The sequence below is a fragment of the Corythoichthys intestinalis genome, chromosome 5 (assembly GCF_030265065.1).
Source record: "Corythoichthys intestinalis isolate RoL2023-P3 chromosome 5, ASM3026506v1, whole genome shotgun sequence".
Lineage (NCBI taxonomy): Eukaryota > Metazoa > Chordata > Actinopteri > Syngnathiformes > Syngnathidae > Corythoichthys > Corythoichthys intestinalis.
The window spans coordinates 8,974,952-9,092,271 of NC_080399.1; the positions used below are offsets into that span (position 1 = coordinate 8,974,952).

Consider the following 117,320-nt stretch of genomic DNA (forward strand, 5'->3'; position numbering starts at 1 on the left):
TACTTTGCCAAGTAACTAATTACTCTTACATTCATTTGAATTTATAATTGGACACACTTACGAACTACCTTCAAATCTTAACTGAATTGCGAGCTGAAGTGCCATGAAGTGCAGCCATCAAACGACATGATAGAAATTGCCAAAAGTGCTACATAGTTATAACAAAAGTCACTGTTAAATTTTAGTTGCTGACGATATTGATTCTTTGATTGCACCAGGTTATATGTGACAAAATTACCAATGAATTCATATTATTTAAAAAAATTGAGTTTTATTTTCATTTCATATTGCAGGCTATATAAAACGTTGTAAGATTAGTCATCAGTTTGTAAGGGCACGCCACTATTTGTAAGATTGCCAACGGGCTCGGGTTGACAGTATGTTTTAGTCTCCCAAGACAAGTTTTCACCTCGTCATTGTGACATCATCGTCATTTAAAATTGTTCGTTGACGAAATATTCTTGTCATCGTTTGATGAAAACGACTCAGTCAAATTGGATTGAACATCAATCGCCGTCGATGGCAACCAGTGAGTCTTAAGCGCTAAAAAAACAAACACACAATCTGTTTGAGCGTACTTTAATTGATGATCACCGGGCTGTTTCCCTTTTACATTGAATGCGTATGCAGCACTTCTACTTGACCAGAGAGAGACAGCAATAGTTGAAACAGTTGACATATTTGCGCCAGAGAAGAAGAAAGTCGATATACATTTCCAGGAAGGGAAAGAGAGAGAGAGAGAGCGTCAAACATGAGTTAGCGCTGTACAGCATCTCGATAACGACAAACAAACAAGCACGCCTGAAATCGTCATTCGGATTTAGCATTAGCGGTACTTCCTGTTAAACAATTACATTCAGGGTTATAACGAAATAAGTCACATGCAAGAGGATTAGATGACGTTCTCTCGGAGGGTCGGAATCACTGTAGAAGCGTAACGTTACGTTTAGAGATATGTACAAAGCGGTTTGTGTGCACGTGTGTGGTACATTCTTGTCGTGTTTGACCATTTTGACTTGTTTTCAAGTCATATTCAGGAGAATAGTCGCAGCCGTGGCCGGCCGCCACTGGTTGTGTTCCGGCGTTACGTCCAAAGGTTTGTGTTCCCGTTAAATCCACGTTTTGAGTTGTTTGTCGACGCATGTACATTCAGAAAAATACTTTTTATGTCTCACAGCGTTCTACCGATGCCTTGAAAAGTCGCACCGGAATACCTACGAAATGGTCTCATTCAGAACTTTGAGGCGTTGTCGAGAAAGTCGTTTTTGTGACGGTAGAAAAAGGGAAATTTTCTTGCGAGCGCATTCCGGAAAACTGGGAATTTCATACCCGCAACGAAACGTTAAAGATGACAGAAGTTTTCTTACAATTTGTCATTGTTTTAAAGTTTCAAATGCAATGAAAATGGAGAGACAGCGAGAACGAAAAGTGGTATTTGGTATGTGGCAAAATTGATTTTGCCATGTGGCATTATTTTTGGTGTGTGGCAAAAAGGATGTTTTTCTGCCGTTTAAAATGAATGGAAAATTTGGACGTGCATAGCCGTCATTGGCATGGACGTGCATGGCCTGCAAAAAATGCTATATAACATAAAAAAAGCCACATACCATATAAAAATGCCACACGCCAAAAAAATGCCACATGGCAAAATCCATTTGGCCACATACCAAAAAAATGGCATGTGTCAAAATCAATTTTGCCACATACCAAAAAAAAAACGCCACATCCCCGAAAAAATGGCACATGCGAAAATCCATTTTGCCAATACCCAAAAAAGGCCGCATGGCAAAATCAATTTTGCCACATACCAAGTACCACTTTTAGTTCTCGGCCCTGCCGTGAAAATAACTACGTCGCCACGAGAAAGTATTGCTACAGGGATAAAGTCCTTTTTTAAGAAAAAAAAACGTATTACGATTCTGTGGTTTTACGTTATAAAACATTACAAGAAAAATCGATGAAATTAACGTTCTAAGTAGAGTTGTCCGATAATATCTGTCCATATAAGCATTTTAAGATGATTTTCCATTATCGGTTTTGGGCCAATATGCACGTTGCCTTCAAAGCTAATGTTTAAGCCATCTGCCTTTGTACAAGGGCTTGTCACAGCTTAGCACGGCAATTATGCTTATTGACCATTAGATGTCTCCAAACTAAGACGCTAGGGATACGTTATGTGAGCAAGTCTACGACTGCATATATCGGTATCGGTTTGATATCAGTATCGGATTTTTGGAGTTCAGCAACATCAAGATATCGGTCATTGGTTAAAAAGTCATTATGTGTTAACTCTAGTTTTAAAATCGTCAGATACTGGTTGGAGAGAAAAAATATATTACACGAGATTATCACGAGGATTGCATTGTAATGTTTTGAAAAATATCGGGAGTCGTGACATTAAGGCAAAAATCGGTTAAAACGTTTGAAGAATCGTCAGATATCAACTGTCTGGAATTGTCGGATAATTAGTTTTTTCATTTTCAGGGTAAAATTCCTAAGATTATCAAGTAATTTTGAAGTATCGAGATTATTACACATGATTATCGCACGGACGACACTGTAATGTTTTGAGGCAAATCTTTGCGTACCAATTTAATATTACGAAAACTGTTTAGAGAATTAGTCTACTTGTGAATATTATAACAGAAATTCCAAAGTTTGGAGAAAAACTACAATAAAAAATATAGTTAACAAAAAAATGGTCGTATTATGACATATTTGTTACGAGAATAAGATACGTAAGGTTACAATGGGAAACAAATGAAAATGTTGCGTTGGAATAATCTTTGGAAGCATAGTGTTTTAATGCTACAATTCGTACATTATAAAATATTAAAAGATATCGGGATCGGCAGATACTCAAACTAAAACGATCCGGATCGGATCGGGAGCAAAAAAACATGATCGGAACAACCCTAGTTATTAGCAATTGTTTCTACAAAATTGGGTAAGCGACAAGACTTTTGTCAAGGACTGTAGCTTGTAAATTAAATTTTATTGCTGAAACTGCGTTTCGGGGTCATCAAAATGTTTTGCCCCCCTCTGCCATAAAAGTCAAAATCCACCTAACGACCGTATGTATCGTTTTGATATTGGTGGAGTTGGGCAACATTGGGATATCGGTTAAAAAGTCATTATCGGACAACTCTAGCTAAAACAATAAAGTTATTCAGTCCTTATCTCAACGAAAGGTTATGAGAATAACATTTGAAATATTTCCCCAAAAAACTACAATGCTGTAGTGTTGTTAGAAAGGAATTGGAAAGTTATGAAAATACATTTTCTATGAATTTAAGGTTAAAAAGCGTAAGTCAGAATGTTTGTTGACAAGAATACAGTAGTTTTTGTTTACAGTCGACGTCTGGAGTGGGATGTTTCGTTATCCTGTTAAGCGTAATTAGTTAGTCATTTTTCACTGTTAACAAAACGTTTTCCTAAAACATTGTAACGACTGAAGCAACTTCGCTATCTGCTCACGATTCGCTACTTGCCAATTTCCTGGAATGCCTCGTACGTGTTAGCGGTAAACAGAATTAGCATTAAAACGACAAACGGAATCATTGGCCCCAGCAAACGTTTAGTGCGATTACAAGAAAAGTCATGACCTGTACGACATTCTCAGCTACTATCCGCCTCAAGCATGCAATATTTTAAAACTAGAAAATAACACATTCCTGCAAATGTCGTCCCAAACATTCATTCATGCTCATTTATAAATAGTTCTTATAATTCTCAATATTTACATATTACAATATGTGTTTGCGGTCATTGAGGTCATCACTGTGCTTCGATACTAACGACTAAACCCCTCCCACTTCCTTCTTGGGGAAAAAAAAGTGCATTGCTATGAATGTCAACACATTCAATTTTGTTTTTTTACTATTTGAACACGAGTCGTCACACTTCTCGACTGACTGACAGTTTTACGTTTGTATTTTTTATGTTTGGTCTTGTCCGTTTGCTGCTACATTAGTGTTGTTCGTGTCAAAACGAGAAACATTCGTGTTATTTGTTAGTGCAGAAATGCTGCACAGTTACATGAAAATACAAATGAAATCATAACGGTTTGAAATCTAAAATGAACATTTTGTAATTGAAAACTATCATACAAATAACATTGAAATAAATTATGTCAAATTATTACAAAGGAGCATCAGAATAAAAAGTACGGAAAGAATACTAAAACCACCAAAAAGATGAAATGATTAAAGAGAAGCTGTGAGGCAAATTAGGGACATCTGCACCATTATTTCAGATTGCTGAGAAAAGGAAAAATGAATTCACCTACACGAAATTATGACTACGGTCATTATCATTTTGAAAAAGGTCAAATGAATAGTGTCGCTTAAACGCTTTGCTGAATACTTGCAGCAGATTGTTAAGGAGACGGCACACAAGTCAAAACTCGATCTTGCAGGCGGGGAATGACTCATCCTGCATGACCACGGTGCTGCTGGAGGCCAGAACCATGACGTTGAGGTCCTGCTGCCTCTCGTGGGTGCGCTGGTACCACTCGCGGGTCACTTCCGTGTCGTGGGTCGGGATCAGGGTCACCTGAATGGGAAGGACGGAGACAGGTTCAGTAAAGCTTGGGAAACTTGAGTTATGGACAAGTACTTTGACATAAAGTATGAACACTTCTGTACATGATATATTCAGATTACGAAACGTTTTTCAATGCATATACGTACATCATTACTATTGACGTGTCACTTTGACATTTTTTGCACGGCGCCTAATCAGAGGGGGCTGAGCTTCATTTAGTAATAGCCGAAGACGGCACACGCTCAAGTCAGATTTAAGCTTAGATTTACTTACGATTAGATTTAACTACATATACAAACAGGAAGGATTGTCTCAGGAGTGATTTGTTCGAGGATTCAAGGTAAATATTAGGGTTGGTAATCTCTGGCATGAAGCCGATTCGATATGTATCTAGATACACAGCATGGGAAGCATGGGGGTGGAAACATCAAGCTTTGGGGCTGTTTTTTCTGCAAAGGGACCAGGATCTGTGTAAAGGAAAGAATGAATGGGGCCATGTATCGAGAGATTTTAGGTGGAAAATCTCCGTCCATCAGCAAGGGCATTGAAGATGAGACGTGGCTGGGTCTTTCAGCATGACAATGATCCCAAACACACAGCCAAGGCCACAAAGGAGTGGCTTCGTAAGAAGCATTTCAAGGTCCTGGAGTTGCCTAGCCAGTCTCCAGGTCTCAACCCCATAGAAAATCTGTGGAGGGAGTTGAAAGTCCGTGTTGCCCAACGACAGCCCCAAAACATCACTGCTCTAGAGGAGATCTGCATGGAGCAATGGGCCAAAATACCAGCAACAGTGTGTGAAAAGCTTGTGAAGAGTGACTGAAAACGTTTGGCCTCCGTTATTGCCAACAAAGGGTACATAACAAAGTATTGAGATGAACTTTTGGTATTGACCAAATACTTATTTTCCACCATGATTTGCAAATAAATTAAAAATCAAACAATGTGATTTTCTGTTTGTTTTTTTTTCCACATTCTGTCTCTCATGGTTGAGGTTTACCCATGTTGACAATTATAGGCCTCTCTAATATTTTCAAGTGGGAGAACTTGCACAATTAGTGGTTGACTAAATACTTATTTGCCCCACTGTATATTTAAATATTCAAAACACGAATGATATATTTGTATCACTTTCGCTTTGGACATCACCTCACTCGAGAGGTAAGCTTTTTTTTTTCCTTTTCTTTGGGTTGTGTTCCATTATCTACTCAATTACAGGTATTAACGCAGTTCAAAATACGAAAAAAAATCATGAGACGGAAGCAACTCTAGTACGGATTACTTTTGTATATTGAGGTACAGTACCACTTCAAAACAGGTGAGGCTACCTGAAGGTTGGAGCCCCACTGAGCTTTGCCTTCCAGCAGGGCATCCAGAACTCCACGACTCGGCTCTCCACTGCTCGGGTCGTTCCCGCTCACGACGTAGTACGCCGCCCGCACCCGCTTGAAGAACTCCTGGTCTACGTTCTTGGCACTGCAGTGGTTGGGCACGTAAGCCAGGTCCACGTAGACGGGTGGCCCTGGCGGAACGGATGAAGGTGCTTTCTGGGGGTTGTTTCCTGAACAGATCCAGAGGATTCAATTGAAAAGACTTTGTTCACTTTAGTCACGGGGCGACTTATCGCACCACTTAGCAATGTTCTCACATTGTACACAACCACAAACACACCTGAACTGCTCTTTAATCCATTAACCAGGCCTTTCCCGGGATTTAGGATATCACTCCGTGAACCTTGGTTTTCGGACATCTTCACAAGCCTGGAACTCCTCTCCAGGTCCTTCCTCTTGAGGGAGGCTGATCGGGGTGAGGCAGAGTCCTTGTGGGCTTGCTTCACAGGTGTCGCAGACCTCTTCTTGGCTTCACCCTTCCGAGCAGGAGAAGCCGACTTAGGTTTGGCTTTTCTGAGGCCCTTGGTGGCCTTGTGGTCCTTCTTGAGAAGTTTGTCTGTGCCACTGATGTCCTGAATAAGGGTCTCTGGATCCACCATGCACGCATCAGGATGAGGAGGTTGTGGAGGAGGGTCTTTCACGGAGGTGGGCGGAGGATCTTGCGTCCGTTGAGCTGCCCTCGGCGACGAAGGACGTCGGCCGCCGGCGGCACCCGAGGTAGATAACTTGTCCGTAGGCAGATGCTCACCATCTTCATCTGAATCCAGGTTACCTTCCGCGGTAATGGACGGACACTCCTCGGTTCCTGGTGGAACATCAGAATCAGACTGCGAAGGCAACGATTCACTCACAGATGTGGGAGGTGTTTCCTCTCCGGCTAAAGTCGCAGTCAGACCTGATGAGACGGCGCCGGACAACTGGTCTCCGTGGTGTCGCCTCTGCTTGTGTGACTTCCTTTTCGCCGATTTTTTCTCATGAGCTGCATCGCCTCCCTCCTGGGAGCAGTCACTTCGGTCATCCTCTTCAAACTCGTCACCAGAAAACTGATATGGACTAGGGTTAATGAAGGAAGGAGAAAGTTCTCCTTTACGCTGTTTGTAATCATAAGAGTCCGCAGAGGTGGTTATGGTGTTCAAGTCCGATGGACGGTCAGTTATTGCTTTGCTCGACGCTCCAGTGAGTGAGGTTGCTTTTGAGGAGGCACCGTGGATGCTCGCCATCCATTCGAAGGCTTCCTCCTCTTGGTTACCGTAACCTGGTGGAGGGGCACTTGGGAAGTCATCAGGCTTCTGTACTAGCTCCCAATCAGATATACTACTTTTTCGCCTTGCTTCTAATCTCTCTGGTGGCTTGTCCAAAAAGCTTTCATTGTCCTCTGAGCTGTCGGCTTCTACTTCTTTCTCGACATCTACTTTATCACTCATCTCAGCTGAAGCCTTTATCTTATCAGTGCTGTCTTTGCACATGTTTTCGTCCAGAGACTTTGCTTCCATTTGTCCTTTTGCAGTGTCTGTTTTTCCTTTTTCCAGTTGCACTTCAGTGTGGATTATCATCTCCTTTTCATCCAATGCGGTTTTCACTTTTTGCTGCTTTTCCTTCTCGTCTGAGACGGCACATGAAGTGTTTATAGCACCACTTGCACTTTCTGAAGTGACTGAGGCAGCGTGATGAGCTGTTTGCGTCACCACTTCTGGTAAAGACTCAACAGTCGTGATAGTCTTTGTGTCTGAGGCGTTTGAATTATTTTCTGTCAAATGTGACTGTGTTAGTACTGAAAAAGTGTCTTTTTCTTCAGTTACTTTTTGACATTTTAAGTCACATGCGAGCTCTACTGCAGTTCCTTGGAGACCCCTGTCAGTGGGTTCAGCCCTTTGTTGAAAGACATCAAAACTAGCTTCTGATGTGGAAGAAATGTCGGCCACTTTGGAAGGCTCAGTACTTGACGGTTTGGTCTCTTCAGGCTCTTTTGTAGGTTTCGTCATCACCTCCATGTACTCGTCTCTTTGAAGGCCACCAGAGGTTGAGCCTACAGACCCGCTACTTAAAGATGGCACATGCTGGGCTAAACTGCTCGATATACTCACAAACCTTTGAGCAGTGTCTTCTAATTGTTGAGTAAATGTTGCAAAGGGTGATGCATAACTGGCTGAAGGTGATGAGAGAACCTGCTCCTCCTGTTTTGTAGCAAGATCTGAGCGTTGCTCTTGGGTGTCTCTGTGGTAATATTGATCTTCGCTTAACGTTACTCGTCGGCATGTATTTGATTGGCTATCGAGCTGATGATCTTTTGAATCCACTTGACTGACTTCAGTGTATCCTACAGATCCACCGAGTCCAATATCGGCATAGGTTCCAAAGAGACCAAGGGAAGTAGTCGATAGGGACGTTTGTTGGTCAGATGGTGCTACTGAGGTTGAGCTGCTTGTGGGTGGAGACTGACTACAGTCTTCTGGTTCTGGTGAGATTGTTTCTTTGTCTCTATCCTTTGACTGTTGGACCTCAAAGGAAGAAACATCCTCAGCAATCGATAGCCTTCTTTGCATTGCTTGCTCAGGGGATAAGCATGTTTTCTCTTCCTTTGTTTCAAGAGGTTTTGGTTCATATGGTGTAGCCAAGCAGATGTTGTCTAGTTTGACATCACTTTTACCTGGTGATGGAGTTGTTTTGCCTTCACTTTTGGTGTCGTGAGGTTGGGTCATACTACCAGTTGTTTCAGCTCCATAAACCAGTTCCTTCTCAAGGTGTGTTTTGTTGGCAGATGGTAATATTTTACTTGCGTTATCTTCATACGACTCGGAGGCAACATAAGGTGTGACTTTAGAGGTCATCTCGTCCTTTTGGAAGTTCCCTTCAGGAGAGGTTTTGTTCGAGTCCTCTGAGGGTGATGTATTCTCATCAGGACTACGGCCACATGCTTCTTTTTCAGATTGCTCTCTGGCACCTTTTTCAATGTCAACATCACTGGAGTCATCGTCTTCCTCATCATTTTCATCTTCTTCGTCATCATCAACATTGAAATCTTCAACCTCTACGAGTAAGCGTACATCGACCTGCTGTTCTTTGGCTCCGGGAAGGTCCGACATGGATCGATTACTGTCTGAGGCAAGAATGTTGTCATCTACTTTATGTTCTAAAAATGAGGAAGCCGAGCCAGCACTCTGTTTACTTATTTGCTCTTCCCTTTCAGAAGATGAAGCAGCTTGAGATAAAATGTCTTTTTCTGATGGCGAGTGTCGACCAGATGTAGAACCTTCTGTTTCTTTCTTAGCAGTGTCCTTTTGCGTAGATGGGGCGCTGAGTTCTGATCGGCTCCAGGATTCTTGTATGGATGGGGACCCTGGGGATTGAAGAACCACACTAGTAGACACTTGGTCACTTACTCTTGAAGTTCCTTCCATCATATCCTCTTTCTCTTTCTCCGATTTTTCTGGTTTGTCCTCTTTAGGACTATAAGAATCTTGAGAAGTTTTATTGTCTCGCATATTGGTGTCTACTCTTTCTTCTCTTTCCCATTCTTCTTCTTGCCCTTTTTCTCTGTCTTCCTGCTCCGTTGAGGCACTAAGGTGGCTTTCACTCTGTGGGCTGTAGTCAACTCTACTTAAGGACATTGGTTCTTCTTTGACTTGATCATCTTGTTGGAACATGACTGACCCTGTTTGGCTTGTTCTCCTGTTATCATCCATGCTGATATCAGAAGTGTGACCTCGTGTGAAAATATCAGTCTCCTCTTGAATGGTGGGATCTTCTGGGATGGGCTTCTCATATGGATCGTACTTGGATGCAGTAATAGATTTGCTTTCATTTTGTATTTCCTTTTTAGTGCTCCCCTTCTCTGCATCATCTGATTTCAAGGCATCAGTCGGGCCGCTGTCATCAGAGTCTTTGTCCAATAGAAAGTATGAACAAGGCTGTGAAAATCCTGGGGAAGCTGCCTCCCGCTCTCTTTCCATCTCACGCTCTGCCTCTTTGCCGGGCTTTTCCTCTTGCTCCAGCTTAACAACTGCCCCAGGACTTGTTTGAGATTGGACTTTGGACTGGCTCTCTGTACTTAAGCTGGACTCTTGTTCTGTCTTAGAAAATGATACATCAGGGAATGGCTCTTGTTTTTGAAGAGAAGTTGACTCCCCTCCTAATGTTTCTGCAGCTGAACACGTTTCAGAGTGGGCGATCACTTGAGGAGCAGTTTCAGGTTTTGCAGAATCAGAGGAAAGACTGCATTCTTCTGTTAAAACATCTTTAATGTCTTCATCTAGTGACGGTTCCTGCATTGTAAGTGTTGGAATGACTATTACGGTCTGCCTAGGCATGGCTTCAGTAGTTTGAGCGCTTGATGGAGATATTTGGTCTGCAGAGCAAAGGTCAAGTTCAGATTTTCTTGGCTCGACAGACAAAGGTCTGGAACCCATACATATATACTCTTCCTCCTCCTCATCATCTTGTTCTTCGTCCGAAGACTGAACGGTGAAGGTAGGCTTGTAGTCTGAATGGGAACCCAATGCTGCTTCTTCTCCAAATGTTGCCTGCGTGGATTGCTTCGTGGTTTTGTCGAGGTCCTCTTGTAACTCCTCTCGCTCCCATTTCTCTTCTTTGGCATGTTGAGCATAAGCAGTCTCTTTCTCGCTGACGTCTTTTGCCTTCAAATCAGACGGGATTTTCACCTCTTCCGATTTGGTGTTTTGCTCCCACAGATCTTCCGTCTCACAGGTTGCCTCTTTCTCCTGCTCCTTTCCCATCTTTTGTTCCTTACTTAATTCGGCAACATCTGCATCATCTTTTTCTTTTTCCATCTTTACGTCGGAACTAATAACGGCCGTCGCTCCTCCCTTAGGTTCTGTTTCTTGCTTGTTTTCGGCTCGAATCGCCTGTTGGTCTTCATCTGATGGGGATGCCTGCTGCTTTTTCTCTAGCACCTCAACTTTTGGAGCTGAAGTCAATGTGACAGAGATGTCTTTTCCAGGTATCTCCTCTTTAGCCTTCTCTTCCATGCCCTTGGTTAGGGGTTGGTCCACCTCTTTTACATCCATATCCTTTAGAAGTTCTTGTGTGTTGTATGGTTCAGTTTTGGTCTCATGTTCCTCTCCACTTGAATCCACTGTGAGCTCTTTCTTGCTATCTTCAATAGCTTCATCTTTGCTATGGAGCTGCTTAACCGCATCTTTCATTGTTGTCCCACTGAGACCTTCAGATTGGATTTCCTTCTGTTTTTGATCATCTTCGTATTTTCCCTCCTCTGACACTGGTACTTTTTGCTCTTCAACATCTTTCTTATTAACATCCTTCTTTTCGTCTTTTAGTGTTAAGGTCAAGGAAACGTCAACATCTTTTTGCATTTCCTCTTTTTTTGGTACCACATCAGAATGTTCATCCTTATCATAAGCTTCTTCTTTTTGTGTGTCTTTCATGTCGTCCTTTTTAAGTTTTTCTTCTGAAATAGCCTTATCTACTTCTTCATCTTGTTTTACTTCAATGTAGTCTTTGTATTCTTCTTCAGTGGGTTTGACAGCGACTTCATCTTTCCGTGTTTCTTGCATAAATTTCATAGCAACACTTTGATCCACAATTGATATGTCTTCCTTCTTGGATGGTTTGTCGGTGATGGTGTCTTCTTTGCCAACAGCTTTTTCGTCTTCTTTAACAGCATAAATTTCATGTTTGCTCGTTATGTCCACATCAGTTGGTATGCCAGCAGTATAAACACCCTCTGCCTTGTCCTCTTCTTTGACAGATTTGTCTGTAAATTGTTGTTCAGAGCTTGCTAGCATGGCAGATTTCATTTCATTATTATTATCTTCTGCTGTGATGTGTGCAACAGCCGCGCAAACGATGTCTTTGTTAGTGATTTCAGTCAAGGCTGTATTTGTTTCGTCTTTTTCAGTCCGCTTGTCTGTGATGAGCGTGGTTTCTACTTTGTCGTCTTTGTTTAGTTCATCCACTTTTTCATCTTTTCCATTCTTCTCCTGCTTCTCTTCCTCAAAAGGCTTTTTAATGGAAGTATCATCCTTTGAATCTGTGCTGTGAGAACTTTTAATCTGCTTTTCCTCGGGTTTTGTCTTATCTTCCTCAGTCACAAGAGTATCTGTCTTCTTGACGTCTTCTGTGGTCTTTAGGTCGTGGTCTTCATGTTTGACATGTGTGTCCTCAAAAGCAGATGATTTGGCTAAAGGAATGGGTTCTTTTTGCAACTCCTTCAAATCATCTTTTTTGGCGTCGTCAAATGCTTCTTTATTTGTAGGTTTAACATCATAAGTATCGGCATCTTTAGCTGCTTTTTCAACTTCAGTCGTTGAAACAGCACAAGCATCTTTCTGGAGAGCAGAACTACGTTTCTGTTCATCCTCCATTTTTTCTAACTGGGAAACAATATCTTCTTGTTCTGTCTTTTCTACAGACGTATCATCTATAGTGCCTTTGTTGTTGTTGTCATCATTGTCAAGAAGTTGTTCCGTGGCTTTACCATGTTCTTCATCGCTTTGTCTATAGGAGATTGGAGAATGACGTTCTGACACAGGTTCTTCTGGTTTTTTGACAGGTACATCCTTGTCAAGTGGTTTGTCTTCTATCTTTTTGTCTTTTGGCTCCTCCACTTTTTCTTGTCTGGTTTGGTCGTCAGGTAAGGTTGCGAGTTTGGGGGGCTCCAACTCAGGGAATGCTCCCAGTGGTGAATGTCTAAGGGGGGAATGAGTTGCACTCGGTGGTCCCGATTGTGTCGGGGAGGCCATTTTTACAGTGATATCATCTGGACTGTAGCAACGTTCCTCACTCTCTGAGGTAACAGAGTCTGAGCCGAGAGGTCTTGTAGGCACAACTGATGAAACCACTTTGGATGCTACCACGTCAATATTCTCCTCTTCAACTGGAAAGTGGATTGGTTTGTCCTCTCCTATTGACTTGGAACCGGGAGCTGCAGAGCCAGGCAGCTTTTCAACATCTTTGTCTTGGTTCTTTGTTATTTGGGTTGAGGCATAGCCCTCTTGGAGTTTTTCAAGAGAGATATCAACATTGGGAGTCTGATCTTCCTCGTCTTCCTCCTCCTCATCATCATCATGGGAATCTGGAACCTTGACAGTTATCTTTGTATCTTCAAGAGGAAGCTGTAAGTCAGCGGAAGGAGACTTGTCTTCAAGAGATGAAGGTGAAAGGGTTCCCGATGAGAGAAGTTGCTCGGTGCTCATTCTTGGTTTAGCTGGCTCTTCGAACGCTACAGTTGACGCTGCAGACTGGTCGTCAGCAAGAGAAGTGGGGAGAGAGGACATTTTATCGTACTCTGTTATGGAAGTTGCAGAGGACACGTGCTCTTCTTCCGCAAGAGGAGCAGTAAAAATGTTGGTGTACATTGACAGTTGCTCCTGCACCCCAGGCATAAAACCTTTTGTCGGAACGGCCGAGGCCTGCATTTCTTTTATGCCGTGAATGTTAACAAATGATCCAGTCTGATCTGGAACTGAGACATCATGGGCACCAACGTCATACTGAAGGTGTGGTATCCTCTCCTCTGCTTCCTCGTGGATCTCCTCATCAGAGATGGTTTGTTCGGTTTCCGAATAGCCTGGAATGGTCTCATCTTGGATGTAGGAGATGGATTCTATAGCGACTGCTCCTGGAGCTACTGTGCTAATAGGCGCTGTGGTCCCTCCCACATGTGAAAGGTAGCCCTCTTCGTCTTCTTCATCGTCACATACGGCTCTTGTCAAGGGGTCGGTTTTGCTCTCACCGACGACTGGTTCTTCTGCTACATCTTCACCGGTGATCTCTTCATCCGCTATTACGTCTAAATCTTCCACTTCCTCCAGTTCAGCTTTCTCCACTGGCTCATCTTCATCCTCTTCATCTTCTTCCTCCTGTGTGTCAACCTTTGCCGACTTAAGAGTGTCTGCTTTCTCCATTTCTTGAGTTTCGTGTTTTCCCTCCAATTCATCTTCCTCTTCTCCAATACCCATATCCTCCTCTTCCTCCTCCTCATCATCTGTCCTTGCCTCAGCAGTTGGAGCCTCTTCTTCTTCATCCTCCTCCTCATCTTGAGACGCAGCGCCTTCATCCTCATACATTTGGGTCTCTTCCAATTCTTTCTGGTCGTCAAATTTTGCATCGTCAGCAGGTGTCACGGGCAGCGGTTCTTCCTTTCCAGGAGATTCTGTAGCGGGTAGAGGTACATTTTCTGGTGCTTCTGGTTTCTCTTGGGTTAAGCTTTGAGCTTTTGTTTTCAAAGCAACTTCATCTTGGCATGATGGTGCTGCGAGATCATCTCCAGCTTTGGTCACTTCAATGTCCTCGGTGAGGTCTTGAGAGAAGGAAGTTCCATTATGTGTTGGCTCATCTTGAATGGTTTCTCTAGGTTTGTCTTTTTCTTCAGTTTTTGGTTCCTCTGGCTTTGATTCGGTCTTGGCTGGTTTTGTTTTTACAGGTTTTGTCTTACTGGATACTTTAGCTTTGTGCAATGTCTTTCGGACTTCTGGCGTCAGAGGTTTCAAGTCCGGTTTTGCTATTTTTCTCAGCTCTGGTTTAGATGACTCCTTTTTCTTGTCCTCCTTGGATTTGGCATCTCTCTTCTCGTCCTTTTTGGCAGACTCATCTTTCTTGATCCTCTTGATCTCTTTTTTCTCCTTGTCCTTTTTCTCATCCATTTTTGATACCCTTTCCTTGGAGTGCTTTTTCAAAGTTTTTTCTTTCAGAAGTTTCTTCTTTTCTGGCATATCCATTTTCGATTTGATGGTTTTAATGGTCTTTTTGGGTTCTTTTTTCACAGGAATGTTTTCCTTTACTGTGTCAACTTTTGTTTCTGCGACAGCTAAAGCATCTTCTTGTCCTTCTGTTTTCTCCTTGGTGACCTTTGCGGTCGTCTTGGGGGAAGATTTAAGGCTCTCTTTGCTCTCCGTCCTTTGTTTTAACTTTGTCTGCTTTACCACAGAGGGGGGAGCTCCTGAAGCAATATCTTTTTGTGTTGCTACGGGATAGCGCAAGTAGTCAAGGTGCTTTAACTTTTCCAGGCCTTCTAGGATCTTATTTTGAGGTGCGTTTCCAGGGAAGAGAACTCTGACAATCTTTTCTGTCGGGTTTGCGGGAAGCCAGACGACTAAGGCAGTCACTGAAGTCAGGTAGGGAACAGATATTTCTCCTTCTTTCCCGTTTGGCAAAATAATACCAGTTTTGGCTTTGCTGTTGCCAGCCCACTTTTGCATGAGAAATTGCATCTCTTTGCTTTCCTTGACGGGGTTGAGGACATACATATCTAAACGACCCACTCCCATTTTGTGGAACAGGGTAATGGGCTCGATCGTGTTGCTGACCACTCGATAAAGAGGCTCCGGCTTAATTCCAAGTTTGTTAAGGTACTGCAAAGTCAGCGAGGCTTCTTCGATGCTGCGTTTGACTTTAAGATTAGATTCTGGCATGCGTAACTTCTCCGGCACGTTGAAAAACACCACTCCAAGTTCTGGGGAAATCAAGTTCTTCAGCCAATTACTACCATTGGTGGAGCCTTGAGATCCCTCCTCCTCCAGTTCCGCTATCTTCCTCTGTAGGATTCCGTTGATACCTGGGAGATTGTCGGCACCAATGTGAGTGAGCAGAATAGAGTCGATACGGTCCAGGTGACGGACTAGCTTCCAGAAGCAGGACTTGCGTTCGGAACCGCCGTCTACTAAGATGTTGAACCCATTCACAGCGAAGAGAGCGGAGTCTCCACGTCCGCCAGGGAAAATGTAGCAACACGGCTTGGACAGTTTTAAAAAACCTCCGGATGTCGGCGGCTCCAGGAGGTCAAAGGGTGAAGGGACGTCAACTGTTGCGCAGATGTACTCTGTAAACTCTGTAACCCCCTCCATTTTGAGGACTACAGGTTCAGGGTTTAGTTTGTAGTGTAGGAACTCCCGCAGGGTCTTTTGCTGTCCCAGGGAGTTCCAGCCCACCTCCCCGCGGCAGGACACGGTAAGTGTAGCCTGCTGCTTGGGGATGGATGGGCCCAGTTGTTCAATGACCTGCAGGGGGTGCAAAGGCAGAACTGTTAAGTAGAAGTACTCTGATATTTTCTTGTGTTGTTGCAGTTGTTATGAATTTCAGGTTATCCCTTACAAGTGCTTTAAACAAAATGAATAAAACTGTCTTGGACCCCCTTAGCATTTCGAGAGTGTTTACATCCTGAGTTGTAGGTTATTATCCTGTTGCAGGACTTATGACATTAGTAAGACAAACTTTTTGACAACTGACAGTACATTCGAGTCCAAAAGATGCCTTGTTAAGGGTACCAAAACTTAAAGTGATCCTCTAACTTAAATACATGTAGGCTCTAATAAACCACCATTGTTCTCTTGTACTAAAATATGTTGTTAGAAACACATAAAATGTTAAATCAATGGCAATATTATAATAATATTTAGTCCATATTTTGACCGTTAATTGGCGCCATGGTTTGTGGGCTCGCAGTGATGACGTCATTGGTATCTTTCGTGTTCAACAATTGCTTATTGCTGCCTAAACTCACGAAGTAAAATGCCACCATGTGCTGCTTTTGGATGCAATTTCCAGTCAAATGGAAACAAGGGGAGTGAAGTGAGTGGTCAAGGTGGAATTATTATTTTTACTGAATAAATGTGCATAAGTGGAAGCTTCTCCCCCTTTTTGGTCCCTGTATGCACTTGTCCTACCCACCACGCGTTACAACTAGCACCCGAACATTTTCCTGGATCCTCAGTCAAGTAAGGGATCCGTCTATTTTCTGGATCCGACGGTCCCACCGCGTCTGCAATATTGGTTTCGGATCTGTCCATTTTTTTTATTTGTCGGTCCCACAGAGGCTTTTCGGATCAGTCTATTTTGTGGAATCGACGGCCTGATCGCGGCTGCGACATTGCCATGATATCGGTCTAATTCCTGGATCTTCGAGTGAGTAAAAAACGCGGATTTCGATTACTATGGCTATCTTTTTTGTTGACTATTCTTCGTGGGCGTTTTCCCCAAATCATACTAAAAAATTAAAGGACTATGGCACGCTACAGTGACGACAGTGACTCTGACGTGGACCTTACAGCAATGTTGGGAGTTCGTCAGGGAACGCGTGTTTGCGTACTGCTGAGCTCCCGAGTGAAGGGTGGTCAAGGTGGAAATATTTTTTTGTGAATAAATGTGCATAAGTGGAAGCTTCGCCCCTTTTTAGTACTTTTATACACGTATCCTAGCTACCACGCGTTACAATGTACAAGACATAGATTACACAAGGTGTGCTCTTTGGTCTGTACTGTATGTAAAGCACACGACAGCTCTGGATGCTAACAATCATAACATAATTATATTGGGATAAGTTTGAAAACACAATATGCTTACTTGAATATCTGCTAATAAAACCGGACAGAATACACTCTCGCTCCCAACCGGACTTCCCAACAGGACTCCCTCGCATCACCAGTTTTGCCCAACTTTTGTCTTATCAGGTATTTGCTGCACGCATTTTTCCCTGAAGCTCGTCTTGTGAACGACCGACAGTGCTGTCCTGCTCTTCCCTTTTCAGATGTGGTTCAAATAGGAAGGGTAGAACTGACGACATGTTGGGAAAGCTAACGAGTGACACGCTGGAATTTCGGCAACCAGACCAGTGACGTCACGCACTGCGACGTAACAAGAATGGCGACCTATCACTTAAAATAATTTTACAAACTTTATTAAAACAAAAACATTAAGAGGGGTTTTAATATCAAATTATTATAACTCATACTAACTTTTATCTTTTAAGAATTACTTGTCTTAAAAACAGAGGATCCCTTTAAGTTTTGATTTGTGATCTTCATGAGTAATTTATGGTAATTTATTTTTTTATTTTTTTATTACTCCTGTCAATTTCAAGTCATGTCAGTTATATATTTGGTTGGGTTTCTCTCAGTAGAAATCCATTTCATTTCAACTGGAAGGACTGGCTGTGAACGCTCATCCTTCAGTGCCAATGAGCTAATGGAAGGATAACGAGAGTTGGTGTAGAACATGTAGAACTGGAGAAATAAGACTCACCCCAGGATCAGCAAATATACTAGCAAAGGTCTCGTAGGTGAAAACCCCTGTTTGAAGAAGGAGGCCACCGTGATCCGAGCTTGGACCACTCAAAACTAGAAGCTTGTGCCCTGCCGAGTCTGTGATGAGCGATTGGATCTGGAACACATACAGACCACCATTAGGATAAACAGTTTCATTGAAAGATTTTAAAAAGCATTAAAAATTAGGGTCAGGGTTTTAAATTAGGGTTTCGTGTTCAGTTACAAAGGCTTTAAAACTCAAGGTAGGTTTTCAGAGTGGTATTAGGGTTACAAGGTGGGGTTGAGAATGAGAGATAAGGTTTTGAATTAATGTTTCAAACTAGCGTTAGGGTTCCAAAGCAGAATTTCAAATTACAGTTAAGGTTTCAAATTAGGGTTGGGATTAGGGTCTCTTGGTATGGTTTAAAAATAGAGATAAGGTTTCAAATTTGGGTTTCAACCCAAGTATATTTTAAAATTAGATTTAGGGTTTCAAATTAGGTTTTTAAACTAGAGTTAGTGTTTCATATTAGGGTTAGCGTTACAAGGTACGGTATAAAACTATGGTTAGGGTCCCAAAGTAGGGTTTCAAACAAGTGTTACCAGTTCAAATTAAGATTTCATACTAGGGTTAGGATTTCAGGGTAATGTTTAAAACTCGAGTCAGGGTTCCAAAGAGTAGCTTCAAACTACGGTTAGGGCTGCAAATTAGGCTTTCATATGAGTGTAGTATTCCAAATTGGGAGTTCAAACTAGTGTATTGTAGTATTCCAAATTAGGGTTTCAAACCTGGGTTATGGTTCAATGTAAGGATCAAACCAGTGATGCACGATAATGCATTTTTCAACCAATACCGATAACAGATAATTACCTCCTCCTTCCAGCCAATAACCGATAATGTCGAGCCGATAATTCTATCAAAATATACTATTTTAAATTATACACAAGAGCAAATGTTACTATGCAAATATAGAATTTATTGCTACTTTTTCCACATCAAATGTGAACAAGTAGTAAATTCAAACGTCTAAACCAGTGGTTCTTAACCTTGCTAAAGGTACTGAACCCCACAAGTTTCACAAGCGCATTTACCGAACCCTTCGGAACTAAATAATAAAGAAATTATTTTCAAGTTCACTGATGTAGCAAAGCTATAGCAAGCTAATATCTGAGTGAATTTCCATTCAAATTACTTCAAATATACTACAAATCATTGTGCCTTTTGCTGTTGATTTCACGTTGGAAAAGATTTTTTTGTTTGTTTTTATGTCTACATTCTAGTGTTGCATTTTTGCATCACATACTAGTTTCATAGTGTAAAATGTGACGCAAATGTTTGTTTGTTTGTTTGTTTGTTTACCACCTCGTACCAAGTATGAGTAAACCTTCCACTGAGCAAACTAGTTTCTCCGCCCATTAGATAGAGGGCTAGCAGTTGAAAGAAATTGAATTACGGTAAGCTTGTAAAATGGCAGCAAATCAGTCCAAAACATCTAAATGACATTTTGCCTTTAGTCAGTGTATGAAAATAGAGCCCTGTATGTTTTAACCTTCGCCGAACCACTTAGATTTACTCACCGAACCCATGGGGTTCGATTGAACCCAGGTAAAGAACCACTGATCCACATGTAAATTAATGAATATTAATAACACAAAGTACAGTAAATGCTTAATTGCACAAATATGCTGTCAGGAGGGGTTGAGGCGCTTCGTCGATTATCGGCCGATAATTATTGGTAACCGATATTATCGATCACCTTTAGATCATACTATGGCTTTAAACTAGAGTTTTGGTTACAAGGTAGGGTTTAAAACTACAGTTATGGTTTCAAACTAGGGTTACAGTTCTAAAATCGAGTATCAAACTGGAGGTAAGGTTTCAAATTGTGGTTTGATACAAGGGTTAGGGTTCCAATTAGGGCTGTCAAATGATTAAAATTTTTAATCGAGTGAATTACAGCTTTAAAATTAATTAATCGCAATTCAAACCATCTATAAAATATGCCATATTTTTCTGTAAATTATTGTTAGAATGGAAAGATAAGACACAAGACTGATATATACATTCAACATACATAAGTACTGTATTTGTTTATTATAACAAATCAACAAGATGGCATTCACATTATGAACATTCTCTGAAAGCGATCCATGGATAGAAAGACTTGTGGTTCTTAAAAGATAAATGTTAGTACAAGTTGTAGAAATTTTTATAGTAAAACCCCTCAATGTTTTCGTTTTATTAAAATTTGTAAAATTTTCAATCAAAAAATAAACTTGTCGCTCGCCATTGTTGATGTCAATAATTTAGGGCTGTCAAAATTATCGCGTTAACGGGCAGTAATTAATTTTTGAAAATTAATCACGTTAAAATATTTGACGCAATTGCCCCGCTCAAACAGACTAAAATGACAGTACAGTGAAATGTCCGCTTGTTACTTGTTTTTTGGTGTTTGGCGCCCTCTGCTGGCGTTTGGATCCAACTGATTTCGTGGGTTAGTACCATGAGTGAGCATGGTGTAATTATTGACATCAACAATAGTGAGCGACAAGTTTATTTTTTGATTGAAAATTTTACAAATTTTAATAAAACGTTAAAAGGTGTTTTAATATAAAAAAATTCTATAACCTGTACTAATATTTATCTTTTAAGAACTGCAAGTCTTTCTATCCATGGATCGCTTTAAGAGAATGTTAATAATATTAATGCCATCTTGTTGATATATTGTTATAATAAAAAAAAAAATACAGTACTTATGTGTCGTATGTCGAATGTATATATCCGTCTTGTGTCTTATATTTCCATTCCATCAATAATTTACAGAAAAATATGTCATATTTTATAGATGGTTTGAATTGCGATTAATTAATTTTTAAGCTGTAATTAACTCGATTAAAAATTTTAATCGTTTGACAGCCCTACAATAATTACACCATGCTCACTCATGGTACTAACCCATAAAATCAGTTGGACCCAAACGCCAGCAGAGGGCGCCAAACACCAAAAAACAAGTAACAAGCGGACATTTTACTGTACTGTCATTTTAATCTGTTTGAGCGGGGCATGTGCGTTAATTGCGTCAAATATTTTAATGTGATTAATTTTAAAAATTAATTGCCGCCCGTTAACGCGATAATTTTGGCAGCCCTAGTTTCAATGTAAGGTTTTAAACTCAAGTTTTGGTTTCAAAGCAGGGCTTCATACTAAGGTTGGGGTTACAAAATAGGGTTTAAAACTAGAGTTAGGGTTTCAAATTAAGATTAAGGTTAGGGTTACAAAGTAAGGTTCAAACAAGCAGCTGACGGAGGACTGCACTCAAAACATGAAAGTTAATACCCTGGCCATATTGGAATGAGATTTACCTCTGCTACAACGGTTTCTTTCGAAGGGTTGACAAGCACCACCGTCTCTAGGACATCACTTCTATGGTGGAGAGTCCTTTGACCTGCACATAAATATTAAACAAGGTCTGTTACAGGGATCCATTGCAAATCCATCCACCTATTGATTTTCTATAGTGCTTTTCCCTCGTTAGGGTCACGTGTGACCTGGAGAATATCCAAGCTGACATCTGCGATAGAACTATTACACACTTGACAGGCTACCTACCAATTAAAAAGTCACTTTTGACAGTTTCTATCTATTTATACTATAAACAAGTACTTTACTTGTGTGCATCAACAGCAGAATAATACAAATTGGAATTAGGCCACTGTGCTCTGTTGGGTAATCCGAATGTGTCATTTGCAGTCTACTCACTCAAGGACTTCAAACACTTTCTATGAGTATCAACAGACATTACAAACAAAGAGACAATTCCAGAAGTCATTTGGCCCAATGGGCAAAGCATCCAAATCCCTTTTGTGTCAGCACAGATGGGATCCTATAATTAGGAAGGTCTAAAATTATGACCGAGATCATCAGCTCATCGAGCTAATCATCTTTTTTTTTTTTTTTTTCTTTTTTACGACCATCACTGCTCTCAATAGTCTGTACACTGTTTATATGTTATCTAATCATGTGCAGTTGGTATTTCGCTGCTAATAGTTTAACTCATTCACAGCCATTGAATTATCATGTTTCAGTGCAAGAGAGCTGCTAAATAATTCTGCCAGATGTCTTCCAGTATTCTTCTAATCGACTATTTTGATTGGAGATATTGTTGACCTAAGAATTGTCCAAATTCCATTTGTTACACCTCTTAATAGCAGACATTCTCATATTTTTTAGTTTTTGATTTTTTAATTTTAAAAACATGATTATTGTAAATAAAATGATTTTCTATCTACAGGTAGTCCCCAGGTTACGAACGAGTTCCGTTCCTACGCTGGCGAGGTAACCCCAATTTTTGCGTAAGTCGGAATTAACCCTTTAAGTACCCCAAAATAACCATCTAAAAAGTCCAAAAGTATTGTATTTTGTTTAATGATGGAGGATACACTCCCCTTTGGTGGCAACGTTGGGTCTGGCTGGACTGTCCCCTTATATGACTGAGAAGCAGACTCAGACGTCTGACATGGATAAAGGATAGGTGCTCTCTGGTTTGGCCCACATAAGGATGTAAGTTGTTTCAGCTAATATATGCTTGTGTATGCATTTGTAATTCAGTTTACAGGTACAGTTTGCAGAGTTATTTGTAAGCGATTTGCTATGAGAATTGTAAATACGTTAGCATTAAAAGCCTTTAAGCTAGCGGACTTTTGTATGGTAAACTAGGCTAATTTACTAAATTGACATATTGATCAGACTTGATGGTGTTGTTTAAGCTAGGGGACTTTTGTTAGGCAAATTAGGCTAATTTAATTGACTAAATTTACATATTGATCAGACTGGATTGACGTTTAAAAACCAATTTTTTTGTGTCAAGTGTTTCATTGTTAAAATGTTTGTCGTTTTGAACATAAGTGTACATATGTGTGGTACAGCTATACAAATTGTCAAAAGTGAAGGAAGTCAAAAGTTGAAAAAAAGTACAATTGCCTTGTTTGCTGTCTGGAAAGCAGAACAACTTCATGTTTCGTGAGAACATAATACGTCATATTAAGTAAAAAAAATAAGGTACCGTGGGGTACAATAAGGTAATGTTTATGCAACAACAACAATAAAAAATTATTACTGGAGACAAAATGGCGGACAAGACTCCGGCGTCGAAATCACGAGGGAAAAAAAATCTCTGTGAGCTTTGACCCTTTCTCTTCTCATCATATCATCCAACCTATAAGTGAAATAGGATAACATTTGATCAAGTAATTGGAAAATTCCTTCTCTGACCTTTGTGACCTTTGACCTCATGACTCCTAAAAGTACACAAGTTTCATATATGCAAACATATCCTGCAAGTTTAATCGTCCTTTTATTCGTTTTTGTGTTGCCTTGTACACATATACAGTATACAAACACCTACTGGCGGAGGTAAAAAAATTTTGGGGGAAAAAATGAAATTAAAAAAAAAATGTATATTTCAAAAAACAACATACTGATGTGCACAGATTACTTTGTAGGCCACTCAAAATAATGTGGCAGGTCAGATCTGAGGTTTCACACCTGTGGTTTACAAATCTATATCTGTACTTATTTGTAAACAGAAATTTCTCTGGGTGCGTGTTCGTTCTAAATGGACTCCAAAACGACTAGGCGGATTTTGACAAAATTGTACACAGTCTGGGAGTGTTCTTCGATGGGTTTGGTCTATGTATGCCTCCATTTAGTGTGGAAAATTAAGGCGAAACTCCAAAAATAAGCATAGAAAATCCTTGTTCGTGACCGCAACAGTGCCGTGTTTTGGGCAAAAGATGCACCTCTTGTGATGGCAATGTCGCAGTACAAATTTAAATGTGCTGTGATGATACGTCATGGCTTTGAGTACTCCACTGGATTTACAAAAAAATGTCCAATTTTCTGGAACATTACTAAGGGATTAATTTAAGCTGTATATTAACTGGTGTCATTATAGCTGGCCTGTTGTCACTTTCAAGCCCAGAAGACAGGTTGTTGTGAAAAAGCCACCTTAAAATAGACCAAACTACTGAAATGATGTGACTTTTCTTTTTAAATGTTTACTTGTCCCTTCAACTCTTCCAGTTTTATCCTCTGTTTAAACCAAATGGAACATACGAGTCAGGTTTTCTTTTTTTTTTTTTCATGCATGCAACATGAAACTTCATGCATGGAACCACACTGTGGTCAGACTTACAGTATGTCTCAAATATGCTGTATGTGTGTGTAAACTGTATGGAGATAGAAAGGTGCCATTGGATGGTTGTCTGAGGCAATGAACACCATTTGAGGTCATATTCTCTCCCCTTTCCGAATAGGCTTGTTTAGTTGGACAAAACAGTTGTTGCTTGTCGGACAGTGGACTGCTCAGGCAGGCAATCGGGTGGACAACCTTTTTACATCTTCCAAAAGCTGCAGTTTACCTACAGTACAAGGGACGGTGTAATAAAAAACTAAATATTTATTATGCGGGACATATGACACTTCACTCTTTTCCCGGGGCTAGGTGTTGGAGGTTGTTGCCCAAGAAATTTTTCCTTCTGCGCATTCTTTGCGCCCAATGAGAGAGCCAATTCCTTTGCAAGACCCACCAAGAAGTCCACCCGTCTCTCTCATATTCAAGATGCTAATTACAGCTATCCGGAGTGAACCCCCCCCCCCCCCCACTTCACACCTAGGCTTCGATTCCACAGGAGTGTGTAGGGGGGTGGCCTGCTTGATTGCTTCTTTGAGTGGTCTTTTGTTTTACAAAGCCCAGTAGTCAGTTTGGTATCGGGGTCATTTGACGCCTTTCTGGTATTTCTTTATAGCCAAAAAAACCACCAGGAGTTCTAGTGTTGATACTGTAGCGACTAGAGGTGTGTTAAATGTCCCTTTCTTAGATCATTTGCGATTCGGCTGTGGAAGATTCGAGAACGATTCACAAACATCCAAACTCCGATGATTAAAATATTCCAAGTAAAGCGGAACTAAAACACAGTCAGCGCGGTCTTCGGGACGCAATGAGGAGTGGACCGATAGTAAACATAATGCTCGCTAGATTAAAAAAAAACAATAATACCTGACTGCGGCCGACAGCCGCTACAAACTACGCCCACATCAGGCTAAGGTAGATATCACATGTATAAAGAACTATATGCGAAATGACAAACTCAGCAGTGTTAGCAGCACATGTATAGAACACTAGATGCAAAATGACATACTTGCCGCACTCTACATCAAATTGGTGTGCATGGCTGTCACCCCAGAAGAAAGCCTCTTCTGAAGACGGTAAACAAGAAAGCCCGCAAACAGTTTGCTGAAGACATGTCAACAAAGCACATGGATTACTGGAACCATGTTCTATGGTCTGATGAGACAGGCGGGCTTTCTTGTGTACCGTCTTCAGAGGAGGCTTCCTCCTGGGGTGACAGTCATGCACACCAATTTGATGTAGAGTGCAGGGTCACGGAGGGTCAGGAGCACTAACAGGCTGACCCCCCCACCTCTTCAACAGCACTCCTGTTAACGAGTCACATGACATTTGGGGGGCAAAATGACAAGCAGTACTTTGGACATTTAGGGATGTACGTAGTTTCTAAGGGGTGTACTCACTTTTGTTGCCAGATGTGTAGATTTAAATGGCTATATTTTGAGTCATTCTGAGGGGAAAATAACTATTATCTAAGCTGCACACAGACTACTTTTCATTGAGTCAAAGTGTTATTTTGTCAGTGTTGTCACATGAAAAGATATAATTAAATATCTGCAGAAATACAAGGGGTTTACTCACGTTTGTGATACACTGTAATTACACGTTTAAGGCCATTATCCGTCCTAGTGTAGACGTAGCCTTAAAGCAGTAGACTTCTATGGAAGGCTGTTGTAGCGAACCTTTCAAGCGAACCTAATTAATTTTTTATCTAAAATACTCCTAAATCGGCAAAATCTTGACTCGAATCCATCGTTAAATGATGAAACAGTTTTAAAACGTTCACATGTCGAAAGAAGACAGAAGGGAACTAATGCAATAATGGGAGCAATTTAACAACTTTAACGGTTGATTCACAACATTAAATTAATTGAATGTAGTTTAAAGCAATAATGGATTTATAATCAAATCGTAGCCTCTGAATCGTAATCGAATCGCTAGTTGCCCCAAGATTCCCACTTCTAGTAGCGACTGTTATTTCATATGTGTTATGCTCTCAATGGTTCATGGGTAGTGGTGGGAACCATGACTGAGAGTGGTAGTGACTGTTGTTACAGTAGGGCAAATAAGTATTTAGTCAACCACTAATTGTGCAAGTTCTCCCACTTTAAAATATTAGAGAGGCTTGTGATTGTCATCATGGTTAAACCTCAACCATGAGAGACAGAATGTGTGGGGAAAAAAAAACAGAAAATCACAGTTTGATTTTTAAATAATTTATTTGCAAATAATGGTGGAAAATAAGTATTTCGTCAATACCAAAAGTTTATCTCAGTACTTTGTTATGTACCCTTTGTTGGCTCTAACGGAGGCCGAACGTTTTCTGTAACTCTTCACAAGCTTTTCACACACTGTTGCTGGTATTTTGGCCCATTCCTCCATGCAGATCTCCTCTAAAGCAATGATGTTTTGGGGCTGTCGTTGGGCAACACGGACTTTCAACTCCCTCCACAGATTTTCTATGGGGTTGAGATCTGGAGACTGGCTAGGCCACTCCAGGATCTTCAAATGCTTCTTACGAAGCCACTCCTTTGTTGCCCTGGCTGTGTGTTTGGGATCATTGTCATGCTGAAAGACCCAGCCACGTCTCATCTTCAATGCCCTTGCTGATGGAAGGAGATTTTCACTCAAAATCTCTCGATACACGGCCCCATTCATTCTTTCCTTTACACAGATCAGTCGTCCTGGTCCAAAAACAGCCCCAAAGCAAAGCCACCCCCATGCTTCACAGTGGGTATGATGCATTTCAGTATTCTTTTTCCTCCAAACACGAGAACCAGTGTTTCTACCAAAAAGTTTTATTTTGGTTTCATCTGACCATACCACATTCTCCCAGTCCTCTTCTGGATCATCCAAATGCTCTCTAGCGAACCGCAGACGGGCCTGGACATGTACTTTCTTCAGAAGGGGGACACGTCTGGCAGTGCAGGATTTGAGTCCCTGGCGGCGCATTGTGTTACTGATAGTAGCCTTTGTTACTGTGGTCCCAGCTCTCTGTAGGTCATTCACTAGGTCACCCCCTGTGGTTCTGGGATTTTTGCTCCCCGTTCTTGTTATTATTTTGACGCCACGGGTGAGGAGGGAGTTGAAAGTCCGTGTTGCCCAACGACAGCCCCAAAACATCACTGCTCTAGAGGAGATCTGCATGGAGGAATGGGCCAAAATACCAGCAACAGTGTGTGAAAAGCTTGTGAAGAGTTACAGAAAACGTTTGGCCTCCGTTATTGCCAACAAAGGCTACATAACAACGTATTGAGATGAACTTTTGGTATTGACCAAATACTTATTTCCCACCATGATTTGCAAATAAATTCTTTGAAAATCAAACAATGTGATTTTCTGTTTTTTTTTTTCACATTCTGTCTCTCATGGTTGAGGTTTACCCATGTTGACAAGTACAGGCCTCTAATATTTTCAAGTGGTTGACTAAATACTTATTTGCCCCACTGTATGTTCCGTTGCTTTCTATTCAGTAAGGCGCTGTCTTTTGGGGCCGTGTGTTGTATGGGACACAAGAGTAGCAAGTGTGAAACATAAAAACTCTCATCCTTCTCCACATCGCTCACCACAAAAAAAGTACGCAGTGACAGAAAGCGATCGGACATTAACCCCTTTATGGTGTCCTTTTACCACATTACAGCTGCACCTCTAAGCAAAGTATGTTTTATCTGCCATTTGGTCGAATTGTTTTTACGTTACACAAACTCGAACAACGCCGGGCCATACTGCTGTTGCATTATGTTTACATACTGATGCTGTAGAAAGCAGAATTCCCGCATCGCGTCTGTTGTTTTCTTCCAAAACAAACCGCAGTGCATTTTGCTCCGCTCTTCGGTACTCTGCCAATAGGATTGCAACCGCAAGGACAACAAGAAAAGCACACTTTGAAAATTAATGCAAATTCAAAGAAATCATGTTAAATTTTAAACTTGATTCTAATTCTAATTGTTGAACCAAGATCTTTAAACGTTCACTCTCGCCAAGTCCATCGGTTCTAAAGAAATCTATGCTACTGTTCATTTTCCTCTGCTGACCCGCTTAATATAAATATCCACGTGAACTCACTAAATGAGAGCGCTGTTTAAAAAAAGACTGCTCTAGATGAAGCGTTCCACATATCAATATTGTGAGGGGGCGGAGTAATAAAGAATAGATTGTACTACTTCTTGGCAAGGAATGAGAGGATTAAGTCTGGCTGTCAGTTTTTTGTTTCTGCACCCACACTTTTCCCTGTTCAATCAACAAAACACTCCTGGACGCTGCCCTTGTAACATCCATCCATTCATCCATCTTGGAAATTGCATTAAATCCAACTCAATTGAAGTGAGCTAATTAGGCTAATGAAGTTCATCACTACGCTAGCTTAACAAATGCTAACGACAAATGTTATTTGAGCTCAGGGAGCTAATCAGTTAGCAGAATTCCTAGTCTCGCCTGACCTGAGAGGAAGCCGTGTGAAGCCGGATGGAAAATTAAAAGAAATCACGGACGTCAGCGGCAAGCCGTCTTCGCTATTATCAGGGGCGCAACAACTAATTCTTGTTAGGGTACGCGAAATGAAAAATGGCATCCCCCTACATCCCAACCGGCCTTAACCCAGCAGACAGACGGACACTTTTTTTTGGGTAGCATCTTTACTGCTTTTTTAGTATGTGATAGGGATGGGCGGATTGATACCAAAATATCGATATTTCGATCCAGCGCGTTGAGTTTTAGGTATCGATCTCCAAGCAAAAGTATCGATATTTGGAATTAATATACAGTATTATATTTTCTTTCTCTATTTTTTTGGGTATATTTTTGTGCACACTTTTTGTACTATTTTTCCCTCAGGCTCACACAAATTGGGACTTATTATTTTCCTGTCCAAACTCAAAAATACAAAATACATATTTTATCTTATTCCACAAAAAAAAATCAGGTATAGGGACTTTAATAAAAGTGTTAAGTGAATGTTTTTTTTTTTTTTTTTTAATATTTAGAGATTTAAACTATCCTGCTGCAGACTTCAAGATTCTCAAAGAAACTTACTGACCTAATGCTTTACTTGACCTTATTATTATTTCTTATTCATTTATTATTATTTCTTGTTAATTTATGTTTAGTATTTTTTGTTTAATATTTTATTTATTTTTCTGTGAAATATATTTTTCCATATTGTTTTGTTTCAAACAATTAATTGCTTGATTTCTTATGTTTTGTTGCTATTTATTTTTTTATTTTGTTAAAGGTCTGTTTCAATCATTTCAAAATCTGTTTGAAAATTGTGTTAGTAGAATAAAATTCAAAAACGGCAACTGACTAGTTTATTGGATTTGTTTTTACTGATCAACCATTAGAAGGCGGTAACATGCTACTATTAATTCGTTCTTTACCATAATTTTCGCACTATAAGGCGCACCTGACTATAAGCCGCCACCCACCAAATTTGAAACGAAAACGGCATTTGTTCATAGATAAGCCGCTCTGGACTATAAGATGCAGCTGTCCTCATAAGTGTCTGTCATTAGACCAAATCAACTACTATGAAGCTTTAAAATCAATTGGCTGCAAAGCTTTATTGCTTCAAGAAGCTTAATTGGCAATCACTGTTCTCTTGGGGGAGACAATCAACCTCTGCTGTCAACACTGTTGTCGTCCAACATGCCTACTAGCATGCATTGCAGCGCTACAGATGTAAATCACAATCAAAATTCATGTTTTGTGCTAATTACTTCTTCAGTTACTGTTCTAGTTATTTCATTAACTGCTAGTAATGGAATATGTTTTATTTGACAGTGGCGCCATAAGACTGTCATAACACCATCATAATAATGACATGACAGTGCCATGATCATTAATGAATGCTTATGACAGACATCATTTTGTGTCATCTGGCAAATTATCTCACTTTTGAATGGATGTAAAAGATCCTAGCTGGACATGGAGATGGAGTTAGTGACATCATTTGCCGGATGACACTTAATGACATCTGTCATAAGCATTCATTAATGGCCAAGATAATGTCATAATTATGACGGTTTCATGGCAGTCTTATGACGCCACTGTCAAATAAAGTGTTACCTACTAACCCAAATAAATCAACAAATAAGTTGCACTGGAGTATAAGCCGCAGGATTCAAAATGAGGGGGAAAAGTAGCGGCTTATAGTCCAAAAATTACGGTAATTAGATAAAAAATATAGATTAATAGGTAGATTAAAATTTGATCAAATACAACGTGTAGCAGGGAAATGTTCTGTGCATATGTTAAAATGTAATGGTTAAAGAGTGAGACTGACTAATCACATTTTGTTGATAATGGATTGGTTTGTGAGTTTGTAGGGAAATTGCTTTGCTAGTTATTAAAAGCAGCAGTTTTTTCATTGCAATGCATATTTGACACAAAGAGACTTTTAATAGTTTTTGAGTGCTGCTGTAGTTGTACATTAGATATCATCAGAATGGCTGAGAACGCTGCAGGGTTGTTTGTATATATAATAAATATAAAATATGAACTTCCGGTATCGATATCGGATCGGGATCGCAATATTTGGCCTTGGTATTACTTGGTATCGGATCGAATCCAAAATCACTGGTATCGCCCATCCCGAGTATGTGATACAGCAGCAACTAACATTTATTTTTATAACCAATTAATGGGACAATTAAATAAACAATTGTTTAATTTGATAAATTACACGTTTTTTTCAATTACCTTCACAGTTTCACTTGATGTTGTAATACATGTATGCTCAAGGATACTTAGGCGAGTTCATCAGGGCAGAGAATCAAACCCACAACCTCTGGGTTGGGGGACAACTACTCTACCACTGAGCCACTCCGACCCCATAACAAAGTAATAAAATAACAATGAAGACAAAATGGATGACTTCTACCTTGAAAAATTATATTTTATTAGAGCTTCCTGATTTGACTGTACTCTACAACTGTACTGTTTCAAGTACATTAGGCCAGGGGTCCCCATCCGCCGGGCCGCAGACCGATACCCGTCCGTGGTGTATTTGCTACCGGGCCGCACAGAAATAATAATTTATTAACGATCGCATTATCTGGCCGAATTAACCCTGTGCCCCTGCTCAACACGCCAATATCCCTGTCTACTCTAGATATAATACTACAGGATAGATTAGAATGTCGTCATAGAAATCCATTGATTGGACTGCTAGAAGTACAGTGGGGCAAATAAGTATTTAGTCAACCACTAATTGTGCAAGTTCTCCCACTTGAAAATATTAGAGAGGCCTGTAATTGTCAACATGGGTAAACCTCAACCATGAGAGACAGAATGTGGAAAAAAAAACAAAAAATCACATTGTTTGATTTTTAAAGAATTTATTTGCAAATCATGGTGGAAATTAAGTATTTGGTCTATAGCAAAAGTTCATCTCAATACTTTGTTATGTACCCTTTTTTTGGAATTAACGTAGGCCAAACGTTTTCTGTAACTCTTCACAAGCTTTTCACACACTGTTGCTGATATTTTGGCCCATTCCTCCATGCAGATCTCCTCTAGAGCAGTGATGTTTTGGGGCTGTCGTTGGGCGACACGGACTTTCAACTCCCTCCTCACCCCGTGGCGTCAAAATGATAACAAGAACGGGGAGCAAAAATCCCAGAACCACACGGGGGGACCTAGTGAATGACCTACAGAGAGCTGGGACCACAGTAACAAAGGCTACTATCAGTAACACAATGCACTGCCAGGGACTCAAATCCTGCACTACCAGACGTGTCCCCCCACTGAAGAAAGTACACGTCCAGACCCGTCTGCGGTTCGCTAGAGAGCATTTGGATAATCCAGAAGAGTACTGGGAGAATGTGTTATGGTCAGATTAAACCAAAATAGAACTTTTTGGTAGAAACACAGGTTCTCTTGTTTGGAGGAAAAAGAATACTGAATTGCACCATACCCACTATGAAGCATGGGGGTGGAAACATCATGCTTTGGGGCTGTTTTTTCTGCAAAGAGACCAGGACGACTGATCCGTGTAAAGGAAAGAATGAATGGGGCCATGTATTGAGAGATTTTGAGTGAAAATCTCCTTCATTCAGCAAGGGCATTGAAGATGAGATGTGGCTGGGTCTTTCAGCATGACAATGATCCCAAACACACAGCCAGGGCAACAAAGGAGTGGCTTTGTAAGAAGCATTTGAAGGTCCTGGAGTGGCATAGCCAGTCTCCAGGTCTCACCCCAATAGAAAATCTGCGGAGGGAGTTGAAAGTCCGTGTTGCCCAACGGCAGCCCCATCACTGCTCTGGAGATCTGCATGGAGGAATGGGCCAAAATACCAGCAAATACCAGCAACAGTGTGTGAAAAGCTTGTGAAGAGTTACTGAAAACGTTTGGCCTCCCTTATTGGCAACAAAGGGTACATAACAAAGTATTGAGATGAACTTTTGGAATATACCAAATACTTATTTTCCACCATGATTTGCAAATAAATTCTTTAAAAATCAAACAATGTGATTTTCTGTTTTTTTTTTCTCCACATTGTCTCTCATGGTTGAGGTTTACCCATGTTGACAATTACAGGCCTCTCTAATATTTTCAAGTGGGAGAACTTGTACAATTATTGGTTGACTAAATACTTATTTACCCCACTGTATATGAGTATGGTTTCTTCATAAAAAGAAATTAGACAACTTTTCTATCTAACAATAACTCAAGCGCTAATATGCTTCTTCAAAACACAATAAAAACACACTTAAGACACTGATTAGCATGATCGCTTAGTGCTCAGTGCTAAGTGCAAACTGGGTTTAAAAACACACAAGACAATCCAACACGCGACACTTCTTAATATTATTGATTCAGCAACCAAACCTGAGTGGAGCAGTGAACTCTCTCTTGCTTTTATCACTGGTGCACGAACAGCCTCACGGTCTACACAAACCCCAAGACCCAAACGGGACTGCTCATTGCTGCCGGCAAAAATCGATTATCAAACTCGTTGGCAACATTCTATTGACTTTTCTAATGAACAATTTTTAAAGGTGTAAGTTTAAAAAATTTTTTTTTAAAAAAACGGTGGAAGTAATTTTGACTGGGACCGGGACTGATTGGGGGGATTCCTCGTGGTGTTTATTGTAGAGTATCGCAGAGGGATTTCCTGACCTCGATGATTGTTGAATCGCCATATCGTGAGATAATCATTAACGTGAGCATTGTATCATATCGTTACCCAGAGGTCTGATCCGTTTGCAAGACTCCTGTTTAATATGTGTGTAACACTGATAAAAGTACAGCTCATGGTTTTTTATTAAGAACTGTATTTTAGATGACTGTTGTGAGTTAAAATGTCCACTAGATGGTACTACATGATTAGGCATTGCCTTAAAAGTGGGGGTATGAGCGTTGCATTTTGTTAAATGGAGATGCTATGAATGCTAATGGAGAAACTGCTAATGCTAGCGCGACCAAGACTAAGAGAAACTGGTAATAGTTTAGAAGAAAAAAAATAATAATAACTTGTTCAATTTTATGTACGTGAAACCATAAAAGGTTGATTTTGTTGCAGACGAGTTCCAGACTGCTCTAATGGGCGAATTACTTTGAGTTATTCTGTGTGATACAAGACTCCGGTGAGTTGCTATGCTGTATGCTACTATGCTAACGGCTATGTGATAGACACGTTTTCCTGTTGAGTTGAGTTACAAAATATTGTGTCTTTTCTTTGTCTAAAACAAAAAACAATCGGAGGAAATTGGAAATATAGTGTTATTTTTTCATATACAAATATGTTAAATGTTGTATGTTGATGCAATCTAGAAAGAAATTGCTACATGTGAGCTAGTATCTGTCACTGTATACTTTATGAACAAATTGTTTGATTTTAGAAACTACTTATTTTGACCAGTATTGAAAGTTATATGTGATAGATATAAAAGGGAGATGACATGCTATACGTTATATGGTTGGTTGAAAATTAATTTAAGTCCTTAATATGCAGATTGGTTTTTTTGAATTGCTGGATCTACATCGGAGTGACAGTGTTGAAGTCAAGGAGGATTCGGCCTGATTCAAGGCGGGATTGAAGACGACCATTTTTCTTCAACTTCAACCAACTTTTGGAGCATCACCCTGGGAGCAGATAAGCTCACCTTCACTACAAAATCTTTCATACAATATAGTCACAGTACCCGGGTAGTTTACACATACACTAGGGTGACCAAACGTCCTCTTTTGCCCGGACATGTCCACCTTTCACGTCGTGTCGTCGTCATCCGGCTGGGTTTTATAAATTCATGAAAATGTCCGGTTTTTATGATTTTTCATGGGACCAATTTGAAGAAAATCCCTCCGGCCGCTGGGGGGCAGCACTTGCCTGCGTTGTCTTGGCTCCTACTAGTAGGGGCGGCAGAAGGAGTACAGTTTACCCCTTGTATTATGGGGCATTACCGCCATCTACTGAGTTGACGGTTTGGCAAGAGAACAGGCAGTGACAGACTACAACCAGGAGTAGTTTTAAGAGACGTTTATAATGCTCCGTGCAACTTTCTGTAAGTTTAGCTTCTGTTAATGTCGCTCATGTGTCTTCTGTTATATGTTATACAATATATGGGTACAAAGAGATGTGGTATGTTGTATTAGTCTTGTATTAATTGTTCTGCGTTCGTGTATTTGGTTGAATGTTAGTATTATATTCTAAGTGGGAGCGCCTGCACAGTTGTTAAGTTTTTTTTTACGATAAATACGTATATAATAGCAACTGTTGACTTCTGTCGGAGTTTTGTACTGGCGTGATCTGTAAAATCCTGTTTGGTGTCGCATCGTTGTGCTACAGATGATTGTAAACTTGTATAGCAAAGTTTGATTTTGCCTCGTCTCCCGGTACTCGCTAATAGGGTAGCTATCAGTGAGCTAACTAAGCCGCACTAGGCATTATGGGAAGCGTAGTTTTGAACTGCTGCGTTTGGAAACATGCCGGTTGAATAGTTTGTCAGTTTATTTTAGTTATTGTTTGCGCGCAATCTAGAACATTGAATGAGAATAAAAATTGAGTGGAAATAACAATTTCTCAACGACAATTGTCGTGATAATAATTTATAAAAATGTTTATGTGGCACAAGCCTACTGTGTGTCTGTATTGACTGTAATATATTTCCACGGGTCTGCATGTTTTTTTTTTGTTGCGTTTTTTCTTTTGTTTGTTTGATTATTTTTTTTAGTAAAAAAAAAAAGCCTGTTGAGTAAAAAACGTATTTCCATATAGAATATAATATAAAACTATATGGAATTTTTTTTTTGATAAAACAGAATTTTTCTGTCCAGACGGAGGAGGCACACTTTAAATATATTAGAGTGATATAGGCATCTTTGAGTGAACTTCGAGTAAAATTCAAGTATCTCGAGGCCGGGCAAAGTGTCCTCTTTTTTGGAAATCAAAATATTGTCACCCTAACATACACTGAATAGGAGAACGGACATTGAAGCACGGCAGCAATAGGCTGTGAAGGGACTATTCAACCAAGTAATATTTTTGATTTACATGGTTCAGGTGTCGTTATATGTTGTTGTATAATAGTTTAATAAATGTTGTTTTTGTATATTTTTCCTAGTCGCTCTTGCTCCTTGAGTCGAACCTATGTATAATAAGGTGTTCCATTCTTAGCAACACCAAACGAGAACTACTGTGTTACATATGTTTTTGTCTATTTAGAGTCATCTTGAAAAATAAATGATTCAAATCCTAATTTCTGAGATAAATAGCAGTTCATGAATTATTTTGACATATTGACGGTCACGCTTTTCATAACATGTTTGACTGACAGAGCGAAACTACAAGCCAAAAGCAAACAAATGTGGACAAACAAAGGGGCTTCCAGACCACCCTGAGAGAGAGAAGGCCGCTATTGTCGATCCGGCCAGCGGCAGGCCGTCGGCCAAGCGGCATCGCTGCGCGGCGTGCCAACGATGACATCATACTGAACGCCCTCAAGGAGAAGCTGATAGCACACAAACAGCAGGCTGCCAAAACATCCGCAGCACAATGTGATGCTGTGTGAGGGTCTTTTTCATTTCCCCACGGAACACTGAAAATACCCACAATGTCTTTTGGTGTTCCGGATGTATCTGGAGTCCGACGTTACGCGCGTTTGTGTGCATTTTCTGGTAGGGAGTAATGAGAAGTGACGTAGAAATATTGACATTTTTTGAGCTAGTGAGTTTAATAAGTTGTAGAAAGGTTGTTGATTTGTTTCTTGAGTTTGAAGTATGCCCCACTAATGCTTTGATGAGTACACAGATCCCTGACATTTGAACTGAGAATGCCCTTAAAAAGCCCTTTTTCTTTACTTTGGCTTCAGGTTGAACACTCTGGGCGGCAGCAGCACTGTCTCCGCATGGCAAAAACACTTTTTCAACCCACTGAAGACTTTCTACTAACAGTAAACAAACATGTTTGCTGTTTTTACGTTTCTGTTCCTGATCTGATGGACCAAACGTTCATTGCTTTATGTTCATGCTTCTCAAGCCCGTCAACGGGGGGGTCAACCGGGTATGTTGTCCCGGGCCTCAGGACCATAGGGTCCCCTGAATGACCCTTAATTTTTTTACTTCACATTCACATATTTCTATTTTATTTAAATCATTGTCTGATTAAATATGTTTTATTGTTTTAATGTTTTTTTGTCATTAGGGTTGTTCCGATCATGTTTTTTTGCTCCCGATCCGATCCGGATCGTTTTAGTTTGAGTATCTGCCGATCCCGATAGTTCCCGATCCGATTGCTTTTTTTTTTTTGCTCCCGATTCAGTTCCAATCATTCCCGATAATTTTTCCCGATCATATACATTTTGGCAATGCATTAAGAAAAACATGAATAAAACTTGGGACGAATATATACATTCAACATACAGTACATGAGTACTGTATTTGTTTATTATGACAATAAATTCTCAAGATGGCATTTACATTAACATTCTGTCAGTGAGAGGGATCCACGGATAGAAAGACTTAAAGGATAAATGTGACTGTGTATATTGTGACTAAATATTGCCATCTAGTGTATTTGGGTGGGTGGGGTGGCGTGGCTCAGTGGTAGAGTAGTTGTCCCCCAACCCAGAGGTTGTGGGTTCGATTCTTCGCCCTGATGAACTCGCCTAAGTGTCCTTGAGCAAGATACTGAACCCCACGTTGCTCCTGGTGCTGCGTCATCAGTTGGTGGATGGCGAGATAGTGTAAAGCGCTTTGAGCGCCTTGAAAGGTGGAAAAGCGCTATATAAGTATAACACCATTTACCATTTGTTGAGCTTTCAGTGAATGATACTGTAGCCATTTAACTGTTCTGCCAAAATGCATGATGGGAAGTGCCACCATGACCGTGCGTAGTGGCACCTATTGATATATCTTCTCTGTGCTGGGAAGTAACATAGAGTGTTAAGGAAAAGATCAACCACTCGTTCTTCCCCACATTCCCACGATATTTCTAATTGTTCAGAGAGGGATTTTAAGGCTTTAGCCAATTAAAAAGAGGCTCCAAAGACTGCCAAAATTCTCTCTACTCATTTTACGCAGCCTGTTAGCTCTACATATTGGTAAAACGACGCCATTATAGATTGAACACGACAATGCGTGAGTGGGTCGTGCAGCGCATGCGTTAATTGCATTAAAAATTTAACATGATTAATTTAAAAAAAGTTAATTACCGCCGTTCACGCGATAAATTTGATAGCCCTAGTATAAGCCAAAACTAAAGACTCTGGATGAACGTAAGACATTTTGTCTGTAACGTTAAATACAATTAGAAAACAATTTAATTAAAAAATATATATATATATTAAAAAAGCATGTCCGATATTTTTTTGCCGATTCCGATACTTTGAAAATGACGTGATCGGACCCGATTGATCGGCATCCTGATCGATCGGGACATCTTTAATTGTTATCATCATTGGTATCATTCTACTTAATATATATTTAAAAACTTTAACTTATTAAATATTTCAAATTTTTTTTTTCCTTTTTTTTTGCACTACGCCCTCCTCTGTCTTAGCAGAGAATGGTTTGACCCCGCTCTGGCACACTCAAGGCTACATTATATACGTGCCCTGAATCGGGAAATTAAAATCTGTCATCGTAAACTCTAAACATGGCGAGTCGTCATAAATCGGGTGCGCAGAAAAGAAAAAGAGACGAAGATCATAGAGGTGAACGAGAAAAAAATGATGGAAGTTTTTAAAAGGGGGACAAGAACCCAGAGAATTAGGGCTAGTGTTGACTGTAGACGGTGATGTCAATAAGTGAACAACAGTCCCTAACACTGAACATTTACATGAGTGTGAGCTTGCTCAAAAACTGGATTTCACTGATGTTATAAATGACTTTTGTTGGAATTCGACCCCCGGCCAAGCCGCACGCAAACGGCAACAGCCAAACGAAGTGGTGCTCCGCTGCTTAACGCCTCCGTACGCCAACCGGGACGGTGGATATTCCGTGCGTTCACTCCCTAAGTCTCTGTACTGACTCCATGTCCAAAAGTTTGAAGAAGACTCACCGAAAGCAGGTTGACAATTTATTCGTCGACAATGGTCAATAAACAAGGCAAAAAACAGACGACGGAGGGACAAATCTGGATCCAAAACAAGGCTACATAGAAAAGTTTCCGAGCAGCGAATCTGTGTTATCTCAGTGTCCGGTGTTTTTTAAGTCTGTGGTGGAGTAGGCCGGGCTGAAGCTGTGTCTGGGTGTCGTTTTGCGATGTTCCCTCTGTGGCCGGTTTTGGGCGGTTAGGTTGGTGCGTCGATGGGACGTGGTTGCCACAGCGACCGACACTGGTCTTGACGTCCCAAGCGCCCGCTATCAGCTTGTTATCCGGGCTGGGCAAGGCGCTACTTGTTTTGGGACAGCGCGCCCTGCTCTTTGTCCTTGCAGAACTGATTGCAAGAGTTGGTACGTCAATCTTGCTCGTGACGCACACATTGGGCTTCTATGATAAGATGGCGTTGTGTATCTATTCTGCTTCTTTTCATTAAACTATGGTGTGCTATTCATTTTATATTAGGTGTGTTAGAGTAGGGCAGTCCTGCAGTAAACATGAGAAATGATACTATTCCTTGATTGATTTTATCAATGTCCCGATCGATCGGCATCGATCACGTCATTTTCAAAGTATCGGAATCGGCAAAAAAAATATCGGCCATGCTTTTTTTTAATGTACAGTATATATATATATTTTTTTAATTAAATCGTTTTCTAATTGTATTTAACGTTGAAGACATAATATGTTACACTCATCCAGAGTCTTTAGTTTAGGCGTAAGGTAGGGTTATCAAATTTATCCCGATAATGGCGGTAATTATTTTTTTTTAAAATGTATCGCGTTAAAATATTTAACACAATTAATGCATGCGCTGCACGACCCACTCACGCATCGTCGCGCTCAATCTGTAATGGCGCCGATTTACCTATATAGAGAGATAAAAGGCAGCATAAAATGAGTAGAGTGAATTTTGGCAGCCTTTGGAGCCTTTTTTTAATTGGCTAAAGCCTTACAATCCTTCTCCCTACGAATAGAAATATCATGGGAAGCATTGTGGGGAAGCAAGTTAGCAATTGATCTTTTTCTTAACACCTTATGTTATTTCTCAACGCAGAGAAGATATATCAATTGGTAGCACTACGCACAGTCATGGTTCCACTTCCCATCATGCATTTGGGCATGGCTACAGTATCGTTTACTGAAAGCTCAACAAATACACTAGATTACAATATTTAATCACAATATACAAAGTCACAAGTCTTTCTGTCCGTGGATCCCTCTCACAGAAAGAATGTTAATAATGTAAATGCCACCTTGTATTACGTGTGTTAGAGTAATGCAAACAGACGGTGCCTACGAGAAACGGTACCATTTTTCCATTTCCCCCTCATGAGCCCCGATAAGATGATTCCCTTTACTGTGTTCAAGAGCATGGAGTGAAGTCTGCCTAAATTATAGTTAGATGAATGGGTTAGACTAATGCAAACAATTATATGGTGTGTGCGAGAACGGTACCTATTCCCTTCACTTTGCTGTCAAAAAATCTAGGCGCATCACAGTTTGAGGGCTTGAATACCCCAGCGATGTGGAGGGGGCAGGCAGAGTATGTTTAGTTATACTGTTTTGTTGCTTAGCAGGCAGGCATAGCTCTCTCAGTTGTATTGTACTGTAGCCTACATGGGACAATAGATGGAAATTGTTTATATTGTATCACATCACATTACGGTCTGTTAAATTAAACTGGAAAATTTACACTGTCATTGCTTGCAAAGCGTTAAAAGTACTGCGTATGTTGTTGTGACAAGCCGGTGGCAAGGATGGAGTGAAGGGGGCCTTTAATGGTCTCTTGTCCCCGGGCCCCTGCAAGTCTGTTGACAGCCCTGTATGGTAACGAAGGCAGACCTACTACAATTCTATCTACCCTTTCAATGTGTAAATCAGGGGTCGCGTTAACCGAATATTTTCCGTCGTTGACCGGTTTTTAAAAACGGTGACGGAAAAAACTGAAGTCCGTCCGTCATTTTGACAGGTTGCAATTCACACCCCAGACAACAGGGTGGCGAGTGAGCATATTAATTAGCTATTGTCTCTCTTAATGCATGACGTCGTTGGCTATTCTGTCAGAATATTGTAGCGTCACCGGGGTCTGGCGGCGGCACCGTGATTGACACATCAACGCGAGGTTCTTATTGGCGCACCCCGTGTGCCAGCGCGTCATCCAATTGGTGGACTAGATTGCCACCTGTGTATAGACCCCAATCACATGACGTCATAACTCCGCCCCCCCGACTGGAGCCGCCATATTGTGTGTCAGCTCGTTGTGTTTACACATTACCGCTACGTACATGCCTCCTATTACGACGTGTTTTTCTGCTCGTTAACATATAATCAAAATGGTGAAGGCGTGTGTGGCGGTTGGTTGCAGTAACAGAGAAGATAGACGGAGAGACTTGAAGTTCTACCGTATTCTGAGTCTGAGAGACCCGAAGAGGAGAGTGAGATGGATTGCTGTAATTCGACAAGAAATCTGGGCACCAAACGATCACCACAGACTATGTAGTAGTCATTTTATATCTGGTAAGATGCATTTAATATATATTTAGAAGATTTTGGGCTGACAACCACAATTAAGATCATTGTGTGACGTTGGTGATTGGGGTCTATATAGTTGCCTCTTTTTCTTTGGGGGCGGAGTTGTTGTTTTGTTGGTGTTGTTGGCGGTAAGCAGAGTAAAAAGAGGGAGAAAAATACCACGACTTCCATGTCTAATTTTTCGCCGTCAAGCAAGCGTTACAATATTAATTAAAAAATGAATGAAAACTAAATACTATTGAATATGTCATTGTTATCATTTTTAAAATTTAAGTGACAGGTAAAAATAGATTATGACCGGATTTTTATGACCCTGTCAGTCAAAATGACATACAACGAAAATGTCTAGCGCAACCTCTGGTGTAAATGCCATTATTGTCCGTGATATTTCCACGTGCCTTGATAGGCAGTCCCATCAATCAAGGTTGGGAAAACACAGAGCACAAATGTCACGTTCTGCCGAGTTGAGGACGAATTAGAGAAAATGGGATCTTCTGGGAAGGGGAGGGGTTTAAAAAAAACATCCATTCAGAAGTGGCAGGCTGTTAAATTGGCTGCAGAACTATTAGTAGGCCACTCTCTGAGGTGAGAGGCCCCCGGGGAATTGCTCCTAGCTCTTTTTCAAAGAGGCAGGCGGCTCGGTAATAAGTGCAAAACAAACACAAGTAGATAGTCGAGTCTGAAGGACGATCTAATTCGACTCGTTGGAAATATGTAGATTGAAATTAGAGCAGCGAAGCGGGGTGAAAATAACCCACCCGTCCATTTTCTTCACTTTTTAATCTCGATAGGATTGCAACAGTGAGCCTAAGCGAACTGACTTCAGGCAAGAGACAGGTAGACACTAGACTGGTCGCTAGTCAACCGCAGGGCACATAATGGCCAGTGGTGGTTCTAGGATTTCTCTGAAACCGGGGCCAAGAAGGGGGCAGATATAACCCTCAGGGCCAAGTGTCACTGCCATCTCTGTTCAGTGTTTTGGTCAACAAGGCAATACGCAGATTATCCTGGATGTGGCGGTAAAAACTGCTGGTTTGTGCTGTAAAAATCTTTGTCTGCAGTAGATGGTAGCGACAGAGCCGACTTACGCGATGTCGACTTTAAGACGCGTGCGTCTTGTCGTGTTTTTTTTTAATGTTGACCTTTGTTTTGTGATACATGCTTTTATTTTGGTGCAGGAAGCGTATAACAGGAAACAAGCGCATGTACAGATGCGCCCGCCTCACACATGCACACACAGAGCAGGCAAGTGACAGAGGTGACAGCCTGCGCGCGCATTTGTCGCTTGTGAAACATCCAGTGGCGACGGCTGTATACAGTGGGGCAAATAAGTATTTAGTCAACCACTAATTGTGCAAGTTCTCCCACTTGTAAATATTAGAGAGGCCTGTAATTGTCAACATGGGTAAACCTCAACCATGAGAGACAGAATGTGGGGAAAAAAAACCCCACAAAATCACGTATGATTTTTAAAGAATTTATTTGCAAATCATGGCGGAAAATAAGTATTTGGTCAATACCAAAAGTTCATCTCTATACTTTGTTATGTACCCTTTGTTGGCAGTAACGGAGGCCAAACGTTTTCTGTAACTCTTCACAAGCCTTTCAAACACTGTTGCTGGTATTTTGGCCCATTCCTCAATGCAGATCTCCTCTAGAGCAGTGATGTTTCAGGGCTGTCGTTGGGACACCTGGACTTTCAACTCCCTCCACAGATTTTCTATGGGGTTGAGATCTGGAGACTGGCTAGGCCACCCCAGGACCTTGAAATGCTTCTTACGAAGCCAATCCTTTGTTGCCCTGGCTGTGTGTTTGGGATCATTGTCATGCCACGTCTCATCTTCAATGCTCTTGCTGATGGAAGGAGATTTTCACTCAAAATCTCTCGATACATTACCCCATTCATTCTTTCCTTTCCACAGATCAGTCGTCCTGGTCCCTTTGCAGAAAAACAGCCCCAAAGGCTGATGTTTCCACCCCCATGCTTCACAGTGGGTATGGTGTTCTTCGGATGCAATTCTGTATTCTTTCTCCTCCAAACACGAGAACCTGTGTTTCTACCAAAAAGTTCTATTTGGTTTCATCTGACCATAACACATTCTCCCAGTCCTCTTCTGGATCATCCAAATGCTGTCGAGCGAACCGCAGACGGGCCTGGACGTGTACTTTCTTCAGCAGGGGGACACGTCTGGCAGTGTAGGATTTGAGTCCCTGGCGGCGCATTGATAGTAGCCTTTGTTACTGTTGTCCCAGCTCTCTGTAGGACGTTCACCAGGTCCCCCCTTGGGGTTCTGGGATTTTTACTCACCGTTCTTGTTATCATTTTGACGCCACGGGGTGAGATCTTGCATGGAGCCCCAGATCGAGGGAGATTATCAGTGGTCTTGTATGTCTTCCATTTTCTAATAATTGCTCCCACAGTTGATTTCTTTACACCATGCGTTTTACCTATTGCAAATTCAGTCTTCCCAGCCTGGTGCGGGTCTACAATTTTGTCTCTGGTGTTCTTTGACAGCTCTTTGGTCTTGGCTATTGTGGAGTTTGGAGTGTGACTGACTGAGGTTGTGGACAGGTGTCTTTTTTATCGATAATGAGTTAAAACAGGTGCTATTAATACAGGTAATGAGTGGAGCCTCATTAGACTTCTTTGACAGCCATAAATCTTGCTTGTTTGTAGGTGACTACATACTTATAAATATTTTTTTTTTCCCACATTCTGTCTCTCATGGTTGAGGTTTACCAATGTTGACAATTACAGGCCTCTCTAATCTTTTCAAGTAGGAGAACTTGCACAATTGGTGGTTGACTAAATACTTATTTGCCCTACTGTATAACCCCTTTTGTACTGTTTATTGTGTTTATTTTCAATTGTGGTCGAATATTTGGGGTGAGTTTATGTGATTTTTTTTTTTTATGTTGTGCGGATGCTAACTGATACATGCTAATCGTTTGTTGTTGCCGTATCAGCAGCTACCGGAAAACCCAAATTTGAATTGCTGTTTTTGAAGGTGAGACTGATTTAATTTCATTTTATTTGAGTTTCATGCAAGTTTTGATGTCATGAGCAGCTGAATATACTGAGGACAGTATAATGACGTGAAATACATGTTTTCGGATGTTTTTTTCAATTTATTTAGAGAAGTGGTTCTTAACCTGGGTTCGATCGAACCCCAGGGGTTCGGCAAAGGTAATGAAATGCAAAGCCCTATTAATCGTGCGCTCATTAAATCTAGGCAAAGTGGCTTTTTGAACTAGGTTTTGGACTGGTTTGCCCCCAATGTACAGACATAATCAATTTCTTTTAACTGCTAGTCCTCGATCTGATGGGGGGGGGGGGGGGGGGGGGGACTGGGTTGCTCAGTGGAAGGTTGACTCGCACTTGGTATGAGGGAATACAACAGACTAATTTTGACCTGTTTATAAAACATGCAGTCAAAATGAGAAGAATTTTTAAAGGGAATTTGCTAAATGATTACCTTGCTAGCAGAAATATATCGGTTTTTAATTTAACAAAAATTGCTTTATTATCTAATTCAGAATGGTTCGGTGAATCCTCATGTGAAACTTGTTGCGTTCGGACCATTAGCAAGGTTAAGAACCACTGATTTAGAGAGTGTTTTGAGGTATTTAAAGGGTTAGTAGCGATTTACGCGGAAATCCGGGTTACATCATCAGCGCAGGAACGGAATTCCTTCTTAGAACGGGGACTACCTATATTTAGTTTTTGGTTTCGGCCAAGAATTATGCTCTCAGTACATCCTTTTTATATAAATTTGCTTCTGATGGGGGGCCCACTTTACAGAAGTGTAAGGGCGCTTTCGCACTAGCTCTGTTTGGTCCGTTTTAAACAGACCAGAGTTCTTTGTCTCAGATAGTCCGCTTCGTTTTGGTAATGTGAACGTGCACTCTAGTTCGGACCAAACAAACGAACTATGGTCCGCTCAAAAATCGTGGGTCTCGGTCCGCTTTAAGCGCACCCTGCTTCGCTTTTGAATGCAAGCGGACCAGGGTGCGCTTACGCTGGCTACATTACGTGCAGCGTCAGTCCGTTCCGAGGGAAGTATTTCTTCATCTAAATTTGTCCAATCAATGAGTGTGCCTTTCGCCCACGTGATGCAACTCGGAAGGTTTGGTTGGCACAGTGTCATTATGTGTGCCAGGGTGTGGGGCCAGTGCCCCTGTGGCCCCACCCCTAAAACCACCTCTGATAATGTCAACTGTTCAAAATCATATTCAGATCATATGGACATTTTTTAACTCCCATTACAACTAAAAATGCTTGTAAAAAGAAGTATCTTCAGGCTACTACTCAAAACAACTGGCAAACAAGTTGCAAAAGAGTCAAGACAAAGTAAAAGGACAACAATTGGGCCGCATTACCTTAATCCCTTTATTTGGAAATCTTCTCTAATTGCAAATGAACAGCAGCACGACACATTGTTGTCTTGTCACTCTTGCCGTTGGGGTTGGCTTACAACTTTTTGTCCTGATGACTATCATGTAGAACTGTCAAAATAAATCCAATTTCGAGCTCATGGTCCAGCACATGGGGATAATGCTTACCACTTAGCCCCAATGCGAGAGGACCGTACCAACAAAGCAGACTTGTAAAAAGTATCGAAGTATCAATTCTGAAATATTGTATCCGCATATAATATTTAATTGCAAAACTATTGTGCAGCCATCCGTTTTCTCCTGCTTATCCCAGGTCGGAGCAGGGGGAAGCAGCTTCAGGAGGGAAGCCCGGACTTCTCCTTCCCCAGCCACTTCATCCAGCTCTTTCAGAAGGATCCCTCCCCTCACCAGTACAGTGTGCTCTCCAGTCTGAAGGCTTGCACACATGGTACGATTTGTTTACGGTCTTGGCCAGAGAGAATATGCGATTTTGCTTTAGCCTTTAAATGTCTGTGCTGAGTGATGATCACACACTAAATGTAACATAACGTTATCATAGCATTTGAATTAGGCTAATGCTAACTGCGAGCGTCCTCTTAAACTCTCGCACAACTTTTTTGTTTGTTTGTTCGTCAAGCCATGCACTGGAGTTGCTTATTAAAGTTAATGATGTTGACAGATAGGGTTGTTCCGATCGTGTTTATTTGCTCCCGATCCGATCCCGATCGTTTTAGTTTGAGTATCTGCCAATCCCGATATTTCCCGATCCGATTGCTTTTTTTTTTGCTCCCGATTCAATTCCAATCATTCCCGATAATTTTTCCCAATCATATACATTTTGGCAATGCATTAAGAAAAAAAAATGAATAAAACTCGGACGAATATATACATTCAACATACAGTACATAAGTACTGTATTTGTTTATTATGACAATAAATCCTCAAGATGTCATTTACATTATTAACATTCTTTCTGTGAGAGGGATCCACGGATAGAAAGACTTGTGACTTTGTATATTGTGACTAAATATTGTAATCTAGTGTATTTGCTGAGCTTTCAGTAAATGATACTGTAGCCATGCCCAAATGCATGATGGGAAGTGAAACCATGACTGTGCGTAGTGCTACCAATTGATATATCTTCTCTGCGTTGAGAAATAACATAAGGTGTTAAGAAAAAGATCAATTGCCACAATGCTTCCCATGATATTGCTATTCGTAGGGAGCAGGATTGTAAAACTTTAGCCAATTAAAAAAAGGCTCCAAAGGCTGCCAAAATTCACTCTACTCATTTTACAGAAAAGATCAATTGCTACCTTGCTTCCCATGATATTTCTAATCGTAGGGAGCAGGATTGTAAAACTTTAGCCAATTAAAAAAAGGCCCCAAAGGCTGCCAGAATTCACTCTACTCATTTTACGCTGCCTTTTATCTCTCTATATAGGTAAAACCGCGCCATTAGAGATTAAGCGCGACAATGCGTGAGTGGGTCGTGTAGTGCATACATTAATTGCGTTAAATATATTAACGTGATACATTTTTTTAAAAAATTAATTACCGCCGTTATCGGGATAAATTTGATAACCCTACCTTAAGCCTAAACTAAAGACTCTGGATGAGTGTAACATATTATGTCTGTAACGTTAAATACAATTAGAACACGATTTAATTAAAAAAAATATATATATACTGTATATTAAAAAAAGGCATGGCCGATATTTTTTTGCCGATTCCGATACTTTGAAAAAGACGTGATCTCTATTGACAGATGTTTGGGTTTGATTTTGCCACAGATGCTTTTCAGCCAAAGCTTCAAAGCGCTGAATGCGTCAATCACCGTTGCCCATGTTAAAAAGTTTCTGTGGCAACTCATTGTGTGTAAGTGAGCAGCTAGAGCGGATTTGAGTGGACTCACTCAATTAAGCATTTAATAAAGCTAAGCATTTTCCTACTAATTCTTGTTTAAAAATTGGTGGGGCTGTAACATGTTTAAAACTTATAATTATTACATTTGAAGTGCTTAAAAACATTTACCAAAATATACATATACTTATATATATATTTTATTTTTTCATTGTACTTTGGGGAAAAAAAGTGAAAAAACATGTCTTATATGTATCTCTTTCCAATGCTTAATCTGAATAAATACCGTATTGACCCGAATATAAGACGGTGTTTTTTGCATTGAAATAAGACTGAAAAAGTGGCGGTCGTCTTATATTCGGGGTCTAGCCAGATATCATTGAAGTGAATGCTGAACTTGACTCCCCAGGCCAAAGCGAACCCCTTATGGTTAATGCAGTTATTGCAATTTTGTTGTTTTATTACAACAGATTGGTTTATTTACATTTTAAAAACCAGAAGCCATTCAATTACGAATGTGATTGCACTTTAGTTTACATATTTAAATGTTCAGATATTAAGATTTGAATGAGGCAAACTAACATGCTTTTGCTCTCAAATATATTGTTATAATCATTTTTTCAGATGTGCTGTAATTATTTTCTATATAAAAATTAATTTGGTGTTCAAAAAGTCTTTTTTCAACCTTGACTCTTGAAAAAGGGGGTCGTTTTGTAATCAGGGCCGTCTTATATTTGGGCCAATACGGGACATTGAACAGAAAAGAAAAAGTTTTAAATGAGTTTTTCACTTATCGCGGTGGGTTCTGGTTCCCATTAACCACTAAAAACAAGGGATCACTCTAGTGAGAAACCTTTATTTATTTTTGGAGCACATTTTTTAAATTTTACAAACGAAAACATTTTTACTAAACGGCTACTAAAATTAGACGAAATTAGTCAAGTTTTCGTCAACAAAAACAAGACGAAGACAAACACATGAAATGACTAAATATGAGTAAGACTTATAAGTATTATCATCCAAAAGACTAAGATGAAAATTAAAATGTCTGCCAAAAACAACACTAATTGGAAGGAGACCAAGCTGTTATATGAATGAGTTTCTGTGTGTGGTTTCTTTATAAAAAGAAATGAGACAACTTTATTGCTGACAATAACTCAAGTGCTAACTAGCTTAGCGCTCTGTGCTAAGTAGTAACGTCTCATCAACGATGAATACCAAACAAGACAATTGGCTTCATTTACTCACCCTTGACGGAGGCACACTGGCTCTAACCAAACAAAAGACAATCTAACTCTTGACGTTTCATAATATTATTGATTCAGCAACCCAACCTAAGTGTAGCAGTGAACTCTCTCTCTCTCTCTCTCGTAATTTCCCGAATATAACGCGCACTTTTTTCCCCCCAAAATCAACTTGTAAAATCATGGTGCACATTATACAGGGGTACAGGGATGGAGACAGAAATATATGTATATTATATACATATAAAGACCGTTTTGTTTTTTTATTGACACAGCCATGTTGTGTTGAAGAAAACATATGCAGCGATCCGTTGCCGACCATTACGGTACATGACGTCACCATTTTGTTTCGGTAGTACTTTACTCTGATTGGTCGAATGATTTCGTCTGTGTTAAATTCTGCTTTTTTCACTCTTCATAAAGCACAAAATTTAGTTTCTTGAACTCATTTGAGTAGACGTTTCTTGCAACTCGGCAACTCGGACCATGACAAACGTAACACAACACAGACTTACTGTGTCCGTCAACTATATCTGTCCCTCGGGAAACTCAAACCCAAATAACAATAGTTCCTCTTGTTACAGTAGCGATGTGCTCTTCTGATTTCCGACATAAATCACCACTTTTATTTTACCGTATCAATCCAAGGAAGAAACATTTATTCATCATGATGAAACGATCAAGTTATACAGCAGCCTTTAAAAGAAAAGTCATATCTGTTTTGTTTTCTCCTGGATTTTGGTAAGTTGGAGAAGTCAGATCATATTATTACCGTGCATATTTTCAGTTTACAGTAATGTTTTGAACTACCAATGTGCTATGCTTGTGCTGTGTTTCACCAGTCAGTAAAATGACATTTATGTATCTGTACACAAGCTCTGTTTTCTTGAATTCTTCTATTTATTGGTGCTAAAATTAGGGTGCGCGTTATACACGGGTACAATTATTTTCCCTGGATTTTACAAGTAATTTTGGGGTGTGTGTCATACACGTGTGCGGCTTATATTCGGGAAATCACGGTAATCACTGGCGCGAGCGCAAAGCCTCACATTACACACGAACAAGGACTCAAACGGGTTTTAAGCGATTTAATCGATTAGTTGCTGCAGTCTAACTGGACACACTGCGGAAGAAACTCATTTCAAGGATTTTATTCTTTTGGTCACGAACCACAACTTGTGACCATAGGTGAGGGTAGGTACGATGATCAACCGGTAAACAGAGAGCTTTGACTTTCGGCTCAGCTCTTTCTTTACCATGAAGGACCAATGCAAAGTCTACATCACTGCAAGGACGCCACACCAATCCGCCTGTCGATTTACCACTCCATTCTTCCTAAGGCAGAGTTTGACTTTTGGGGCAGGGGGGGCACAACATGTTGATGACCCAGAAACGCAGCGTCAGCAATAAAATTAACCTACAAGAATATTTATAATAATAAGTTGACAATGAGCCTTTTTTTTGTTTCCCATCATTCTTGAGGGGAATTCTAAATCAGGCTGCTTAGGACAGCTATACTTTTCGCCAAGATCGTCATCCATTGAATATGGTACACCCGCCAGTGTCGTGCCAATGTAGTTACCCCAGTCAAAAATTTTATCCCCTGGGCAGAGCCATATGGAGGTAGATTTTTGTCTTTATTATTCAATCAAAAAAAAAGTTGCTTCAATAATAATAAAAAAAAAGCTTCAGTCAAAATATATATTTTCAACTAAAAAAATGTCGCTTCAATTAAAAAAAAAAAAAAAATGCAAAAATAAATTTGAAATTTAAAAAACTAAAAAAAAATGCACGTGAAAGCTATTTTTCTTTGATTTTTTTTTTTTTTTTTTATTGATAGAAGCAACTTTTTTTATTGAAGTAATGTTGATTTGTGTTTGGACCACATTTTGGCTAGGACATTTTGTCTTTATTATTCACTCAAAAAAATAAGTTGCTTAAAAAAATATATAGATTTTCAAAAAGAAAATCACTTCAATCCAAAAAAAAAAAAAAAAAAAATTCAATCAGAAAAAGTTTTTGAATGTGAAAAAATATTTGGGATTGAAAATTTAGCATTTGAACACAATTTTTCATTGAAAAGGTCTTCTTTTATTGAAGCAATCCTTTCTTTGTTTGGGCCATATTATGATTAGGACATTCGTGTCTAAATCATTCAATCCCCCCCAAAAAGTTTGTTTCCATCAAAAAACATATTGTCAATCAAAGAAAAAAATATATTTTTTAAAAACATTTTTTTTAATTATATGCAAAGCAAAGGACTGTCTAAGGTGCTGGAAAAATAATTTTGACCCATTATAAAAATATATGTTTTTGTTCATTTAATTCATTTTTGTTGCAGATTTATTGCTTTACAACTTTTACAGTGCCTTGCAAAAGTATTCGGCCCCCTTGAACCTTGCAACCTTTCGCCACATTTCAGGCTTCAAACATAAAGATATAAAATTTTAATTTTTTGTCAAGAATCAACAACAAGTGGGACACAATCGTGAAGTGGAACAAAATTTATTGGATAATTTAAATTTTTTTAACAAATAAAAAACTGAAAAGTTGGGCGTGCAATATTATTCGGCCCCCTTGCGTTAATACTTTGTAGCGCCACCTTTTGCTCCAATTACAGCTGCAAGTCGCTTGGGGTATGTTTCTATCACTTTTGCACATCGAGAGACTGACATTCTTGCCCATTCTTCCTTGCAAAACAGCTCGAGCTCAGTGAGGTTGGATGGAGAGTGTTTGTGAACAGCAGTCTTCAGCTCTTTCCACAGATTCTCGATTGGATTCAGGTTTGGACTTTGACTTGGCCATTCTAACACCTGGATACGTTTATTTCTGAACCATTCCATTGTAGATTTGGCTTTATGTTTTGGATCATTGTCCTGTTGGAAGATAAATCTCCGTCCCAGTCTCAGGTCTTGTGCAGATACCACCAGGTTTTCTTCCAGAATGTTCCTGTATTTGGCTGCATCCATCTTCCCGTCAATTTTAATCATCTTCCCTGTCCCTGCTGAAGAAAAGCAGGCCCAAACCATGATGCTGCCACCACCATGTTTGACAGTGGGGATGGTGTGTTCAGGGTGATGAGCTGTGTTGCTTTTACGCCAAACATATCGTTTTGCATTGTGGCCAAAAAGTTCAATTTTGGTTTCATCTGACCAGAGCACCTTCTTCCACATGTTTGGTGTGTCTCCCAGGTGGCTTGTGGCAAACTTTAAACGAGACTTTTTATGGATATCTTTGAGAAATGGCTTTCTTCTTGCCACTCTTCCATAAAGGCCAGATTTGTGCAGTGTACGACTGATTGTTGTCCTATGGACAGACTCTCCCACCTGAGCTGTAGATCTCTGCATTTCATCCAGAGTGATCATGGGCCTCTTGGCTGCATCTCTGATCAGTTTTCTCCTTGTTTGAGAAGAAAGTTTGGAAGGACGGCCGGGTCTTGGTAGATTTGCAGTGGTCTGATGCTCCTTCCATTTCAATATGATGGCTTGCACAGTGCTCCTTGAGATGTTTAAAGCTTGGGAAATCTTTTTGTATCCAAATCCGGCTTTAAACTTCTCCACAACAGTATCTCGGACCTGCCTGGTGTGTTTCTTGGTTTTCATAATGCTCTCTGCACTTTAAACAGAACCCTGAGACTATCACAGAGCAGGTGCATTTATACGGAGACTTGATTACACACAAGTGGATTCTATTTATCATCATCGGTCATTTAGGACAACATTGGATCATTCAGAGATCCTCACTGAACTTCTGGAGTGAGTTTGCTGCACTGAAAGTAAAGGGGACGAATAATATTGCACGCCCCACTTTTCAGTTTTTCATTTGTTAAAAAAGTTTAAATTATCCAATAAATGTTGTTCCACTTCACGATTGTGTCCCACTTGTTGTTGATTCTTGACAAAAAAATTAAATTTCATATCTTTATGTTTGAAGCCTGAAATGTGGCAAAAGGTTGCAAGATTCAAGGGGGCCGAATACTTTTGCAAGGCACTGTATATATATAGGAAAGTCAATTACATGCAATGACACTTTTCGGCCACCGGGGGGGGGGGGGGGGGGGGGGGGGACTGGCCCTCCCTTAAAATCTGCTTAGGCATTCTTCCTTAACTCGTACACAAGAAACTGAAATACTTAAACTCCTACACTTGGGGAACGACCTCATCCCTGACCCGGAGAGGGCACACCCCCTGTTCCGACTGAGGACCAGGGAAGGAACTTAGGGGGTACACCGGGTGCGACCGTTTGCAGGTGTAAAGTGGGCGTGGTCTAGTGAGGGGAGCGTCAAACAGAAGGGTAAGATGATGCACAGAGCTGTAATATAGGGTTTAAGTGTTAAAATATCACTGGCAGCCACTTGGAACGTTGACAGTGCAGTCACGACCGAGTTCAGGTCTGCCGGGCGCATTGCGAAGTCAGCAGATTCGAGCGGATGGAATCGACAGAAACGAGGCCTCCAGTGGGAGAAGCTCAATCAATGTTTAGTGGTGCCGCTTTGCACCAACAAAGACGTCAGCTGGCGCCGCGAATCGGTCCGAGCAGACGCTTCATTTCCGGATTTCGGCTCATTTCATCTGCTCCATTTTTTTTCCCTTTTTTTCTCTTTTTTTTTTGCCTCGTCACTTTGTTCCCACTCCCGGGAGAAAACGCTAATTCCATGCGTTGCTGCGGGCGCGCACAGAACAGCTTCTGCAGCCCCACTGAGAAAATCCTGCGGAAAAGGAAGGAGGCTCATCTCATTTATGGAAAAGAGGGCTACAATAGACGTCTCCTGCGATATCTCACATCCTTGCCATTCTTACTGTTGTTGTCGTACACTCCAGAGACTACCGGCTCGCTATCTCCCCATTTTGAGAGAACCCCTGAGGTGGAACTGAATACACTCTAGCTGGTTGACCTTCAATTCTTTCATATTCGCAATACGCCGTTTCAGCTGATTTGTTATCTAAAGAAGTACTTACTGTCAACTGAGGTTGTTCCTATCATGTTTTTTTGCTCCCGATCCGATCCCGATTGTTTTAGTTTGAGTATCTGCCGATCCCGATATGTACCGATCCGACTGCTTTTTTTTGCTCCCGATTCAATTCCAATCATTCCCGATAATTTTTCCCGATCATATACATTTTGGCAATGCATTAAGAAAAAAATGAATAAAACTCGGACAAATATATACGTTCAACATACAGTACATAAGTACTGTATTTGTTTATTATGACAATAAATCCTCAAGATGGCATTTACATTGTTAACATTCTTTCTGTGAGAGGGATCCACGGATAGAAAGACTTGCGATTTTGTATATTGTGACTAAATATTGCCATCTAGTGTATTTGTTGAGCTTTCAGTAAATGATACTGTAGCCATGCCCAACTGCATGATGGGAAGTAGAACCATGACTGTGCGTAGTGCTACCAATTGATATATCTTCTCTGCGTTGGGAAATAACATAGGGTGCTACCTTGCTTCCCCACATTGCTTCCCATGATATTTCTAATCGTAGGGAGAGGGATTGTAAGGCTTTAGACAATTAAAAAAAAGGCTCCGAAGGCTGCCATAATTCACTCTACTCAATGTACGCTGCCATTTATCTCTCTATATAGGTAGAACGGCGCCATTACAGATTGAACGCGCCAATGCGTGAGTGGGTCGTGCAGCGCATGCATTAATTGCGTTAAATATTTTAACGTGATACATTTAAAAAAAAAAATTAATTACCGCCGTTATTGGGATAAATTTGACAATCCTACCTTAAGCCTAAACTAAAGACTCTGGATGAGTGTAACATATTATGTCTGTAACGTTAAATACAATTAGAAAACGATTTTAATTAAAAAATATATATATATATATTAAAAAAAAGGCATTGCCGAAATTTTTTTGCAGATTCCGATACTTTGAAAATGACGTGATCGGACCCGATCGATCGGCATCATTTTCAACATATGTATTCAATGTTTTATTTTTCTGTTTTTAACATTAGACAGAAAAAATAGTGACACTTTTTTTTTTGACACTCCCCATCACCAGGGGGTGCTGCAGCACCCTCAGCATCCTATTTCCCAAGCCACTGCATATCGCTTTTTTTTTTTTTTTTTGTGGTCTATCTGTGCCAAATAAAAAACTTGGAGAGAGGTTGAAATCCATGCATCCATCCATCGAGGAATGTTATTTTTTACGTCGTTTTAAAGACGCAATGTGATTAAACAAGCTGGCGTGATTATACAGCAGGACTTCCGACTGCAAGCTTGTGTGGTCATGTGACTGTATTTTTACGTCCCACTGGTATAATGGACTCCATTAAATGGAGTCGTGTTTATTTTAACAATGTCTTATTGGTGAAACACATGCCACAGTGGGTGTAAAACTTTAAGATAATATGCTTGTGAGCATTGTTCTATTCTGTAAATGTGTTCAAAAGGAACATATTTAATTCAATAAATGTCCATTCTATTTTGACTGGGAGTGAATGCTGGCTGCTAGCCGTCCCAGGAAAAATTATTTTATTTATTGATTTACTTACCCGTATTTTTCGGACTATACATAAGTCGCAGTTTTTTTTCATAGTTTGGCTGGGGGTGCGACTTATACTCTGGAGCGACTTATGTGTGAAATTATTAACACATTATTATATCATTCACATGCTATTTTGGTGTTTTTGGAGTGACACTGATGATTTTGTAAACTTGTTAGCATGTTCTTTATGTTATAGTTATCTGAATAACTCCTAATAGATAAGTTACGTTAACATACCGGCCACGTTCGCATTCTGTTGTTCATGCATGTTGTTCTCTACTGTATTTTTATTTTAAATTGCCTTTCAAGGTGACATATCTGTTCTATGTGTCGGATTTTATCAAGTAAATTTCCCCCAAAAATGCGACTTATACTTCGGTGCGACTTAGATATGTTTTTTTTCCTCTTCGTTGGGCATTTTATGGCTGGTGCGACTTATACTCAGGTGCGACTTATAGTCCGAAAAATACGTTTTTTTTTTTTTTTTTTTAATATATATAAAACTTCTTTTACACCGGCTTACAATGATGTACATTTTAGGAATCAAACCTTTAGAGAGCAAGTGACTATTTTTTGATAATTCAATAAAATATTTTCAGCAAGACTGTAGATTTGTATTTACATTTATGGTATTTAACTGAATGCCCATTAATACTTGGGCCTAAGCACAAAATACAGTGGTATGAAAAAGTATCTGAACCTTTTGGCATGCAAACAATGACAGAAGGGGGGAAAAATAAGTAAGTGAACCCTCTGCCTAAGGAGACTTAAAGAGCAATTGAAACCAATTTTTACCAAACAACTGATGTCACATGTGTGCCCAATCACTTATAAATGGTTTAAAGCTGCCATGCCCACTATAAAACAAACACCTGGTAAGAATTGTGTTTGATGAGAAGCATTGTCTGATGTGCATCATGGCTTGGTCAACAGTGCTGTCTGAAGACCTGTGATCAAGGATTGTTGATTTGTATAAAGTTGGGAAAGGACACAAAACATTTGCTAAAAGTCTGGATTTTCATCAATCTACAGTCAGAGAAGTTGTCGACGAATGGAGAGAGTTTGGCACTGTTGCTTCTCTCCCATGGAGTGGCCGTCCACCAAAGATGACGCCAAGAGTTCCGCGCAGAATACTCAGAGAGGTAAAAGAAAACCCTAGAGTGTCTGCTAAAGATTTACAGAAATCACTGGCACAGTCTAATATCTCTGTGCAGACATTAACTATATGTAAAACTATGGTCAAGAATGGTGTTCATGGAAGGACTCCACGGAGGAAGCCACTGTCGGGGGAAAAAAAAAAGTGTTGCTCTTTTAAAGTTCGCAAAAAGGCACTTGGACACTCCACAGACGTTTTGGCAAAATATTTTGTGGACTGATGAAACCAAAGTTAAATTGTTTGGGAGTAACATAACGTTTTGTGTGGAGCAAAAATGGAACAGCTCACCAACATCAATCAACCTCATCCCCACTGTGAAGCATGGTGGAGGGAGCATCATGATTTGGGGCTGTTTTGCTACCTCAGGGCCTGGACAACTTTAGGTCATCTGTCAGACAGTTGAAGCTGCATGCTGCAACAAGACAATGATCCAAAAACACTGAAGTAAATCAATTTCAGAATGGTTTCAGAAGAACAAAATTCACGTTCTAGAGTGGCCAAGTCAAAGTCCAGACTTGAACACCAGTGAGATGCTGTGGCATGACCTAAAAAAAACGATTCATGCCAGACATCCCAGGAATCTGACTGAACTACAGCAGTTTTGTAGAGAAGAATGGGCCAAACTGATGTGTCACACTTATCTGCAGCTACAGGAATCGTCTGGTTGAAGTTATTGCTGCCTATGGGGGCCCGACAAAATATTAAATGTGATGGTTCACTTACTTATTTCCCCCCTTCTGTCATTGTTTGCATACTATCCTCTTTAAAATATGAAAACCTATAAATGGGTGGTTTCAGTGAAAGCAGACACTGTTTTTTCATCTGTGTGATTTGATCAAATATCAGATCACATCGCATTTGATGGTGATTTTATGCAGAAATGTAGAAATTCCAAAAGGTCCAGATATTTTTTACACCACTTTAAAAAATGTCTAAAATGTCTGTCTGAAGAGAATATAATTTATGCTAAAAACACAAACTATGATGATGAACGCCCTGCCAAAAATGCCTTTGTTCTCTAAACTGAATCCAGTAATTGTGCATGTGGCCAAAACCTTACTTTGGCGAGACTTGTGTGTATAAAATGCAGCTTTTCTGTTATCGTGCTGTCAAAGCGCTACTAAAAAAGGCTCCCTAAAAAAATTTCACACTGAAGTCTTATCTGTAGTGTGCAGGTAGTGGCTCAGCGGCAGCCCGGCCTTCCGTCACTCGATCAAAAGCATCAAAATCAGGCAACTTTGCAATCTAAAGTTTCCCGATAATGATAAAAAATTTAAAGCAATGACCTTAAATGTTAGCACGTATTAAACAGATATTTAGTCACTAGGTGGCAAGCTTTAAAAAGCTGCAATACAGACGAAACAAAAGCAGGCTTACACTTCAATAAGACGGCTTAATGAAGTATGTTAATGAGTTGGTCCTGTGTGTGTTTCATAACGCTCACTTCTTAGGCGCCTTAAACATAGTAGATTAGACGGAGAAGTGTGTGTGAGTGCGTTTCCGTGAAAATGATCTCAATGATTGGACCTCATCTAAATGAGCCGTCTGCTCGGTCACGTGATTTCGCTGTACGACGAGCTGGCGGCTAATCTCCGATCCGCAGCGTCGCAGTGTCTCCTTGATAATGCTGCCAACAAGTTTTGGGACACAGTGGCTAATCTTCTCACAGGACAGCCAAACTAAACCAAACAGCGTCTACACTTTTGGGAAAACATACCGGGATATTTTCAGAGAAAATGATAATAATAATAATACTAATACATTTTATTTAAAGGCACCTTTCTGGCACTCAAGGCCGCCGTACAATCATTTAAAAATATTAAAAGTGAGAAAATGAAAGTATATAACTAGGGCTGTCAAAATTATCGCGTTAACGCGCGGTAATTAATTTTTAAAATTAATCACGTTAAAATATTTGACGCAATTAACGCACATGTCCCGCTCAGACAGTATTCTGCCTTTTGGTAAGTTTTACAGCAAGGCTTTTTGTGCTGTCTAACAGCGAACTCTTGTGGTCGCTTTGCGACATTGTTTATTTTTTTCTTGCCAGTTCAATATGGCTGCACGACGTCTCGGGCTGACGCCTACGTTGCAATGTTGTGCTTATATGATCCTTGGACAAGATTTGTCCGTAAGTGTGGTTGTTGTAAAGAATGTACATATTATGTTAGTAAGCGAAATGTTATATTTTTTGCATGAGACGCTTTTTGTTTATGTTTAGTGAACCTGTATAGCGTGCTAAGCTAACGTTGTTGCTAATGCAATGCTTGTGTACTTGTTTTTTTTTTTTTGTATTTTTACGACGGTCTAAAGAGGACAATGGTTTGAGGCTATTTTATTAATAAATCGGATGAAAAAGGAAGAAGAATTATTAAGGAGTCGTTCACTAGCTGTCTAGCTTTGGAAAAAGTAGACGCTTCGGAGTGAGGACATCATAGACAGATTTAAATGACAGTAGAGTGAAATGCCCACTACAGTCCTTATGTACGTATGTTGAATGTATATATCCATCTTGTGTCTTATCTTTCCATTCCAACAATTTATTTTACAGAATATATATATAATTTACAGAAAAATATGGCATATTTTATAGATGGTTTGAATTTCGATTAATTGCGATTAATTACGATTAATTAATTTTTAAGCTGTAATTAACTCGATTAAAAATTTTAATCGTTTGACAGCCCTATATATAACGTATAAGGACATTTAAAATACTGAAAGAGATATAGGGGCAGTTAAAAAGACCAGAACTAAGTGATTATTCTGTATAGGCTAGTCTCAACAGGTGAGTTTTGTTTGAAAAAGGGGGAGGGAATTTGTGTTCCTGAGGTTGGGTGGGAGTGAATTCTAAAGTCAGGGAGCCGAGCGGCTGAACGCTCGGCTCTCCATAGTGCCAAGGCGAGCGGGGGGGGGGACAGACAGTTGTATGGAGGAGGAGGATCTAAGGACACAGGAGGGAGTAGTAACATGAATGAGTAGTCTTAAGGCTAAGTAGGCTTAAACGCGCATTGTGTTGCCGAGGCTAGCTAGCATGTGTCCCAGTAGCAGGCCTGTGCCCCCCAGCCACGAACGGCGTCGAGCCTAGGGTGACCAAACGTCCTCTTTTGCCTGGACAAGCCTACTTTCACGCAGTATCCTCGTTGTCCGGGCGGGTTTTATAAATTCATAAAATTGTCCGTTTTTTTTTATTTTATTTTTTTTATACGGAACGAACTTGAAGAGAATTCCTCCGGCCGCTAGGGGGTAGCGCTTGCCTACGTTGACGTTGCTCCTACTAGCAGGGGCGGGAGAAGGAGTAGATCTTTTTTGTTGGCAGTTCACCCTTTGTTTCATGGGGAATTACCACCATCTACTGACGGTTTGGCGAGAGCTCAGACTACAGTTCAATAAGAAGTTCTAAAAGACGTGGCTCCATACACCTTTCTGTAAGTTTCTCCTGTTAATGTCGATCACGTGTCTTCTGTTGTACATAGGGTTATATGTGTACACAGAGATGCAGTATGTTGTATGAGTCTTGTAATTGTTCTGCGTTAGTTAGTGGTTGAATGCTAGTATAGATAAATAGCTGTGTTGCTTATGAGTTTTTTTTTTAAGATAAATACGTATATAATGGCAACTGTTGACTTCTGTCGGAGATTTGTACTGGTGTAATCTGTAAAATCCCGTTTGTTGTCGCATCTTTGCGCTGCCGATGGTAGTAAACTTTTATAGAAAAGTCTGATTTTGGCTCGGCTCCCGTATTCGCTAATAGGGTAGCAATCAGTGAGCTCAGCTGCGTTAGGCATTATGGGCAATGTAGTTTTGAATTTGAACTGCTGCGTTTGAAAACATGCTGGTTGAATCGATTGTCAGTTTATTTCAGTTATTGTTTGCGTACAATTTAGAACATTGTATGAGAATAAAAATTGAGTGGGAATAACATTTTGTCAACGACAATTGTCGTGATCGTAATTTTAAAAAATGTTGAGTTGGCACATAGCCAACTGTGTGTGTGTATTAACTGGACTACATTTCCATGATTCTGCATTACATATATATATTTTTTAATAATTATTCTTTTTAAAAAAATATATATATTGTTTGATTATTTTTTTAGGAAGAATAAAGCCTGTTGAGTAAAAAAAAGTGGGAGATATACGCATCTTTGATCTTCAAGTATCTCGAGGCCGGGCCGAGTGTCCTCTTTTTTGGAAATCAAAATATGGTCACTCTAGTCGAGCCAACCGGACACGGACGAACCCGTCGTCCGTGGACCCGTTCGTGGAGCTGATAGACCTCCGAGGTGAACTTTTCGAGCTTGGATTGGCGATGGGCGGGCGGAGAGGGATAGTGTTTTGGCTAACGTTAGCTAACGATGCTTTGAAGCTAGCCAGCTACATCAAGCTTCTGGTGGAATGTGGTCATCAGTCACGTTCTGTTGAATGTGAGATACAAAGTTGGTCACATTCGTGAATAATCAACTAGCGGAACTCAGACTTTTGAGAACTAGCAAAACTCAAACTTTGACAGTTTACTTCAGACAGCGGTGGTGATGATGAGACCGAACGTATTTGCAGAGGCGTAGCAAGGGTCCCCGGGGGCCCCAGGCAACAAGCGTGTCCAAGTAAGGGGGACAGTTGGACTTGGAGCAATAGCATAATTAATAAAAGTATAATATCTAGGGCTGTCAAACGATTAAAAGCTTTAATCGAGTTAATCACAGCTTAAAAATTAATTAATCGTAATTAATTGCAATTCAAACCATCTCTAAAATATGCCATATTTTTCTATAAATTATTGTAGGAATGGATAAACACAAGACAGATATATACATTCAACATATTGCACATAACTACTGTATTTGTTTATTATAACAATAAATCCATAAGATGGCATTAACATTATTAATATTCTTTCTGTGAAAGGTATCCACGGATAGAAAGACTTGTAGTTCTTAAAAGATAAATGTGAGTACAAGTTATAGTAATTTTATATTAAAACTAGGGCTGTCAAAATTATCGCGTTAACGGGCGGTAATTAGTTTTTTAAAAATCTTTTAAATTTTTTGACGCAATTAACGCACATGCCCCACTCAAACAGATTAAAATGACAGCAAAGTGCAATGTCCCCTTGTTACTTGTGTTTTTTGGAGTTTTGTCGCCCTCTGCTGGCGCTTGGGTGCGTCTAATTTTATGGGCTTCAGCACCCATGAGCATTGTATAATTATTGACATCAGCAATGGCGGGCTACTAGTTTATTTTTTGATGGAAAATTTTACAAATTTCATTAAAACAAAAATATTAAGAGGGGTTTTAATATAAAATTTCTATAACTTGTACTAACATTTATCTTTTAAGAACTACAAGTCTTTCTATCCATGGATCGCTTTAACAGAATGTTAATAATGTTAATGCCATCTTGTTGATATGTTATAATAAACAAATACAGTGCTTATGTACTGTATGTTGAATGTATATATCCATCTTGTGTCTTATCTTTCCATTCCAACAATAATTTACAGAAAAATATGGCATATTTTATAGATGGTTTAAATTGTGATTAATTACGATTAATTAATTTTTAAGCTGTAATGAACTCGATTAAAAATGTAATCGTTTGACAGCCCTAATTAAAACCCCTCTGTATGTTTTCCTTTTAATAAAATTTGTAAAAATTTCAATCAAAAAATAAACTAATAGCTCGCCATTGTGGAAGGTAGTGATTGAAATACACCACAAGGTGTTAAGGGCGAGTTTTAAATTAATTAGAGATCAAGCCAAGTTTTTCTCGTGCGTTTTTCCCCTCGACTGACGCCGTAGTTTCCGGGTTCATTGTACCTTACGTTCATTTGAGTGTTGACTTCACAATGTAAGAGACCTCTGATAGTTTGTATATTGTGACAAAATATTGCCATCTAGTGGGTTTGTTGATCTAAACAAAATGTTTGAATAGCGTTTGACCAAAGTCGGAGTATTATTTTGCATAGCTATTTTGATTGGGAATGCTAGTTCTCTTTGCATTAAGCGCTTTTCTTTTTGTAAACATTTTTTTTTGAGAGATAGGAATGTTATTTTTGTTATGCTTGATTAATCGATTACTTAATGAATCGATAGCTGCAGCCATAATTTGTGTTTAAGGTCAGTGGCACTGATGCTACTTTACTCACTAAAAGAGAAGAAAGTTCAAACATTGTTAATTAAAAATAAATAAACATAAAAAAGGAATGGACCAGAAATTCTTCCCTGAGGAACTCCAATAACAAGTGCATCTGACTGTTATTTGGGAAGAGATTTATAGTGTTCACTGTCATACACACTACCCTACCCACCCTACTTACTGGACAGGACAAGACGGTTTAATTATTAATATCTTCAAAATGACAAAAACAAAAAATAAGGAATGGACCTAAAACTCTTCCCTGAGGAACTCCACTTAAAAGCGCATCTGACTGACAGTTACTTGGGAAGAGTTTTATACTGTTCACATTGATACACCCCACCCTACATTATCTTACCTTACCCACCCTACTCAGTGGACAGGACAAGACATTTTAAACATGAATATTTTAACAATCACAACATCAACAAAAATAAAGAATGGACCTAAAACTCTTCCCTTAGGAACTCAAAAGTGCATTTGACTGACTGTTACGTGGAAAGTTTTACTGTGTCCCCAGTGATACACCCTACCCTACCCTACGCTACCCTAAAAATAAACACAAAAAAAAGGAATGAACCTGAAATTCTTCCCTGAGGAACTCCAATAACAACTGCATCTGACTTTTACTTGTGAAGTGATTTATAGTTTTCAGAGTCATACAAACTACCCTACTCGGTGGACAGGACAAGACGGTTTAAACATTAATATTTTCAAAATTACAAAAAACAAACAAACAAAAAAAAAGGACCTAAAACTCTTCCCAGAGGAACTCCACTCAAAAGTACATCTGACTGACAGTTACTTGGGAAGAGTTTATAGTGATACACCCTACCCTACCTTACCCACCCAATTCAGTGGGCAGGACGAGAAGTTTTAAACATGTTTCAAACATATTTTAAAAACTCACAACAACAAAAATATAAAATGGACCTAAAACTCTTCCCTGAGGAACTCAAAAGTGCATTTGACAGATTGTTACTTGGGAAGAGTTTTACTGTGTTGCCAGTGATACACCCTACCTTACCCTACCCTACATTTCACATGTGTTCTTCAATATGAAGCACTGCAAAAGTTTGTAAATAAATGGGAGTTAAAAAGCACCTGTTTAATTTACTCCAAATGTTAACATTGGTCTCATGTGTGACATAGGGGCAAAGTTTGTCGCAGTCAGTGACGTTTCCACAGGTAAATCTTCGGTTATCAGTGTCCACATGATGGCGCCACAAACACAGAAGTTGCACATCTTCACTTTGGACTGAGGTTTTAAGAACCGTCGTTTAAATGCGCATGTGCGTGTGGGTGAACCAAACCGTAGAAAAAGTTCTTCTTTTTGTCAAATATTTTGTAGAAATGGCCTTAATTACACTTAACCCATTACCTGCCACTGGCGGCAATAGACACCCAATCCATTTGACGGGGAAGGGATGCAGTCCATGAACATTCGTTCATTGAATGGATGTCTACAGCTGATATTCTAAAATCAATTCACTCTCCCACTTCAAATGGATTGGACGTCTACTAGTGATTAACCCAATTACCGTAATTTTCAGACTATAAGCCGCTACTTTTTCCCTTCATTTTAAATCCTGAGGCTTATAGCCCAGTGCGCCTTATTTGTTGATTTATTTGGGTTAATGGGTAACACTTTATTTGACTGCGGCGTCATAAGACTTTCATAATTGTGACATGAAACTATCATGATGGACATTCCTGAATGCTTATGACACATGTCATTAAGTGTCATCCAGCAAATTATGTCATTAACTCCATTTATGTCCAGCTTGGATCTTTTACATCCATTCAAAAGTGAGATAATTTGCCGGATGACACAAAATGACATCTGTCATAAGCATTCATTAATGCTTATGGCAGTGTCATGTCATAATTATGACAGTCTTATGACACCACTGTCAAATCAAGTGTTACCAAATACCATAAATAGCAATTAATGAAACAACTGGAACAGTAACTGAAGAACTAATTAGCACGGAAAATGAATTTTGATTGTTATTTACATCTCTAGCACTACAATGCATGCTAGGAGGCATGTTGGACAACAACAGTGTTGACAGCAGGTGGCAGCAGAGGTTGACCATCTCCACCAAGGGAGCAGTAATGGCCAAATGAAGCTTCTTGAAGAAAAATCGCATTTAATCACGAGTAGAATAAAATAAATAAATAAATACTACTAATAATAACAATAATTGAAATCAGCAATGGAGATAAAGCACAAGAGGAATATAAAGCAAATAGATTGAAATATACAGACAGTTACGGATATGCTGTTCTAAACAATAGTGTTTTTAGCCCTGAAAAGCAATGAAGCTTTGCACCAATTGGCCAAATTCAAAAAGCTTCATTTGGCCATCACTGCTCCCTTGAGGGAGATAGTCAAATTTTGCTGCCACTTGCTGTCAACACTGTTGTTTTCCAACATGCCTCCTAGCATTCATTGCAGCGCTACAGATATAAATGACAATCAAAATTCATGTTTTGTGATAATTATTTCTTCAGTTAGTGTTCCAGTTGTTTTATTAATTGCTCATTATGGTATTTGGTAACATCCATGGTTCATTTGGTTGGTTAATATCTTTTGTTGTAAATATCCCATAATACAGTGAGGACAGTTGTGGCTTATAGTCCAGTGTGGCTTATCAAAGAACAAATGTCGTTTTCATGTCAAATTTGGTGGGTGGCGACAGTCAGGTGTGCCTTATAGTGCGAAAATTCCAGTAAATTCACAACAGAAGAATCAAAATAGCCACATAATTGGACGTCTATCGCTGTCAATGGCAGCTAATGAGTTTACGAGAAAACATATAAGGCTACTTTTATAGTGCCTTACTATGTCATCTTTTATTTTACATCTCAACCTAAAAAATGAAAGGCTTCTCTCATAAATGGATTTTATGGGGGGGCCAGGGGCAGGCCCCCCCTGGCGTCCGAAAAGTGTAATTGACTTTCCTATATATATATAAAAATTGAAAAGCAATAAAACTGCAACAAAAATGAATGAAATTAACAAAAAAAAAATATTTTTATAATGGGTCAAAATTATTTTTCGAACATATAATTTAAATTTTTTTAAAAATATATATATTTTTTTGATTGAAGCAACTTTTTGGGGGGATTGAGTGATTTAGACACAAATGTCATAATCATAATATGGCCCAAACACAAAAAGGATTGCTTCAATCAAAGAAAACTTTTTCAATGAAATTAAGTGTTCAAATGCAAATTTTTCAATCTCAAATATTTTTTCGCATTCAAAAACTTTTTCTATGAATGAATTTTTTCTATTTTTTGACTGCAGTGATTTTCTTTTTTAAAATCTATATTTGTTTGAAGCAACTTATTTTTTCATTGAATAATATAGACACAAATGCCCTAGCCAAAATGTGGCCCAAAAACAAATCAACATTACTTCAATCAAAAAAGGTGCTAAAATTAAAAAAAAACTTGACTTCAATTGGAAAAAAAAAAAAAAAAAAGCTTTTTACACGCATTTTTGGGGGGCGAGTTTTTTGAGTTTCAAATTTATTTTTTCATTTAAACACTTTTTTTTGTTTGCTTAATTGAAGCAATTAAGACACAAAATCTACCTCCATATGGCTCCGCCCAGGGGAAACAATTTTTGACTGGGGTAACTACATTGGCACGACACCGGCGAAATCTTGGCGAAAAGTATTGCCTAAGCAGCCTGATTTAGAATTCCCCTCAAGAATGATGGGAAACAAAAAACGCTGATCGTCAACTTATTATTATAAATATTCTGAGAAGTTAATTTTATTGCTGACACTGTGTTTCGGGGTCATCAACATGTTGTGCCTCCCCTGCCCCAAAAGTCAAACTCCGCCTATGGCTCCTCTCTATTGTATAGTTTTATAACAACAACCACACACTCACACACAGTGGCGCCGCTTGCCATAATATCGTTAGATTGTTGTAGCATCAGTTATGCATTTCATCCCAACTGAATGCATTTATTTTGTATTGTTAAATGTAGGGCTGTCAAATGTATCACGTTAACGGGCGGTAATTAATTTTTTTTAATTAATCACGTGGAAATTTTTATTGCAATTAACGCATTCGTGATACGACTCATTCACGCATTGCCGCAAAAAGTCTACAATGGCGCCGTTTTACTTATATACAGAGATAAGAGGCAGAGTAGAGTAGAGTAGATACAAGCATTCATTGGGGCCGTGCTTTTAATTGGCAAAATCTTTGTCATCTCTCCCACAGCAACTATAAATATTGTGGGAAGCGATGTGGGGAAGAATGACAGGAGTTGATGTTTTTCTTAACACCCTGTAGTGTACCAAACGCAGAGAGGATATAGCATTTGCAGCCACCACACACAGTCATGGTTGCACCACTTCCCATCATGCATTTGGGCAGAATAGTTAAGTTGCTACAGTATAATTTACTGAAAGCTCAACAAATACACTAGATGACAATATTTAGTGACAATATACAAACTCGCATTTATCCTTTAAGAATTACAGGTCTTTCTATCCGTGGATCCCTTTCACAGAAAGAATGTTAATAAAGTTAATGCCATCTTGTGGAGTTATTGTTATAATCAGGGGTGCACATGAGTGGTCCGCATGCGCGCATGCGGACTGGACGTAGACAAACGCGCTGGCCCTCAACGGCTTCCATACGCTTTTGCATACCGATGGCTGACCACTGTATTTGCGGCGGACACGAGAAAATAACTTCTCAAAATGTCGAAGAGGCAGGCCACACTGAGTAATTACTTCCGTGTTCCCCCACCCCCGTCAAAAGACAGACGACAGAGACGTCACCGGAGCTACCGAAAAAAAGGACTTTTGCTGAAAAGTGGCTACAGGAGGTACCATGGCTAGAAGCAAATGATGCTCGCACGGAAATGTAGTACAAAATGTGCCGTGAGAATCCCAATGTCGCCGATAAGAGCAGCACATTTTTTGTAGGGTCAAAGAATTTCAGCCATCCAAACTTTGAAAAGCACAAAAAAAACAGCGCATGTGGCAATTAAGCAAACTATCGATGTCAAACAGGACCCCACTCGCCCTATGGACAAGTGGCGGAATAAAGGTAATGAACAGCGACATGCACTGACAAACGTGTTTTTGCTCACATTTTACAAAGCTAAACATGCACGTTCAATGAGGTCTTATGAGGAGACATCCCACTTTTAAAAAGGTTTGGAGTTAATGTGGGAGCCGCATAATGCCCTTTATTTTGAATTGGTGCTTTTTATTTCTTTACGTTTCACTTCAAAGTAATGGCAATTTTGTTGTGCCAGTTGGTGTTAATCAAGCATTAATTGTTACTATAATTAATTAAAGTTAATTGGCTCTAAGTAAAGCTTGTCATAAATTTATCGGATCAGGCAGGTCGGCTCTCAAGCTCAATGAGGACCAAGTCACATCTCCAGGTCCTCCTCTGAGAACCTGGGCAAAAAAATTATGTGCACCCCTGGTTATAATAAACAAATACAGTACTTATGTTCAGTATGTTGAATGTATATATCCGTCTTGTCTTATGTTTCCATTCCAACAATAATTTACAGAAAAATATGGTATATTTTAAAGATGGTTTGAATTGCGATTAATTATGAATAATTAATTTTTAAGCTGTGATTAACTTGATCAAAAATTTTAATCGTTTGACAGCCCTAGTTACAATGCCTTGCAAAAGTATTCGGCCCCCTTGAATGTTGCAACGTTTCACCACATTTCAGGCTTCAAACATAAAGATATGAAATTTAATTTTTTTTGTCAAGAATCAACAACAAGTGGGACACAATCGTGAAGTGGAACAACATTTATTGGATAATTTAAACTTTTTTAACAAATAAAAAACTGAAAAGTGGGGCGTGCAATATTATTCGGCCCCTTTACTTTCAGTGCAGCAAACTCACTCCAGAAGTTCAGTGAGGATCTCTGAATGATCCAATGTTGTCCTAAATGACCGATGATGATAAATAGAATCCACCTGTGTGTAATCAAGTCTCCGTATAAATGCACCTGCTCTGTGATAGTCTCAGGGTTCTGTTTAAAGTGCAGAGAGCATTATGAAAACCAAGGAACACACCAGGCAGGTCCGAGATGCTGTTGTGGAGAAGTTTAAAGCCGGATTTGGATAAAAAAAGATTTCCCAAGCTTTAAACATCTCAAGGAGCACTGTGCAAGCCATCATATTGAAATGGAGGGAGCATCAGACCACTGCAAATCTACCAAGACCCGGCCGTCCTTCCAAACTTTCTTCTCAAACAAGGAGAAAACTGATCAGAGATGCAGCCAAGAGGCCCATGATCACTCTGGATGAACTGCAGAGATCTACAGCTGAGGTGGGAGAGTCTGTCCATAGGACAACAATCAGTCGTACACTGCACAAATCTGGCCTTTATGGAAGAGTGGCAAGAAGAAAGCCATTTCTCAAAGATATCCATACAAAGTCTCATTTAAAGTTTGCCACAAGCCACCTGGAAGACACACCAAACATGTGGAAGAAGGTGCTCTGGTCAGATGAAACCAAAATTGAACTTTTTGGCCACAATGCAAAACGATATGTTTGGCGTAAAAGCAACACAGCTCATCACCCTGAACACACCATCCCCACTGTCAAACATGGTGGTGGCAGCATCATGGTTTGGGCCTGCTTTTCTTCAGCAGGGAGAGGGAAGATGGTTAAAATTGATGGGAAGATGGATGCAGCCAAATACAGGAACATTCTGGAAGAAAACTTGTTGGTATGTGCACAAGACCTGAGACTGGGACGGAGATTTATCTTCCAACAGGACAATGATCCAAAACATAAAGCCAAATCTACAATGGAATGGTTCAAAAATAAACGTATCCAGGTGTTAGAATGGCCAAGTCAAAGTCCAGACCTGAATCCAATCGAGAATCTGTGGAAAGAGCTGAAGACTGCTGTTCACAAACACTCTCCATCCAACCTCACTGAGCTCGAGCTGTTTAGCAAGGAAGAATGGGCAAGAATGTCAGTCTCTCGATGTGCAAAAGTGATAGAAACATACCCCAAGCGACTTGCAGCTGTAATTGGAGCAAAAGGTGGCGCGACAAAGTATTAACGCAAGGGGGCCGAATAATATTGCACGCCCCACTTTTCAGTTTTTTATTTGTTAAAAAAGTTTAAATTATCCAATAAATTTTGTTCCACTTCACGATTGCGTCCCACTTGTTGTTGATTCTTGACAAAAAATTAAAATTGTATATCTTTATGTTTGAAGCCTGAAATGTGGCGAAAGGTTGCAAGGTTCAAGGGGGCCGAATACTTTTGCAAGGCACTGTAAATGTACACCTTATGCCTAATATATACATAACACAATAAAACAGAATTGTTGTGGAACTCAAAATGTTGACTGGACAGCTATGGACTATGCACATTAAATCATTAGTAACATCAAATATTACACAATACACCAAAGTATATCAGTAGCTGTGTCCTTAGGTCTTTCTGATAGTTTTCCCCTGACCTTTTTACTGCAATAATATAATGAAAACCTGAAAGTATGGCTTTTAGTTTTGGCCACCCCAAGATTTTAAGTGGCCCCGTCTGGCCACCCCTATGAAAAATTTCTGGAGGCGCCACTGCTCACACACACACATACTAATGTAGGCAAATTTTGCTGAATCACTCTTGCCCATTCATCTCATTGCTCCAAAACGAATATTAACAACAAGCAACAAACCTGATGTGGCTGCTGCGTATATGCCTATCAGTATAGCAAATGAACGCACATACAGTTTGACTGCAGTGAAGCACCAATGAATCATCAGAAAGCACTCCAGCCACAACCTGCGTGGTCACCGAATGACGCCATCCCATCATACACCGAGCAGCAGCATGCCAACTTGTAACCATGACGACGACCCTGCCAACAGCTTGCCAGTGCTTTAAGATGGCCTGCCCGCTGGGGTCAATGGGTTTACATTGCAGAAGCTGCGCCATCTCTCTGCTTCAATGCGGGGAGGGGGCGTGGTGGTGGATGTGGGTGGGGGGGTTGTCTATGTAACCTTAAGCAAGGTGGGACAAGTCAACCAATCGGCCGCATTAATCCCGTTACTTTGGATCAAGCCTTGGACTACTGCCTCCTCTTATGTCAAGCCACATTTAACTTGATCCTGCCCTCGTTCTTGCACCGCACCGCAAAAAGTGCAGCAAAAAAATACATTTGGTGAAAACAGGACTGATGAAAACACAAAAAAAATCACATGCAACATGACAGAAAGCAGCAGAAAAATAACAACATCACGTACCTTTGCGGCGGATCTGACACTTGGCCGGAGAGTTGAGCGACTCGCGGGAGATGAGCGAGTGTGCGCGCGCGTGTGGAGACGGAGGAGGAGACTTGGCATATGCAGTGGCGGCGGTGCGGTGCGCGCCAGGATGCGGCAATGGCCGTCTGCAGACAGCCGTGCACACGCACGGTGCAGTGCGATGGGAGGGGGAGGCGGTGGAAGGGAGGGGGGGGGGTGCGAGCGCGTACGGTGCGACGCAACGTGTTGTGGGTTTTAGTGACGTCACACGCGGACAGCCACAATAAAGTCGGAATTTGATAGGTCGGTAGGAAGGAAGGTACTTTAGATAGGTAGATAAGTAGTAGGTAAGAAGGTATGGAGGCAGCAGTGTTATCAAACTTAATTTAAAAACATGATTAGTTACAGTTACAAATTAATTCTGCCAGAAAGTAATTGAGTAGTAACTCAGTTACTTCATTGTAAGAGTAATTTGTTACTCAGCAACTGTCGAAGTGCCCTTGGGCAAGGCACTGAAACCTAATCTGCCTGCAATGGGTTGGCACTAGGGTTGTTCCGATCATGTTTTTTTACTCCCGATCCGATCCCAATCGTTTTAGTTTGAGTATCTGCCGATCCCGATATTTCCCGATTCAATTGCTTTTTTTTTTTTGCTCCCGATTCAATTCCAATCATTCCCGATAATTTTTCCGGATCATATACATTTTGGCAATGCATTACGAAAAAATGAATAAAACTCGGATGAAGACATACATTCAACATACAGTACAAAAGTACTGTATTTGTTTATTATGACAATAAATCCTCAAGATGGCATTTACATTATTAACATTCTTTCCGTGAGAGGGATCCACGGATAGAAAGACTTGTAATTCTTAAAGGATAAATGTAACTTTGTATGTTGTGACTAAATATTGCCATCTAGTGTATTTGTTGAACTTTCAGTAAATGATACTGTAGCCATTTAACTGTTCTGCCCAAATGCATGATGGGAAGTGCAACCATGACTGTGCGTAGTGGCACCAATTGATATATCTTCTCTGCGTTGGGAAATAACATTGGATGTTAAGAAAAAGATCAACAACTACCTTTCTTCCCCACATTGCTTCCCACGATATTTCATATTGTTGAGAGAGGGATTTTAAGGCTTTAGCCAATTAAATAAAGGCTCCAAAGACTGCCAAAATTCACTCTACTCATTTTACGCTGCCTTTTAGCTCTATATATAGGTAAAACGCCGCCATTATAGATTGAACGCGACAACGCGTGAGTGGGTCCTGCAGCGCATGCATTAATTGCGTTAAATATTTTAACGTGATTAATTTGAAAAAAATTAATTACCGCTGTTAATGCGATAAATTTGACAGCCCTACTTTAAGCCAAAACTAAAGACATTTTAGGTTCAAATGTGTAAGACATTTTGTCTGTAACGTTAAATACAATTAGAAAACGATTTAATTAAAATATATAAAAATCTTTAAAAAAGGCATATCCGATATTTTTTTGCCGATTCCGATACTTTGAAAATGACGTGATCGGACCCGATCGATCGGGATCTTTAGTTGGCAGCGCCTTGCATGGCAGCAGCACCATTGGTGTGTAAATGTGTGCGTACACGGGTAAATGTGTGCTAATGTAAAGCGCTTTGGGCATGGTAACCATGTAGATAAATGCGCTATATACAGTGCCTTGCAAAAGTATTCGGCCCTCTTGAATCTTGCAACGTTTCGCCACTTTTCAGGCTTCAAACATAAAGATATGAAATTTAATTTTTTTGTCAAGAATCAACAACAAGTGGGACACAATCGTGAAGTGGAACAACATTTATTGGATAATTTAAACTTTTTTAACAAATAAAAAACTGAAAAGTGGGGCGTGCAAATTATTCGGCCCCTTTACTTTCAGTGCAGCAAACTCACTCCAGAAGTTCAGTGAGGATCTCTGAATGATCCAATGTTGTCCTAAATGACCGATGATGATAAATAGAATCCACCTGTGTGTAATCAAGTCTCCGTATAAATGCACCTGCTCTGTGATAGTCTCAGGGTTCTGTTTAAAGTGCAGAGAGCATTATGAAAACCAAGGAACACACCAGGCAGGTCCGAGATACTGTTGTGGAGTAGTTTAAAGCCGGATTTGGATACAAAAAGATTTCCCAAGCTTTAAACATCTCAAGGAGCACTGTGCAAGCCATCATATTGAAATGGAAGGAGCATCAGACCACTGCAAATCTACCAAGACCCGGCCGTCCTTCCAAACTTTCTTCTCAAACAAGGAGAAAACTGATCAGAGATGCAGCCAAGAGGCCCATGATCACTCTGGATTAACTGCAGAGATCTACAGCTGAGGTGGGAGAGTCTGTCCATAGGACAATAATCAGTCGTACACTGCACAAATCTGGCCTTTATGGAAGAGTGGCAAGAAGAAAGCCATTTCTTAAAGATATCCATAAAAAGTCTCGTTTAAAGTTTGCCACAAGCCACCTGGGAGACACACCAAACATGTGGAAGAAGGTGCTCTGGTCAGATGAAACCAAAATTGAACTTTTTGGCCACAATGCAAAACGATATGTTTGGCGTAAAAGCAACACAGCTCATCACCCTGAACACACCATCCCCACTGTCAAACATGGTGGTGGCAGCATCATGGTTTGGGCCTGCTTTTCTTCAGCAGGGACAGGGAAGATGGTTAAAATTGACGGGAAGATGGATGCAGCCAAATACAGGAACATTCTGGAAGAAAACCTGTTGGTATCTGCGCAAGACCTGAGACTGGGACGGAGATTCGTCTTCCAACAGGACAATGATCCAAAACATAAAGCCAAATCTACAATGGAATGGTTCAAAAATAAACGTATCCAGGTGTTAGAATGGCCAAGTCAAAGTCCAGACCTGAATCCAATCGAGAATCTGTGGAAAGAGCTGAAGACTGCTGTTCACAAACACTCTCCATCCAACCTCACTGAGCTCGAGCTGTTTTGCAAGGAAGAATGGGCAAGAATGTCAGTCTCTCGATGTGCAAAACTGATAGAAACATACCCCAAGCGACTTGCAGCTGTAATTGGGGCAAAAGGTGGCGCTACACAGTATTAACGCAAGGGAGCCGAATAATATTGCATGCCCCACTTTCAGTTTTTTGTTTGTTAAAAAAGTTTAAATTATCCAATACATTTTGTTCCACTTCACGATTGTGTCCCACTTGTTGTTGATTCTTGACAAAAAATTAAAATTTTATATCTTTATGTTTGAAGCCTGAAATGTGGCGAAAGGTTGCAAGGTTCAAGGGGGCCGAATACTTTTGCAAGGCACTGTAGGTAGGTAGAATATATCATTATAACCATACAGTGCAACAAACTATAAAAAATAAATAACAGATCAGTTGCTATTTATTTATAAATAATAAATAAATAAATAGTTTAAAAAATAAATAAAATAAAAACTGACGTAAAATATGATATGTTGTATGATAAAGAAATAAAGAGTAACTTTAGAAAGTGTAATTCAGTTTTACCTTCAGTTACACCAATATACCACAAGAAAGCGCAAAAGATGAGTAGATTGCTCCCATTTGGAAAAGCAAGTTTTATCCATATCTATAGAGAACAACTACCAATTGCACGTTAGTCGGGCTGCCTGTGATGATGTTTTGTTACTATTGACGGCCATAGACGTCAAATCAAATTGGGAGGAGCTGGCAGCAATAAAAGTGTGTACAAATATTAGCTTTCCTGATGATGGCAGTTCCAACACTCAGCATCAATATCAACACTCTGCATAATTGAAAGGTCATCTCAATAATACATGACGCAATGAGAACACCCCAAAGTTTACAGAACACATTGAAGGTAGATTAAAAACATTGCAGTTTCTTCCTGAGACTGTGATTCATTCACAATGCAACAAAATTCATCTCCTTGAACTTATTTGTGGAAAACTGTCGGCAAGATATTTTTGCCTTGTGGGCATGATGATTCCATAATTAAGCGAGAGGGAAATCTGTTTGCACAGCAGATGGTTAAAGACACTACAACACCCAAAATCCTCAGGCATGGCTATAAAAGACAACACATTGGCATAGAGTGGACAGTATGCTGTTGTCAATTCTTCGAACATGGATTAAAGGCAATGTAAAAAGTGCTAAGTTGCACCTTGCTAGTTATTAGCTCATCAATAAGGGATTGGTTTTAAACCCGCTACTTGTACTTTGTGAATTACGTTTGTGTCATTGCATGTTTCTTTCACCTTCAGTGGATATGAAAATAACTACCCAGTTCTAATTAGGAGCGTAACAATGAATTGCTCTGGGTCAATAAATTGATTGGGTAGGCAACGATTCAATCAAATTGATGGAAACGCAAAATATCGATCAAAACCGTCATTTTTTTTTTGTAATGCTGATTTGGTGAAAAGAATGGGTTTCACTCAAATTTCTTAAATGCCGTGATCAAAATAGATCAAAATGGTATGCTGTTTAGCGAAAAAGAACTGGTTTCATTCAAAATTATTAAATGTTTGAACTACAAAATTGTCACAGAATGTCAAAATTGCTTTTTTTTTTTTTTGTGCTGTATGAAAATCGATTGTTGTGGATATAATAATAGTGTTAAAACGATCGGAGGCTTTTGAATTGAATTGAACTGAATCACAGCAGATGTGGTGAAATACGCAAATAGAATTTTTTAACTCATTCATTGACGGCAATTTGAATTATGGACGCCATTTGAATTGACAGTTGACATTCTCAGTTCAGATGGATTGGACGCCTATCACAGTCAATGGCACTGAGACATGATCAGTGTTGTTAATAATGGCGTTTCTAACGGCGTTGTTGTTTTCAGTAGTGAACAATCTAATTAATTGCTTTTCCCATCTTTGGAATGCCGTTACCGTTACTGTGGATGTGAAAGGGCACGTTACTACAATTTGGTTGAATGAAGCACAAGTTGTCTGATTTTGTCAGTTTCCTGGGAGAGAGCCGACCGGGAGAAGGGAAGTGGGTGGTGACGCCGTAACAAACACGATGATGATTGGTTTGGTGGCTCAGAGCTTTAGCATAGCATTATATATATATGTAAATATATATGTACATATATATATTTTTTATTATTTTTTTTTTAAAATGACCAATAATAGTCATTTGCCCTAAACTTTTCTTGAGTGATGTATCCATGAACCTTGTGTGATGTTTTTTTTTTTTTTTTTTTTTTAATCAAAACAACTCGAGCAAAGATAGGAGAGGCAGGAGATTCAGAGCCTCACCTGTATATTGGAATGGAATGGAATTTTATTGTCATCATCATCGGTATCATTGACAATCATTGACAATTACAAAATGTGATATGATTTGCCCGAAGGAACCGAAGAAGAAGACAAAGGCGGACGGGATGAAGCATATGCTTATCAGTTTCCCGTCCCCCATACAACTAAAGACACACATTCAGGCATAGAACATACATTAAAACTGTACAATAACACAATCAACAATCTGAGTTTAGTAACTTAGCGTCCAGTCAAGCAGCTCAATTAATTTCAGGGCGTACAAGGTTATGGCTTAGTCATGTCCCTGACATTTTTGCATCTGTTTGCTGTGGAACATTTTGTTGTGGCTATGTGTGTGGCAAAAGTGATTATGTGTTATCACAGCAGGTGTGAGTAGCGGCAACAATTGGCGCACGCAAAGGTCACTGTAACAGTTTCATCAGACATGAATGTATAAAATCGAACAACATGCTGTACATATTTTATCCCAAGATTAATGTCCCCACAACGAAAACATACTTATTATTCGTTTTATACAGTATCTTTTCCATATACTAGACATTTGAATCAGGAGCTCGGTAGACACAGCAGATCATTATGTTTTTACAATTGGGGATTAGGAGCTCAATTGTAATACATTCCAGGAGATTGTCAATCATAATTGCAACACTCCCTCCCCCCTTAGATGCCCGATTCATTCGTGTCATGTTATGTCCGTGCAAATTAAGATAAGAGAGTGCTTCAGGAGCTCAGAGAGCATCTGTACGCGGTGAAGGCTGAGCAGCGAAAATGATATTGAAAAATATATGTACAGTTATGTGAAAAAAATAGGACACCCCATAAATATTCAGCTCTTTATCAAGAAATGTTCACATATCAATGTTTATTCTTGTTTTTCTTTATAGCTGGAAAAGAAAGTGATTTAATTGCAGGTAAACAACAAAAATTAACATTGTTTTACTCATTAAACCAAATATATCAACAAAAATGCATATTCTCACTGAGGAAAACACTGTACCACCTAATAGCTAGCGCTACCCCCTTTGGCTGAAATAACTTCAGTGAGACGCTTTTTGTAGCCATCTACCAGTCTTTGACATCGGTCTGAAGACATTTTGCCCCACTCCCTAACGCAGAATATTTTCAGCTGTGAGATAGATGTTTTAGGGATGCATGTGCAGCCCATCTCAAGTTACCCCACAGCATCTCAATGGGATTAAGATCACTACTTTGACCCGGCCATTCTAGGACTCTCCATTTCTTCCTTTTAGCCAGTCCTTGGTGGATTTACTGGTATGTTTTGAGTCATTGTCATGTTGCAGGGTCCATCTTCTCTTCAGCTTTAATTTTTTCACAGATGTTCCTCAAGAACCCTCTGATACACGATAGAATTCATGGCGGATTCTATGATGGTGAGCCGGCCAGGTCCTGCTGTAGCAAAGCATCCCCAAACCATGACACTTCCACCTCCATGCTTCACAGTTGGAATGAGGTTCTTTTCGTGGAATGTATTATTGGGTTTACACCAAACATGTCCTCTGTTCTGGTGTCCAAATAATTCAGTTTTAGATTCATTTGTTCAAAGATTATTCCAGAGGTCCTGGTCTTTGTCTACATTCACTCTGGCAAACTTCAGTCTGACCTTCATGTTCTTTTTGGAGAGCAAAGGTTTCCTCCTTGCACACCTCCAATGAAGGTTAAACTTGTGAAGTCTCTTTCTGATTGTAGAGGCATACACTTTCATATCAACAGTAGCAAGAGCCTGCTGTAGCACCCATGATGACATTTTAGGGTTTTTGGAGACTTCTTTTAGCATCTTGCAGTCTGCTCTCGGGGTAAACTTGCATGGACAGCCAGACTTGGGCAAGTTGGCAGTTGTTTTGAATGTCCTCCACTTGTAGACTATTTTGGGGACAATGGAATGGCTGATTTTATATTCTTTTGAGATCCCTTACCAGACTCATAAGCGTCTACAATCTTATTTCTGAAGGCCTCAGACAGCACCTTTGATCTCACCATGGTGTTTTCTCTCACTTCAACAGTCAGGGGCACACCAAACTAAATGTGAGGTTTAAATAAGGCAAGCCTCCTTCAAAACTCTGGGTAGTGATGTTCTAATCATGTGTCATGCCACGTCCTTTTTCTGTTTTATTTTGAAGGCTTCACCCTCTTCATAGTCACGTACTTGCCCTTCCTCTTGTCACCTAATCACCTATTGTTTCCACTTGTTCCCCATTACCTTGTGTGTATATAATGCCCGAGTTTCCCTTGTCTTGTGCAGAAGTGTCTTTCTTCCCAGGTCAGTCACATCAGCCTCTCGCCATAGTATCATAGTTATCCTGCATATTATCCTCCATTTGGAGCTCTTTGTGTTTGAACATTTTTGATCCTAGCCATCTTGACTTTTTCCTCCATTTGGAGCGTTTAGTGGTTTTGCCTTTCCTCCCATTTGGAGTGCCTTTTTGTGTGAACTTTTGATCGTAGTCATCCTTACTCATTCCTCCCTTGGAGCGCTTTTTGTTTGTACCTTTTCTCATCCCCGCATATCAGGGGAAGAACCTCTGTTTTCAAAATAAAGTTTTTGCTTGAACCTCCGCAGCTGAGTCTGCCTCGTCGTCTCGGCCTGACATCATGTGTACCTGATGTATGATTTTAGCCAAGTGGGATTGAATGTGAGGGTGTCCTAATTTATTCCTCAACAGAAATTGCATTTATTTAAAATGACATTTTACAAAGAAAGGTAAAAAATATATATTTTTTCAGTTTTAATTGTTTAGTTCCATCACTTGAATCTCTCGAGATTGTTAAAATTGATATTAAATATACATATGAGGAAATATGTTAGAAAACACACAGGTTTTCATAGGGTGACCTAATTTTTTCATTTTAGGGGTGTGATGATACACACAGGTCACGGTTCAGTACATACCTTGGTACGGGGGTTACGGTTCGGTGCGGGTTCAGTACAACAGGATAAATAAAAAGGCTATTTGTCTCACAGCATTTGAAAATTAAAGTTTGTATACCAGTACAGTCTTAAATAGTTGAAATTTTTTAAAAAAATGTAAAAAGTGTAACCTATTTTCTTAATTTTGACAGCCCTAATTTTTTTCATTATCGCGTTAACGGGCGATAATTAATTCTTTAAATTAATCACGTTAAAATATTTGACGCAATTAACGCACATGCCCCGCTCAAACAGATTAAAATGACAATACAGTGTAATGTCTGCTTGTTACTTGTTTTTGAGTGTTTGGCGCCCTCTGCTGGCGCTTGGGTCCAACTGATTTTATGGGTTAGTACCATGAGTGAGCATGGTGTAATTATTGACATCAACAATGGCGAGCTATTAGTTTTTGTTTTGTTTTTTTTGATTGAAAATGTTACAAATTTTAATAAAACGAAAACATTAAGAGGGGTTTTAATATAAAATGTCTATAACTTGTACTGACATTTATCTTTTAAGAACTACAAGTCTTTCACTCAATGGATCACTCGAGGAATGGACTTGGGCACCCCTGGTGTAGAACATGAAAAGTAACGTCTGTTACTTTGCTGAGTAATTAATTACTCTTACAATGAGGTAACTGACACCAACACCAAGAACTCAATTGTCGAATTAACAACGAAATGACAACGTGCCCGGTATGTTAACGTAACATAGCTATTAAGAGTTATTCGTATAACTATAGCATAAAACAAGTTTACCAAACCATCAGTGTCACTCCAAATCACTAAATTCAATGAAATCTTCATCCTCTGTGTCACTTTTACATTGAAACACAGGCCTGGAGCGCCCTCTTGCGGTTTAATTTTGAAAATAACGTTAAATGATACAATTATGTATTAATAATGTGTTAATAATTTTACATATAGGTCGCCCCGGAGCATAAGTCGAACCCCCAGCCAAACTATGAAAAAAAAAAAAAAATTGCCACTTATAGCCTGAAAAATATGATACACTTACGAATCATTATTTTCAGTGTACTAATACAAATATGACTTGAACTTGCCCAGCCTTGGCTTAAACTCTTAACCAGACTCACTGTTTCTGGCCACTTGAGTGTTTTACTGGAAAGCGCAAGACGAGGCAATGTCCACAGAGCTGGAAATAAAAGAAGTTGACTAAGCGTAAAAGGCAAGGCCGGCGGAATTGGAAATGGCAACTGCTGCGAAGGCATCCTACTAGCAGCCGACACGGCTCGTATGTATCTCGTGTGTGATGACAGCGTGTTGTGTGACAGGAAAGGAAACGCCAAAGAGCCACTGCGGTTCACTCACAAGGTCAAAAAAGGTCATACGGAAAGTGAATCTCTGGGAAACCTTGGCCAGATTGAATGCTGTAGTAAATCCCAGGGGAGTGATGAAACCTCCCTTCAGCTTTCTTTTCATATCAAACTCTCGCACGGCTTTTTGAATTTGCGACAAGGTGAAGCAAACAGACGGACCTGCTGTGTCACTCAGTGCTGGAGGTCACAACGGGAAATGTTACACAGCAAAACGGGAGTCTCCCTTTACTGCCTGATCAGCCGCATACGCGTATCATCATGACTTCAATGACAACGCCCTACCTACCATCATTATATATTAAAATAGAAGATGTAACAAAGTTACAAATATTAACAAATTTAGATGTCTGTTCTAAACATCTCCATTTTAATTGAGGCCAGTACTTTAGTACCTATATATGGAAATTAGGACTGTCAAACGATTAAAATTTTTAATGGAGTTAATCACAGCTTAAAAATTAATTAATCGTAATTAATCGCAATTCAAACCATCGATAAAATATGCCACATTTTTCTATAAATTATTGTTGGAATGGAAAGACAAAAGACGCATATATACCTTCAACATACAGTACATAAGTACTGTATTTGTTTATTATAACAATAAATCAACAAGATCGCATTAACATTATTAACATTCTGTTAAAGCGATCCATGGATAGAAAGACTTGTAGTTCTTAATAGATAAATGTTAGTACAAGTTACTGAAATTTTATATTAAAACCCCTCTTAATGTTTTCTTTTTAATAAATTTTTGTAAAATTTTCGATGAAAAAAAATAAACTAGTATATGTATGTATATATATATATATATATATATATATATATATATATATAATTTAAAGTTCTATTTTTGACTTTTTATGATAGATAAGTGCTAAAAAATTTTTTTTTAAGTTTTTGCTCACATCCCAGTGCCCCGTGTGCCCCAGTATTGTAGTAGGTCTAGTGACACCCCTTACACCCCAAACCTTATGTCATTTGAGTCAGACCTTCGATTCACTGCCACTGATGTTGATAGACATACAATCCATTTGAACTAGGAGGGCTGGCAGCGATCGAAAGATGACAACAGCGCAAACTTTATCCCAGTTTAATCGGCTTCTACAGTCCAACTGTATGAAAACGATTTAATCTCAAAGGTCAGAGGTAAAATCCCAAGGTTGGGAGGAATGCTGCTAAACCGGCATTAGGAAAACTAGAAATGTGACGTGAGGTAAGAGGCTAAAACAAGATTGTTCTGAATTTAGAGGTAAAAATACTCCTTTAAGCCCTAAAGTGGCGAAGTCTTTAAGACGTGGGAAGAAAAAGTATCAGAAAAGGAGAACGACCCGGAGGAAGCACATTTTCTTCTTTGTGTGCTGATAAGAAAAAATTAACAAGTTCCAGGAGACGTGCTGGAGCACAAAAGTGCTGCTTGCTCATTTTAAGACTTCTTAAACATGTAGTTTTCGGCAATACTTTATAACTTTAAAAGGCTAAACTTTTGGCTGGATTGACACGAGGTGAATTATAACACCTATCTCTGCATATTGAAATATTATGTCCTGTTGTGAACCTCCTCCTGGCTTGCTCGTTTTGCACAATTCTATTGCGCTGTTGTACAGTACTCAAATTCCCAGATTTTTTTCAACTCACATTTTATTGTTTTCACGTATTTCTTTTTTTTTTTAATTGTAATTTTATTACTTTATTTAAATTATTTTTTATCTTTATTCTCAAGGCTATTAGAGAGGCCTGTAATTGTCAACATGGGTAAACCTCAACCATGACAGACAGAATGTGGGGGAAAAAAAAAACAGAAAATCACATTGTTTTATTTTTAAAGAATTTATTTGCAAATCATGGTGGAAAATAAGTATTTGGTCAATACCAAAAGTTCATCTCAATACTTTGTTATGTACCCTTTGTTGGCAATAACGGAGGCCAAACGTTTTCTGTAGCTCTTCTCAAGCTTTTCACACACTGTTGCTGGTATTTTGGCCCATTCCTCCATGCAGATCTCCTCTAGAGCAGTGATGTTTTGGGGCTATCGTTGGGCAACACAGACTTTCAACTCCCTCCTCAGGCCGTGGCGTCAAAATGATAACAAGAACGGGGAGAAAAAAATCCCAGAATCACACGGGGGGACCTAGTGAATGACCTACAGAGAGCTGGGACCACAGTAACAAAGGCTACTATCAGTAACGCAATGCACCGCCAGGGACTCAAATCCTGCACTGCCAGACGTGTCCCCCTGCTGAAGAAAGTACACGTCCAGGCCCGTCTGTGGTTCGCTAGAGAGCATTTGGATGATCCAGAAGAGGACTGGGAGAATGTGTTATGGTCAGATGAAACCAAAATAGAACTTTTTGGTAGAAACACAAGTTCTTGTGTTTGGAGGAAAAAGAATACTGAGTTGCACCATACCCACTGTGAAGCATGGGGGTGGAAAAATCATGCTTTGGGGATGTTTTTCTGCAAAGGGACCAGGACGACTGATCTGTGTAAAGGAAAGAATGAATGGGGCCATGTATTGAGAGATTTTGATTAAAAATCTCCTTCTGTCAGCAAGGGCATTGAAGATGAGACGTGGCTGGGTCTTTCAGCATGACAATGATCCCAAACACACAGCCAGGGCAACAAAGGAGTGACTTCGTTAGAAGCATTTCAAGGTCCTGGAGTGGCCTAGCCAGTCTCCAGGTCTCAACCCCATAGAAAATATGCGGTGGGAGTTGAAAGTCCGTGTTGCCCAATGACAGCCCAAAACATCACTGCCCTAGAGGAGATCTGCATGGAGGAATGGGCCAAAATACCAGCAACAGTGTGTGAAAAGCTTGTGAAGAGTTACAGAAAACGTTTGGCCTCCGTTATTGCCAACAAAGGGTACACAACAAAGTATTGAGATGAACTTTTGGTATTGACTAAATACTTATTTTCCACCATGATTTGCAAATAAATTCTTTAAAAATCAAACAATGTGATTTGAGTTTTTTTTTTCCCATATTCTGTCTCTCATGGATGAGGTTTACCCATGTTGACAATTACAGGCCTCTCTAATATTTTCAAGTGGGAGAACTTGCACAATTAGTGGTTGACTAAATACTTACCTGCATTTGCCCCACTGTAGGTAAAGGTATTAAAATTCAATGTTTTCATGGAAACGATAAACAAATACTAATTAAATAATTTTGATATAATTATGAAACCTTCTCTTTGATTGAAAATACTGTAAATACTTTTGAATATGGCAATAAATGATGAATGATTGTTATATTGCACAACACTTGAGCAGGATAAATGTCATCGATTGCTCATCATAACATAAATAATAAATGCACGGAAGAAAAAAAGCGCACACAACCTGCAGATTTACCTAATTATGGATTTTCTTTTAATATATTTGAATTTTTTGTTAATCCCTGTTATCGAAGATTTTTAACAGAAACATCAAGTAGCCCCACGCAAATAAAATCCATACTGAATTAGTTCACGATTCATGTTTATTGACTCAATTTGTAATTTAGATGCATTGATCATTCAGAAAAGTTTCGTTAACTGAAGGTCATCCCTTGTGAAGTTGAAAGTGTTTGAGAGTGAAGATGAGGGAGCTACTTCAATCAATGACGCCTTTGAACGAGTTGAAAGCAAACTAATGAACCCCCCTCATTCTCCTCCGAACACCCCCGTAAGCCACTATGGCGGCCGAATGCAGACTTTCCCACCCTTCAAATGTTTGTGCACTGCGATCCTGTTTTTTTTCCTCGTCTATTTTTGAACTCCTTCCCACTTTGAAGTACGACTGATCAGATGGTCTGCGTGCAAGTTGGTAATCAATACAGGCCGAATCCATCCTTGTTCCCGACTCAGCATTTGAAGCAAAGGTGTCTCTTCTCAAATGGACAGGTGTGTTAGTGCTGTACAGTGTCACGACATAGTCAACTTCACACCTCTCTATTCCGTGTCAGCAGGATGATTAAAATGCTTACTCCCGCACTAAAGGACAGTTTTCTACTTTTGGACTGAGCCAAATCATGAGCTGTCTGAACTCTGAATAGTTAGAGTGAGAGAAAGAAATTAAGAATGCTTATCACTCGTGATGGGGGAAAATATTATGTGATGCCTTAACATTAGCACATCATGCCTTTGTGATGTATGATTGCTTCAGTGACATAGATTGTAACAACTTCTATTGTTTTTTACCTTGAGTTTCATAGTTAGGAGGGAATCTCACGAGATAACTTGTTTTGCACCATAGTACGGGCTTGAGTCCCATAGTTAGGAGCAGGGGTGAACTTTGTTGCCGGAACTCCCCGATGTGAAGGTCGCCACGGAGCCAGAAATTGGAATATATATGGAATATATTTTGAAGAGGGCACATTGATTTTTCTCAATCATAAGGAAATTAGTAAGTAGCCTAACATAAATGAACAAATATAAGTCCAAAGTGCACATTGACAGCTAAGATGTTCTGAACCTCCCCATCAGAGCAAATAAAACTAAATATGATAAATAAGCCTCCTCAAGTCTTTCCTTGCTTTTAAAGATTTGATCCATTTTATGTTGCATTGCCCTTTTTTTGTCGCGTCAATTCAACAACCTTTTTTTTTTTTTTTTTTTTTTTTTGCGGTTCCGGAAAACATGCACATTTCAACCAATCAGAGCGAACTATCTCTGCTGATTACATGTCAGTATGTCAGCCAATTGAACGGATAAATGAGTCCAGGCGTTTTGCTTTGCTGCGTGTATTCACACATTGACGTGACTCATCATCGTCAGACTCCAATAACTGCAGCAGCTGGGGAAACCTCCATGCCATCCGTGGAATAAAATAATAAATATTGGTGGAAACGGATTACACTACACAAGCACTTTATTGTGCTTGCTGTTAACACTTGTGTATGTAAATCTGATGTTGGTAGATTGTTTTCTTCTTGGAGATGAAATGCATGTGTGGCAGCTCAGCATTTTCATAATTTTTTTTTACGTAACGTTTTGACAGTTATCGTCATATTTTTGGAATCAAAGCACCGTGTACCGGTACAGCATTTCGGCCCTGAATCTTATACCGGAACTGCGTTCCTGCCCTGAAACTTATACCGGAACTGCGTTCCTGACCGTTCTGGCCCACTTTCACCCCTGGTTAGGAGGGAATCTCACGAGATAACTTGTTTTGCACCATAGCATTGCTTCTTACACGCCTGGGTTCCATAGTTAGGAGGGAATCTCACGAGATAACTTGTTTTGCACTCATAATATTTACCGTGGGAACACAACATCTGCTACCGGACAGCACAACCTGGGAACCACGCAAAGAAAAGTGCCTTTTTCGAGGGGCTGAACCAAAAGTAGCTTTGATGTTTGTCATTGGATGGGGCTGCGCCGCCTGGGAGCCCCCGTGTGGCGCGTTCCTACAAAAACCGGGCATTTCCGGGCTACCAGTGAAGTCCGCCAGCGGGTCACGTACGGATCGCCTGGCTTTGTTCCTTCGCCGCCTTACCGGAGCGTTGGCTCCCGCTCATTTGTCACGGTAAGCGATTTTCATTGCTAAGGAACACCTGGTTGTGCTGTAACGGTAGCGCGGGGATTCTGGGATAGACAAACTCAAATCTAGCATCATCGTTGCCATTTGTTATGCTTGTTTTTTGTACTTGTTTGCTTGCTCTTGTGGGATTATAATCAATAAATCTAATTCATTCTGCATTTTCTAATCAATAAACATCGTCTATTGAGCAAAAGTGTGCTTGTTACTGACTCAACGCGAACCCAGAAATTTCGGAAAACAACTCGTCAAACTTACTTTACTTTATTAATATGACGTGTTATGCCCTCACTAAACATGAAGTTTTTCAGCTTTACAGACATAAAACAAGGCAATTGTGCTTTTGCAAGCTTCTACTTCACTTTTGACAATTTGTAAAGCATAACACACATATGTACACTTATGTTTAAAACGACACGCATTTTAACAATAAAACACTTTACACAAAAAAATTGGTGTTCAAATATACATCTGGTCTGATCAATAGTAGATTAAAATAGCCAAATTTGCCTAACAAAAATCCGCTTAAATGCTACGAATGCTCACGTATTTACAATTTTCATAGCAAATCGCTCACACGTAACTCTACAAACTGTAGCTGTAAACTTAATTACAAATGCATACACAAAGATAGATTAGCTGAAACAACTTAAAGCCTTTTGTGGGCCAAACCAAAGTGCAGCTGTCCTTTAATTATGTCAGACAAGAGTCTGCTCCTCAGTCATAAGGCGACAGTCCAGCCAGACCCAACGCTGCCATCAGAGGGCAGTGTATCCTTCATCGTTAAACAAAATACATTACTTTTGGACTTTTTGGATAGTTATTTTGGGGTACTTAAAGGGAACTCATTCGTAACCTGGGGACTACCTGTATATAAATTTAAAATAAAGACCTACTCGGTAAAATGTTGTCTATAAAAGCTGTAAAGCTATAAAGCAAGCAACAAAAATAAATGAAATGAACAAGAATCCAACAAATTATTTAATAACAGGTCAAAATTATTTTTCAACCAGATCATGTGACTAGCACCTTAGAGGCCCTAACCCTACTAACCGAGCATATATCTTATATATATATCCTAATTTTATTGCTGACCCTGCATTACGGGGTCATCGACATATTTGCCACCCTTCCCACGAAAGTTAAACTCCGCCTATGCATATAAACCACATAAACAAAAGCAAAAGTACAATAAGCCTAATATAAACCACAGGTTAAAGTGTACACAGATTGGGAATTAAGTGAATAAATGACTAACAGCAAGTATTGATGTCGTGGTAATATAACGGACCGCAGCAGTGCGTATATGGCCATTTACAGTACTCACATAAAGAGGCAGATGACAGTCCTGATATGATGACAGTTTGTGCATAAATATTGATGTAAGAGTGCAAAAATGCTTTAATATAACTGTGCAAGTATTGCATATACAGTGCACAGATTATGCAGTACCCAGAGTGAATCAGATGTCTGAGAACATAGTACTTAGTGAGATGCGTGTGACAATGTTCTGGCATTAGCAGTGGAATGAAAGGGACATTTAAGTGCGAACTTGAGTATTGCAACAGCTCTTGAAAGAAACTGTCTCTCGGTCTGTTTGTTTCGGCTGGTATGGCCCTTTCGCGTCTACCAGAGGGCAACAGTTCGAAGAGGTGCAAACTGGGGAGTTATAGTCTTTGATCGTTGATTAATCATTTAGAGACATTGTTGATCTAAAAATAGTCTAAATCCTCTTTTTTTTTTAACCTTTTATTGGTAATATTTTTCTTATCATTTTTTTTATTTAAAAAAAAAAAAACAGACGAAAAAAAACGGAGTCTGTGTTTACTATCTAAAACGATTTACATTATTTCAACAAATTTAAAAAAAAAAAAAAATTCTGTTCCGCATATTCTGAATGTAGTTTTTAAACAAATAAATAACAAAAAATATTGTAATTACATAAGGATTTAATGATAAAAACATGAAAACAATAACAGTAAATATTTTATTGATTATGAATATTTTTAAAACCCTTTCAATTCTGTGATTTCTGTCGCCCTCAATGAAAACAAAAAAATTACCTTTGAAATGAATCTAAATTGCCAGAAATCTTTGTGCGTTTCCACTAATTGTCTTAGTACGGTATCAGTATTATATGATTACAAATGTCCACCGAACCTGACAAATGAAAGTATGGACTATCTTCCGACTCTTTACAGTAAGTGCAACGCTGCCACCTGCTGCTGGTTGTGCAGCAGTAAAATTGATTTCAAGATAAAATTCACAGTGAAGCAGTGACAGACCATCCATCACTACTTCCATTGCCAAGTATATTCAGTAAACATTCAGATAACTAATGAGTATACAGTACAGTGGTACCTGGAGATACGAAAGCTTCGGTACACGAAAAATTCTATTTATGAAAACTTTTTCGTAGCTTTTTAGCTTCATATTATGAAAAAGCATTCAGCATATGTAAGATAATACATACTGCAATAGATCATTCCCGCTCGCAGCAATATTGCAACTACATTTTACGATAACTGTAAGCAAACAAAATATACACACTACAATGCTATACTCTGCTCATGTAAGTGAAACAAAAGAAGAATATAAATTACAAGCGATGCTTTTCAAAGCACAAATAGTGAGATAAAATAGCAAGCAATTGCTTCTGAAGTTAGCTCGTCCTTTAGCACTCTATTTGCTCTGTAGTAGTCAAGTGATAACGTCTGTAAGAGGAGCTAGAACCTAAAAAAGTAGTTACACGGAAGCGCCACTAGGGGGTGACAAAGAATTACAAATAAAGACAGGCAATCAGAGGACATGACAGCAAATTTAATGTGTGTGTGATTAATACTACGAAAAATTCATAATAAGAAAGCCACCCAGGAATTAATTAATTTTATATCTTGAGGTACCACTATACTTGTCAAAAACTCACAGCCTACCATTGACGGCTCTCAGCACTGACCTTTGACTTCTGAGGAGAAATGGGCAGAGTGGCGTGTTATGAACAACTGAAGCTGCTGCTCAAGGTCGAGGCAGTTGAAGTCCACATCCCAAGATCGAATTCCTGAGACGTGAAGAGGTAGATTTTAGCCCTCCTTTATCCATCATATAACTAACACCCACTCAAAGTCCTCTCACAGTCTCATTTTCGATATTTTTTGAGAAACGGAAGTGAGATTATGTTTCAGTCCACTGAGATAAAATGTGTTTTGACCTTAAATGTTCCCTCACAGCAGAGTACAGTCTGTTTCTACTAATGCTGACTCACTCTCAGCTTTAGTTCCCTGCCAGGATCTTAACTCATTCTGTGCCATTGACGGCGATAGACGTCCGATCCAACATCTCTTTTCAAGACATGATTGCTGCGGTAAGTAAGTGGTAAATATAAAAAAAATATATATATGAAGAACCCTGCTTAGTGACGCACTCTACGTAGCTAATTTTATGTTTGTCATTTAGCAAATAAATGATGCTTAAAACCTGCATTTGTGTTATAAAAATGTATCTGTGTGCCCATACTCAAACAAGGGAGCCTACAGTTTTCTTGGAGCTTATTCACTTTCTACTACACTCACTACAGTTACACTTCCTCCAGGTGAGATTCATATATATATATTGTTTATTTTGACTCTTTTTAGTTTTTGTTAAGCAGCAACATTCTCCCGAAGTAGTAGTAGTACTACTACTAAACATGCAATCACATGACCAAATACTGAGCTATAATAATGTAATAATGTCCGTAACTATGTGCGGCCCATTTAAGAGACGCTCTGGACGTGTGGGCTATGACGTAGAAGGAAGCGAGTAAGTGGAGTGAGAGAAAACGGGCTGGGAGATAGTGATAGCAGTCGCACTCTGCAGCTGTATTATTGTTTTTATTGTTGTCACAAAAAAGTGCGTGAAGCCATTCCTGAATCCTCTCCTTCCTCAGCCGAGAGCATTACAATATATAGTTTTATTCATTCTTCCTACTGACACTGGTTGTGTGCTGGTCGCCACGTTACATTTAGTAATTGATTTATAGCGGGCAGCTAGCCTAGCTTGTTTCACAGGTGGGACTGGGCATTCATTTAGAGAGTCGCATAGAGACAAAAGCTACTTCACGAGACAAATAATTAAGCAACTGAGGTTTAGGGGTAAATACATACAGTGGAGCAAATAAGTATTTAGTCAACCACCAATTGTGTAAGTTCTCCTACTTGAAAAGATTAGAGATGCCTGTAATTGTCAACATGGGTAAACCTCAGCCATGAGAGACAGAATGTGGAAAAAAAAAACAGAACATCACATTGTTTGATTTTTAAAGAATTTATTTCCAAATAACAGTGGAAAATAAGTATTTGGTCACCTACAAACAAGCAAGATTTCTAGCTGTCAAGCGGTCTAACTTCTTCTAACGAGGTCTAACGAGGCTCCACTCGTTACCTGCATTAATGGCACCTGTTTCATCTCATTATCGGTATAAAAGACACCTTTCCACAATCTCCGTCAGTCACACTCCAAACTCCACTATGGCCAAGACCAAAGAGCTGTCGAAGGACACCAGATACAAAATTGTAGACCTGCACCAGGCTGGGAAGACTGAATCTGCAATAGGTAAAACGTTTGGTGTAAAGAAATCAACTGTGGGAGCAATTACTAGAAAATGGAAGACATACAAGACCACTGATGATCCCCCTCGATCTGGGGCTCCATGCAAGATCTCACCCCGTAACGTCAAAATGATAACAAGAACGGTGAGCAAAAATCCCAGAACCATACGGGGGGACCTAGTGAATGACCTACAGAGAGCTTGGACTACAGTAACAAAGGCTACTATCAGTAACACAATGCGCCGCCAGGGAGTCAAATCCTGCACTGCCAGACGTCTCCTCCCTGCTGAAGCCAGTACACGTCCAGGCCCATCTGCGGTTCGCTAGAGAGCATTTGGATGATCCAGAAGAGGACTGGGAAAATGTGTTATGGTCAGATGAAACCAAAATAGAACTTTTTGGTAGGAAAACAGGTTCTCGTGTTGGGAGGAGAAAGAATACTGAATTTCATCCAAAGAACACCATACCCACTGTGAAGCATGGGGTTGGAAACATCATGCTTTGGGGCTGTTTTTCTGCAAAGGGACCCGGACGACTGATCTGTGTAAAGGAAAGAATGAATGGGGCCATGTATCGAGAGATTTTGAGTGAAAATCTCCTTCCATCAGCAAGGGCATTGAAGATGAGACGTGGCTGGGTCTTTCAGCATGACAATGATCCCAAACACACAGCCAAGGAAACAAAGGAGTGGCTTCGTAAGAAGCATTTCATGGTCCTGGAGTGGCCTAACCAGTCTCCAGATCTCAACCCCATAGAAAATCTGTGGAGGGAGATGAAAGTCCGTGTTGCCCAACGACAGCCCCAAAACATCACTGCTCTCGAGGAGGTCTGCATGGAGGAATGGGCCAAAATACCAGCAACAGTGTGTGAAAAGCTTGTGAAGAGTTACAGAAAACGCTTGGGCTCCGTTATTGCCAACAAAGGGTACACAACAAAGTATTGAGATGAACTTTTGGTATTGACTAAATACTTATTTTCCACCATGATTTGCAAATAAATTCTTTAAAAATCAAACAATGTGATTTTCAGTTGTTTTTTTCCCCATATTCTGTCTCTCGTGGTTGAGGTTTACCCATGCTGACAATTACAGGCCTCTCTAATATTTTCAAGTGGAAGAACTTGCACAATCAGTGGTTGACTAAATACTTCTTTGCCCCACTGTATATATTATGTGTTACCTCTGCGTAGAGGCTGCAGGCAGGGGCGAGGAGACGGCGTGAATGGAAGCTATTGTACTGTGCTGCTCCTGCTGCAAGAAATGTGCCGCCTTCGTGTCCGCGCTGCGCGTTCACGTTGACAAACGATAGGCAGTTGTGCACACAGGAGGGCGTGTTTCCATGTTTGGAGGACAGAGGGCGCTCTCACAGTGATTATGGCTGCGGCGCTTGGGGAGCACATGCATTACTAATTTAATAACGATCATGAATTACTGTAATAATAACCTTTATAAGAGCACTTGCTTGGTTAAGAGGGCAAGGGCCAGTGCTTGAGCACCACCTGGTGTCTATGTGTGCACACCACTGTATGTATACATCATGGTGAGTCAGCCAAAGTCTATCCAAACAGAGCTTTTCATGTAATTCGGTGAAAATTCTTCTATTTTTAATATCGCAAACCCCCAAACAGTCGCAATGTCATTTTTTCCCCAATATCATTCAGCCCTGGCTGGTGCTATTGATAAATGTCTCACTTCATTTGCTGTCAATACAGAATTTAAGACTTTTATTATGAAAAGGTCCAAGGCTTCAGGTACTTCTTATAGAAATAGAAGAAAGTGGAGGAAAAAAGGACCCAGGTTAGAGGTATATTCATCATTGTCTTAACTAAAAGTTCAACATGAAAATAGCGTTAGCTTCGTAGCTTGTAACCTGTTGACTCCCCCATGACTAAACCGTCCACATTAAGCATAGTGTTTATACCTTTCACCTCCACCAACAGCTCTTGTGTGCGTGTGGGTTTTCCACACAGGCTGTCGCTATTCTTAAAATAAACACCATACAGTGGGAATATCAGTTAAAGTGCACTTTATATGGGACTGGGACCTCGTTTCAGGTGAATCATAAACATTCTTTTGAGTTGTGAAAATATTTACAAAATATACAATATTTTAAAATATATTGTTATTTATGGGGGGGCTCTTTGCTACATTTTCACCTTGGACACCTAGTCACTCAGGGCCGGCCCTGCGTGGGTGCTATGGTGCAACACTGCGTCAATATTTACAGTTTGATGACAAGCAATTCTTTGCGTAAGTTGCTCTCGGGACGGGAGAGTGCCGCGTTGCACTCACCGGCTTCGATGTGCGCTCTAGCGGCGTCCAGTTGCTGCTCGGTGCCGATGTCACCGATCACCACCAACACGTAGTGGCCGGCCCGGTTGAAGGGCGGCCCGCGTCGCCGCTTTCCTCCTCCGCGGTACCGTAGGAGCTCCTCGAAGGCGGCCGGTCGCGCGTCCTCCTCCACCGCCGGGAGAGCACCCCGCACCGGCATCTCCATGGCAACACGCCTCGGGGATGACTCCATCATCGCCATGACAACCGGCTGTGTGCGGGCGGCCAGCGTGGTGGAGGAGTGCTGGAGTGCGGGATGCTGAGTAAGCCAAGTGGGAGAGAGGGAAGGAGGGAGGGGGTGAGAGAGGGCAGAATTAACTCATTAGGCGCCATTGACGGCGGTAGACGTCCAATCAAACTAGCAAGGGAGGGATGCCCTTGCCTGTCCAAATGGATTAGACGTCTATCGCCATCAATGGCACTGAAACGTGATCATTAAATGTTAGTTAAATTTAACATTTTTTTTTGTGCGTCAGCAAAATGAACCCTGAAACTTACAAATCTGATGAGTCATTTAAAATATATTGATTTGATTTTGACGTCAAAGTTCTTTCAGTGCAGAGTGTGGCAAATACATATTAACAAATGCTGCCATCTGCTGGACAAAGACACAAATAAGAGAATTTTTTTTTTTCCACCCCCAATTTTTAATTCTAACATTCAAGCACTCCTGAAAAAGACTGCAACCTTAATCACGTAAATTTCACGTTTATTTTTATTCTTCTTATTATTTTTTTAATAGATTTGGTCCAGTCTCAGTCTCGACTTTCAAAAGTTTTGTGGAGTTTTGGTCTTGAGAAAGTGCATTCTTGCAGTGTGGTCTTAAACACAACACTGGACGGAATACAGAGGTGGATAGAGTTGCCAAAAAGTTTACTCCAGTAAGAGTCTTGTTACTTCTAAATAATATTACAAAAGTAAAAGTATAGTCATCCAAAAATTTACTCAAGTTAAAAAGTACTTGAAAAGTTTTTGAAAAGAATACTCAAGTAATGAGTAACATTGTGAGTAACTGCTTTCAATGTCTAAGTTTTAAAATGCTGGTATATTTCTTACCGCTTCATCTGTATGAATTGTTATTATTATACTGTACTATAGCCTATTACATGACCATATTAGGCCAAAGAGATGACAAAAAAAAATTATCGAATTCAGAAAAGAACAACCCTATGAAATATCACCCGTCCAAAGGGCGGGTGATATTTCCCGATAGTCCCCTCTAGTTGAAGGGAAAAATTGTGACCTCTGATTGGTATAATGGAGTCATGTGGTTATTGTTGCAATGGCTCATTGGTGACACGAACAGCAATTGTCAGCATATCTGGCAAAAATAAAGTCAATATGTAGACTACAGAGGAAAACTGTAAGACTCTATGGTGTAGACCAAAGTAGCCGAGTATTTTTTTTCTTCGCAAATCTACTCAAGTAAAAAGTACCGTGTGGTAAAACTACTCTAAGAAGCACATTTTTCGCAAAAAGTAACTCAAGCAAATATACATAACTGTGTAAATGTAACGCGTTATTACCCACCTCTGCCTTAGTGCTACTAAAACTCAAGTATTTAATTTTTAGGAATAAAAATTTAAAAATTGAGTTTTGTATTCTTCTGTAACAAGATGCATCATTTGAACGATAACACTGTGCTTAAATATGAGGAAAAATATTTCTCATTTGTTCTAAAAAATATATATACATATATATATATATAATCATAATGAAATTAAAAATAAACAACATTAAACTGTACTTAAAGTGATTTGTTGAAGATCATACTTTTGTAATCACTAAAGGTGGAACGATAAATTGGCTGGCATATTTATTGGGCTAATACATCGTCATTTTTCATGCGATAATTCGATGACTTATGTTCATTATTTATGTGACAATATGATTTTACGCCACCTAGTGGCCAGTGATACAAAAGGAATGTGATATGCACTTGGAAACAACAAGGCATTCACATCTCCAGATGGACTTCGGACTACAATATACATTCATTACTTTACACAGGTGGGAGTGGAGTGACAGTACTCAAATGAAGTACTATATAAGACACAAAAAACCTTGCAAATTATCTCATATGCCATTATATTTTCATGTTTTGGACTGACAAGCTCAAAGCAATTGATGATTGATATTTTTTATGATTAAAAATAATGAACTGTTTTTATGCTTAACCTATGAAATTTAGTTCACTTTCACGAGTTATCCGATATTGCTTTTATTGGGTAGCCGATAAAAGCATTTAAAATAATATCTGAAAATATCTGTTTTGCACCAGGATGTGTGCCAAGTTACAAGTCAATGTACAAGCTTGCAGCCTTCGTGCAAGGGCTGGTCACAGTTTTGCACAGCAGCTGTGCTTGCTTGGAGTTGGACAACATCAGGATATCTGTTATCGGTTAAAAAAAAAAAAAAAAAAAGTCATTATTGGACAGCTCAAATTTTTACATTTACAAAAGCATTTCTTTGAGTTGTATGTCTGTATCTTTGTAACAATATCATGCCATAGAACCGCAATAAATTGTCTTTCTGTTGTTTGTTTGCTTGAGACTGGCAGGATTTTTGTATTAAATCGGCATCAGCCTTTAAAAAACCCATATTGGTCAACCTCTTGTAAGCGCTATTCGAGATGCTCATAACACTGCTGCTTATCTTTCATGACAACAAAATTGTTTCAGAAATGTTTGTGCACGGAAAAAAAAAATACCTACCAGAGAAAAGTTGAAAAATAAAAATAGGGGGAAGGTGGAGTAAGTGACGCATTCTTACCTCTGAAATCATTCTTTGCAGTATAATACAGTATTTTTTACGGGGAAAATATAACTTAAAAGTATAGCTTTTACATTAATAGTGGGAAAATGTGAGTCAATTTCAGTACATGAACACATGGGTTGAAAGCAAAGCATTTTTATTATTAGACGCTACATTAAATATTTTCATACCAAAAGCAACTGACTTCTTTAGACACAGTATAAATTGAGAAAATGCATATTTGTTGTCCTACCATTTGGCTGCTGGATCAAATGTTAAATTAATTCTAGAGATTCATCTGATGCAAAAACATTTCTAATTCGTCTACAATCACAGAGCTGATATGTCATCATAATAAACAAAGGCGCGCTGAAAATATACATCCTTACAAAACATTTTTTGGAATTTGAAATCAAAAGGGGAAGTGACAACATCTTCATGTTCTGTTGGGAGTAACATCAGGTTTAGATTCCTGCAAAAGATAATAAATCATTGTCGTTGCCGTGAGGTTCTAACAGTTTTGCATTGTATTGTTTTTCGTCTTGGGAAAAGTAAGGCATCTACTGTGGGTAGAAAAAGTCTACACGCACAAACTTGTTTTCAAATAATAGGTTTTTGTAAGCAAACATCAGGAAAAGTCGACTAGACCATCTTAACTGAGTAATTTAAGTCCGAATATGATTGCTATATTTTGCCATTTGTCAACAAAAACTAAATTTCCAATTGCCAAACAATGACACACAAAAGAAAAACCGTCATGTAAAGAATCTCACACATGCAGAAAAAAAAAAAGCCACGCACAATATAAATTGACGAGCGTAGCCAAAAAAGTGCACACAAAATATACAAAGCCAAGACCGAGTGAAATGAGCCATCAGTCAACGTCTCTCGCGCTCTACCCACAATGCACCTGGTGTGGTTCTCACTCCTCCAGATGATGTCATCTATAGGTGGGTGTCTGCGAGTGCATCTTCTCCTTGCTCAAGGTCGACGCATTAAAAGGTTGGACGCCGGCCTGCTCACTTTAAGTCAACCCCCAACCTTATAATGTAAATACCATGACCTGAACAGTTAGCGTAGCTCCTGCTAGTTGTTTGCCTGGAAAGATCCTTGTGCTGCAGACGCTGCTGCGTTGGCGGCGGCAGTTTGGAATGTTTTATTGGTGAAAATGCCTTGCGAGAACTCCTGCTGGGCCTTATGGAAGCTGGCCCCGGTTCGGCGGTACATGCCGTGAACCTGCGATGGGAGCGCTAACGTTAGCTTGTGGCTTTGATAACACGTTACAGATAAAATCGCTTAAAAATGATGACCAGAAACTTCGCAGCTTCTTACCATCTTGAGGAGGATGACGGACATGACGGCGCAAATGGTGAAGAGGATGGCCACTATGATCATGATGGCGCCCACCGCTTTGGATGTGTTGATGACCGAGAAGGCGGCGATCCAACCGCTGCGGCCGACAAGTACATTAGTCATGTTTTAGGCGGCCCAAGAATAGTTAGCAAAACAGAGTTAAAACCAGGCATGTCAAATTCATCTTTGTTGCGGACCACATCGTGATTGTGGTTTCCTTCGGAGGGACATAATTAGAGCTGAAACGATTACTCAAATCATTCGAGTAACTCGATTTTAAAAATGTTTTTCCACCTAGAGGGATCGTTTAATTTCGCCAGCTCTGAGCATGACGTTTTCAGGGTCCCCCTAGGATTGATAAATCTAAATTCAAGACTTTTAAGACCTTTTTTAATGCCATTTCAACTAAAAATTAATACTTTTCTCGCACCCATTATTTAGATAATACTGAATCATATAAAAAAAATAAATCACTGAACATCAAATTTAACCTCAATTACTAAGTGTGTTTGACAAAAGAATGCACATTTACTGAAGATACAATTCAAACACATTTAAATATAAGGTCTTTCAGATTTTTTTCCCCAGGATAAAATGGATTTTACACTATTTTTGTAAAGTAACTTCAGAAATTACATTTGCAATACAACAGGTTTCCTTTTTAAGAGGACCTAGTCAAGGTGATAGGTTGGTGATTGTCAAGTTGGTCACCTTAACTGGTGATTGTCAAGTTGGTCACCTTAACTGTAAAGTGCTTGGGAAAATCTTGCAATTGGCAGTGAAAGTTTAAAAAACAGCCACTAAATGGCAGTACTTTACCATTAATTACCGCAAAATTAAAAAAGCTACACATGACCATTTCCCTTGGCAATTGTTTTTTTTAATCACATTACAAGAAGTATACAAAACACATGTTAATCCTTTGTTAGCTATTGAAGACATTTCTTTTAATCAGATAGAGAAAATCCATACTCTTATTCAATCAAGAAAAACATTTAAATATACCAGAAGGTGTTTTACTATCACCTATATTATAATTTGCCTATCACCATGCCATGTTATTCAGATCAACGTTACCCCGCACTCGTTCCAATAATAGTGTCAACCGTGTTGTGTATTTGAGGGTGATTGTGGATCTACAACTCCGGTTTATCCATGCTAAGGCTAGTGCACCTGCCAATACCCCATTGAACATGGCTAACTCTTGAGTTAAAACTACGAAATTCACATTCATTCGAAAGGCAAACCGTGCAGAAATACATTATTGCATCTAACACATTTTAATTGGAGAAATTGGCAACTTACTTTGAAATGTTAAGCAGGTCCACTGCCTTCGCATGGCCCATAAACTGCGACCAAAGTATCTGGATGCGACTTGGTCGCCGATCCAATACCTCACATGCTGGTCCAACTGTTTGGGCTTGGTTGTCTTGTTGAGGCTTTCGTCGAACATAACAACTAAGGCACCTGAGCAGTTCCTTACGTTAGCACACAGTACTGTGCGATTGCCTGCTGTTGTGATGTTGATGCTAACAGCGCGCACGCACGAGGTGCATTATGATTTGTAGTGCAGTGCATCGTAAAAATTCTACGCGTCATCTTCGTTATGTATTTAAAAAAAAAAAAAAAAAAACTTCGTCACGGATATAATTTAGGTTGCACTGAGATGTCCTTCAAAATTAAAACCACGGTGAAAAAATTCCAGACTTACGACAGCTAATTTAATACTTTCAATACCTTTAATAATGGAAAACTAAATTCAATGCTTTTTTAATACTTTTAATAACCCGCGGGTACCCTGGTTTTGCCCGGACTACTTTTAATGCAGCACAACGCGATGACGTCACGTACGTACAGGAAGACAAAAGAGGCGGCGGATGTATTTGATTTCAACCATGCATGAATATAGAGGTAACGACAAAGAAGCCGACTAAAGCGAAGAGAAAGGCACCAAGAAAAAGCAGAATATAACATGTGGGAGCGTTTCAAGCTGGACACCAAGGCGAACAATGTTTCATGTATTTAATGTAAGACAGCGCTTGCATATCACTACAGCACGTCTTCCATGCTGAAGCTCCACCGAAGGAACTCTGTTTACTTTTTGAGCTTCTTAACAGCTAATATTCTCCTGTATATTTTTTATGTATTTACATTTTTCTTTAATAACATATAGTTAAAGTAGAAAAATACCATAGATATTCTGTTTATTTTATGTTCATTTTTGGCCAATCGATCGATGCACTTTTAACTCAACTTGATTAGCTCCTATTGCAAGCACGCCCACTCAAAATGGATTGGATGTCTCGTATGGAGAAGTGCAAAAATTAAATAAGTAAATACACAATGAAATAACTTATTAAATTGTCATTAAAATGCTTCTATTTCAATATTTATTTATTTCAATTTTTATTTGTGTATTTCACTTTTTATTTATTTTAGGGCTGTCAAAATTATCGCGTTAACGGGCAGTAATTAATTTTTTAAATTAATCACGTTAAAATATTTGACGCAATTAACGCACATGCCCCGCTCAGACAGATTTAAATGACAGTACAGTGAAATCCCCACTTATTAATTGTGTTTTGTGGAGTTTTGCTGCCCTCTGCTGGCGCTTGGATGCGACTGATTTTATAGGCTTCAGCACCAATGAGCATTGTGTAAGTAATTATTAACATCAACAATGGTTTATTAATAACTAGTTTATTTTTTAATTGAAAATTTTACAAATCTTATTAAAACGAAAACATTAAGAGGTGTTTTAATTAGAGCTGGGAATCTTTGGGCACCTAACGATTCGATTACGATTACGATTCAGAGGCTCCGATTCGATTATAAAAGGATTATTGATGCACCCCCCTCCTTTTTTCTTTTTTTTGTTTTTTTGTTTTTAAATTTTTTGTACATTAGTTCCAAAATTGTTCAAAAATACTCTCAGGCTAAACCAAACTACTATTTCAGTATCAAGTTAACATACAGCAGTTAACAAATATACAAAAATAACAGTAAATAAAAAACTCCAGTCCCCATTCTGTATCAGCAGCTTTAAACTACATTCCAATGTTGTGAATCAACCGTTAAAGTTGTTAAAATTGCTCCCGTTATTCCATAATTTCCCTTTTGTCTACTTTCGACATGTGAAAGTTTTAAAACTATTTTAAAGATAGATTCAAGTCAATATTTTACCGATTTAGGAGTATTTTAGATAAAAAGTTAATTAGGCTTGCTTGGAAGGTTCGCGACAACAGCCTTGCAGGGAAGTGTACTGCTTTAAGATGGCGGCCGTTTACTAACGCCCACATCTAGCTTTTTGTAGGTGTGCTGTTAACGCTACCGAATCTATATTGCATCTAGTCCTATATAAATGATATCTACCGTAACATTATGTGGATGTACTTTGGAGCAGCTTTTGGGCAGCAGTTAGGTATGTTGTTGTGTGTTTTTTATCTCGTGGCATGAGTTGAGCTAGAGCCGTGAGTTGAGCATTGGCATTACCGGAGGGGCCGGGTAATGAGAAGCATGATGTTTAGCTACTCTCGCTTCGTTCCTCATTGCGTCCCGAAGACCGCGCGGCGCGCTGGGTGTGTTGTACTTCCGCTTCACTAGGCATATTTCAATAATCGGAATTTGGATGTTTGTGAATCGTTCTCGGATCGTCCACGGCCGAATCGCGAATAATCTAAGAATCGGAAATTTTGCACACCTCTAAATATACAATTTCTATAACTTGCACTAACATTTATCTTTTAAGAAATACAAGTCTTTCTATCCATGGATCGCTTTAACAATGTTAATAATGTTAATGGCATCTTGTTGATTTATTGTTATAATAAACAAATACAGTTCTTATGTACCGCATGTTGAATATATATATCCATCTTGTGTCTTATCTTTCCATTCCAACAATAATTTACAGAAAAATATGGCATATTTCATAGATGGTTTGAATTGCGATTAATTACGATTAATTAATTTTTAAGCTGTAATTAACTCGATTAAAAATGTTAATCGTTTGACAGCCCTAATTTATTTATTTACTTATTTAAATTTATATTTATTTCATTTTTTCTTTTTTTAATTCCATTTATTTAAAAAAAATACTTAATTATTTCAATATGTATTCCAATTTGTATTTATTTATTTCATTATTTATTTATTTATTTCACTTTTTATTTATTTCATTTTTGCACTCTTGCTGCCCTTGTACAGCATTAAATAATTTTATCCGTCATTCGCTCATCAAACTCGATGGGCGGGCATGAACTTGGCGGGTTTTGAGTTGATCGAGTCAAGCTACATGGCTGTGGAGTCAAGCTATTGCATGGCAGCGATTACTGAGGTTCTGCATGAGCTCTCTCTCTCTCTCGCGTGATAAACCGCTGTGTTTTGTAAGCCACATGCTCAGGGTCCGAATTTCCTGCTTCAATGTGTTCTGTTACGTGTAACATGTCCATTATTAAATCCCGGGCAATTGTCAGAGCTCGCACTTAAAATTGCAACCTATACGCAAGAAGATACAGTAGGAGTTGTCTTCACTCAGATAACGGATAGAGCATCTAATTAAAAACTTAGCAATTTGCAAATTTTTTCCCCATCTCTTTAGTTATGTTAGATGAAGGGTTCTGAAAGAAGGGGGCAGACACTTACACCAAAAAAGGCAGCAGAGAGGCTGAAGGATGCAAAGTCTCAGCAAGTGGGAGAGGAAAAGGAGAAAGAGTGCAACTTAGGCAAGAAAGAATGTTGATAAGTGAATAACAAGAACAGCAAACTAAGCAAAGAATTAAAAGCAAAAACATGGATGTGCACTTACTAAATTAATCTTAAACATTATATTTCTATAATCTGGGTTTACCATTTACACCCTCGGACATACAGTTGTGGTCAAAAGTTTACATGGACTTGTGAAGAACATAATGTCATGGCTCTCTTGAGTTTCCAGTTATTTCTACAACTCTGATTTTTCTCTGATAGAGTGATTGGAACAGATACTTCTTTGTCACAAAAAACATTCATGAAGTTTGGTTCTTTTATTGCTTTATTATGGGTGAACAGAAAAAAGTGATCAAATCTGCTGGGTCAAAAATATACTGGACTGTCTCAGGAAATTAGAATACACAATATTCTAATTTTTTGAGACAGTCCTGTGTATATATACAGGACTGTCTCAGGAAATTAGAATACACAATATTCTAATTTCCTGACTGTCTCAGGAAATTAGAATATTCTAATTTCCTGACTGTCTCAGGAAATTAGAATATTAGAATATTCTAATTTCCTGACTGTCTCAGGAAATTAGAATATTCTAATTTCCTGAGACAGTCAGGAAATTAGAATATTGTGTATTCTAATTTCCTGAGACAGTCCTGTATATATACACAGGACTGTCTCAAAAAATTAGAATATTGTGTATTCTAATTTCCTGAGACAGTCCAGTACATACAGCAGCGCTAATATTTGGTAACATGTCCCTTGGCCATTTTCACTTCAATTAGGCGCTTTTGGTAGCCATCCACAAGCTTCTGGCAAGATTCTTGTTGAATCTTTGACCACTCCTCTCGACAGAATTGGTGCAGTTCAGTTAAATTTGATGGCTTTCTGACATGGACTTGTTTCTTCAGCATTGTCCACAAGTTCTCAATGGGGTTTTGGGAAGGCCATTCGAAAACCTTAATTCTAGCCTGATTTAGCCATTCCATTACCACTTTTGATGTGTGTTTGGGGTCTTGGGCGCAGTTGGGCAATCTTCTGGCTGATGACGTTAGGTTATCTTGAAGAATTTGAAGGTAATCCTCCTTCTTCATTATCCCATTTACTCTCTGTAAAGCACCAGTTCCATTGGCAGCAAAACAGCCCCACAGCATAACAGTACCACCACTGTGCTTGACGGTAGGCGTGGTGTACTTGGGGTTAAAGGCCTCACCTTTTCTCCTCCAAACATATTGCTGGGCATTGTGGCCAAACAGCTCGATTTTTGTTTCGTCTGACCACAGAACTTGCCTCCAGAAGGTCTTATCTTTGTCCATGTGATCAGCAGCAAACTTCAGTCGAGCCTTAAGGTGCCGCTTTTGGAGCAAGGGCTTCCTTCTTGCACGGCAGCCTCTCAGTCCATGGAGATGCAAAACACGCTTGACTGTGGACACTGACACCTGTGTTCCAGCAGCTTGTAATTCTTGGCAGATCTGCTTTTTGGTGATTCTCGATTGAATCTTCACCCTCCTGACCAATTTTCTCTCAGCAGCAGGTGATAGCTTGCGTTTTCTTCCTGATCGTGGCAGTGACAAAACAGTGCCATGCACTTTATACTTACAAACAATTGTTTGCACTGTTGCTTTTGGGACCTGCAGCTGCTTTGAAATGGCTCCAAGTGACTTTCCTGACTTGTCCAAGTCAATGATTCGCTTTTTCAGATCCATGTATGTATATTTTTGACCCAGCAGATTTGATCACTTTTTCTGTTAACCTAGAATAAAGTCATAAAAGAACCAAACTTCATGAATGTTTTTTTGTGACAAAGAAGTATCTGTTCCAATCACTCTATCTGAGAAAAATCAGAGTTGTAGAAATAACTGGAAACTCAAGAGAGCCATGACATTATGTTCTTCACAAGTGTATGTAAACTTTTGACCACAACTGTAGGTTTTAACACTTTTCACCATTCAGTTGTATGAGAAAGTTTCAAAATTTTTTAACCATTTTATTTCAACCTATCAACAAGTGGTGACATAAATTAACCACTAGAATAGTGCCTATGTTAACTCATTGGCTGCCACTGAACAAACGTTCACTCTCCCCTTCCAGTCAAAATGGATTGGACGTCTAGCACCGTCATTGGCATTGAAACCAAAGCAGTTAATAGGTCATTTCCTGTTCATTTCAGGGCATTTACATTTTACATTTGGGGACTTTCTCTTATTCATTCTGCTCAGTAACCCAAAATCAACAGGAAGTGACCCGTAAAATGCCCCAAAATCAACAAGAAGTGACCTGAAAGTTAACTCTATAGCTGCCATTGACGACCATGGACGTCCAATATGTTTGAAGAGGGGTGGCAGTGAGTAAACATTCGTTCATTCGCTGCCACCCTCCCCGTTCAAGCGGATTGGACGTCTACTTATGATAAAACTCATTGAAATTCACAGCAAAAGAATGAAAAGAGCTTGTTTTTCTGTTTATTAATTGTATTGTAGAATATCATAAAATGATTTTCTGAACCATGTATCGATAATTGTTTTATTGCCATATAGTGAGATCATCGATATCATGAGCTTCCCAGAAGTTCCCATCCCTACTTGCGAGTTTGCTAGTATTCAGAGTCGTTTTAATTGAATGCACCCACCTGTTGCCCCACCTGGGGATACCCACTGCCTGGATGATGAAGATGGCCACTTGGCAGAAGAAGACAAAGAAGAAGAAGAAGAAGCTGAAGGAGCTGTCGGACCTGAAGATGGTAGAATCAAAAAAGGACACAATTATTTAGAATGTAGATTGCAAATTTTTGATTACAACAAAGCAGTTATTCTTCAAATTGGAAACTTTTAATGGGACAAGGTCTCTGCAGGTTTAAACAGGTTAAATGTAAGACTTTTTTTTTAGATCATAATGAAAACAGTTGAAGATCTATTTCACATCAATATCAGTAAAAGGACTTAGCTTCTACGTCTTGGCGAGGACAGTACAATGACGTATTATACGTTTTTTGGACAGTTATTTTGAGATTTACGGGTACTTAAAGGGTTCATTCCGACTTGAGTGAAAATTCCAGTTGATGTCGCCAGCGTAGGAATGAAATTCTTTCGTAACCTGGGGAATACCTGTAGTTAGGTTTTGTCCTCCTCAAAAATGAAAACATTTAAAAAAAGAGACTGAAGTTTACGCATGTTCTAAATAAAAGTAACGTTAAAACACCTTTTGTGAGGTTTTGACACATTTAAGGCCTAAAATTCAAATTAGCGATGTCCCGATCACATACTTTTGCACCCACGTCACCTGATTTTGAGAATCTGCCAATAGAGAGTCCCGATCCGATTCAGAATTTTTTTTTTTTTTTTTAGAACAAAAAACATGTTACTGTCCCATCGTGCCACCTTGATAATGTGAATTATTTTTAAACAAGAATAATGTAGAAAAATGCTTGTCTTTATTAAATGCTTCATTGAGTGAGTCCCCTCAGGCTTTGACGCTCACGCTGCAGAGAACAGCCTCTCCCTTACACAATAAGATGCCACACCACACTTCAGCAAGTTAAAGATGATTGACATATTTGTGCCTTTGATCGTAGCACTACCAAGCTTCTCTGGCAAGATCAAAGCTACAGACCTGTCAATCATCGTTAACTTTAAGTACCAAATGCACGCTGGACAGTTTGGCCGCTCTGCTTAGCAGGAAGGAAGGTGTGAGGCTGTGGCGCTGTATGAGCATGAATCAGAAAAGAATAAATACATATATATATATATATATATATATATATACAGTGCCTTGCAAAAGTATTCGGCCCCCTTGAATCTTGCAACCTTTCGCCACATTTCAGGCTTCAAACAAAGATATGAAATTTAATTTTTTTGTCAAGAATCAACAACAAGTGGGACACAATCGTGAAGTGGAACAACATTTATTGGATAATTTAAACTTTTTTAACAAATAAAAAACTGAAAAGTGGGGCGTGCAATATTATTCGGCCCCTTTACGTTCAGTGCAGCAAACTCACTCCAGAAGTTCAGTGAGGATCTCTGAATGATCCAATGTTGTCCTAAATGACCGATGATGATAAATAGAATCCACCTGTGTGTAATCAAGTCTCCGTATAAATGCACCTGCTCTGTGATAGTCTCAGGGTTCTGTTTTAAGTGCAGAGAGCATTATGAAAACCAAGGAACACACCAGGCAGGTCCGAGATACTGTTGTGGAGAAGTTTAAAGCCGGATTTGGATACAAAAAGATTTCCCAAGCTTTAAACATCTCAAGGAGCACTGTGCAAGCCATCATATTGAAATGGAAGAAGCATCAGACCACTGCAAATCTACCAAGACCCGGTCGTCCTTCCAAACTTTCTTCTCAAACAAGGAGAAAACTGATCAGAGATGCAGCCAAGAGGCCCATGATCACTCTGGATGAACTGCAGAGATCTACAGCTGGGGTGGGAGAGTCTGTCCATAGGACAACAATCAGTCGTACACTGCACAAATCTGGCCTTTATGGAAGAGTGGCAAGAAGAAAGCCATTTCTCAAAGAGATCCATAAAAAGCCTCGTTTAAAGTTTGCCACAAGCCACCTGGGAGACACACCAAACATGTGGAAGAAGGTGCTCTGGTCAGATGAAACCAAAATTGAACTTTTTGGCCACAATGCAAAACGATATGTTTGGCGTAAAAGCAACACAGCTCATCACCCTGAACACACCATCCCCCCTGTTTTTTTGTTAAAATAGTTTAAATTATCCAATAAATTTTGTTCCACTTCACAATTGTGTCCCACTTGTTGTTGATTCTTGACAAAAAATTAAAATTTTATATCTTTATGTTTGAAGCCTGAAATGTGGCGAAAGGTTGCAAGGTTCAAGGGGTCGAATACTTTTGCAAGGCACTGTGTATATATATACATATATATATATATATATATATATATATATACATATATATATATACATGTATGTATATTTTCTTTTCATCCCTATTTCCTAATTCAAATTATTAAAGATATTTTTAGACGTTTTAAGACCCTGTGGATACCCAGTGGAAATAAACCAGTTTTTTTTTTTTTTTTTTTTTTTTTTTAAATTCAAATCGTCATAATTTCACTATCTCATCCATTAAAACAAAACAGATTTCATTCGACATGCAAAAATTTTGAGAACACATTGAACCACAATTTTACGTATTTTTGCTATGTACCTATTTTTTCATATGTGATTCCTTTTAAATATGATCAACAGATTCATCAATTATTAAAATAATCATTGGTTATAGCCCTTATTTATACTCATAACTCTTTCTTTCCTGAAATTCAACTCTTTTATGAACGAATTATGGACCAGCGGGCCACGGGCCGATTGGATGAATATTTTGCAGCTTCCATTTGACATCCATTCGTAGTATTAGTGTTGCCTGCACGTATTTTGTGGTAAGCAATAATAAAAAATTTTTTAAAATGTAAAATTATATATATATATATATATGTATATGTCATTCAAGAAAAGTTTAGGACAAGTGCCTATTTTTGGTTATAAAAAAATATATATAAATATATATATATATATATATTTTTTTTTTTAATGAATAGGGGGAAAATATTTAAATAGTAAAAATTATTTAATTAATTTCAAGTGAGTAATGAAAAAAAAAAATTCTAAATAATATGGAATTCATTTTTTAAAAAAAAGAAGGAAAAAAAAAAAAAAAAAAAAGAAAAAAAAATCTATTACAATTCCACAAATCCACTGAAGTGACCATGGTCCCTGAAATGCTACACTTACTTGAAGGCCTTGTAGACCGGCCGATACCAGCAGAGGAAGGAGCAGGGAGCGAAGAGGATGAGCCAAAGGATGGAGAGGCCAAAATCGACACCGTAAGAAGCTGACGTGGTGAAGTAGGCCAGGCATGCCAGCATGTTGAGGAAGAGTGTCACACAGTTGACTGCGGGGAATGAAAAGACAAATGTGCATTGGTTCTCAAATAGGGCATGCATTTTCCTATTTTCGCTGCTGAAGTTGCCTTTATAACCTGAGCCAAAATGTTTCTGATGCTACTCTGTCAAAAAATATATACAGTATTTTCGGAATCCCACATTAAATATTTCATTCGTCTTAAATTGTGACGCAGCCTGAATTTGTATGAGAGTTTGAAAACGGTCAAAACAACATACGTATTGAAGTGGTATTGGATCACTTCAACATTCTTGACACCAACTACTACTAAAGGGTTCTAGAAAAAAAAAAACACTCACACATCCAGAGGTAGTACATCATCTTGCACACCCTCTGATACTCAGTGGGGATTTCCTCAGAGAAGTCCTGATAGAAACACGGCTTGATAGGGAAACTCTTGGGAAGTGGGGGCCAGTTGTTTTCTTTACCTGACAACAGAATGGAAACAAACGCAGCATCAATACTAGATCTACCAAGCAGGTGCCGATTTGGCCCATTCAAAGACAATACTCCTATACCCCTTTCCCACTGGCCAAAAAACCCGTGTCAACCCGCTAACAATCGGCTTTTGGTGGCAGTGGGAAAGGTGCAGCGACCCGCCTCGACCCGTGTCAATCAACCCGCCAAGCGACCCGCGTTAAAATCCCCTCGGCTCTGATCGCCATGCAGTGTGAAAGCAAAACCCCGGGTCAACAGTCAACACCCTAATTTACGTGGTGACGTAGGCTAGTACGTGATGCGTCAAAACAAAAAACAAAAACCATGTGCTCTAGCCCGGATCCACATACGGCGAACAGTCGGTGTAGCAGCGTTAGCAATAGCCATAACAGATGAAACAAAGGCTCTTCTCCTCCTCCTGTGACGTACAAGACTCCTGTCAATTTCAAACCAAAATTTACGTCGCCTACGTTGTCTCAGCAAAGTGTTGATCCTTTGCTGCATTTCGACCATTTTGCGGGCAGTAAAAAGCATGAAAACAGAACACAAACGGAAAGGAGGCTTCCATGTTGCTTTGCATTTGTTAACTTCCTTGAACTGAATGAATTCAGACGCAGTTGTCGAAGCGCATCTTAGCGTGTGGTGACATCACGCACCTTACGCACGGCTGAGGAGGGGTGGGGGTTACGGGTGGAAAAAAAAAAAAAAAGACACGGCTTTTTTTTTTTTGTCAATGGGAAAGGTGCCAAATGCCAATTGCTAGTGGGATGCATCGGCTTGGAAAAACGCACGTTGACCCACTAGTTTCAGTGGGGAAGGGGTACTAGTGGTACCAAGGGGCTGATTTGGCCCATCCCTGAACAAGTACCATAGAGGGGCCAAAAAGGCCCAAGTGCTTTGGAATTAACAAGTCGTTGTCCTACCGTCAGCCACCTTTCACCCAGAGGTTCCCAAACCATAGCCAAACCTATTTAAAATATGGATTAAGCATTCCAGAGATTACCATTTTACTAATTTTAAAAACACTGTGAAAACTCAAAGAAAGACAAAATATTATTTTACAGAAACATAGTTTAAAACAAACAATAATTGTGAAATATGAAAAAAACATTTAATGAGCGACTGATTGCAAAATACTTTTTTTCTTCAGTTTTTGAGGAAATTGTGTAAATGCTATAATGTTAATTAACACAAAGCGACTTTCCAAAACAAAAGTATTGTATTTTGTTTAATGGTGGATGATACATTGCTCTCTTGTGGCAGTGTTGGGTGTGGATGGACTGTTGCCCTGCAGACTCATTTGACATGGATAAACCACAGCTGATTTCTGGTTTGGCCCACATTAGGCTGTAAGTTGTTTCAGCTAATGTAAGTAATGTAAGTAGAGCCACAGTTTGTGGAGTTATGTGTGAGCGATTTTCTATGAGAATTGTAAATACATTAGCATTCATAGCTATTAAGCTAGCGGACTTTTGTTAGGCAAATTAGGCTAATTTAATCTCCTAAATTCACATATTGATCACACTAGATGTTTGTTGTAACACCGATTGTTTTGTGTCAAGTGTTTGAATGTTAAAATGTGTGTTGTTTTGAACATATTTGTGTACATATTTGTGTTACAGCTTTACAAATTAGACGTAAAAAGCTTCAAAAACTACAATTGCCTTGCTTGCTGTCTGTCAATCTGAACAACATCACATTTAGTGAGGCCAGAACACATATGTGAGGTACAATAAGGCACTGTTTATGAGACTTAAAAAAAAACAACAACAAAAAAACAACTCCGGCATCTCAAGTCAAAAAAAAAATCCCATATGTCGAGTACGTCGTAACCCGGGAACTACCTGTAATGTCACAACCCTATTATTAGCTGCCATTGACACCGATCGATGCCAAATCTAACAGCAGCCTCTCCTAGTCCAAATAGATGGAACGTCTATCCCCGTCCATGGCAATGAAACATGAACATTCACCGCTATTAACCTGAGGAGCCTCGGTTCTGCAGCTCCTGCTCTCTGCGGTCCAGCTCGGCAGCTTTCCTTTCCAGCTCTTCTTGCTGCCTCAGCAGGTTGGCCTGTGCTGCAGCGGCGGTTGCCTGAGAGGAGGAATGAGATGAGTTTGAAGCAGAAAATACGCTTCATTGGAGCAAAAAAAGGCTTCTTTAATCTAAGCAACATTTAAATTCACACACAAACGCATTATTTGGAGTGCATGAGTGAGACTTCCGTCACTTTTTGCAGCTTTATTGTTCACTGAGCCAGCAAACAAATACTATATTCAGTACACCAGGACGTACAGTATGCATATTTGTAAAGCACCAATAATTCAAACAGGCAAGCAAAGGCAGTGAAGCACAGCGGCTGTGCCAAAAGGTTAAAAATATTCCTTCTTGAGGTCACCCAGATGCTGTATTTTGAACACCGTTGTGGATGATAGATTGATGAACAGAAATGGAACTCCATTAATATTTAAAAAATAACCTGTAAAGCAATGACTGGCATGATATTGTGTAAACTGAGCCGTGGCGTGATCCCGGAGCACACTCAGGTAACATGATGCTACCTGAGGACGTAGTGCAAGGAGGTGGAGACGACTGCAAGTCGACCAAATGACTGTGCGATACTTGATAAAAGGTCAAATGAGTATTTATTCTATCATCTGTTTGCACATGTGTGACTCACCTGTGGAGTGGGCTCTGTAGATGGCTGCAGCACTGCAGGTTGATAAGGGGAAGTGGACGCTGCAGTGGTCTGACTAGCCAGGCTCTCCAAGAAAAAAAAAGACAAATATTGTTTAAGATTAACGAAAGACTAACAAGGGTGAGTTTATTAAGATGAAACTGAATGAAGCAGTAGATGGTCTTACTGTGGCAGGGAAAGGGTTGTACTGACTAGGCTCAATACTGGAATTTGTCACTTGTGTGACAGCTGGGTCCTGGAACAAAATCAAAGCATGTGGCATTTAATGTCTTGACTAACGACATTTGGAACACAAAAAACATATACAGTGGGGCAAATAAGTATTTAGTGAACCACCAATTGTGCAAGTTCTCCTACTTGAAAAGATTAGAGAGGCCTGTAATTGTCAACAAGGGTAAACCTCAACCATGAGAGACAGAATGTGGGAAAAAAAACAGAAAATCACATTGTTTGACTTTTAAAGAATTTATTTCCAAATTAGAGTGGAAAATAAGTATTTGGTCACCTACAAACATGCAAGATTTCTGGCTGTCAAAAAGGTCTAACTTCTTCTAACGAGGTCTAACGAGGCTCCACTCATTACCTGTATTAATGGCACCTGTTTTAACTCATTATCGGTATAAAAGACAACTGTCCACAACTTCAGTCAGTCACACTCCAAACTCCACTATGGCCAAGACCAAAGAGCTGTCGAAGAACACCAGAGACAAAATTGTAGACCTGCACCAGGCTGAGAAGACTGAATCTACAATAGGTAAAACGCTTGGTGTAAAGAAATCAACTGTGGGAGCCAGGGGTCGCGTTAACCAAATATTTTCCGTCGTTGACCGTTTTTTTTTAAATCTGTGACGGAAAAAACTGAAGTCCATCTGTCATTTTGACAGGTTGCAATTCACACCCCAGACCACAGGGTGGCGAGTGAGCATATTAATTAGCTATTGTCTCTCTTGATGCATGACGTCGTTGGCCTTACTCGGAAAAATGTCAAGGCAACGGAGTTTCCGAAGTTTCCTTAAAAAAAGTTTCTTCTTGAGACATTTGATTATGCACAAGCGGGCACGCAATTCAAGTCCATGCGCACCAGGAGGAAGGTGTGAGACTGCGTTCAGGCCACAGCAGGTGAACTGTTAATTTCATTGTTCCATATGTAGCCTACCTACTGGGGCCACAGTCAGCTGTTTTTGTCACTGCGGAGAAAAAGTTACATATTCATCTGCTTGATGTGTGATGGCACTGTTGAATATGTCATTATTATCATTTTAAAAATTTAAGTGATGGGTAAAAATAGATTATGACCGGATTTTTATGACCCTGTCAGTCAAAATGACAGACAATGAAAAAGTCTAGCGCAACCTCTGGTGGAAGCAATTATTTAAAAAATGGAAGACATACAAGACCACTGATAATCTCCCTCGATCTGGGGCTCCATGCAAGATCTCACCCCGTGGCATCAAAATGATAACAAGAACGGTGAGCAAAAATCCAAGAACCACACGGGGGGACCTAGTGATGACCTCCAGAGAGCTGGGACCACAGAAACAAAGGCTACACGTCCAGGCCCGTTTGCGGTTCACTAGAGAGCATTTGGATGATCCAGAAGAGGACTGGGAGAATGTGTTATGGTCAGATGAAACCAAAATAGAACTTTTTGGTAGAAACACAGGTTCTCGTGTTTGGAGGAAAAAGAATACTGAATTGCATCTGAAGAACACCATACCCACTGTGAAGCATGGGGATGGAAACATCATGCTTTGGTGCCGTTTTTCTGCAAAGGTACGAGGACGACTGATCTATGTAAAGGAAAGAATGAATGGGGCCATGTATCGAGAGATTTTGAGTGAAAATCTTCCATCAACAAGGGCATTGAAGATGAGACGTGGCTGGGTCTTTCAGCATGACAATGATCCCAAACACACAGCCAGGGCAACAAAGGAGTGGTTTCGTAAGAAGTATTTCAAGGTCCTGGAGTGGCCGAGCCAGTCTCCAGATCTCAACCCCATAGAACATCTGTGGAGGGAGTTGAAAGTCTGTGCTGCCCAATGACAGCCCCAAAACATCACTGCTCTAGAGGAGATCTGCATGGAGGAATGGGCCAAAATACCAGCAACAGTGTGTGAAAAGCTTGTGAAGAGTTACAGAAAACGTTTGGCCTCCGTTATTGCCAACAAAGGGTACATAACAAAGTATTTAGATGAACTTTTGGTATTGACCAAATACTTATTTTCCACCATGATTTGCAAATAAATTCTTTAAAAATCAAACAATGTGATGCTCTGTTTTTTTTCTCCCCACATTCTGTCTCTCATGGTTAAGGTTTACCCATGTTGACAAGTACAGGCCTCTCTAATATTTTCAAGTGGGAGAACTTGCACAATTAGAGGTTGACGAAATACTTACAGTATTTGCCCCACTGTACAGGTAGTCACCGGGTAACAAACGAGTTCCGTTCCTACGCTGGCGATTTAACCCGAATGTCCGTATAAATCGGAATTAACACATTAATTACCCCTAAATCTCAAAATAACTATACAAAAGTCCAAAAGTATTGTATTTTGTTAATGCTGGAAGATACACTGCCCTCTGGTGGCAGCGTTGGGTCTGGCTGGACTGTAGTCTTGTATGACTGAGAAGCAGACAGACATCTGACATGGATAAAGGATAGCTGCGCTCTGGTTTGGACCACATCAGGTTGTAAATTATTTCAGCTAATATAGTATTTTGTGTATGCATTTGTCATTAAGTTCACAGCTAAAGTTAGTGGAGTTACGTGTGAGCGATTTGCTGTGAAAATTAGAGGTTTGCAAAATTTCCGATTCTTAGATTATTCGCGATTTGGCCATGGAAGATTCGAGAACCATTCTCAAACATCCAAATTCCGATTATTGAAAAAAGTCAAAAGAACGGAACTAAAACAGTCAGCACGGTCTTCAGGATGAGGAACGGGATGAGGAACGGACCGAGAGTAAACATCATGCTTGTCATTACCCGGGTAATGACAATGCTCATCTCACGGCTCTGGCTCAAATCATGACGCTAGATAAAAAAACAAAAATACCTGACTGTTGCCGACAGCTGCTACAAACTACGTCCACAAAATGCTACGGTAGATATCACATGTATAAAGAACTAGATGTGAAATGACGGACTCTGCTGCGTTACCAGCACATGTATAGAAAACTAGATGCGAAATGAGAGACTTGCTGGCGTTAGTATACGGCCGCCATCTTAAAGCGGTAGACTTCCCTGGAAGGCTGTTGTAGCCAACCTTACAAGCAGGTGTGTTGGAGGAGGGAGACAGTGAAAAAAAGCTGTATAGGGTCTCTCGAGGACCGGACTTGGGCACCCCTGCCTTTGGGGCTCCGTAAAATTCAAATGTGTCAACGATTGTCAGGAGGGTTTTTGGGTTTGTTTTAGGGCTGCAGCTATCGAATATTTTAGTAATCGAGTAATCGACTGAAAATTCTATCGATTAATCGAGTAATCGGATAAAACAAATATATTTTTAGGTGAAGAGCAATTATAAATATACATGAGAAAACAAGACATTTCATCTAATCTTGAACCATTTTCAGTCAATCAATGTCTTTATTTTCGATGTATATTGTTGAAAACAGCCAACAATTGCATCTCAGATGTAACTAGAATTTTAAAAAAAGACTAATTCACTGCTTTCACTCAAAAAACTTTTAGATCTTATTAAAAAAAAAAAAAATTATATATATGTATATATCTTACCTAAAAATGCCGTTACGCTTGATAACACACATCACTTAAAAGTTAGGATTTTTTCCCCACGTGTTTCAATTGAATTTCTCTTTGTGTCAAGCCATTTTTAAGTTCTAGTTAAGTTTTAAGTTAGTCTAAACTGTAAGTCCTGATGGGATTTTGAGTTTTTGCAGTGTTCAAAATAAATGTATGATACAGGCTGTATTGGAGCACATTAGGGACCAGTGCTACTTGGTGTTTTATCCAGCAATGACTACTGAGCTAAAATTGAGAGTTAGCATGATTAAGTTTTTATTTTACACCCTCATCATTCCACAATGCTATGTTATGTTAAAGCCTGTATGTAAGACACGTTAGCTACGCATCGACAGTGGTCATAATTAATTGAAACCTAGCCCTCCGCAGGGCTAACGTTACGTGAGCTAGTAGCGACAGTAACGTTAATCTTATTTATTAGCGCTTAGCGCTCTTTATTAGCGCTTAGCGCTCTACTGCTTTAAGATGGCGGCTGTTTACGAACGCTGCCCAGACGCGGCCGAGTCTGTCATTTTGCATCTAGTTCAACATACATGTGATGTCTATGAGACGCATAAGACGCTACCTGTACCAATGTAGCATCGTGCGGGCTAGTATTTAGCAACGTCGGTGTCGTTTGTGGTGGCTGTCGGCTGCAGTAAGTTTTTTTTTTCCCTTCTTCCTCTCCGCACGTGACAGCGCGTTGTCCCGCATTAAAAGTAGTCCGAGCAAAACGTGATGCTTAGAGCTGTCAAAATAAACGATTACTCGAGGTGAATAAAATTACTCGGATCAGTTTTTAAACTCGAGTTACTCGAGTTGCTCGAGTACTCGTTTCAGCTCTAGTTTGTTTACTAGGCGGTGATTCCTTAGACAAGCAGAAAAACATGCATTAATAGGAAGAATGTACGTAGTGGTAACATGGAAACACGATCAGCTGACGGACAATATGATGGCAAAAGTCAGGGGGCGATGTTGTGACGTCATCTAAATGAGGTCTATAGTTGGTCTGTTGCCATCAATGTCAGCCAATGATTTAAGTAGCCCCAAGATGCTAGTCCAAAAGCAGAAAAAACAAAATGTCTTTCTGGTCATGTGATCAAAGCGATTGAGCGGACTTCAGTACTTATCAGTGCCGGACGCACCTGTAAACATTCCCAGCCAGACTCAACAATTGACTCCTTCCTGTCAAGTCTGCTGGCAAAGGCTGAGCTCTTGCTCTCTTTCATTAAATGTGCTAGCAGGATGGAACTTTGTAAGCCTGATGTACAGTGTATGACATACATAGGAGGTGTGTCAGGAAATGTTAGCTAGTTTGAAAGAGTACAGTATTTTAATTACTTCCAACTGGAGATGTTTGTGCTTGTACAAAATGGACATCAGGATAGACTAGCAGTGTTGTCAGTAACCGTTAGATAGAAACGTGTTAATGTAATCTGATTACTTTTTTTCAGTAGCGAGTAATCTAAGGCGTTCATTTGTCTACACCAGTAATTTGATTAAAGTTAGTTTCCTTAGTGTCTCTGCGTTACTATTTTTTCATTGCCTCATAACGTATGTAGAATGAAGAATATTGTAGTCATGTACGAAGAGCATTTTGAATTGAAAATGCTAAAATAAAAGGTTCCCGGTACGTGTTTCCATGACAACCTCTTAGCTATTTCCTGTTTTGGTCTCGCGTCACGTGTTGTGGGACTGAGGCGGGTGGGTATTCGCGCCGAGTGTTGAGACGTTGCGAGCGAATGTTGATCTGTGGATATCCATGAATGAAGGTGAGTATTTTTCCTTCATTCTGGAGGGTATCAGCAAAAGGTAGGACCCCCTACAATGGGGCCTACATCCGCGGCCGTTTCGTAGCTTTGCCGTAGCAACGACGGGCAGTCATCGGTCCAAGTTGGCAAGCTTTATTTACATCATATGCGTGTTGCACATTTATGCCGTGAGGTGATGTGTTCGTTTAGCAACTGTGGGATGTGTTGTAAGTCCGATTGAGTGTAAAGTGCTTAGTTGCCGCCACGTTTTGTGGCCAAACTGACCGCGTGTGGCACGCACATCCGCGCCCGCCACCACCTTTGTGTTTATTGCACTGTGCAATCCACTTGTGTGTTGTTGATTATTGTGTCGTCAGTTTGCATTGTTTTACATTGGCACTGATAGGCTGTTAACCATAACCCGAAATTCAGAAGTTTTGACATTAGGTTTAATCTTAGAGTTTGCGGGTTTTAATTGGTCGGTGGAGTCGATTTCAACAAGTTCCAAGCAGTTTGTCAGATATTTGTTAGTTTCAGGGCTCCGGAGTGGCTAAAGTAGCGCAAAATTCTGATATTCCCCTTTAAATTCGATCATCGGAAAGTCAATTACATGTGATGACATTTTTCTGTTGTCATTCTTATGTTGAGGTGGCAAAGGGAGAAAAATGGGTAAAAAGTAACTGATAGATTGCTTTTAAAGTAACTTAGTTACTTTGATAATGAAGTAATCAGTAAAGTAACTCGATTACTTCTCTGAGGCGTAATCAGTAATTAAATTAACTTTTTCAAGTAATCTGTAACAACACAGCTGACTAGTGATGGGAAAAACAGAAACTATATAAGAGATGATCCGAGAACGGCTTCAAATGCTTGAAAATGTTAATCAACTTATCCTCTGTGAAACAGGAAGTAAGATAGGACTTTGCTGAAAACATCAACAGTAAAGGATGAGCATTTATATCTCTATAAACATCGTTGTGTCAGTATCTTGGATAAAGTCTATTAATTACAACTAAATCTGTTTACTGAAATGAATGACATCCCAGTGTGCGTGATTGGGAGTGAGGGCCAGGCAGGCATCGTGTACCAGCTGCTGAAAGCTTATTTATTTAGCTTCATCTACCCACCCAGCAGTCAAACAGTGGTGTACTGAACTGTTTCATCATGCTTATGAAACATTGCAGTGTGGCT

The 117,320-nt window shown here is 39.6% G+C and overlaps 2 protein-coding genes across 4 annotated transcripts in view; both read right to left on the bottom strand.

Moving 5' to 3' along the window:
* Positions 1-569: 569 nt before the first annotated feature.
* map1ab (microtubule-associated protein 1Ab) lies at positions 570-93,578 on the bottom strand. 3 transcript variants are annotated; one of them, XM_057835772.1, is made up of 8 exons: positions 92,719-93,578; positions 88,799-88,900; positions 21,293-21,375; positions 17,928-18,065; positions 6,829-15,907; positions 6,214-6,738; positions 5,871-6,103; positions 570-4,554 (listed from the first exon to the last, which is right to left on the bottom strand). In XM_057835772.1, the coding sequence occupies exons 1-8, from the start codon at positions 92,957-92,959 to the stop codon at positions 4,399-4,401; spliced, it is 10,557 nt and encodes a 3,518-aa protein (XP_057691755.1). In that variant the 5' UTR covers positions 92,960-93,578; the 3' UTR covers positions 570-4,398. The 3 variants fall into 3 exon arrangements, with proteins under 3 accessions (XP_057691755.1, XP_057691754.1, XP_057691756.1); XM_057835771.1 differs by having other exon boundaries at positions 6,214-15,907; positions 92,719-93,363; XM_057835773.1 differs by lacking the exons at positions 88,799-88,900; positions 92,719-93,578 and adding an exon at positions 70,775-70,928 and having other exon boundaries at positions 6,214-15,907.
* A 2,073-nt stretch (positions 93,579-95,651) lies between these two features.
* Positions 95,652-117,320, bottom strand: part of scamp2 (secretory carrier membrane protein 2) — a 24,503-nt gene continuing 2,834 nt past the window's right edge. The window contains exons 2-9 of the mRNA XM_057835775.1: positions 110,804-110,872; positions 110,620-110,703; positions 109,922-110,033; positions 107,800-107,928; positions 107,330-107,489; positions 104,198-104,299; positions 96,844-96,961; positions 95,652-96,747 (exon numbers count right to left, since the gene is read on the bottom strand). Of these exons, the coding sequence (XP_057691758.1) occupies positions 96,598-96,747; positions 96,844-96,961; positions 104,198-104,299; positions 107,330-107,489; positions 107,800-107,928; positions 109,922-110,033; positions 110,620-110,703; positions 110,804-110,872 (924 nt within the window). The 3' untranslated portion in view covers positions 95,652-96,597. The remainder of the gene's footprint in view (positions 96,748-96,843; positions 96,962-104,197; positions 104,300-107,329; positions 107,490-107,799; positions 107,929-109,921; positions 110,034-110,619; positions 110,704-110,803; positions 110,873-117,320) is intronic.

Coding starts and splice junctions, on each gene's coding strand:
- map1ab (XM_057835771.1), bottom strand. CDS start 92,959: ATGGCGATGATGGAGTCATCCCCGAGGCGTGTTGCCATGGAGATGCCG. Junction 21,376..88,798: donor TTTCTCCTCAGAAGTCAAAG/GTCAGTGCTGAG, acceptor ATTTATGTGCAG/GTCAAAGGACTCTCCACCAT. Junction 4,555..5,870: donor AGTGGGGCTCCAACCTTCAG/GTAGCCTCACCT, acceptor CTTCCCATTCAG/GTGACCCTGATCCCGACCCA.